Genomic DNA, 144,179 nt, shown 5'->3' on the forward strand with positions numbered 1-144,179 from the left:
AGCCCGTGAATTTTGTACATTTTTGCCCCCTTTTTAAAAAAAGTGACGATTTTTCTTTTCCCCTTCTGAAGAAAAAAAATGTGCTGTGCTTTTTTCTACTCAACCGTTTCTCTCCTCTTCTAAAGAAAGTGTGCTGTGGTTTTTAAACAAAACCCTTGCTGCAAGTCATCTCGGGTTTGTTTTAAAACTTACTCATCACTACTGTTATGTTTTATAATTCCAAAACATAAAACTAATTGAAAGAAAAGCACTGATCCAGGAATAACACGTCTACTTTGTTCTTACTTTAGTAAAGCATGTGCATATGTCGTGGTGGCGTAATAATGTATGCCATTCACGTACTTTTACATACAACAGTATTGAATTATGTAAACAACAAAGAATACTTAAGCAACATATTTGCAAAATTACTCAAATATTATATACACAACAGGCAGGGAAGCTGAGTGGCTTCAGTCTTAGTGAGAACTAGTCCTCAAGTCACAGTTTTACCTGTTTGCAGCCACTTAAGGATTGGGTGCTCCACTGGAGTGCCAGAGGTGCTGTAGCATGGCATCCATGCTGGAGTTGGTCCTGCCCCCCAGTGTTTGCTCGGCAGAAAACAAGTAGTATTATATTATGTTTGACTGCAGACTGCTGCAACAACCAAGGACTCAGGGACTTGGACAATTGTTTTTGTGTGACTGTACTTTACTGCTGTCCTATATGTTGTGTTGGGCACGTGGCCAAGTGGTTAAGGCGCTCGTCTAGTGATCTCAAGGTTGCTAGTTCAAGCCTCAGCTGTGGCAGCGTGTTCGTGCCCTTGAGCAAGGCACTTAATCACACATTGCTCTAGTGTCTGTGCGAGGAGTGGTGCCCCACACAGACTTCCAATCTGCACCTTGTAAGGCATGAAAATGTCTGATGCAGGCCTCTCATGGTCTGAGTTGACATTCCCTCCCTCCTATATGTGCTTGCTATCTTATATGTGCCTTGTGCTGTGTATGACTACTGCTACTGTGTTTTGCACCTTGACCTCAGAGTAATGCTGTTTCATTTGGCTGTATTCATGAATATTTATATATGGTTAAACGACAATCAAACTTAAATGAAATCATCCCATTCTTACCCTCATTGGCAAGTAGGACAGGCAGCAATCCAGAGATTACTACCCAGGAGGTCCTACTTTTCTGCTATCTACCTCCCTATGTTCTCTCTTCAAGACCCCTTCCCTTTTTCTACATATGTTGTTGGTACCAATTTGTACCATGACCTCTGGCTGCTCACTCTTCCCCTTCAGGAAGCTGTGGACCTGATCCAGGACATCCTTATCCTTGGCACCTGGGAGGGAACATACCATCTGAGTGTCTCTTTCATGTTCACGGAATCTCCTGTCTGCTACTCTAACTATGGAATCCCCTATCACTACCACACTCCTCTTCTTCCCCACCCCCTTCTGAGCCACAGAGCCAAACTCAGAGTTAGAGACCTAACCCCTGTGGCTTTTCTCTACTGGGTTATCTCCCCTCCCCACTGACAGTATCCAAAACAGTACACTGAAGCTGTTATCAGCCACAGGGGTACTCCTGGCTGCCTATCTACTATCCCCCTCTTTACATTCAGGGTAGCTATCAACCTTTATCACCTGTTAATCAACCCGTCAGCCTCCTGAATGATCTGGAGTTCATCCAGGTCCAGCTCCAGTTCCTTAACCCGGTCTGGAAGAGGCCGCAAATGAATGCGTTTCTTGCAGGTGTAGGTCTCCCTGCCTTCCCACATCCTGTAAGAGGAACTTTCCTTTATCCTGCCTGGCATCCCCACTGCTCTAATTATGCAATAAGTAAGAAAGAAAGAATAAACTTGTGAACAAGTTTTCTTATTACTGCCTTTACGGAGGAGGTAAGGAGCCTGAAGACACAGTGGTCAAGTATATTCGGGCCTCTAGTGGGGCAGGAGACATGTTGGTATAACTTTGGCAGCGCTTTTCTGAGGTTGGCCTGGTTAAAGTCCCCGGCTGTAATGAGCAAAGCCTCCGGATACCTGGTCTCAAGTTCACTAATGTTGGCATGCAGTATGTCCAGAGCACACTCCACGTCCGCCTTGGGGGGGGGGGGGTGGCCGGGGGGAATGTAGACTGCCGTCAGTATGACCGAGGTGAATTCCCGTGGCAGATAATAGGGATGACACTTCACTGACAGGTGTTCCAGGTCCGGGCTGCAGGAGCTTGTCAGTGCCACTGTGTCTGAGCACCGTGCAGTGTTGATCAGTAGGCAGACACCACCTCCCCTCGTCCTGCCTGAAGACGCCGTGTGGTCCATCCAATGGATCAAAAATCCTTCCGGTCGGATGGCACAGTCGGGGGTGGCAGGGGAGAGCCAGGTCTCGGTGAAACAGAATACACAGCAATTCTGCATCTCCCTGCAGTAGACGAGTCTCCCTTTAAGATCATCCACCTTGTTCTCTATGGCTTGCACATTAGCTAGTAGGATGGTGGGTATAGGGACACTGAAGCCCCTCAGCTTCAATCTGACCAGCAGCCCAGCTCTTTTCCCACGCTTCCTCGGTAAATAGTGCATCTTTCCAGGTCTCCATCAATGCAGTGAGTTGTTGTCAGCTCTTTGAGGTAGGTGGACGCGTCCCGCGGGGATCGATTGGTGAGTCACGTCGTCGGGCACTCCTGGTCGGGCCGAGTGACAGGGAGGCTCCGCTGCCACTTCCAGCTGCCAGGGGCCCGGGCTGTCGATTGGGTCGGGCCACAAAGTCAACACTTAATCCCTGAGGGCTGGGCTCCTGGCTGAAACAAGTCCTTAAGCCGAGTCGCGGTTACGGAGGCCTCTGCTCCAGCCGAGCCTCGGGCTTGATTTCCGAGGTCGGCGGCAGAGGCCTCACTTCCGGCAGCTGTGGATGGCCACCAACGGGGCTTTACATTGGTCACTCCGAGGAAGTGTCTGGGGCACTTTGAGGTCTCCGCCATCACTTCTGTGTGGTTGTCTGCTCTGGAGAGGTGCTGGTCGGAATGGGACGCGTCTCCAAGCGCTCCGGCACAGTAGCAGACCACGGGTCTCCGGGAACGTGGTGGGCCTCGCTGGTCGGGTCCAGGTGCGGTCCGGAGTTTAAGAAGCAATTCTGGTGTGGTGGTCTCCAGCTGGGTCAGTAGCTTCTCCAGGGTGTTGTTGATCTTGATCTTGCTGGATTGGAGGTTTAGAAGGGTTTCTCGGGTATAGGATAGTGGAGAGGGCAGTTTCCTCGGGAGAGCACGCACAAAGTCGCCAGTTACTGGCGCCATCTTTTATGTCACCTACCACCCCACCAGCCTCTGCATCCAGCACATAATTCTCCTCAACTTCCGTCATCTCCAACGGGATCCCACCACCAAGCACATCCTTCCCTCCCCCTCACTTTCTGCTTTCTGCAGGGATTGCTCTGTCTGCAACTCCCTTGTCCATTCACCCCTCCCCACTGATCTCCCTCCTGACACTTACCCTTGCCAGCAGAACAAGTGCTACACCTGCCCCTACACTTTCTCCCTCACTACCATTCGGGGCCCTAAACTGTCTTTCTAGGTAAGACGACACTTCACATGAGAGTCTGTTGGGGTTATATAATGTGTCCTGTGCTCCTGGTGTGACCTGCTGTATATCAGCGAGATTCACCATAGATTGGGAGACCATTTTGCCACGCACCTGCGCTCCGTCCACCAGAACAAGCGGATCTCCCAGTGGCCACCTATTTTAATTCCCCTACCAACTCCCATTCCGATATGTCCATCCATGGCCTCTTTCACTGTCATGGTGAAGCCACACTTAGGTTGGAGGAACAACACCTTATATTCCGTTTGGGTAGTCTCCAACCTGATGACATGAACATTGATATCTTGAACTTCCAGTAATGCCCCCACACCCCTCTCCTTCACCATTTCTCATTCTCTTCCCTCTCTCACCTTATCTCCTTGCCTGCCCATCGCCCCCCCACCCCGGTGCTCCTCCCCCCTTTTACTTTCTTCTGTGGACCTCTGTCTCTTTCACCAATTTACTTCCCAGCTCTTTACTTCACTCTTCCCCTCCCAGTTTCACCCATCACCTGGTGCTCCTCTCTCCCCCCACCCCACCTTTTAAATCTACTCCTCAGCGTTCCTCCTCCAGTCCTGCTGAAAGATTTCGGTCCGAAACATTGACTGTTCTCTTTTCCATAGATGCTGCCTGGCCTGCTGAGCTCCTCCAGCATTTTGTGTGTGTTGCTTGGACCTCCAGCAGGTCCTGCTATGATGTGTGAAATATGCATAACATTTGTTGCTACACATCAACGGCCAGGGGTGATCCTATGATTCAACCTCTGCATGGTTTGATGGTGTCAATATATCAGTAAGGTGCTGATGGGTGTTACACATATTGACAGCTTCACTTACGTGAAGTATGGAGGAATGTCAGCTGTACTAATGTGAAGTGAACCCCCAGGTGTACACACCTGTTTTGTAATAGGCAGGATTTTTGACAGGAATTGCACAAAATTCATATAATGGGTGATTGACATGTAAAAAAAGTGATTGCTAATAATTCCCATTTCTAGTCAAGGATAAATTACAGATTTTGGACCGCTGGAGTTTTCAAAGAGATCTTTATCCTTTTGTTAAAGATCTAAGGTACCCACCTGCTTCAATTATACCGCTGCTGAAGAAGAATGTGGTAACCTGCCCCAATGCCTATCATCCAGTAGCACATACAACCACAGTGATGAAAATCACTGAGAAGTTGGTGATGCAACATATCAACTCCTGCCTGAGAAGCAACTTGGATTCATTCCATTTTGCCTATGGGAGCAATTGGTCCACATTGGCTCTTCACTAAACCCTGGAATATCTGGCCAGCAAAATGCATACATCTTTATCAAAACTAATCAATAAACTCCAAGACTTTGTGCAATTAGATCCTCGATTTCCTCACTTGAAGATCCCTATCAGTTTGGATTGGCACCAAAATCTCCTCCACGATCACCATCGGTACTGGTGCACCACAAAGCTGTGTGCTTAGCCCCTGCTCTACTCACTTCACGCTTATGGCCGCATGGCTAAGCACAGCTCCAATGCCATATCCAAGTTTACTGATGATGCCTCTGTTGTAGGCCGAACTAAAACTCATGATGAATTGGAATATAGGAGGGAGATTAAAAATCTTGCTGAGTGGTGTCATAACAACAACCTTTTACTTAATGTCAGCAAAACCAAGGAGCTGATTATTAACTTCAGGAGAAGGAAACCAGAGGTCTATGAGTCAGTCCTCATTGGAGGATCAGAAGGCAGCAAATTTAAATTCCTTGTTGTTATTTTGGAGCATCTGTCCTGGGTCAAGTATGTAAGTGCAATTATGACAAAACACAGCACCACCTCTACTTCCTAAGGAGTTTGTAGAGATTCAGCATGATATTTAAAACTTTGACAAACTTCTATGGATGTGCAGTTGAGAGTATATTGAGAGTATATTTCCCTGTATCACAGCCTGGTATAGAAACACCCTTGAATGGAAAATACTACATAAAGTAGTGGATATGATCCAGTCCATCAAGGGTAAAGCCCTCCTCACCCCATTGAGCGTATCTACATAAAATGTTGTTGCAGGAAAGCAGCATCCATCATCAGGGACCCTCTACCACCCAGGACTGTTGCCATCAGGAAGGTGGCATCAGGACTCACACCACCAGGTTCAGGCACCCTCAGTCATCAGTCTCTCAAACCAAAGTGGATATCTTCAGTCAACTTCACTTGTCCCATCATTGAAATCTTCCCACAACCTATGGAGTCACTTTCAAGGACTTTTCATCTTATGTTCTTGATTTTTTTTTGCTAATGTTCAATTTAATATCAGAGAATGTATACAGTATACAACCTGAAATCCTGACTCTTCGCATCATCCATGGAACAGAAAAACAGCAAAGAATAAGTGACAGAAAATATTAGAACCCAAAGTCCCCACTCCCCCACCCATGCACAAGCAGCAGCAAAAGTTTGAACCCTCCTCCTCCTCTCCCCTCACTTGCTCCAGCAAAAGCATCACACCCCCTCCCACCCCACCCAAAATGCCAGCAATAGCAAAGCCCCTGGAGACCATCAAAAACTACTGTCCAGCCCAACACTTCAACATCTCAGACAGGTGCTCTCTCTCTCTGTCACTAACGATGGAGAGAGAGAGAGATCACTCCTGCAATAGACAAGAAGGGAGACCAACAGTTCGTTGTTTCAATGTTACAATCTGCAGTGTCGTTTATTTGAGTTTCCCTGACTTGAGGAGCTGCAGATTGTCACCCACCATCAGGAGAGGGAGAGAGCAGATCGCTTGAGTACAGGGGCCTTCTTTTGACAGCAGTGTACAATGCTGTCTTGATGTTTCAATCTCCCTCAACACTTCAGTCAGCAACATTGACGAGGAATTGGGTCATCCTAACGGCCGCACCCAGAGGGGCACATCTTCCAGGCTGCATCTGGAGGTATTGAAACGTCAGGGCATTTGGCGAGTCCACGAGTGAGAATCCACTGCCCATGAAGAACTGTAGTTTAAGTGCAGCTGTAGATCACGGACTCCAACAGGACCCCCGTCACCTCGGAAAAGGAAAAGAGAGACATGAGAAGAGAAGAAATTAAACTGTTCCGCGGATGAACTGGAAGAAGTTGTCCTGGTCCGCAAAAATGTCGGCGCTATCTTCAGCTCCTTATTGAACCTTTCTTTTCATATTTTCACAGCTCGTTGTCTTTTGCACTCTGGTGCTGAGACCCAGGCTGATGCAGTCTTTCATTGATTCTGTTATGGCTATTATTCTATTATTGAGTATGCCTGCAAAAAAAAGAATCTCGGTGTTGAATAGGGTGACAAATATGTGCTTGTATAATATATTTACTTTGACCTTTGAACTTTGTTCCCAAAGCTCTCAACTACTGCCAATCCTCAGTTTATGAAAGAGATATATTCTCGGAAAACCAGTGAATGAAATTTCATAAACTAAAAAGGCTGCATTATGAGCATCTTGATACACTATGTTTCTGTGCACGGAGAGTACTGCACCACTTATTATAGCAAGAAATTGCTTTGTAAACCAGATAAGTATCCCCACATGCCAATGAACTGAAAATTGTAAATCAAGGAGTTACTGTTTTAAGTTTAATTCTCAGTAGCTGTACCCTCAACAGTAAACCTCACTGAACTTGACCTCGCAAAGTTCTACACCATATATTGAATGTCTTATTAGATGACTAGATAAAAACGCTTGCTATGAATGGTAACTCCATTGTCATCATAGCATTTAACAGAAAGTGAAGTAGATTTTATATATATATATATATATATATATATATATATAGAGAGAGAGAGAGAGAGAGAGAGAGAGAGAGAGTCATAGAAAATTACAACAGAGAAACAGGCCCTTCGGTCTATCTGGTCCATGCTGAACTATTTAACCTGCCTACTCCCATTGACCTGCACTGGGACCATAGCCCTCCATACCCCTATCATCCATGTATCTATCCAAACTTCTCTTAAACATTGAAATCGAGCTCACATGCACCACTTGTGCTGGCAGCTTGTTCCACACTCTGACAACCCTTTAAGTGAAGAAGTTTCCCATCATGTTCCCCTTAAACTTTTTACCTTTCATCCTTAACCCATGACCTCTGGTTGTAGTCGCAGTGGGAAAAACCTGCTTGCATTTACCCTGTCTCTATCCTTCATAGTTTTGTATACCTCTGTCAAATCTCTCAATCTTCTTATGTTCCAACGAGTAAAGTCCTAATCTATTCTATCTTTCCTTTTAACTCGGGTTCTCCAGAATCAGCAACATCCTTGTAAATTTTCTCTGTACTCTTTCAACCTTACTTACATCTTTCCTGTAGGTAGGTGATCAAAGTTGCACACAGCACATTAAATTAGGTCTCACCAGTGTTGTATACATTACATCCACCTCCTGACTTTGATTTATGAAATCCAATGTGCCAAAAGCTTTCTTAACGACCCAATCTATCCATGATGCCACTTTCAATGAATTATGGACCAGTATTCCCAAATCCCTTTGTTCTACCACTCCTCAGTGCCCTACCACACATTGTGCAAGACCTACCGAAATGCAACAGCTCACACTTGTCTGCCTTGAATTTCATCAGTTTTAAGCTCATTTATAATAATCATTGCACTTCAGAAGGTGGTCATTTATCCATTGAATCCTTGTTAGCTTGGTGCAACTATCTGGTCAGTCCCACAGCCCTGATTTTTTTTCCCTCAAAATCCTCAAATTTCCCTCAAATTCTCTTTTGCCTTTGAACATTTCTATGCTTCATTCTAAATGCCAAAATTGAATCTACGTGCACTACACTTTCAGGCAGAGAATTCTAGCAGATACTTAACACTGTAAAAAAAAAATCCCCTCACATCAACCTGCATCTTCTGCCAGTTAAGATGTTATCTTATTTTCATTTGGCACTTATAGATCACCGTTCATATCAGAATGTTCCAAAGCTAGATCAAATACCTGAAATGTAGTCACTGTGGTAAACATCTAATTTGGAAACTGCACTGATTACTCTGTAGTCCTGACAGCTACAAAGGCCTTACAAAATCTTTCTGCTCTGCTTTAAGTAGAGACATGGCCTTTTATTGTCCCAACCTGGGCATGGGTGGAAACAATGAAATAAAAGCAATTAAATGAATGAATAAGTACAAGACAAATAAAAGCAGTGCTGACCATTGAAATGGTGGTGGAACAGAAAAGAACAGATAGAGACTCATAGGTAGTTACATGACCAAAAATACTTTTTAAAGTGTGTTCCTTGGATGAGTTCAGAGTAAGTGATAAGTCTCACCTAATACCATAGAAGTTGGATTTCACTGATTTTTGTTGTGCCTAGTGGGCACAACATTTCACCTCAATACCAAACTAGGTATCACCAAAATAGTTGCTAATTTATGACGCCTTTACTTTAAGAAATCCCCAATATGTGGAAATAGTACAAGCTGATTTGTACATTCAGAGATTGCAAAAGCTGTATGTGCTCCTAGCTGCTGCTTTAGCTGAGTACTGCCTGCTGGAAAAATGATCAGTTCCATCAAGGCTAGTTCTCCATAGTAGACAAGAACTGTGGGGAAGGGAGTGGAAAGGGGTGAGGTGGGAGATTGAAGTAGGAGATAGATTAAATGGCACTCTGTTGGGTAAGGGGACTTTGTTCAGTTTGTATTGTGTCCATTCAATCCCTGTGCTATGATCATGCATAGCTACAGTGATCCAGAGGCACAGATTGTAGCATCAATGCACGGTCACTGCAATTTTTGTCAATGCTGCCTGTTTGTGGAAAAGCAACATTGATAAATCAATGTGGGAGTTGGTGAAATTAAAATCAATATCCCAGTGGGAACCCTTTAAATTATGTATAGTTTCTGATTTGCTGCTTGGCTTGCTCCTTGCTTAATTCAGAATGAACGAATTGGGTTATAGATCATGTCCTTTTCATTCAACATTAGTCATCTAGTCACCATCACACATCACATATTCTCAATGTCAGCCCATTTCTGTAATGTAGCAGGCAAATGATATCAGTGGCAGGTTGAATCATTATAGGAAGCACACAATCTAACTGTATGATGGAAGGAATGTGGCAGGAAGTGGTGTCAATTCTTCAAAGTAGGTTCTAAATGCGCCATAGACACTATTTGGAATGTCCTGGGTTTGCAAATCACATGACCAGACAGAAGATGTAGATAAACATAATGTTGAATATTGACATCCTGCAAATCACTCTGGCTTTATGACCATCTGTGGATCTGGTAGGTTTTATACAAGGTCAATGAAAGCAAGCTTTCTGCCAATTACTGAAGCAGAGTGGGGAAGACCAAGGAAGTTCATACTCTTACCTACACAACGTTGTGAACATACATTTACTGATGCCTCTGGACCCATCTTCAGTGATGTTCCTGGAATCATTGGGTGTTTTGGGTCTTTCAACATCATACACCCTCCTCCAGGTGACCCAGCCAGGGCTGATCAGACCCCAGCTTGTGTCCAGATGGCTAGCTACTTATGACTCCATGGCTCCCCTCTTTTGAGCTACAGCCAGCCATCTTGAGGCCCTCTCTGCCACGTCGGTGGTACTGCAGTTGGCTCTCCTCTTCCTCTCTCCCTCAATGCCCAAGTTGCTGAAGGCTCTAGCTAAGGAACGGGCTGCAAATCCCCTACAACCAACCTCCACTGGGAGACACCTCGCTCTCCATCCAGCCTGCTGACAGTTGCTGACCAGTCCTGCGTACTTGGAGAGTTTCCGTTCAAAGGCCTCTTCCAAGCTATCTTCCCATGGGACTGTCAGCTCCAGCAGCACCACTTGCTTAGTAGACTCAGACACTAGGACAATGTGTGGTCACAGGGTGGTGGCTGCGATATGGTTGGGGAACTTCAGCTGCCATTCAAGGTCCACCAACAGCTGCCAGTCCCTTGCAGAGATCAGGATGCCTGCAGATGTTCTTTTGGTGGGTATTGGCTGCTCCCCAGCTCTGACAAAGGCAATGGTCTGCTTGGAGGGTCGGGACCACTTCGCCCACTCAACTGCTGCGCTGACGGCTTCAGCGATGGTCTTCAGGACCTGTTCATGCCTCCACTTGTACCGTCCCTCACCAAGTGCCCTTGCACAGCCGCTGAGGATGTGCTCCGGGGTTCCTCGCTTGGAGCATAATGGGCACACAGATGACTCTGCCTTGCCCCATGTGTGCAGGTTTGATGGGCTTGGAAGCACATCGTACACTCCTGGATGAGAAATTGGATGCGGTGTGGTTCAGCTTTCCAAAGCTCAGCCCAGGTCACTTTCCTCTCAACCGCATTCTCCCATCTTGTCCAAGCTCCCTGTTGCTTCATTCCCACCGCCTTGCAGGCTCTCATCTCCTCCACTACTGCTCTCACCTCCTCCTTAACTAGATGACACCTTTCCTTCCCTCTGGTGTCCACTTGGGGAGTTGGAAAGGGTCCTAGCCCAGTTCGGCCTCATGTGACCACCCCCACCAGCCTCCTGTGATGCAGCCTTGCCTCTGCTTCCTGAACAGCTTCCTCTGCCCTCCACTTCCTGCCAGTCCTCACTTGGATCCCTGCTCTAGTCACCTTCGGGTCACTTGAGTCCCTATACTGTAGCACTTCTCTGGCTCTTGTTACCTTGAATTCTTCCTCCAAGGATTTGAAGGGCAGTTGCAGTTTGTTGTGGTGTCCATAGAGTGCGATGCTGCTCAGGCTCTTTGTCAGCCCTAGCCATCTCCTGAGGTGGTTGCTAACCCTCTTCTCTAGGGTTTCGACTGTTGAGATCGGAACTGCATAGACGAGGAGGGGCCACAGGATTCTGGGAAGAATGTCATGCTGATACACCCAGGCTTTAAACTTCCCAGGTAGGCTAGACTTGTCCACAGATTTCAGCCAGCTATCCAACTCGGTGCAGGTTGCCCGGATGGATGTCGTGTCCCTTAAAGAGATATCAAAAACTTTGCCTAAGCTCTTGACTGGCTTTTCTGTGATGGTTGGGATGGCTGTGCCTGCGATGCTGAACCAGAAATTGTTCTCCACCTTCCCTTTCCTTAGCACCATCGATTTTGATTTGGCAGGTTTGAAACGCATCCGAGCCCACTCCACCGGCTTTTCGAGCCCCTGCAGAATTCACCGGCAGCCTGGGACTGATTCTGTGGTGACCGTGAGGTCATCCATGAATGCCCTGATAGGTGGTTGCCGTTGAGCGGAATTCATTCTGGGCCCTCTGCACTCTGGTTCAGCAGACTTAGTGAGCATGTTCATGGCCGGGGAGAACAGTGTCACTGAGATAGTGCACCCTGTGATGATGCCGATCTCCACCTTGTGCCAAGTTGATGTAATTGCTCCTGAAGAGACCCTCATCCTGAAGTTGCTGTAATAATCAGCGATAAGGTCTCTGATCCTGCTGGGGACATGATATTTGGTCAGTGTGAGCTGCACCATCTTGTGCGGAATGGAGCCATTTGCATTTGCCAGGTTGAGCCACAACACTGACAGGTTGCTCTTGTTCTCTCTGGCCTCCCTAATGAGCTGTGTCACCACACCGATGTGCTCCAGACAGCCCGGCATCCCGGAAATGCCACCCTTCTGGACTGATGTATCAATATAGGTGTTCTTTGCTAGGTAGGTGCACAGCCGGTTAGAAACGGCACTGAAGAAGATCTTCGTCTCGACACACAGCAGGGAGATGATGTGAAGCTGGTCTACCTGGGTGGTATTTTCCTCCTTTGGGATCCACACCCCTTCAGCCTCTCTCAACTGTTCTGGGATCTTCCCCCTTCTCCAGAAGATTCTCAGGATCTTCCACAGACACAGCAGGAGTTTGGGGCAGTTCTTGTACACTTTGTACGAGGTGCTGCTTGGTCCTGGAGCCGAGCTTGCCCTTGCTTTGCGGACAACCTCTCTGACTTCCTTTAGCTGCAGCTCTGACATGTGGAATTGCACATCTGGTTCAGGTGGGTCTATTAGGATGTTGCACTCTCCCAACTCCTGCTCTCTTTCAGGACCATTATGGTGAGACCTCACTTGGAGTACTGTGGGCAGATTTGGTCTCCTTATTTAAGGATGTGCTGACGTTGGAGAGGGTACAGAGAAGATTCACTAGAATTATTCCGGGAATGAGAGACTTAACATATGAGGAATGTTTGTCCGCTCTTGGACTGTATTCCTTGGAGTTTAAAAGAATGAGGGGAGACCTCAGAAACATTTTGAATGTTGAAAGGCATGGATAGAGTGGATGTGGCAAAGTTGTTTCCCATGATGGGGGAGTTTAGTACGAGATGGCATGACTTAAGGATTGAAGGGCGCCCATTCAGAACAGAAATGTGAATAAATTTTTTTAGTCAGAGGGTGAATCTATGGAATTTGTTGCCATGGGCAGCAGTGGAGGCCAAGTCATTGGGTGTATTTAAGGCAGAGATTGATAGGTATCTGAGTAGCCAGGGCATCAAAGGTTATGGTGAGAAGGCGGGGGAGTGGGACTAAATGGGAGAATGGATCAGCTCATGATAAAATGGCAGAGCAGACTTGATGGGCTGAATAGCCGACTTCTGCTCCTTTGTCTTATGGTCTTATGATCTTATATCTTCTTCAGGTGTTAGTCTATGTCTTCCTGTGAACAGGCCAGTTTCCCATTGTGCTTGTTCCCCAGCAACTCCTTGGTGAACTTGAAGGAGTTGGCGATAAAGGCGGCACGTTTTTGGGCCCTTTCACTACACCGCCTCCGATGCCACCCTGCCTGGTGGAGAATCCTGATCTTCTTTCGTAGTATGCACATCAGCTGGGCCAAGCCAACGCGCTCTTCTCCTGCCTCCTTGTATTGGGACTTCAGGGCTTTCATCTCCTGCCTGATGTTGTGGATCCTCAACGCTCTTTGGTTCTTCGAATAAGGTGTTTTGGAGCCTTTCTTCTCCTCCTTTCCAAACCATTCAGCTACAATGCTAACAATGATTGTTGTCATGGCTTGCAGCTTCCTATCAACCCCTCCCTTCGCTGTTGCCTCCAGAATTTGGTTGACATCTTCATCAAACTGCTTCCCCAGTGAAGTCATGTTAGCTGCGGGCCATTTGATCTGCCTCCTGTTCATCTTGATATTAGAGGGATTAGTTTGCAACACTTGGAGTTTCTGAGCACTATGGGGTGACTCTGGGCCTGGCCCCTCCTTCATCTCACCAGGCTGGACACCTGCACATTGTGCTGCTCCTGCTCCCGCCTGACACTTCATCCTCGCTTGGTGGATCTTCAAGCCGTGATCATTCTTGCAGATTTTGCCACATGCACACTGCTTCCTGAGTCTGTAAATAATCTGTAAAAGAGAAAGCAGAGATTAAAAAGAGCTTGAATCTAGAGCAACAAACAATCTCCTGGAAGAACTTAGAGGCAATATCTGTGGAAGGAATGAAATTCTCCATGTTCCAGGTTGAAACCTTCTAAGAGTGGAGAGACAAGGCCAGTATGAAGAGAAAGAAGTGCAGATTATTTTTCCCTTTTTCCACTTATCTCTCTCTTTCTCTATTTGCCTCCATCTGTCATTCACCTGCCAGTGTCTTCCAACTTGACTCCCGCCCCCAAAGCTTCCATCCTTTCACAACCTGCCTAGTATCTTACACCACCCTCCCAACTCAGCCCACTAATCACCTCACACTCCTTTCTCACCACTCCCCTTCTCTTCCTACAGGTCCTTTCACCTCTCCACTTATGTCATACAGTGTGTGCTGGTGGCAGGCACAAATGCAAGACACAGACACTGAAGTACCAGGAACAGGACAAGACTACAGTTAGGGACGTGACTGGATGCAGACTAGGAGCTGGGACAAGAACACAGACTTGGGCTAGGACATTGGCTAGGTAAGTGGGACCAGGGCAAGGAACTGGGAACTGGGAGCCTGGGCCTGGGCTCTGAACCAGAGAACCTGGGTCTTGACTCGGGGTCGGGCCCTGGAACTAGGCGAGGGCATGATGTGGCTACAGGACTGGACATGGCTTGTGTTCCTTGTCACGAGGCTTGGGTTCGGACTCCGAGCCAGAGACCGGACAAGGACCCAGAACCTGGGTCTTGACTCGGGCTCGGACCCTGGAACTAGGCGAAGACATGTCATGGTCCTGGGAGACAGGACTAGGTGAGGCTACAGGACAGAATGAGAGACTCCTGGGCAAGATGAGGCACATGGACAGAACGAGAACACGAAGCCGAGCCTTGGTCGAGGGAGAACAGGAACGCAGAGCCAGGACCCCTCCTTGGAAACAGGACGTAGGGCCGGGACTCATACACAGAACACTGAGAGACAGATCTCCACTCAAGGTAGCAGCAAATGGCCAGACCTAACCAGCACAGGCGAGGGCATAAAGAGACGGTTCCCGGCACAAAGAGATGGTTCCCAACACAAGGTAGCGGCAAACGGTCAGACCTACCTAGAGAAGGCATGGATACAGAGACAGTTCCTAACACTAGGTAGCAGCAAACAGCGAGACCTACCTAATGAAGGCGTGGACACAGAGACAGTTCAAAACAACGATACGCAGTTCCTTATCTTGCTCCAGCAGTTGAACTTGACAGCGGTGCAGGCGAAGGTTGCAGGTGAGAGTTACAGGTAAGGCAAGGCTTCAGGAGGAAAAGGAGCAGAGAAGAGATTCAGACAGGGGGTTTGGTTAGGAACAATCTAGCAACTGAAGCTCTGTCTGTCTGTATCTTGTTTTACGGCGGTTGGCATCCAGCTTAATGGTGCATTACCGCCACCCTCTGCTCCAGAATGTGCACTAGACATACATTCTAAATCCCTTCACCCAATTGCGCACACACACACATACACACACACATATATATATATATACACAAACCTACACTTCACTCTCCCATCTTTGACCATCCTAGTATCCTATTCCTGTTTATTCATCATATTCTATAAAAAACCTCTGTACCCCTTAAAAATGCTAAAAATACCCAGACGTGCTCTCTCACCCATGCCCAGCAACCCTTTGAATGTGAATTCCTGCATCCCCAACTCCCTTAATTTATTTCTCATCATCTCTCTCTGTATCCCATACTTCCTGCAACTCAGAACTACATGTTCTACTGACTCCTCTTCCTGACATTCCTCACACAATCCTGTCTGGTGTTTCCCTATCATTTTCAATGTTTTGTTTAATGCACAATGCCCCAGCCTTAACCTAGTTCACACAATTTCCTCTCTTCTGTTTCCATTACCTACCCTAGTAACTGCAACACTCTTTTGTATTTGATATAGATGCCTCCCTTTCCCCTCCCTGTCCCATCTTTCTTGCCACATTCGGTTGACTTTTTCCCAGATTACACACTTAACCTCTGCTTTACTGATACTAATGTGCATTTCCACATTTTCTTTCTTTAATGCCCTCTTTGCCAACTCATCCACCCTCTCATTCCCCTTCACCCCTACATGTGCCCTACATCACCCCTACATACCCATAGAAATTTTACCTGACCTCCCTGATTTGCAATTCTTGTAACTAACTGAAGGACTTCATAAAGTACATCTTGCCGACTGTTTGTGTGAAAAGACCTTAAACTTGATAGAACTGAGGATGAATCTGAACATATCAATGCTTTGGCTTGTCTGGCTTTCTGCACCCATTGCAACGCAACCAACACTGCCAGCATCTCCACTGTAAACACCCCTAACTTATTAGATGTTCTTCTGCTGATTCCAATTTCTTTTGCTGGCATTACCACCCCAAACCCTATCACTCCCGTTTCAGCAGCAACTGAAGCTAAACCAAGGAGATATTTATGTAGGCAGCCCAAAATGTGAATCAGCTGCCTCAATTAGAGCACCCAACAGAAAAAAGGACAACCAGAAAACCTGGAATAAGGAACGATGGACCAGACCGTGAATTGGAATCTGGACTTCACTGACCGGACCATGACAACTTAATCCTGATATAGAGTTTTAACCTGAAACATTGATAATACCTTTCCACCCACAGACGTGGCAACCTGTAGAGTTCTTCCAACAGATTGTTGCTAAAGAATCTATAAAATGTGTTGAATTTCTTGGCAGACTTTTGTGCAAGGCTAAGTATTTTCCTTTCCTTTGTGTTTTATGGAAGACTGTCAAGAGAGACTGAGGGTGGTCCCCAGATCTTGCTACTTGGTTAATGGGTGAGAATAGTTGCAGAGTAACTACATCCTATATAACCAAGTCTTATGTAAGGAATTAGCACTGGTACATATTTCATACAAAGGACCAATAGTTAAAACCTATTCAGAGCACTGTGGAGTCACTGGGAACCTATGACCATTTTTGTTCAAAGTTTGTATGGCCCAGAGTTCCTTAGCGCTTACAATTTAAGCTGCTGTTTTGAATAGGTAAGAAGAGCATCTACTAAAATTAGAGAGATTATTCTTGTATAGTTATCCCTGCTGATGTTATCAATAATTTAATTTTAGCTTAGACCTATGAAAATAAGATGCTACGGTTTTCCCACCAAGCTAGCCCTGGATAAGAGAGAGTTAATCTGTAAGTTATATTCCACAAGCAATAAGGCTAATCAACACCTCCATCTACTAATCCACCCCTCCACACCCCCAACCACCACTACTTTATCATTTCCTGCCAGCCACCTTATTTACAAACTCTCCTGTGCTTGGCATCACTTTATGGATCTACAACCAATCTATGTCTATAAGCTATCTTATGAATTTGTATTAATTGTATTCATTATCCTATTGTGTGTGTGTTTTTGTGCTGCATTGGATCCAGAGTAACAATTATTTTGTTCAACATCTGCGTTGGAAATGGCACTAAACAATCTTGAATTTTGAATATTCCCGCTGCCCCATCCCAAACATGAACATTCCAATCTTTCCAAAACTGGAACACTCATACTGGGAATTTATAGGATTTCCCACAGGAACCATGAACTGGTGAGATGTTCATGAGGATTGAAGTTAAAATAACCCTGTTTTGATTTTCAAGGCTAAGGGTTTTCAGATCTCTTTGCACTTTCGTTCCAATTTCTAACCGGAATTAAAGTTGGACTAAGCATTATTCTGAGTTAAAACATTCTGTTCCTATTTATACATCCCTGTTCAATAACTATGCATTTGTGATTGTAATTTATTTTGAAAATTCCTACAAACCCCACATGAATAAATCTGGCTATATCTGAAGTAAGCCTCTTCATCTCCTTAGTCTGTGGAATTGATTGGAGCCTACATTGTGTAGACTCTGCTCTGAAATAATCATTGAGATTTATGGCCCCAGGGCTGAGTATCTATATGATTCTTGAGGGAGACATGGAAATTATTGGAAAGAACAGCACAAATTGTTCAGTTCTAATTGCTCAGGAGAAGGAAGTTTTAAGCTTTCTTCAGAAACAGGTGCCATTTATTATGGGATGTTTAAATGGTGATGGAAGTTAGAATGATCTGATCTAGAGAGGAAATTGGAGGTGGTGTGTGTACCATTAATCAATGGTATTCCTTTGGAGTGTAAAGTCTCTATTCAGGACTGCTTGTTCAGTACTGTCAAGACACACATGTTAGAATACCTGAGGTACAGGTTTAAATAAAGCAAACCCTCAATAATTATAGAGAGTCCTGGCTGTGGTTGGGTCTCACTGTTAGCAGCTGACTTCATTCTTCTCAACTTAATGTTGATGAGAACTCTTCTCACTTTAATTGTTTTCTACTAAGCAGATTTCACTTTTTGCATAGCTATCCAGACAAAATAAAACTGGATCTGGAGATATATTTAATAAATTGGAGTATCAGAATATAGTGGTAGTCTTTTGGATTCGAAGAAGACACGGAAACCTGCGCGTGATGGAGTTTTAAGTGGAACAGCCGTTGCACGGGGCAATCCCACTCTCTTGGCAGAAGAGACCTTGATCCAGTGGCACGGATATCCGTTACGGGTAGAGACTTCTCTTGCTGCAGTGGATGACCAGGACGTCTAAGTGTCTTATCTTGCTCTTAGCACTCCATAACAACTGCTGGGCCTGCCTTCTTGACCGTTGGACCATTAATCGGTCTCCTTCACTCAATCCGCCAGGGCCAGACTCCACACGCCGGGAAAGACAGACCCCCTACCTCACCGAGGGTCGAAGACCCATTAGTTACCCTCACCTGGTTTTGCCCGTCTGCCGAGACGGTTTACCAGGTGTGAGGCCGCTGCGCGTGTTACAGCTACTTTGAGCCACAGGTGAGAGCTGAGTACCAGATGGGGACCAAAGGTGGATGAGCTGCCCTGAAAAGGGCACGACAGGCCTCCCCACCAGAGGTGCCACCCCTCCCTAGACACCATACACCCCATAAACACATTTATGTCCATGACATATGAATTCTGATAACGAAGTTAAAATTAAAACAGTTAAAATATATACCAAAAATATGATGTTCATGTGGACATGAACACAGATGAGGTACTAAATAAGTACATAACATCTGACTTCACCAATGAACTTGTTCGAAATAATCAAAAAATATAGCAAAGAATGGAATAAAAGTAGATAAAGATGCTTGGGAGGTTCACAGTTGAAATGTTTGGATGGGAGGCAGCCTCTGTTACTGAAGGAAGTGGAGTTGGAAACAGAGGAGAGTCTTAACGTTGTTTTCTAATCCTCTTTAGATGTGGGAGTTGTGCCAGAGACCTGGAGGATTATGAATATTTCCAGCTCCACTCTAGAAAGGGCAAGAGGAATAAACCTGTCAACTCCAAGCCAGCAAACACAATCCTGGTTGTTGGGAAAGTTTGAGACAGCAAATTGAAGGAAAATTGATTAGAATTTGAGAAAGATACTGTAGACAAATAGACAAAAGTCCATTAATTCAAATTGTGTTTTATTAGTCTGACTGAGTTCATCGATGCATTGACAGAGGTGATGATAGTGGCTCAATTGGTGTGTTTTCTAAGATGCAACACAAAGGATTATGAAATCAACACTCTCGCAAGGGCTAATTGAACGCTAACTTGATGACGGGATAGAGAGTCATGAATAATGATGAACAGATATTTTCTAGATGATCCTATAACACGTTATCCAATGGTGTTTCCAGAGTTACACTACCACTTTGCAAAATATATTAATAGCTTGAACTTGGGTATACAAGGCATCATTTTGCTGGTGACATGAAATGCAGAGGTATATAATAAACAATGAGGGTATATCCTAACTAGTGAAATGTACAGACAAATGAGGGTTTAATTTAATCCAGAGGAGTCTACAGTAATATATTTGGTAAAGAGTGCAAGCAAAAACTGTACATGCTAAATTACACAATTTTTAGGCAATAGATGATGCATACACCCAAATTTTGAAAGTGACAAGAAAAGTTGAAAAGGCTGTTATAAACCAAATGGGATCCTTGACTTCATAAGTAATAGATAGCATACAAATACAAGGAAGTTGCACTGAACTTTTAATGCACTCTACACTGAAGACTACATTGTGGGTTGTTGTCAGGGTCTTAGAGGTACTAGCACAGAGGTATTTACTAGAATGTTATCAGAGAGAAGAACTGCGACTGTTTTTTGGAGCAGCAGGTAATGGCAGATTTGATAGAGAAGCTCCTATCAAGTCATGTGGCACTAGCAGTGTTGGCAACCAAAGGTGGCAGGTGATGGAAATTGGCAAAAAAAAAAGCCATGGTGAAATGAGGATTTTTTTCATGATCTTTTCTTGATCATAAAAGCGGTCATAGTTTTCTGCAGATATAATATACAAACATGAAAGGACAATGAAATGGGCCAAATTGGTCAGTTCTTACACGGGCCTTCTTCTGTACCGTGTCTTTTTATGATTCTGTGCATTGAAGAAGATTATAACAGAGAATGGAGCGAAAGAGGATAAAAGGGAATGAAGAGAGAAACAGCCACGATCTAGGGGGCTGAATGGCCTACTCCTCCTCATATTTTCTATTTCTCCCTGTGGGAACAAAGGCTGTGGAAACACATGGAAAACTAAAGACTTTTGGTCACACACATGATGGTAGATAGCCATTATCAGACTCCCCATCTAAATAGATTGCTAACTCGTATACCGAAACTGAGAACTGTGATTCCTAGTTAATGATTCTGCTTTTTGTTTTCAAAAGTATGTGGTGTAACTTTGCATGGGAATTTGTTCCAAGGAAACTCAGTTGTGCAGGGTGTAAAATTGGAATGTTCAGGTGTGGTCCTTCAATCTGTTAAATAATTAAGCAGAAGAATCAGAATTAAAATCATGTTCATTACCACTGACATACTGTATGTCGGGAAAGTTGTTCTAATGCAGCACTGCAATACATAACAAAAATTATAATAAGAAATGGATAAACATAAATAAATACAGCAAATCAATGAGGTTGTGTTTAGAAATGCAATGGCAAAGGGGAAGAATTGTTGCTGAAATGTTGCATATGTATCCTCAGGCTCCTGTACTATCCTGATGGTAGTAATGAGAAGAGGGCATGTCCTAGATGGTGAAGGTCATTAATTGGGCACCAGTATAATTGATGCCCTTCTGAAGCAGGTGGAAACCTTTGACTGCAGAAGTGAGAGATTGAAGATGCTCTTGAAACATTCCAGCCAGTTGCCTGTGCAGGTACCTCATCAGGGCTTGATGCCATGTGAGAGTTTGCTCTCCTGAAAGCATCCAAAACAGAGATCACAGGGTCATCATCAGCTGCTGGGATTTGCACAGGTATAGTTTTATTCTTCCTTTCAAAGCACACATAAAAGATGTTGATCTCATCTCGGAGTGAAGCATCACAGCTACTTATGATGTTAGATTTCGCCTTGTAGGAACTAACGGCATGCAAACCCTGCTATTACTGATGTGCATCTGATTTGCTTCTCTAACTTCATTCGGAATTTCACTCTTACGATCAACTCCGTCCTGAATGCCAAAGAGCTAGCCGTCAGCAGACTGCAGATCTTACATTTCATCCATGGTTTCTAGTGTGGGTACGTCTGGTATATTCTGGGGGATCTGATTAAAACGTATAAGATCCTAAAGGGATTGGGCAGGCTAGATGCAGGAAGATTGTTCCCGATGTTGGGGAAGTCCAGAACAAGGGGCCACAGTTTGAGGATAGAGGGGAAGCCTTTTAGGACCGAGATTAGGAAAAACTTCTTCACACAGAGAGTGGTGAATCTGTGGAATTCTCTGCCACAGGAAACAGTTGAGGCCAGTACATTGGCTATATTTAAGAGGGAGTTAAATATGGCCCTTGTGGCTACGGGGATCAGGGGGTATGGAGGGAAGGCTGGGGCGGGGTTCTGAGTTGGATGATCAGCCATGATCATAATAAATGCCGGTGCAGGCTCGAAGGGCCAAATGGCCTACTCCTGCACCTATTTTCTATGTTTCTATGTTTCTATTCTCAAAAACATACACTCATCCACAAAGGTCTCAATGAAGTTGGTGACGCAATTGGTGTATTCATTCAGATCCAAAGATGACTCCCTGAATATGTTCTAGTCCAATGGTTCAAAGCAAGTCCAGTAGGTGCTGTTTCATCTCCCTTGACCATACCTTCAGAGCTATAGCACCTCTAAGAGTTTCAATTTTAACCTGATCTTAAACTGATTTAATTTGTCAATTGAAAAACAGGCTATCTTTTTCAAACATTCCAGGAACACATTAGTGAAAGAATGAAAATGAGTACAGTACTAATATGTTACACTTCCTTATTTGCATCCTTCACTCTGAAATATTGGACAAAATCCTGTCAAAGGTTTGCAGAAAATCTCCTGATGTGTTTTAAAATCCAGGATCAATTGGATGTTAAAAGCTGAACATCATTGGTTGTAATAATGCTGCAAATCTTCAGCAATAATTATTTACTCTACCACTTCATCTAGCTGATCTTAGAAAGGGATCATTGTTAAAGAAACTACTTGCCACTATAGTATCATGCAATCAGTGGCAAGCAATGCACCTTAACTTGATATTTAAATGTTCTTCAAATGGTTCTCAGTGCAGTTTGTACTCCTCAACAGGAAGACAATATCTTGGTCCAAGCAAAGGCTATTCAGACATTGTACTCCATGAAGCCATCTGACACACCAATAAAATTGCCATAAAATATCGTCTTGTAGCCTGCCAACTCTTGAGATTTTATTGTGTAAGAAAACTGTTTAGAAGTGCTGCTGCTTTTGAATTGGGTAATATTGTTTAGATTAGTTAATAGCTTATAAGCAGTTTGTCCAACCAAAATAGAGGCCAAGAAATTGAAAATATAAAAAGAGAGGAAGAGGTGTGGGAGGCTCAAATCATAGATCTAAGTGATGATTTCCTTCAGAAGAGAGATTGAAAGGAGATGTGAAGTGTTTTCACATGTCCTGGTTCTGTCTTCTGAAGGAAATCAATGTCAAACTTGTCTCTGCACTTCTTTTTGAGAACTGTCAATATGTGTAAAATTTATTTTTATAGAGAGAGATTAACCTCTGGAATTCTCTACCACTGAAGATTGAAGAGCTAAATCACTGGAGGTATTTAAAGAGGACACAGGTAACGTTTTAAATGATTAGGAAAATGAGAACTAGCAAAAAGGCGAAGATGACACCTGGAAAAATTCAACTATAATCATTCTGAGTAGTAGGACAGGGTATTTTCTTATGTTCTTGTACTCTTGGGATCTCTATTGGAGTCGGTGACTGCAATAACAATTCCGCAAGTTGTTCAGCTAGCTGCAGTACTTCCACTGATTTAGATAAAACCAATTAGTTTTCAGCAATAGTTTCTCTTTCCCTTTCAAAAGTCTGTGGCTTAGAAATCTGTCCTGGGCCCATTTGCTTCCACATTTATGACCCGTGTATAAGTGACATCATGTACGCAAATGGAATGAAGACAGAAAATGCTGGGAACATCCAGTGGGTCAGGCAGCATCCTTGGAAAAGGGAAGAATTAGTGTAGCCTGGGGAAGAGAGACAAAGAAGGTTTGAACTGGCCACAGCTGTGAGCAGAGAGAGGAGGCGGACAGGTTCTGCAGCTGCTAATCCTGGAAGTACAGGCATCCTGCACGGTCCTGCTGAATGACCTATCTTAATGTTTGCCTTCAATAATTTCAGAGACAACTAGATTCTTAACCAACTGGGCTGTCAGGCAGATGAGAAGTGCAGCCAACCTATGCTTAGGGATGATGGTTACAAATCAAGGGCAGGAGAGATTAAGTACAATGAAGGGATCAGCTCTTTAAAGTTCAAAAGTTGAAAGTTCAAAGTAAAATTTAATATCAGAATGTATGTCACCACATACTTTTTCTTTTTCTTCTTTTTCTGCAGCCATACTTAGCAAATCTACAGACAGTAACTAAACAGGATCAATGGACAACAAACTGCAAATCAGATACAAATAAATAGCAATAAATAACAAGCATGATATAACAAGATAAAAGAGCCTTAAATGAGTGTAGTTATCCTCTTTTGTTCAAGAGCCTGATGCTTGAGGGGTAGTTACTGTTCCTGAACCTGGGGTGTGAGTCCTGAAGCTCTTGTACCTTCTACCTGATGGAAGCAGTGAGAAAAGAGCATGGCTTGGGTGGTGAGGATCTTTGATGATGGATGCTGCTTTGCTACGACAACATTTCATGTAGTTGTGCTCAATGGTTGGAGAAGTTTTACCAGTGATGTACTGGGTCGAATCCACTACCTTTTGTAGGATTTTCCACTCAAAGGCATTGGTGTTCCCATACCAGGCAGCAATGCACACTTTCCACCACACATCTATAGAAGTTTGCCAAGGTTTTGGATTATTTGCTGAATCTACGCAGACTCCTGAGGAAGTAGGGGGGCTGTCATGTTTTCTTTGTAATGATATTTATATGATGGGTCCAGGATGGGTACTTTGAGGTAGTGATACCCAGGAATTTCAAGTTACTGACCCTCTCCAGTTCTGATCCTCCAGTGATTACTGGCTCATGGGCCACTGGTTTCCTTCTCCTGAAGTCTACAATCAGTTCCTTGGTCTTATTGACATTGAGTGAGAGGTTGTTGTTATGATACCACTCTGCCAAATGTTCATTCTCCCTCCTGTTTGAAGATTCATCACTCCCTTTGATACGGCCCACAACATCAGGTGCTGCATCTTGCTATGAGTTGGAAGCCAATTAGCCCATCATAGAGCATGCTGGTTAGACAAGGAACTCCCTGGGTCTTCTTCAGAGCTGAGTTTTCTCTTTTCAGTTGCCAGATTCTCCAGAGCTTGGAAAGACCATTCTGTAGGTATTAAAATCAAATGTTAAGTTAGTGACATGCAGTCTTCTAAAAACATTTGAACGTTAACTTTAGATAATTTCCTATTTCCTCCGTTGGTGTTTTCAGAGGGATTGGACTCAGATGATCATTTTGTTATGAAGCACACAGCATTCAACAATGATTTAATTAAGTTATTTCAATTATATGGATCAACTGGTTCAAATGCCTGTCACAGCTAATGTATTACTAGACCAATAAGATGATGTGGTCATATTGAAAGATAACTTTTGTAAGAGATGTGGAATGTGGTATCTGAGATTCGTAACCCTTTTTCATTAAGCATCATTGTGGCTTCAATTTCCCAAGGGATTCCTCAAACAAACTGCAAGGCAGAGAACAGTGATGAAATATATTACATGGCACAATTTATGTTGTTTGTAACATCTAAGATTGTGTAAAGTGAATGGAATGCAATGGTAAGAGGAAAGTTTGACATTATGCCCATCGACAGTTTTTAAATAAACCTTTTATAGACCTGAAGTGAAAATCATGGAGGTGCCAGATTAAGCGTAAGTCTGCAGCGTTATGGTACCAGTCAACACAGAAGTGTCCACATTCGTTGTTTCAGGCGGGGTTTAAGAGGGAATATTCTTGAGACAATTCATGCTGCTGCAGGGAGTTTGTAAATTCTCTCTGTGACTGTGTGGGTTTTGTACAGTGTTCCAGTTTCCTCCCACGTTCCAGCAAAAAAGATACATGCATTTTGTGTGTGTTGCTCGTTTCTAATTAATTGGTTCAGCACAACATCGTGAGCCAAATGGCCTGTCCTTCAGCTGTAGTGATCTTTGTTCTATGTCCTATGTTATGTGAAAATTCCAGGGGATCAGCAGTTTCTGAGATACTCAAACCACCAATCTGGCACCAACAATCCTTGGGCTATGGGTAACGCTAGGTAATTTCTAAAGTAAGTACATTTTGGCACAGCATTGTGGGCCAACGGGCCTATATTGTGCTGTAGGTTTTCTATGTTTCTAATTAGTAAGTTGTGGGCATGCTATGTTGGTGCTGGAAGCATACTGACACTTGTGGGCTGCCCCCAGCACATCCTTGGACTGTGTTGATCATCCATGCAAATGATGTATTTCACTGGATGTTTCAATGTACCATACGTATGACAAATAAAACTACTCTTAATATGTTTCTATCTGACTTGCATTGCCCAATAAACTGAAGACGATGAAATACTTCTATATTGCACAGATTGTTCAACTGCTATATCAATTTTCCATTGTGGTTCTGGGAGTCTTTCTGATAACTAATTCTATTTTCGGCATTCACCAATATCAATGGAAGGATTTATGATTTTGCTGTGTACATGCATAGAGTAAAGAGATATCCTTGCTTACTCTTTGCTGGTGTCTAGTGGGTACCATGAATTTAAGAAAGAAGCAAGTATAAATATGTTGGAAACCCAGGCATTGGGAAAAGAACCATATGAGTGCAATCCTTTCCTTCTTTAAAACCCCAGTAAAGGAATTTCAACTCAGTGGGGGAATTATAGATATGTAAAGTACCATGGGCTTCCTAGGGAGTTTAAAAGAAAAATTTGAAACTACTGGAAATGTCTTCAGGTAAGCACATCAAAGACCCTCTAATGAAGGGTCCTCAGCCTGAATGGTTAACTCTGTTCCTCCTCTCGCACATGCAGCCCAACCTTTTGAGTATTTTCAGGATTTTCTTTTTTCTAATTTTAGATTTCCACCATATAGATTTTTGTTTTGATTTTCACTTTTTTATGGATTTTACCTGCTTTGCCGCTATAATTTCACAGAGTGTTTCTCAGAGACTTTGTTTACCCAACGTAAATGAAGAACCCTGGTCATATAGAAATAGATCTTCTGATTGCGGGGGTGGGGGGCTTGAATCAAGCTAGAATGATGCAACAGAGAGAAAGCTTCCATCTTTACCTGGATGAAACCATACTTCATGCCAGTCCCATATTTAACCATACAACCATAGAACACTACAGCATAGAAAACAGGCGATTTGGCCCCTCTAGTCTGTGCCAAAACTTTATTCTGCTAGTCCCATTGACCTGCTCCCAGTCTATAACCTTCCAGACCTGTCCCATCCAGATATCTATCCAATTTATTCTTAAAACTTAAGAGTGAGCCTGCATTTACCAGGTCAGATGGCAGCTCGTTCCACACTCCCACCACTCTCTGAGTAAAGAAGTTCCCCCTAATGTTCCCCCTAAACCTTTCCCCTTTCACCCTAAAGCCATGTCCTCTCGTATTTATCTCTCCTAATCTAAGTGGAATGAGTCTATTCACATTTACTCTGTCTATACCCTTCATAATTTTGTAAACCTCTATCAAATCCCCCCTCATTCTTCAACGCTCCAAGGAATAAAGTCCTAACCTGTTCAATCTTTCCCCATAACTCAACTCCTGAAGACCCAGCAACATCTCAGTAAATCTTCTCTGCACTCTTTCAATCTTATCGATATCCTTCCTGTAGTTAGTTGACCAGAACTGCACACAATACTCCAAATTTGGCCTCACTAATGTCTTATACAACCTCACCATAACATCCCAAATCCTATACTCAATTCTTTGCTTTATGAATGCCAGGATGCCAAAAGCCTTCTTTACAACCGTGTCTACCTGTGACGCCACTTTCAGGGAATTATGTATCTGAACTCCCAGATCTCTTTGTTCCTCCACACTCCTCAGTGCCCTACCATTTACTGTGTATGTCCTACCTTGTTTTGTCCTTCCAAAATCCAACAGCTCACACTTGTCTGCATTAAATTCCATCTGCCATCTTCTGGCCCATTTTTCCAGCTTGTCCAGATCAGATCAGACTCAAACATCAGGTTTGAGTAAAATGCTCACTAGCTTCTAAGAGCAACAGAACAGGGACCAACTGCACCTGTAATGGCCACATCCTAGAAGTGAGTAGTAATCAAATACTGGATTGTAGACCTAGGTGAATTCTTGAATCTTGTTTTGTTTCTTTTATTTCCATGAGCCTAGTTCTCTTGAATTCACTTGGTTCAAAAACATGAAATGCCGAACTTGAGTGATTTTTCAGTTCGGCTCATGAGTACTGACTGCTCCAGCAACTGTTTCTCTTTGGTCACTATCTAGGGCTGTGTCATAGTTTCTCATAATGCGCTTCCTTGTCTGTTAACACCAAAATCTAGCTGTCAAAGTATCCATTGTACCTGGCAATGGATTCTATTTTCAAGATTCAAGATTCAAAGCACATTTACCCTGGGTGTACCTGATGTTATGTGTGGAAGAAGATTCTCTCTGTGTCTGACCCCTGGTGTATCTGATGTGACGGTGTGGAGGGAAAATCTCAAATAACTTAATTTTAAAAAAAAGCCAAAAAAACACTGCTCATAGAAAGACAGCGAGAAAAAAAAACATGCATCATACAAACAATAAAAGCAAGCCAATAGCATCCCGAACCAGACTGAGTCACAGAACTGCTCCAGGAGCAGCCAAGGTAAGCCCAAACCTCGGTCGCTAATTCATCACACCAGCGGGGCAGAAACTCGCAGCAGCCGGATCAGTTCACAGCCTTGGCGCCGCGGAGAAAGAATGAACATTAACAGAAAAGCGAGCAAAATCAGTCTAACCCTCTCCTCTGTACCCAACACTTGGTTCGAGATAGCTTCCAGTCTATCTGTGTCGGCGTTTAAATTGTCCAAGCACTGGGTAGTGCCACGTTCCAGGAACTGGATCTGGGCACCCCGATATGTTTGGGCCATCCAGCCCGAAGCCATTCTCAATCTCACCAAATCAGCTCAGTGCTTCAACATGCAAATCATCATCCTACGGCATACAGGACTGCCTGATGGCCAATGCTTTTAGAAGGAATTTATGGGTTGGCTCTATTCATGTGAAAATAACCTCAGCTCCTCTGCGCCTGCACTTGGGTACCTCCCTGAGACTGAGGAGCCCTTTGGTATGACTTGAATGAAGAACTGAAAGGGAGAAAGTGCATCATGTCAGCCAGTTTTACACAGGACTTGAAATCTCCCTTGAAAGGAATGTTTTACATTTACAGAATAACTTTCATAGCTTGCTACCTTTAAAGCCATCTGAAAGCATTTGACATGAAGATTGAGTTTTAATCAAGGAAATACAAAAGGCAATTTCAATATGACTAGCTCTCACGAATAGCACAATGAAGAAACAACCTCTTTTTTCTGATGTTTAATAATGATGGACAGAACACAGCTGTTAGAACATGGAATTGTACTACCCTCTATCAGGCCCTTCAACCCACAATGTCTGTACTGACCCTGATGCTCATTGAAGTTATTCCCGTCAGTCTGAACATGACGCGTGTCGATACCTGTTCATGCGCTTGTCTAAACGCCTCTAAAGTTTTGCTTCCAAAACCACCCCGACTGCATGTTCCAGGTACGTAACATTCACTGTGTAAGAAGTTTGCCTTATAACTCTCTTTTAAACTTGCTCTCACTCTCCTAAAAACTATGCCATTTAGGATTGGATAATTTTAAAAGTCAAGTCAAAGTTGAGTGTATTTTCATATACACAAGTACATGTATGGTATGAGTAGGCGCAATGAAAAGCTTGCAGTACTTCCAGCAGCATTATAGTCATGTAGCGTCTTAAAAGCTGCATTTACTAGAATTAAAAAATGTACATAAGATATCAATCATACAGAGTTTTACAAGAAAGAATTCAATTAGAATGGAAAAAAGAGCAAGGTCTATTTTAGTATGAACTGATCAGAGTGTTGCTAAACTGTAATGATTAGGGTTGCGGAGCATTGATAGAACGAATGGCTAAAGGAAAGCAGCTGTTCTTGAATCTGGGATGTAAGTTAATGAGTTTTGAACCCATTCCATCTCCCACTGGAACTGCAGACAATAATTCAACTGTGGGGTAACTGAACCTTTATATATTTGCCACATAATGTCAATTTATACTCATTCCTCATATTCCTGTCTACTTATGTTGCTAAAGACTTACACGCCAAGATCCCATTGGTTAGCAATGCTCTTAAGGGCCTGCCATTTACTGTATGCTTTCCTCCTGAATTTGATCTCCTACAGTGCAGCACCTCACATTTCTCCAGATTAAAGTCCATCTGCTATTTCTGTGCCCACATATCCAACTGAACTATATCATGGTAAATTCTTTGACAACTTTTGACAGCAGCACACCGTCAACTATATTTCATTAGGAGTTTGATGGGATATGGTATGTCTCCAGTGACCCTAGCAAATTTCTACAGATGTACTGTGCAGAGTATTCTAACTGATTGCATCATTGTCTGATATGGAGGAGCCACTGCACAGGATCGGAAAATAGAAACATAGAAAATCTACAACACAATACAGGCCCTCCGGCCCGCAATGCTGTGCTGAGCATATACTTACTTTAGAAATTACCTCGGGTTACCCATAGCCCTCTATTTTTCTAAGCTCTATGTACTTATCCAGGAATCTCCTAAAAGACCCGATTGCACCTGCCTCCACCACCGTCGCCAGCAACCCATTTCATGCACTCACCACTCTGCATAAAAAACTTACCCCGACGTCTCATCTGTACCTATTTCCAAGCACCTCAAAACTGTGCCCTCTCATGCTAGCCATTTCAGCCCTGGGAAAAAGCCTCTGACTATCCACATGATGAATGCCTTATACACCTCTATCAGGTCACCTCTCATCCTCCGTTGCTCTAAGGAGAAAAGGCCAAGTTTACTCAACCCATACTCATAAGGCATGCTCCCAATCCAGGAAACACCCTTGTAAATCTCCTCTACATCATTTCAATAGTTTCCACATCCTTCCTGTAGTGAGGTGACCAGAACTGAGCACAGTACTCCAAGTGGGGTCTGACCAGGGTCCTATATAGCTGCAACATTACCTCTCAGCTCTTGAACTCAATCCCATGGTTGATGAAGGCCAATGCACCGTATGCCTTCTTAACCACATAGTCAGCCTGCACAGCAGCTTTGAGTGTCCTATGGGCATGGACCCCAAGATCCCTCTGATCCTCCACGCTGTCAAGAGACTCACCATTAATGGTATATTCTGGCATCATATTTGACCGACCAAAATGAACCACCTCACACTTATCTGGATTGAACTCCATCTTCCACTTCTCAGCCCAGTTTTGCATCTTATCGATATCCTGCTGTAACCTCTGACAGCCCTCCACACTATCCACAACACCCCTAAACTTTGTGTCATCAGCAAACTTACTAAGCATTAAGTTGCAGACTTAGCCAACTCCATCATGTGCTCTAGTTTCCCCAGCACTGAGGACATTTTTAAAAGGCGCCATCCATCATTAAGCATCCTCATCACTTAGGATGTGCCCTCTTCTAGTTGCTACCATCAACGAGGAGATACAGGAGCCTTAAGGTACATACTCAATGTTTCAGGAAGAGCTTCTTCTCCTCTGCCATCAGATTTCTGAATATACAATAAATTCATGAACACTACCTCACTTTTTCATCTCTTTTTGCACTACCTATTTAATTTAATATTTTTGATACTTCTTATTGCAATTTATATTTTTTATTATTATGTATTGCATCGTACTGCTGTTGCAAAAGAACAAATTTCACAACATATGCCAGTGATATTAAACTTAATTCTGATCCTGATCCCATGTTCTTAATCTTTTGGATCAGCCTACCATGAGGAACCTTGTCAAAGTCTTTACCACAGTTCATACACTGTATACGCGATGGCCACTTTATTAGGCACCTCATGTACCTAATACAGTGGCCAGTGAGTGTATATTCATGGTCTTCTGCTGCTGTAGCCCATCCACTTCAAGGTTTGATGTGTTGTGCATTCTGAGATGCTCTTCTGCACATCACTGTGTAACACGTGGTCATTTGAGCTACTGTCACCTTTCTGGAAGCTTAAACCAGTCCAGGACATTAGCCTGGCGGATGTGGAATCGATATGGGTAAAGCTGTATAACACTAAGAGGCAGAAAACGCTGGTGGGAGTTGTGTACAGGCCACCTAACAGTAGTAGTGAGGTTGGGGATGGCATTAAACAGGAAATTAGAAATGCATGCAATAAAGGAACAGCAATTATAATGATTGACTTCAATCTGCATATAGATTGGGTGAGCCAAATTGATAAGGGTTCTGAGGAAGAGGATTTCTCGGAATGTATGCAGGATGGTTTTCTGAACCAACATGTCAAGGAACCAACTAGAGAGCAGGCCATTCTAGACTGAGTATTGAGTAATGAGGAAGGGTTAGTTAACAATCTTGTCGTGCGAGGCCCCTTGGTTAAGAGTGACCATAATATGGTGGAATTCTTCATTAAGATGGAGAGTAACATAGTTAATTCAGAAACAAAGGTTCTGAACTTAAAGGGTAACTTTGAAGGTATGAGACGTGAATTAGCTAACATAGACTGGCAAATGATACTTAGAGGGTTGACGGGAGATATGCAATGGCAAGCATTTAAAGATCGCATGGATGAACTACAACAACTGTTCATCCCAGTTTGGCAAAAGAATAAACCAGGGAAGGTGGTGCACCCGTGGCTGACAAAGGAAATTAGGGATAGTATCAATTCCAAAGAAGAAACATACAAATTAGCCAGAAAAAGCGGCAACCTGAGGACTGGGAGAAACTCAGAGTCTAGCAGAGGAGGACAAAGGGCTTAATTAAGAAAGGGACAAAAGATTATGAGAGAAAGCTGGCAGGGAACATAAAAACTGACTGTAAAAGCTTTTATAGGTATGTGAAAAGAAAAAGATTGGTTAAGACAAATGTAGGTCCCTTATAGTCAGAAACAGGTGAATTGATTATGGGGATCAAGGACATGGCAGACCAATTGAATAATTACTTTGGTTCTGTCTTCACTCAGGAGGACATAAATAATCTTCTGGAAATAGTAGGGGACCGAGGGTCTAGTGAGATGGAGGAACTGAGAGAAATGCATGTTAGTAGGAAAGTGGTGTTAGGTAAATTGAAGGGATTAAAGGCAGATACATCCCCAGGGCCAGATGGTCTGCATCCCAGAGTGCTTGAGGAAGTAGCCCAAGAAATAGTGGATACATTAGTGATAATTTTTCAAAACTCTTTAGGTTCTGGACTAGTTCCTGAGGATTGGAGGGTGGCTAATGTAACCGCGCTTTTTAAAAAAGGAGTGAGAGAGAAACCGAGGAATTATAGTCCAGTTAGCCTGACATCGGTGGTGGGGAAAATGCTAGAGTCAGTTATCAAATATGTGATAACAGCACATTTGGAAAGCGATGAAATCTTCGGACAAAGTCAGTACGGATTTGTGAAAGGAAAATCATGTCTGACGAATCTCATAGAATTTTTTGAGGATGTAACTAGTAGAGTGGATAGGGGAGAACCAGTGGATGTGGTATATTTGGATTTTCAAAAGGCTTTTGACACGGTCCCACACAGGAGATTAGTGTGCAAACTTAAAGCACACGGTATTGGGGTATGGTATTGATGTGGATAGAGTATTGGTTGGCAGACAGGAAGCAAAGAGTGGGAATAAACGAGATCTTTTCAGAATGGCAGGAATGACTAGTGGGGTACCACAAGGCTCAGTGCTGGGATCCCAGTTGTTTACAATATATATTAATGACTTGGATGAGGGAATTAAATGCAGCATCTCCAAGTTTGCGGATGACACGAAGCTGGGCGGCAGTGTTAGCTGTGAGGTGGATGCTAAGAGGATGCAGGGTGACTTGGTTAGGTTAGGTGAGTGGGCAAATTCATGGCAGATGCAATTTAATGTGGATAAATGTGAGGTTATCCACTTTGGTGGCAAGAACAGGAAAAGATTATTATCTGAATGGTGGCTGATTAGGAAAAGGGGAGGTGCAACAAGACTTGGGTGTCATTATACACCAGTCATTGAAAGTGGGCATGCAGGTACAGCAGGCAGTGAAAAAGGCGAATGGTACGCTGACATTCATAGCAAGAGGATTCGAGTACAGGAGCAGGGAGATTCTACTGCAGTTGTACAAGGCCTTGGTGAGACCACACCTGGAGTATTGTGTGCAGTTTTGGTCCCCTAATCTGAGGAAAGACATTCTTGCCATAGAGGGAGTACAAAGAAGGTTCACCAGTTTGATTCCTGGGATGGCAGGACTTTCATATGAAGAAAGATTGGATCGACTAGGCTTACACTGGCTGGAATTTAGAAGGTTGAGGGGGGATCTTACTGAAACATTTAAAATTCTAAAGGTATTGGACAGGCTAGATGCAGGAAGATTGTTCCCGATGTTGGGGAAGTCCAGAACGAGGGGTCACAGTTTAAGGATAAAGGGGAAGCCTTTTAGGACTGAGATGAGGAAAAACTTCTTCACACAGAGAGTGGTGAATCTGTGGAATTCTCTGCCACAGGAAACAGTTGAGGCCAGTTCATTGGCTATATTTAAGAGGGAGTTAAATATGGCTCTTGGTTAAAGGGTTCAGCGGGTATGGAGAGAAGGCAGGTACAGGGTTCTGAGTTGGATGATCAGCCATTATCATACTGAATGGTGGTGCAGGCTTGAAGGGCTGAATGGCCTACTCCTGCACCTATGTTTCTATGTTTCTATGGCCTATTCTCCTTTGAACTCTCTCATCATTGAAGTTTTTTTACTCCACAGAACTGTCGCTCACTGGACTCTCTGTAAACTCTAGAGATTGCTGTGCATGAAAATTCCTGAGATACTCCAACAACCCTGTTTGGCACCAACAATCATTCCACAGTCAAAGTCACGTAGATCACATTTCTTCTCCATTCTGATGTTTGGGCTGAACAACAGCTGAACCTCTTGATCATGGCTGGATATTTTAGGCATTGAATTGCTGAAAGAAGTCAGAAGGATGCTTTTCAGATTGGATGCCATGTGGCTTGGTACTGGTACCTGTAGTGTTAGTCATGTATATTGGATAAGAATGGAGTTGGCATCGTTAGCATTTTGCAGACAACAACAAAATCAGTGACATGGTGGACAGTGAAGAGTGTTAACAAATATTACTATAGGATCAAGATCAATTGGAGAAGTGGGCCAAAGAATGGCATATGGAACTTAATTCTGACAGGTGCAAAGTATTGCACTGGGTTAACCGTTATCAAGACAGGACCTAGATAGAAAATAGAAGGGTCCTCAAGAATGTTACAGAACAGAGTGACCTAGGGTTTCTCAGGAAGTCAGGGTTGCAAGGAAGCCACTTGCCACACTTGCCTTCATGATTCAAGGCAGGAGTTGGGATGTCAAATCATTGGTGAGTCCACATTTGGAGTATTGTGTGCATTACTGGTCACCCAGCTGCAGGAAGGATGTTACTAAGTTGTTCAAAGATTCACAAAGATATTGTATGACCAGAGAACTTGTATTTAAAGGATGCACTGGATAGGCTGGGACTTTTTCCCCTGATATGATGGAGCTGAGAGATCAACTTACAGATGTATATAAAATCATGAGGGACGTAGATAAGGTGAATGATCACTTCTTCTTCCTTGGCTAGGAAATCTAAAACGAAAAGGATAGATTTGAGGTGAGAAGGGAAAGATTTATGAAGGACTTGAGGGATAATTGTTTCACACAGAGAGGTAGGTATATAGAAACAGCTGCTAGCGGAAGCTGGAGAGGTGGGTACAATTGCAACAATAAAAGACAGAAACATGCATAGAAAGGTTTAGAGGACTATGGACCAAATGCAAGCAAATGGGACAATTGTACTTGGTCAGCATGGAGCAATTGGGCTGGAAGGCTTGTTTCAGTGCTGTAGAACTTTGTGACTCTATGTCTCTAAGAATCTTATCCAATAATTTTTCAACCATTGATACAAGGCTAACCAGCCTATAATTTGTTAGATTATTCATGTTGCCTTTCTTGAAGTGCTATGATACCAATTTCATATCCCTTCCAAAGACAGAACTTCTGATAACCAATAATGACACACTCCAAGATCACTGTGCTCAAGTCCCTAAAATGGAACTTTCCAAAGGAGACAGAAATGTAACCGATTAACCACAACTGACACAACATTGTATGAAGCCAGTCTTTTAATCCTTTCACCTATCCAGTGCTGATTTAGAAACTTTAACTTCTTATCCCATTTCACCAAAAAATGCTAACTATTTTGTTTTTCTTACTTCATTATCAGAAACACGTTCATTAAATTCTATCCTAATCTCACTAAGAGGACTTTCAAGATTTAAAAATGTTCAACAGACCAGTCACCTGGTTAACTAGTGATCATTGAAGCTCAGGGCCCAGCCAATCATTAGTCTCAAGAACAATAATTCTCAGTCATCTTCTGCAAGTCTGATTTTGTTCACATTTGAATGAAAACTATTACAAGGTCAAGAGCCGAATAGTCCTGGGAAAACCCAAGTTGGGCAATGGTTACAATACTTTCTTTATGTGTCACTTACTGCACCATCAGTATTATTCATCACTTTGTTGATTACTCAGAGAAGATAGGTGGGATGGAAACTCCCCAAATTGAATTTGTCCAACATTCACTGGGCAGGATATATCAGAGCTGGTGGTTGTAGGGTAACTGCCTGTGCTTTGTCTGTACTGCTACAGGCACAGGTAAGTCTGGAGCACAAGTCTTCAACATTGCTTTAGGATATTGTTGTGGCCTAACACCTGTGCTGCAAGGAAAGCAGGTGTCCCACGCTTCTTTGTATGTATAGCATTGAGCCTGCCTGCCAGTTAAAAATATACCAGTTGTAATATATGATGTGCTTATTAGTGATAATAAGTTATTACTTCAAACTGTAAATTATAACTATTGTAAATAAAATTCCTCCAAGTTTGGAAATGGAATGTTAACCAATTTATCATGAATAAAATTTTGACTTTATTTGGATTGCCCTAATTTTAGTAGCACACTGCAAATTTTATTTTCATTATCGAGCCTACCAATTGAATAAAATGTGTCTTACGTAAGTACAAAACAGTTTTTATTAAACCCCAAATAACTAAAAATGTAAAAAAAAAGAAATGGTGGAAAAATTTTGCACACTGGGAACTAACCCATGATTACACAGTGAAGACCAAGGTCACAAGGCTCAACAACAGCTGCCTTCTCACTGGCTTCAGGTTCTTACACTAACCTGAAAAGCTCAACATTACCTTGGATTATATATTTTTTCTTTCCCTCAACCTTGCACTCATGTCATTATATTTATTTTATACATGTATAAATCATGTACAATTTATCTTAATTTAACATTTATGTGAATTTATGTTTATCTACATATTTAAATACATTGTGCTGCTGTGGTAAAAAGCTCTTTTTCATTGCATCTATACCATACACCATGTACATACAGTATATTCACTTGTGAAGTGATGTTGGCTGCTTGCAGTCTCATTGAGCCAATTCACAGGCATACTGAAATGACAAAAAGGTGGTTTGGTGGTTTTCAATTTTTGAGCCTGCAGTTGTAATTTTATTTCCATAGTGATATTCATTGTTCCACTAGAGCTTGAGATACACACCATTTTGTTGAAAATAGGAGGACTCATCCAACGAACTGAAAAGGTAACAAGGAGATCAATGAAGATGTTATCTATATAGACTTTAATAAGGCCTTTGACAAGGTCCCGCATGGCAGGCTATTGGGAAGATTAGGTCACTTGGGATTCAGGAAGAGCTAGTGAAGTGGGTTCAGAATTGGCTCAGTGATAGGAAGGTTGATTCCCTGACTGGAGGCCTGTGGCTAGTGGGCTGCTCCAATGGTCAGTGTTGGTACCTTTGTTATTCATTATTTAAGTAAATATTTTGAATGTGAATGGACATGGCATGATTAGTAAGTTTGCTGATGATACTAAATTGGGGGATTTTGTTGCTGGTGAAGCATGTTACAATGAATTAGATTAGATTAGATTATGAGGACACGCAGTCCTCTCTTATTGTCATTTAGTAATGCATGCATTAAGAAATGATACAATGCTTCTCCAATATGATATCACAGAAACACAAGACAAACCAAGACTAAAAAAACTGACAAAACCCACATAATTATAACATATAGTTACAACAGTGCAAAGCAATACCGTAATTTGATAAAGAACGGACCATGGGCACAGTAAAAAACAGTCTCAATGTCTCTCGAAAGTCCCATCATCTCACGCAGATGATAGAAGGGAGAAACTGTCCCTGCCATGAACCTCCAGTGCCGCAAACTTGCCGATGCAGCACCCTGGAAGCACCCGACAACAGCCGACTCTCGAGTCCGTCTGAAAACTTCGAGCCTCCAACCAGTCCTCCGAGCACCATCTCTGCCGAGTGCTTCGACCCCGGCCCCGGCAACGGGCAATAGGCAAAGCAGAGGATTTGGGGCCTTCCCCTCCTGAGATTCTCGATCGCACAGTAGCAGCGGCAGCGAAGCGGGCATTTCAGAAGTTTCTCCAGATGTTCCTCCGTGCTTCTCACATCTGTTTCCATCAAATCAGGATTGTGCATGGTACCTACTTATAAATACCATATCATTTTGGAGCGGCTGCACATGCTGCGTCGCGCCGCCATCTTCTCCTCCCCTTATAAAGAGTTTGTGATCAGTTAGGAAGATGGGCAAATAGATTTCAACTTAGATAAGTGTGAGGTGATGCATTTTGAACATTCAACCAGGGTCGGACTTCTACAGTGAATGGCAGGGTACTGACGAGTGATGTGGCATAGAAGGACTTTGGAGTACAAGTGCACAGATCACAGAAAGCAGCTGCATTAGAGTAATGAAGAAGGACTTTAGAAAGCTGGGCTTCATCAATCAGGGTTCAGGAGTAGGGACATAATGTTACAGTTATCTAAGTCTTAGTGAGACCGCACTTGGAATATTGTGTTTTGGTCACCCAGTGAAAGGAAGGACATTGTCAAGAAGCAAAGAGTGCAGAAGAGACTGATGAGGATGTTGGCCTGAGTTACAAGGAGTGGTTGGCCACACTATATTTTTATTCTTTGGAGCATAAGAGAGTGAGGAGTAATCTCAAAGAAATTGATAAAATCATGAAAGGCATAGATAAGGTGTATGTTATAGTCTTGGGAAGTCCAAAACTAATGGGCGCAGGAGGGCTGTGCACTGAATGCAGGTAACCGGCGCTCATCATCGACCAGTTTGGCCAATGATCTGCATTACTCTTTGACACTATGTTAGAGGTGCAGAATTGTACAGGAAGCTTGGAGAATGAAAAGCCTCCGATGTCTATCAGCATGCAAAGCTGCTGAATCACCAGTATGCATTTAAAGTTAATACTCCAGGTTTTTAAATGCCACATAGCTGATGGTGATTGAACAATGTGAAGCACACACCAACCATTCTGAGCATTAATGTTAGCAAATAAGGATCTCAATTACTTACAGCTTGTTCTACTGGCTGCTACTCCGTTCCCATAATGGTTTGATACTTCCTAGACGTTTCAAACTGTAGACCTGACAGGGAGAGCTTTGGCTTTACTGACAGGGAGTACATTTATTATCAAACTATGTACACTGTCTATGACCTTGAGATGCATCTTCTTGTCAGTAGCCACAAAACAAAGAAACACAATAGAATCCACGACAACCCAAACTGAAAAACAATCAATGTGTGGAAAAATGAACAAATCATGCAAAAATTTTTAAAAAGTTAACAAATAATACTCAGAACATGAGCCACAGAGTCCTCAAAAGTGAATCCACAGGTACAGTGTCAGTTCAGCACTGAGGCGAGTGAAACTGGACTAGGAGCCTGACAGCCACAGAACAACAACTACTCCGAACCTGGAAGCATGGGCCCAGTGTCACAGCATTGAGAGCAAGGGTGGACCCAAATGCAAGACACATCTCTTGAGGTTAATTAAATTGAGATTATTGTTTGATACCAGGAGAGAAAGCAGAAGCAGGAATAGCATACTGGATGAGGACTCAGGACTACGACTAGGCAGAGACAAGGGTCTGGGCTAGGACTCGGAATAGGATCCCAGAACTAGAGGTGACATGAAGAGGCTACGGTATGGACTTCGAGCCAGGGACTGGGCAAGGACCCAGTACCGGGGTCTTGCCTCGGGCTTGGACCCCAGAACCAGGCATGGACATTACATGGGCTAGGGAGAGTAGGAACATGGAAAAACAGAGCCTCGGTCTCGGGAGAGCAGGTACATGGAACCATGAACACACACACAGAACACAGAGTCAGGACCCCTCCTTGGGTACAGGACATAGGGCCGGAACTCATGACCCCCCGCGGGGCAACGGCAAGATGGCCTGACTTACCCCACGGACGCAAGGACAAGACAAGACAAAACATGACCCCCTGTGGGGCAACGGCAAGACGGTCTGACTTACCACATGGAGGCGAGGACAAGACAAGACATGACCCCCCACGGGGCAACGGCAAGACGGCCAGACTTACCCACAGAGGCGAGGATCAGACAAGACAAGATATGAACCCCATGGGGCAACGGCAAGACGGCTTGACTTACCCCACGGAGGCGAGGACAAGACAAGACCAACACGAAAGAATACCAGACAGTACCTATCTAGCTCCGGCGATAGAACTAGACCGAAGTGCAGGCGAGGGCTGCAGATGAGGGCTAGAGGTGAGAGGAGCAGAGAAGGGATTCAGACGGGGGGTAGGACAAGAATCACAGACGGCCAGGGCCGGGACTTGACTCGAAACTGGGAAGCTGCCAGGGCCAGGACTCGACTCGGAACGTGGATGCCGCCAGGGACGGGACTCGACTCGGAACTTGACTCGGAACTTGGATGCCTCCGGAGCCAGGACTTGACTTGGAGCCTCCGGGTAGTGGTGAGCTCTCGACTCGGCCCGGGAACAGTAGACAGTGGTTCTTGATTCCCTCCGGTGGGTTAACTGACGGACCCACCGCGGTGAGGAAACCTTGCAGGCTCGCTTTGACGAGGCAACTTGACCGGGTTGCTCCAGTGAGGAAAGGCGAATTACCGGCACTCGCTTCGGGTGGAGACTAGGCTTGCTATGGCCAGATGACGTTGGCATGCCGTACCTTTGGTGACTTTGCAGATGCTCTCGCGCCAAACGGCTGAAAGCCGGAGACTATAAACTACAGGTTCAGTCGAGAGTAAATTGCCTCCAATCACCAAAGCCGAGGGACACGGGAAAACAGGGAACCAAAGGGAAACAGGGAGTGAACGGTCTGGATCGTAACATAAACAAAGTAAATTTAAAGGGACCCTGATCCGGACCATGACACCCAGGACACCTGCAGCACCCTCTCGATGGCAGGCAGCAGTGAGAAGAGAGTGAGTCAGGTCAAACTCAGATAGATGGAATGGGTTCAGGTGGGGCATTTTCCCTGACACAGAGAAGTGAGCTGAGCATCTGCTCTCAGCCTCGATGCCTTCATCTTTTTAATTTCAAAGGTTTCAAATTTTATGTCAGAGAAATGTATACAATACACATCCTGAAGTTCTTTTTCTTCACAACCATTCACAAGAAACAGAAGAATGCCCCAATGAACGAATGACAGTTAAATGTTAGAACCCCAAAGTCCCCTCAGTTTCCCTCCCTCCCAGGCGTAAGCAGCAGCGAGCAATAATCCCCCCTCCCCCCACCGGCGAAAAAAGCATGGGCCTCCTCCACTGAGCACTCAAGCGTGAGCAAAGCAACAGCAAAGACACCGACTTGTGGTACTCCAAAGACTAGTTGTTCACCTGGTATTCGACATACCACAGGCTCTCTCTCTCTCTCCCTAATAAGGGAGAAAGAGATGTCTCTGTTTCACAGCAAGAGGGGAGACATAACAAACAACTCGTTGGTTTACGATGTTAAAAGTCTGTTGCATCGCTTTTTCCAAGCTCTGTGCCCAAAGAACTCAGATCTCTGGGTACACAGACTTAGATCTTCCATCTCCAAAGACACACCGTTCTCCTGCCCGGACACCAACCTCCGATCCCTCTGTCTCCACAGCCACAAAATCTCAGACCTCGAAAAGTGAGCTGAGCTCTTAGGCCGCGCCCTTGGCACGCCAAATATTGGCCAGTCGTGAAACCCCGAGAGCGGGTTCCATTCCCGCAAAGAATCATAGTCAGCATGTAACTCCAGGTCAGGGTCTTCAAAAGGGAAAAATAGAGATATTAAAGATGGAAATAGAGCTGTTTCCAAAGATGCAAGCAAAGGAGATGCCGTTAGGCACCATTAATTCTCCTAACCACCTCCTCCTCTTTCAGTTGCAACTTAAATCAGTTAAAAGTTGGTTTGCTTCTCACTCTTGGATCTGGGCCCCACTGCTTCAGTATGGCCCAAAGCTGGCCCCATCAATAGCTGCTGCGGATGTACCTGCATACTTGAGAGTCCAGTTCACCAAATCCTTCAGGAGACTACTGAATGGTGAAAGGCCTTATAGAGTGGATGTGGAGAGGATGTTTCCTATGGTGGGAGACAGAGGACACAGCCTCAGAATAGAGGAGCATCCTTTTACAACAGGGATGAGAAGGAATTTCTTTAGTCAGAGAGTCTGGAATCTGTGAACTTCATTGCACAGGCAGCTGTTGAGGCCAAGTCTGTATGTACATTTAAAGTTAAGGTTGATAGATTCTTGATTGGTCAGGGCATGAAGGGATATGGGGAGAAGAGAAGAGATTGGGGCTGAGAGCCATAATGAACTGGTGGAGCAGATTCGATGGGGCAAATGGCCTAATTCTGCTTCTATGTCTTTTGGTCTTAATTTACAAGCATTAAAATATACACCCTTTAAACTATCTGACCCATCAACCCTGTTATTTTGATTTTGCCTTTCAAAACTTTCTCTGACCTTCTGGTCCAGTCCTTCCCTTACTAATCTGGTGCTCCAGGTCTCAGATCCTTGCAAAACTAGTTTAAATTCTCCTGAGTAGCATATGCAAACTTCCCGGTCTGTATATTGGTTCCCTTCCAGTTCAGGCTCAATCCACCCCTCATGCATAGGTCACCTCTTTCCCATAAAAGGTTCCAGCGATCCAGGCTGATGAAGGATCTCAGCCCAAAATGTTGATGGTTTACTCTTTTCCATAGATGCTGCCTGGCCTGCAGAGATCCTCCAGCATTTTGTGTGTGTTGTTCCAATGGTCCAGGGACTTGAAACCCTGTCCCTGCACCATCCCATCAGCCACTCATTCATCCACACTATCACCCCATTCCTACCTGCACTAGCCCATGGCACTGGGAGTAATCCAGGGATTACTACCTTGGAGATCCTTCTCTTCAGCCTCTTTCTGAACCCTACATGCTCACTGCGTAGGACCTCGTCCCCTTTTCTGCCTATGTCATTGGTGCCAATATGCACCATGACCTCTGGCTGTTCACCCTCCCTGCTTGAGAATATCCTGCAGACTCTCTGATACATCCTGGACCCTAGCACCCAGGAGGCAGAACACCATCCCGGTGTCTATTTTGCAACCACAGAATCTCCTTTCTGTCCCTCTAACCATCAAGTACCCCATAACTACCATACTGTCTGACTTAACCCTTCTCTGTTGAGCCTCAGAACTGGCCACATTGCCACCGGCCTGGTTGCTACTGCTGTCCCTGCAGTATCCAAAGGGGTATACTTGCTGCTGAGTGGAATGGCCACAGGGGAACCCTGCACTGACTTCCTAATCCAATTACCACTCTGGCTGGTCCCCCATCTTTGGTCCAGGGACTATAATTTGGGTGTGATTTTTCTTGTAATATCATGTGCTCTTATCTTGCTAAGAAGCCTCATGAGTGGCACCTTGTCAAAGGCCTTCTGAACATCCCAGTACACAACATCCCAGATTCTCTTGACTATGCTGCATGTTATTTTGTCAGAGTTCCAACAGATTTGTCAGGCAAGATTTTTCCCTAAGGAATGCAGCTGATCATTACAAATGCCTCCCCAATCTCTTCAGCTTCCTCTTTCAGAATCAGAATTATTTAATATCGCCAAGTATGTGGACACATACAAGGAATTTGATGCTGGTTTCCCTGAGCTCTTGTTGTACAGAATCAAAAAGCAAACAAAACAATAGTGCAAATAATCGTGAACTATATTCAATGAGGTATACCTGTGTATGTACAGGTGGACTTGGTTTATAATAAACTAAAATTCAAGTGTTCATAAGACTGATGGCATATGGAAAGAAACAGTTCTTGTACCTATTTGTCCTGGCATACAGTGATCTAAAGCACCTACCAGAAGGAAGGAGCTGGAACAGGTGATGTCTAGGGTGTGATGGGTCTACAATGATGCTGCTTGCTCGCTTCCTGACTCTAGATGCATATAAGTCCTGGATCGAGGGCAGCTTCACGCCAATAATCCTTTCCGCAGCCCTGACTGTTCTTTGCAGTGTATTCTTGTCTTGTTTGGTAGCTGATCCAAGCCAGGTAGTGTTGGACGATCAGAGAACAGACTGGATTATTCCTGAATAGAATTGAATCAGCAGTTCCTGAGACAGGTTGTACTTCCTGAGTTGACATAGGAAATACAACCTCTGCTGAGCCTTTTTGATAAGAGTGTCCGTGTTGGGTGTCCACTTCAGGTCCTGGGAGATTGTGACACCCAGAAACCTGAAGGTCTCCACAGCAGACACAATACTGTTGAGTATAGTGAGTGGGGGGAGTATTGGGGAACTCCTCCTGAAGTCCACTGTCATCTCCACAGTCTTGAGCGTATTTAGCTCCAGATTGTTCTGACCACACCAGAGGGACAGCCGTTCCACCAACCATCTGTATGCAGGCTCATCACCATCTCGGATAAGGCCAATGACAGTTGTGTCGTCTGCAAACTTCAGGAGTTTAACAGATGGATCCTGTGAGGTGCAGTCATTAGTGTAAAGGGAGAAGAGCAGTGGGGAGAGCACACATCCCTGGGGGGCACGGGTACTGATTGTCCGGGTGCTAGAAATGATGCTCCCCAGCCTCACTTGCTGCACCCTGTCAGTCAGGAAGCTTGTGATCCACTGACAGATGGCTGGGGAGACAGTGAGCTGGGTGAGTTTGAATTGGAGGATTTCTGGGATGATGGTGTTGAACGCTGAGTTGAAGTCAACAAACAGGACCCTCGCAGAAGTTCCTGGGTTGTCGAGGTGTTGTAGTATGCAATGCAGTCCCATGTTGACTGCATCATCCACTGACCTATTTGCCCGATAAGCAAACTGCAGGGATCCAGCAGGGGGCCTGTGATGTCCTTCAGGTGAGCCAACACTAGTCTCTCAAAGGACTTCATGACCACAGATGTCCTGTAGTCATTTAGTCCCTTGATAGTGGGTTTCTTAGGGACTGGAATGATAATGGAGCACTTGAAGCAATGAGTGACTTCACACAACTCCAGTGATCTATTGAAGATCCATGTGTAGATGGGGCCAGCTGATCAGTGCAGGTCTTCAGGCAGGAGGGCGACACGACGTCTGGGCCTGGCACTTTCCTGGTCTTCTGCCTCCGAAACAGCAGACTCACCTTCCTCTCACCAATCCTAAGTGCAGGTACAAGAGGGTTGAAGTGAAGGGGGGTAGGGGGAGCAGTTTTTGTAATGTGGGGTAAGAAAGTGGATACTGAGATGTCGTGGTGATGGACGATGGGAGTTGCAGGTAGGTCTGTGTTTTGGCTGGGGGTATGAAGGTGTCGAATCTACAATAAAACTTGTTCAGATTGTCAGCTAGTTGATGGTTCTCCACAGCCTGGGGGAATGGTTTCTTGTAGTTGGTGATTTCTTGGAGCCCCTTCCACACTGACACTGGGTCATTGTCTGAAAACCTGTTTTGCAGTTTTCCAGTGTAGCGCTTCACAACTCTGGGCTGTAGTCCATCTGCTCCAGGTGACCGATCTACCTTCAGACTTTTCAGCTTCCCAAGCACTTTCTTCCTAGTAATAGCAACTGCACTCTCTTCTGGACCTTGATACTCTCGAACTTCGGCTTACTACTCCTGTCTTCCACAGTGAAGACTAATGCAAAATACTCTTCAGTTGTTCTGGCCATTTCCTTGTCTCCTATTACTACTCCTCCAGAATCATTTCCTATAACCATATAACCAGATAACAATTACAGCATGGAAACAGGCCATCACGGCCCTTCTAGTCTGTGCCAAACTCTTACTCTCACCTAGTCCCACCGACCTGCACTCAGCCCATAACTCTCCATTCCTTTCCTGTCCATATAGCTATCCAATTTAACTTTAAATGACAACATAGAACCTGCCTCAACAACTTCTGCTGGAAGCTCGTTCCACACAACTACCACTCTCTGAATAAAGAATCTCCCCCTCATGTTACCCCTAAACTTTTGCCCTTTAACTCATGTCCTTTTGTTTGAATTTCCCCCACTCTCAATGGAAAAAAGCCTATCCACGTCAATTCTATCTATCCCCCTCATAATTTTAAACACCTCTATCAAGTCCCCCCTCAACCTTCTATGCTCCAAAGTATAAAGACCCAACTTGTACAACCTTTCTCTGTAATTTAGGAGATGAAACCCAGTTAACATTCTAGTAAATTCCAGATTCCAGTGGTGACAGAAAAACCAGTCAAGAGCGTAGGAAAGATCTTTGACAGTTCCCTGAAGGACACAGCTGCACTTCAACAAACCAGGAGCGACTTGATAACCTGGCTCACCGCGATTGACAAATCGGGGCTTCCAGGATGTACCAACACGGAGTCCTGCCAAGGCTACTCTGGCCCCTTCTGGTCTACGAGGTGCCAATGTCAACAATGGAGGCTCTCGAGAAGACCATCAGACAGTTTCTCCGGAGGTGGTTGGGCCCCCCCTCCCCTAGACCTTGAGCAGCATTGCCCTGTATGGGCATTCCACCGAGCTGCAGCTCCCCATCAGCGGCCTATCAAAGGAATTCAAAGTCACTCGAGCCAAGAAGGTGATGATGTACCGAGACTCCTCTGATGTTAAAGTCACTTTGCCAGGAATCCGCGTAAAGACGGGAAGGAAGTGGCTGGCACGGGAAGCTGTCGACAGAGCGGAGGCACGGCTGCAGCACAACAGTTTGGTGGGCGCTGTGACGGTGGGGCAGGCAGGACTGGGCTGTTTTCCCAAACCACGCTACAACAAAACCCACAGAAAGGAGAAGCATCAACTGGTTCAGGACGAGATATGAGCAGAGAGGAAGAACGATAGAGCAAGATGGTCGGCATGTACAAACAAGGCGCCTGGACTAGATGGGAGCGTGCGGAGCCTCGCAGGTTCACCTGGACAGAGCTCTGGAGAGCCGAACGATTGTGCACCAAGTTTCTCATATAATCAGTCTATGACGTCCTCCCAGCCCGGACAACCTGCACAGGTGGGGCATGACAACCAATCCAGCATGCCAACTGTGCCAGAAGAGGGGCACCTTGGAGCATATCCTAAGTTGCTGCCCAAAGGTGTTGGGGGAAGGGCGATACCACTGGTGCCATGACCAAGTCCTAAGGCCTATGGCGGACGCAATCAGCACGGCGATTCAAGACCCTCAAAAGTCAGCATGCTCCCAAACAGTCCATCACCTTTATTAGAGCAGGGGAGAGGGCTCAACATCGGCCTAGGTCCTCTGGAGGGCTTCTTGCCACTGCACGAGACTGGCAGCTCCAAGTTGACCTAGGGAAGCAGCTCAAGTTCCCAGAGAACATTGTTCCACCCGGACATGGTGTTAATATCGGAATCTACAAAGCAAGTGGTCCTGCTGGAACTTACTGTCCCCTGGGAAGACCGGATTGAAGAGGTCAATGAGCGCAAGAAGGCTAGATACACAGATCTTGCTGCAGAATGCTGGAGCAATGGCTGGCGAGCTCGCTGTGTGCCAGTCGAAGTTGGGTGCCAGGGCTTTGCTGGCCACTCATTACAGCCGACTCTAAACCTCCTTGGAGTTAAAGGACTGCAGTACAGAAGAGCCACCAAGAACATTCTGGAGGCTGCTGAAAAGGCTTCGTGGTGGCTGTGGATCCGGAGGGGGGAATCTGTGGATTAGTGCACCATTTGGACACAAGTTGGGGGCTGATCTCCCCCGGCTGGGTTGCCCGGTCGAGGTTGTCTGATGATTAAAGACCCGAAACACCCTATGACCCCGGGTTCATCACTGAAGACGTGTCCAAGTAGCACCAGAAGGTGTATTCTACAACATGTTTCCTGAGGGTTCCTTTACCTTAAACTCCTTAATCAAATCTGGATCATTACAGAACATTCAAACCAGAACAGCTGATCCCCTACTGGGCTCAACCACAAGCTCCTCTAAAAAGCCATCTCATAATCATTCTACAAATTCTCTCTCTTGGGTTCCAAAATCAGCACCAATCTGGTTTTCCAAATCTACCTGCATATTGAAATCCCCCAAGGCTATTGTAACATTGCACTTTTGACATACATTTTCTATCACCCATTGTAGTTTGTAGACCACATCCTGGCTACTGTTTGGATGCCTAAATATAGCTCTCATCAGGGTCTTCTTACCTTTTCAGTTTCTTAATTCTGCTGAGAATGATTCTTCACCTTCTATGTCACCTCTTTCTAAAGATTTTATTTTATTTTTTATCAACAAGCCACACCACCCTCTCTGCCTGCACATGTATCTTTGGATATTAAGCTCCCAACTACAATCTTCTTTCAGCCATGACTCAGTGCCTACAATATCGTACCTGGCCACCTATAAATACGCTACAAGATCATCTACTTTATTCTAAATATAGCACTTTCAGTCGTGTATCCTGCACCCTTTTTGATTTTGTTCCCATGTTACTGTCATGTACCCCGTGACGGGGATAAAGAAACCAGCAGAAATGGAAAACACTTTGGAGTCCAGTATTGCTATAAACTAACAATATTTATTAGTAACTACGCAATACAGTAATATAAATGTAGATAAATCAAACAGGTTAGCAATGATTATATATAAAAGTAAGTGTGGAATATATATGTATGAAAAACCAAGCTTCTTTAAGTCTAGGGGTAAAAAGATACAGTCTTATGATGTCAAGTAAAGTTCAGTTCAGTTCGTGGTACTTAGTTGAGTAGTGATGGAGAGAGAGAGAGAGAGAGTTGAGTCTTCAGGTGAGCTGATGCCGTCGATCTCCTCGTCATCCTTCAAAATCCTTTACAAGTCACCGACTGTGACTTTAACCAGGGGGACTCTTGGGAGTCCTCGTACAGGATACCCTTAAAGTTAACCTCCAGGTTGAGTCAGTAGTGGAGAAGGCGAATGCAATGTTGGCATTCATTTCTAGAGGAATAGAGTATAGGAACAGGGATGTGATGTTGAGGCTCCATAAGGCGCTGGTGAGACTTTACTTGGAGTACTGTGGGCAGTTTTGGTCTCCTTATTTAAGAAAGGATGTGCTGACGTTGGAGAGGGTACAGAGAAGATTCACTAGAATGATTCCGGGAACGAGAGGGTTAACATATGAGGAACATTTGTCCACTCTTGGACTGTATTTCTTGGAACTTAGAAGAATGAGGGGAAACCTCATTGAAACATTTTGAATGTTAAAAGGCATGAACAGAGTGGATGTGGCAAGGTTGTTTCTCATGATGGGGAAGTCTAGTACGAGAGGGCATGACTTAAGGATTGAAGGGCGCCCTTTCAGAACAGAAATGCGAAGAAATTTTTTTAGTCAGAGGGTGGTGAACCTATGGAATTTGTTGCCATGGGCAGCAGTGGGGGCCCAGTCATCGTGTGTATTTAAGGCAGAGATTGATAGGTATCTGAGTAGCCAGGGCATCAAAGGTTATGGTGAGAAGGCAGGGGAGTGGGACTAAATAGGAGAAAATGGATCAGCTCATGATAAAATGGCGGAGCAGACTCGATGGGCCGAATGGCCTACTTCTGCTCCTTTGTCTTATGGTCTTATGGACCGGTTTTCCTGTGGTGGAGCTATTACCCCGGCAAGGGTGGACACATAGACAACTCCCCACCAGTCAACCCCTTCTTCACAGGTGGAATAGCAATTTGGATCGATCCTCCAAAACCCACTTTCTCTGCAGGCACAACAATGTTCATTCAGTGTCCCGATCATGTGTCTGAGGTCTGTACCATCTGACCTCCCATTTATTTCACTAGGCTGAGCATCACCTGCCATTCAAAGAGTCTCTCTTTCCTTTGTCTGTAAAGAAGTACACAAGCAGGCAACACGTCCTTGAAAGTAACATCAATAATGTCCTGTTGGTCACCAGAGCAACCTTCGAGCTGCTCAGCTTTTATCTCCGAAGTAAAACTCCAAAGTTAACTCCCGTGTCAGTCCAACCGTCAATCTTCGTCTCTCTGTCCTTTCCAAACAAACCATCAATGATGAATGTCTTTCTCTGTTTCTCTTCAAACAGTTAATAGGGGCACTCCTGGATCCCCTCACAGTACACTGCTACTCATTCCAGTGACTGCAAAAGAGCAAGGCTGCAAAGTAGAAGATGAGTTCAACCCACAGAAGTGTGATGTGATTCAATTTGGAATGTCAAATTCAAAGACAGAATACAGGGTTAATGTCAGGATTCTTGGCAGTGTGGAGGAACAGAGAGATCTTGGATCCCTCGAAGTTGCCACACAGTTTGATGTGGTTGTTAAGAAGGTACAGTGTGTGGCCTTTATTAGTTGGAGGATTGAGTTCAAGAACCATGGGGGTAATGTTGTACTTCTATAAAACTCTAGTAAGACCTCACTTGGAATGTTGTATTCACTTCTGGTTGCCTTATTATAGGAAGGATGTGGACTCTTTAGAGAGGAGATTTACAATGTGCTGCCTGGACGGGAGGGCATTTCTTATGCGGAAAGATTGAGCAAGCCAGCATTTTTCTCTTTGGAGCAAAGCAGGATGAAAGGCAGCTTGATAGAGGTGTACAAGATGATTGAGAGAATGGATAACCAGAGACTTTTTCCTGAATGGAAATGGTTAATGCAAGGGAACATAATTTTAAGGTGATTGGAAGAAACAATAGGGGGAAGTATCTCAGAGTTAGGTTTTTTACACAAAGTGGTTGTGCATGAACACCCTGCCAGGGGTGATGGTAGAGGCAGGTACATTAGGGACATTTATGAAAAAATTAGATGGACACATGAATAATAGAAAAATAATGGTGTACTATTGAGGAAGGAAGGTTTAGATTTATCTAAGAGTAGTTTAAAGGGTCAGTACAACATCATAGGCTGAAAGGCCTGTACTGTGCTGCAGAGTTCTATCTTCTCTTCTATGTTCTAATCGAGGTGCTGACAGTATTGCTGTAAATGATACAGGTACTGCCCATAGCCATGTTAATGTTGCAGCAATCTCCATTCTGTCAGGGAGATCCATTTGGATTATGTATAAATTTCCAGAAAAAGAGGGGGAAAATGTACCCAACTCAGCACTTATCCTTGATATGTGGGCACATCTGGGGTTGCAAAGAGCAAGTATCCTTACCTGCTGGGTTGCTTCTTTGTTGGCTATGTTACCGTATAGATTCCACACATCCTTCCCTCCAGAAATATTTGTGCAGGAAAGCATCTGTGACCACAAATTTGCCGCCAGCATCACGGCCTCTCTCCCGGATCAGCTGAATCAATTTTATGCTCAGTTCGATGTCGCTAACTCTGAGCCTCTGAGGAAAGCCACCGCTGCAACCTGCAACCTGGTCATCTCTGAGGCTGAGATATGCAGGTGTTTCCAACGAGTGGACAGTCGCAAGGCTGCGGGACCGGACGGCATCCCAGGGTGGGTACTCAGGATGTACCCAGCACAACTGGCAGGTGCGTTTACAGACATTTTTTATCTCTCTCTCTCTCCCAGTGTAGAGTGCCCTCCTGCTTCAAATTATCCACCAATGTCCCTGTACCAAAAAAGACCAAGATAACATGCCTGAACGACTGGTGTCCAGTCACACTCACATCAATAATAAGCAAATGCTTTCAGAGGCTGGTCAAGGATTACATCTGCAGCTTTCTACCACCCAAACTGGAGCCCCTACGATTTGCCTACCGACACAACCAATCGACAGATGACATAATAGCCACTGCTCTACATACCGTCCTTACACATCTGGAGAAGAAGGATGCTTATGTGAGAATGCTGTTCTTAGACTAGACAGGAAGTTCAGAGACCTTGGCCTTGACCCTGCCTTGTGCAGCTGGATCCTGGACTTCCTGTCAGCAGTATGAGTGGGCTCTCTCACCTCCAGCCCTCTGACTCTTAATATAGGAGCTCCTCAGGGGTGCTTACTGAGTCCCCTCCTTTACTCCCTGTGCACCCATGACTGTGTTGCCACCCAGTCTAATATGCTAATTAAATTTGCCAATGACACTACATTGATTGGCCTTATCTCAAACAATAAAGAGGTGGCCTACAGGGAAGAAGTCATCTCTCTAACATAGTAGTGTCAAGGAAACAACCTCTCCCTCAATGATGCAAAAACAAAGGAGCTGGTTGTGGATTACAGGAGGAATGGAGATGGGCTAACCCCTATTGACATCAATCGATCAGGGGTTGGGAGGGTAAACAACTCTAAGTTCCTCGGCATCCACATCACCAAGGACCTCATGTGCTCTGTACACACCAGCTGTGTGGCAAAAAAGGCACAACAGTGACTCTTTCACCTCAGGTGGTTGAAGAAATTGGTATGGGCCCCCAAATTCTAAGAGCTTTCTACAGGGGCACAATTGAGAGCATCCTGACTGGCTGCATCACTGACTGGTATGGGAACTGTACCTCCTTTAATCACAGGACTCTGCAGAGAGTGGTGCGGATAGCCCAGCACATCTGTAGATGTGAACTTCCCACTATTCAGGACATTTACAAAGACAGGTGTGAAAAAAGGGCCCGAAGGATCATTGGAGACCCGACTCACCCCAACCACAATCTATTCCAGCTGCTCCCATCTGGGAAATAGAAACATAGAAAACCTACAGCACAACACAGGCCCTTTGGCTGTGCCGAACAGTCCTCACCTTAGAAACTACCTAGGGTTGCCCATAGCCCTCTATTTTCCTAAGCTCCATGTACCCATCCAGGAGTCTTTTAAAAGACCCTATCATATCTGCCTCCACCACCAACGCCGGCAGCCCATTCCATGCACTCACCACTCTCTGCGTAAAAAACTTACCCCGACGTCTCCTCTGTACCTACTTCCAAGCACCTTAGAACTGTGCCCTCTTGTGCTAGCCATTTCAGCCCTGGGAAAAGGCCTCTGACTACCCACATGATCAATGCCTCTCATCATCTTATACACCTCTATCAGTTTACCTCTCATCCTTCGTCACTCCAAGGAGAAAAGGCCAAGTTCACTCAACCTATTCTCATAAGGCATGCTCCCCAATCCAGGCAACATCCTCTGCACCCTTTCTATGGTTTCAATGTCCTTCTTGTAGTGAGGTGACCAGAACTGAGCACAGTACTCCAAGTGGGGTCTGACCAGGGTCCTATATAGCTGCAACATTACCTCTCAGCTCTTAAACTCAATCCCAAGGTTGATGAAGGCCAATGCACCGTATGCCTTCTTACCTCAGAGTCACCTGCGTAGCAGCTTTGAGTGTCCTATGGACTCGGACCCCAAGATCCCTCTAATCCTCCAAACTGCCAAAAGTCTTACCATTAATGCTATATTCTGCCATCATATTTGACCTACCAAAATGAACCACCTCACACTTATATGGGTTGAACTCTATCTGCCACTTCTCAGCCCTGTTTTGCATCCTATCAATGTCCCGCCGTAACTGCTGACAGCCCTTCACACTATCCACAACACCCCCAACCTTTGTGTCATCAGCAAATTTACTAACCCATCATTCCACTTCCTCATCCAGGTCATTTATAAAAATCACGAAGAGCAGGGGTCCCAGAAGAGATCCCTGAGGCACTCCACTTGTCACCAACCTTCATGCTGAATATGACCCATCTACAACCACTCTTTGCCTCCTGTGGGCAAACAACAGGAATTCTGCAGATGCTGGAAATTCAAGCAACACACATCAAAGTTGCTGGTGAACGCAGCAGGCCAGGCAGCACCTGTAGGAAGAGGCACAGTCGACGTTTCAGGCCGAGACCCTTCGTCAGTCCCTACAATCGCCAATATCCTTTTCCGTAGTGAATACTGAAGCAAAGTATTCATTAAGTACCTCTGCTATCTCCTCTGGTTCCATACACACTTCTCCACTGTCTCACTTGATAGGTCCTATTCACTCATGTCTTGTCCTCTTGATCTTCACATACTTGTAGAATGCCGTGGGGTTTTCCTTAATCCTGTCCACCAAGGCCTTCTCATGGCCCCTTCTGACTCTCCTAATTTCCTTCTTAAGCTCCTTCCTGCTAGCCTTATATCTTCTAGATCTCTATCATTACCTAGTTTTTTGAACCTTTCGTAAGCTCTTCTTTTCTTCTTGACCAGATTTACAACAGCCTTTGTACACCATGGTTTCTGTACCCTACCATCCTTTCACTGTCTAATTGAAATATACCTATGCAGAACCTCATGCAAATATCACCTGAACATTTGCCACATTTCTTCCGTACGTTTCCCTGAGAACATCTGTTTCCAGTTTATGCTTCTAAGTTCCTGCCTGATAGCCTCATATTTCCCCTTACTCCAATTAAATGTTTCCCTAACTTGTCTGTTCCTACCCCTTTCCAATGCTATGGTAAAGGAGATAGATCACTATCTCCAAAACGCTCTCCCACTGAGAGACCTGACACCTGACCAGGTTCATTTCCCAATACCAGATCAAGTACAGCCTTTTCTCATGTAGGCTTAACTGCATATTGTGTCAAGAAACCTTCCTAAACACACCTAACAAACTCCACCCCATCTAAACCCCTCACTCTAGGGAGATGCCAATCAATATTTGGGAAATTAACATCTCCCACCACGACAACCCTGTTATTATTACACCTTTGCAGAATCTGTCTCCCTATCTACTCCTCGATGTCCCTGTTACTATTGGGTGGTCTATAAAAAACACTCAGTAGAGTTATTGGCCCCTTCCTGTTCCTAACTTCCACTCATAGAGGCGCTGCAGAGAACCCCTCCATGACTTCCTCCTTTTCTGCATCTGTGACACTATCTCTGATCAGCAGTGCCACGCCCCCAACTCTTTTGCCTCCCTCCCTGTCCTTTCTGAAACATCTAAAGCCTGGCACTTGAAGTAGCAATTCCTGCCCCTGCACCATTCAAGTCTCTGTAATGGCCACAACATCATAGCTCCAAGTGCTGATCCACACCCTAAGCTTATCCGCTTTGTTCATAATTCTCCTCACATTAAAATAAACACATCTCAAACCATTGGTCTGAGCAAATCCCTTCTCTATCACCTGCCTATCCTACCTTTCGCACTGTCTCCAAGCTTTCTCTATTTGTGAGCCAACCTCCTTTTCCTCTGTCATTTCAGTTCGGTTTCCACCCCCGAGCAATTCTAATTTAAACTCTCCCCAGTAGCCTTAGCAAACCTCCCCGCCAGGATATTGATCCCCCTCAGATTCAAGTGCAACCCATCCTTTTTGTACAGGTCACGCCTGCCCCAAAAGAGGCACCAATGATCCAGAAATCTAAATCCCTGTGCCCTGCTCAAATCCCCCAGCCACACATTTATCCTCCACCTCATTCTATTCCTATACTCACTGTCACGTGGCACAGGCAGTAATCCCAAGATTACTACCTTTGAGGTCCTGCTTCTCAACTTCCTTCCTAACTCCCTGTAGTCTGTTTTCAGGACCTCCTCCCTTTTCCTACCTATGTCGTTGGTACCAATATGTATCACGTTCTCTGGCTGTTCTCCTTCCCACTTCAAGATATTGTGGACACAATCAGAAACATCCCGGAGTCTGGCACCTGGGAGGCAAACTACCATCCATGTTTCTTTCCTGCGTCCACAGAATCACCTGTCTGACCCCTTAACTATAGAGCCCCCTATCACTGCTGTCAGCCTCTTCCTTTCCCTACCCTACTGAGCTACAGGGCCAGATTCTGTGCCAGAGGCACGACCACTGTTGCTTCCCCCAGGTAGGCTATTTCCCCCAACAGTATTCAAGCAGGAGTACTTATTGTCAAGGGGGTCAGCCACAGGGGTGCTCTCTAGCCTCTGACTCCTGCCCTTCCCTTTCCTGACTGTTAACCCACTTATCTGTCTCCCCAGGCCCCGCTGTGACTACCTGCCTATAGTTCCCCTCTATCACCTCCTCTCTCTCCCTAACCAGATGAAGGTCATCGAGCTGCATCTCCAGTTTCCTAACACAGTCCCTAAGGAGCTGTAGCTCGATGCACCTGGTGTAGATGTGGCTGTCCAGGAGGCTGGGAATCTCCCAGACTTCCCATATCAGACACCGAGCACAGAGCACCGGCCTCAAGCACATTCTTCCTGTCTGTATTCTATACAGGCAACCTACCTCGCCTCGACCTGTTAGCACCTAAGCCCTATTGAGCCAAAGCCTTCCTACTCTGTCTCCCTCTACTATAGCACCTGCTGTATAAATCTGTCTTCTTTTTAAACTCTTCTCTCTGTTCTCACTGGCTGACCTCCACGCATTTGCGCAGTTGTGCCCCGTTCAAACCGCTGAAGAAATAACTGTCACCTTTTGAACTCTTCTTGTTTTTAAACTCTTCTCGCTGTTCTCATTGGCTGACCTCCAAATGCTTGCACAGTCGTGCCCCATTCAAACCACTGAAGAAATGGTACCACAGTATAAAAGCCAAGACCAACAGGCTCCGAGACAGTTTCTTCCACCCGGCCATCAGACTGATTAACTCACACTGATCTGAGCATATTTCTATGTTACATTGACTGTTCTATTTATTATAAATTACTATAAATTACTGTGATTGAAAATTGCACATTTAGACAGAGACATAATGTAAAGATTTTTACTCCTTATGTATGTGAATGATGTAAGAAATAAAGTCAATTCAATTCAATTCAATTAGTGATTTGTATGAATGCCTGAAGGCCTGAAGGGAAAGAAGATTGTGGGTCTTGGGAAAGACTGTCAAAGGAATCTGACAGAATGCCTCATCACCAAACACTCAAATACTCACTAACAGAACTTAGTTGGCTAGTAGTGAGAAGCGTCTCACTGACAGATTCTGCATATACGTTGGCTAAGGTGACTATGCTGCAGCTGAGCCTATCACCCACCTCCTTCTGTGAGCATTGGCTAACAAGGAAAGGGAAGCTGCTTGTTGAAGTTCCTTGCAAGCTGCTGTTTAACTTTGAGCCCTGTGCTACACTGGCTGCTCTGGGGCTTTCACACTGAGATAAATGGAGACTGCTGCTGGAGTCCTTACCTCAGTGAAAAATGCACTTTCTTCTCCCCAAATCTTCTGATCTTCTCATCCAAGGAGCTACCCACAATCAAATGCTGAGGTCTGATATACACTATGGTGCAGGACGACATGCTGAGGAACTGCCTCGAGCTTGGTGCATCTTTGCACAGGTTCAATGGGGCAAGACCACAGTTTAGGATCCTTCCAACGTGGAATAGTGAGGAACAGAATCCTGTATGAATACCTCTTAAACCTATTGTTGATGGAATGTTTGGGAATTAAGAAAGTTGATGCATAAAATAACCAAAAAAAACCCATGTTCCACAAATAAATTTAGAAACCCAGAATCATAATTATGCCTTTGAATTATCCATGGAACAATAATCTTATTAATAACCATTAGCTTGGAGTCTGATGACAACAATTCTGTTTGACAATCTCCTAAATTTTTGGCTAAGTGTCTCCCTGATGGTCAGAATCTGCACAATTTGGCTAACCTTGATTTCAAAAACCAGTATGTTCTTCTTCATTCCCTTCTAATCATTAAACAGTTTTAATATATTTCATCTATTTCTCTTAAAGCCCTTGTGTGAAATGAGCACAGTTCTGGCCATTAATTGCACCTCCCTTAATTCTTTCCTGATGTTTGAAAACTAAGCAAAGGGATTCAGCATGACTTGATCTGATACAATTCTCTCTCACCAGTGCATTCACTCATTCACTATTTCATTCATTGACTCACTGGGATTAAAATCACTGGAATGGTCACAGGCTCAGCCATTGTCCCGGATCACAGATCCACAGCGTCTGTAGTATTTTGCTTTTGTAGATTTACTTATTCCTTGATATCTTTTTTCTGCTTACAGGAATTTTGATAAGTTTGAAGAGCCAGTGTGGTCTCATCTGCTGTAGACCAATGGTGGTGATAGGCAAATTACTTTGGGTCCAGGTCTTTGGAGAGGATGGCAGCAGTGATAGGGGACTCTATAGTCAAGGGGACAGATAGGTGATCCTGTGGATACAGAAAGGAATCATGGATGGTATGATGTTTCTGAACACGTCCACAATATCCTGTAAAGGAGGTGAACAGCTAGAATTTGTCATACATGTTAGTGCCAACGACAAAGGTAGAAAAAGGGAGGAGGTCCTGAGAAAAGAAAACAGGGAGTTAGGAAGGAAGCTGAGAAGCAGGACCTCAAGGGTAGTAATCTCAGAATTGCTGCCTGTGCCAAATGACAGTGAGGATAGGAATAGAATGAGGAGGTAGATAAATGTGTGGCTGAAGAATTGGAGCAGGGGGCAGGGATTCAGATTTCTGGATATTTGGAATCTCTTTCGGGGCAGGTGGGACTTGTACAAAGGGACGAGATGTACTTGAATCTGAGGGGGACCAATATTCTTTCGGGCAAGTTTACCAGTGGCTGCAGGATTACCAGAGCCGTTGGGAGTGTTTTAAACTAATACAGCAAGTGGATGGGAACTAGTATGATAGAGCTGAGCATGAACCAGCAGATTTACAAGGAGATGATGACTGTAACATGAACATAAAGAAAGACAAGCCAATGATCGGGTACAAATACAGACAGACCAAAGAGATAGATTATACCACAGAGGCAAAATTCAAAAGAGTTAAGAATGCAAGACTGAAGGTGCTGTATTTAAATGTGTGTAGCATTTGGAATAAGGTGGACAAACACATGGTTCAGTTACAGATTGGTCAGTATGACATTGTGGGCATCACTGAGTCGTGGCTGAAAGAAGGTCATAGTTGGGAGCTTAACATCAAAGGATGTACTTTGTATCAAAAGGACAGGCAGGAAGGTATAGGTAGTGTTGTGGTTCTGTTAATAAGAGATGGAATTACATCTTTAGAAAGAGGTGATGTAGGGTCAGAGAATGTTGAATCGTTATGGGTGGAGTTAAGAAACTGCAATGGGAGAAAAACCATTATGGGAATCATATCAGTCAGTCAGTGGGTGCCGTCTCGAATCCGGGGTCGGCCGCTATACACCTCCATCTTCTTCGATCTTGGCGCTCTTTTTCTGGCCTCAGCATAACTCAACCCAGTCCATTGCCTCACATTATCGTACCAAGTGGTTTGCTGCCTTACTCTTTCCCTCTTTCCTTCTATCATCCCTTCCAATAACAATTTCTGCAATCCACCACCTCTTAACAAGTTCCCGGCATATTTCAGCTTCCTTTTCTGCACATTCTTCAGCAGCTCCTTTTCTCTCCTCACTCTCTTCAACACGGGATTGCTACCTGTGCCACGTGCTAGCGAGGGCAAGAATAGTCGGATCAGGCAGATGAATGCGTGGCTGAGAGACTGGTGCAGGGGACAGGGCTTCAGATTCTTGGATCATTGGGATCTCTTCTGGGGGAAGTATGACCTGTTCAAAAAGGACAGGTTACACCTGAACCTGAAGAGGACCAATATCCTGGCGGGAAAGTTTAATAGAGCTGTTAGGGAGGGTTTAAACTAATTTGGCAGGGGGATGGGAACCGGAATGATAGAGCGGAGGAAGGGGAAAAGAGAAATAAATCTAAGATAGTGAGCAGTAAAGATGTCAGGAAAGACAGGCAGGTGATGGGGCAAATTTGTAGCCATTGGGATGAGTTGCAGTGCAATAAAGTGCAGTGAAATCAAAGCAAAAAGTATCAAATACCAGTCTTAAGGTGTTGTACTTAAATGCACGCAGCATAAGGAATAAGGTGGATGATCTTGTTGTACAGCTACAGATTGGCAGGTATGATATTGTGGCCATCACTGAGACCTGGCTAAAGGATGCATGTCTCTGGGAGCTGAACGTCCAAGGATACACGGTGTATCGGAAGGATAGGAAGGTAGGCAGAGGGGGAGGTGTGGCTTTATTGGTAAGAAATGATATTAAATCATTAGAAGGAGGTGATATAGGATCAGAAGGTGCAGAATCTTTATGGGTTGAGCTAAGAAATAGCAGGGGTAAAAGGACCCTGATGGCGGTTATTTATAGGCCTCCAAACAGCTGCAGGGATGTGGACTACAAATTACAACTGGAAATAGAAAAGGCTTGTCAGAAGGGCAGTGTTCTGATAATTGTGGGGGATTTTAACATGCGAGTAAGATTGGGAAAATCAGGTCGGCACTGGATCTCAAGAGAGAGAATTTGTAGAATGTCTGTGAGATGGCTTTTTAGAACAGCTTGTTGTTGAGCCCACTAGGGGATCAGCTGTACTGGATTGGGTATTGTGTAATGAACTGGAGGTGATTAGAGAGATTGAGGTGAAGGAACCCTTAGGAGGCAGTGATCATAATATGATTGAGTTCACTGTGAAATTAGAAAAAGAGAAGCCGAAATCTGATGTGTCGGTATTTCAGTGGAGTAAAGGAAATTACAGTGGCATGAGAGAGGAACTGGCCAAAGTTGACTGGAAAGGGACACTGGCGGGAAAGACAGCAGAGCAGCAGTGGCTGGAGTTTATGCGAGAAATAAGGAATGTGCAAGACAGGTATATTCCAAAAAAGAAGAAATATTTGAGTGGAAAAAGGATGCAACCGTAGTTGACAAGAGAAGTCAAAGCCAAAGTTAAAGCAAAGGAGAGGGCATACAAGGAAGCAAAAATTAGTGGGAAGACAGAGGATTGGCAAGTTTTTAAAACCTTACAAAAGGAATCCAAGAAGGTCATTAAGAGAGAAAAGATTAACTATGAAAGGAAGCTAACAAATAATATCAAAGAGGATACGAAAAGCTTTTTCAAGTATATAAAGAGTAAAAGACAGATGAGAGTAGATATAGGACTGATAGAAAATGATGCTGGAGAAATTGTAATGGGAGATAAGGAGATGGCAGAGAAACTGAATGAGTATTTTGCATCGGTCTTCACTGAGGAAGACATCAGCAGTATACCGGACACTCAGGGAAGAGAAGTGTGCGCAGTCACAATTACGACAGAGAAGGTACTCAGGAAGCTGAATAGGCTAAAGGTAGATAAATCTCCTGGACCAGATGGAATGCACCCTTGTGTTCTGAAGGAAGTAGCTGTGGAGATTGCGGAGGCATTAGCAATGATCTTTCAAAAGTCGATAGATTCTGGCATGGATCCGGAAGACTGGAAGATTGCAAATGTCACTCCGCTATTTAAGAAGGGGCAAGGAAGCAAAAAGGAAATTATAGACCTGTTAGCTTGACATCGGTGGTTGGGAAGTTGTTAGAGTCGATTGTCAAGGATGAGGTTACAGAGTACCTGGAGCTATATGACAAGGTAGGCAGAACTCAGCATGGATTCCTTAAAGGAAAATCCTGCCTGACAAACCTATTACAATTTTTTGAGGAAATTACCAGTAGGCTAGACAAGGGAGATGTTGTGGATGTTGTATATTTGGATTTTCAGAAGGCCTTTGACAAGGTGCCACACATGAGGCTACTTAACAAGATAAGAGCCCATGGAATTACAGGAAAGTTACATACGTGGATAGACCGTTGGCTGATTGGCAGGAAACAGAGAGTGGGAATAAAGGGATCCTTTATTGGCTGCCGGTTACCAATGGTGTTCCACAGGGATCAGTGTTGGGGCCGCTTCTTTTTACATTGTACATAAACGATTTGGATTATGGAATAGGTGGCTTTGTGGCTAAGTTTGCTGACGATACGAAGATAAGTGGAGGGGCCGGTAGTGCTGAAGAAATGGAGAGTCTGCAGAGAGACTTGGATAAATTGGAAGAATGGGCAGAGAAGTGGCAAATGAAGTACAATGTTGGAAAGTGTATGGTTATGCACTTTGGCAGAAAAAATAAATGGGCAGACTATTATTTAAATGGGGAAAGAATTCAAAGTTCTGAGATGCAACGGGACTTGGGAGTCCTCATACAGGATACCCTTAAAGTTAACCTCCAGGTTGAGTCAGTAGTGAAGAAGGCGAATGCAATGTTGGCATTCATTTCTAGAGGAATAGAGTATAGGAGCAGGAATGTGATGTTGAGGCTCTATAAGGTGCTGGTGAGACCTCACTTGGAGTACTGTGGGCAGTTTTGGTCTCCTTATTTAAGAAAGGATGTGCTGACGTTGGAGAGGACACAGAGAAGATTCACTAGAATGATTCCGGGAATGAGAGGGTTAACATATGAGGAACGTTTGTCCGCTCTTGGACTGTATTCCTTGGAGTTTAGAAGAATGAGGGGAGACCTCATTGAAACATTTCGAATATTAAAAGGCATGGACAGAGTGGATGTGGCAAAGTTGTTTCCCATGATGGGGGAGTCTAGTACGAGAGGGCATGACTTAAGGATTGAAGGCCACCCATTCAGAACAGAAATGCGAAGACATTTTTTTAGTCAGAGGGTGGTGAATCTATGGAATTTGTTGCCACGGGCAGCAGTGGAGGCCAAGTCATTGGGTGTATTTAAGGCAGAGATTGATAGGTATCTGAGTAGCCAGGGCATCAAAGGTTATGGTGAGAAGGCAGGGGAGTGGGACTAAATAGGAGAATGGATCAGCTCATGATAAAATGGCGGAGCAGACTCGATGGGCTGAATGGCCTACTTCTGCTCCTTTGTCTTATGGTCTAAATGGCAGGGGTGGGCAACAATGGCTGACAAGGGAAATTAAGGAATGCATGAAAGCCAAGGGAGGAAGGCAAAAGAAAGGCAATTTTATAGGCCAGTTAGCCTAATGTCAGTGGTTGGGAAAGTGCTTGAGCCTGTTATTAAGGACGAGGTTTCGATGTACTTGGAGACTAATGATAAAATAAGTCAAAGTTAGCATGGTATCTGTAAAGGAAAATCTTGCCTGACAAATCTGTTGGAATTCTTTGAGGAGTGGACAAAGGAGAGGCAGTGGATGTAATTTACTTGGATTTTCAGAACGCATTTGATAAGGTGCCACACATGAGGCTGCTTAACAAGATAAAATCTTATGGTGTTACAGGAAGGATACTGGCATGGATAGAGGAATGGCTGACAGTCAGGGGGCAGTGAGTGGGAATAAAAGGTGCCTTTTCTGGTTGGCTGCCAGTGACTAGTGGTGTTCCTCAGATGTTAGTCATGGGACCGCTACTTTTCACATTGTTTGTCAATGATTTGGGTAATGGAATTGATGGCTTTGTGGCAAAATTTGTGGATGGTACAGATAGGTGGAGGGGTGGTGGTGCTGAGGAAGCAATGCAATTGCAGCAGGACTTAGACAAATTGGAGGAATGGGCCAAAAAGTGCAAGATGGAATTCAGTGTTGGGAAATGTATGCTGATGGATTTCTGTAAAATGAACAAAAGTGCGAACTATTATCTAAATAGGGAGAAAGTTCAAACATCAGAGTTGCAGAGAAACTTAGGAGTCCTCGTGCAAGACTCCCAGAAGGTTAATTTACCGGTTGAGTCTGTGGTAAAGAAGGAAAATGCAATGCTGCCATTTATTTCAAGGAGAATAGAATTTAAAAGCAGGGTGATAATGCTGCGCCTTTATAAGACACAAGTCAGGCCGCACTTGGAGTATTGTCAACAATTTTGTGCCCATATCTCAGAAAGGATGTATTGTCAATGGAGAGAGTCCAGAGGAAGTTCACGGGAATGATTCTAGGAATGAAGGGATTAACATATGAGCAGCATTTGGCAGCTTTGGGCCTGTACTCACTGGAATTTAGAAAAAATGTGAAGGGATCTCATTGAAACCTACCAAGATCTGCAAGGACTATATAGGGTGGATATGGAGAGGATGTTTCCTATGATAGGGGGGGTGTATCCAGACGAGAGGGCACAGCTTCAGTACTGAGGGGCAACCTTTTAGAACAGAAGTGAGGAGGAATTTCTGTAGCCAGAGAGTAGTGAATCTGTGGAATGCTCTGTCACAGACTGTGGTGGAGGTCAGGTCTGTGGGTGTACTTAAAGCGGAAATTGATAGTTTCCTGAGTGGTCAGGGCATCAAAGGATATGGCAAGAAGGCAGGTGTATGGGGTTGAGTGGGATCTGGGATCAGCCATTATGGAATAGCAGAGCAGACTTGATGGGCCGAATGGCCTAATTCTGTCGCTGTATCTCATGGTTCTCATGTTACCATATACAACCCTGGGATTAATTTTCCTGCAGGCATACTCAGCAAATCTACAGAACAGTAACTATTAGAGGATCAGTGAAAGATCTACCAGAGTGCAGAGACAACAAACTGTGCAAATGCAAATATAAATAAATAGCAATAAATAATGAGAACATGATTTTAAAAGTCCTTAAAGTGAGGTAATTGGTTGAAAAAATATTTCAATGATGGGGCAAGTGAGTGTAGTTATCCCCTTTTATTAAAAAGCCTGATGACTGAGAGGTAGTAACTGTTCTTGAACCTGGTGGTGCGAGTCCTGAGGCACTTATACCTTCTATCTGACAGCAGTAGTGAGAAGAGAGCATGACCTGGGTGGTGGGGATCTCTGATGATGGATGCTGCTTTCCTATGACAGCGTTTTGTGTAGATGTGCTCAATAGTTATATAGCATATTGGTAAGACCACATCAGAGAAGGCTCATGAACCTAGTATTTGAAAGAATGAGAACAGACTGAGCTTTTATCCAAAGAAGTTGGAAGTATGAGAGGACATATAGTGCCTTGTAAAAGTATTCAGCCCCAACCCTTTGTTCACATAAGTGAGTATTACAACCAGGGATTTTGATTAATTTAACTGAGAAGTTTAATTTATAAATCACATGCTTCTTTTTTTGTCACAGTAGAGCCCAAAAGAAGGGACAATTGTAAAGCATGAAAAGCTAAAAATCCTAAAACTGAAATAAGACTGGGCTGAATGGCCTAATTCTGCTCCTTTGTCTTATAGTCTTATGGACTTGGTTAAGTATGATTTGATTGTAGCTACGACCAGTCTCTCATAGCACTTCATCACCGTAGATGCAAGTGCTACAGGAATTCCCATGATTTGCACAAGATCCTGGCTATATTGCATACTTCAATCAGTTTTACTGGCTATATATTTCAAAAAGAGCCCAGAAATGGCAGAAGCAGGAAAGCTTCTTTGAACCTTTCAAATAGGAATCTCGCTGTTCTTTGCAACCTGGTCCATCCATCTCTTTGTAGTGATAGCCCACATCCATACAGCTCTTACCTTGCTGACTTTTGAGTAACCTCAGCACAAAGGAAACACTTCCTTCCTGAAAATATCACTTCTATCTCATTACAGCTCACACATACCCCAGTACCCTACTCATGAGAGTACTGATGCTTGAAATTAACCAGAGATAAACATAGTGGGCCAGCTATAACTTACTTCACACTGGTGATTGCCATTCTCTGCTTCGCCTTGCTAGTATATATTCTGCAAACACTTTATCAGCAGGGACTGAACCTGCTCATGGGATTTGATTGACATCTCCAACTTTATTTATCCTCTGCATACTTATCATCTTGTACAGCCTTAGGGTGATTTGAAAGGCAATGGCAAAATTTACTGGCTTGTTGCTACACCAGGGAGGGAAATGCAGTAACCAATGAGTGCACAGTAAAAATCCCGTAAACAGAAATAGTGTCGTGATTAAATAGTCTTGACCAATCGATGAAATTCAGTGAAGGCAGTGAGCAGAACTCACAGGCACTATGCTAGCAGGCAGAGCCCAAGTTCATCATCCCTTCCGAATGACAATACTACCCTGGGCTTTCAGCCCAGTTTCTGGGTTTGGGCCGAGGAATAGGCCCCATACCACAACTATCTGGCTGAAAGGTGAAACTGTGGGCTGAGCAAATGCACCAAAGGTGTAGCACGCCACATTCTATGGAAGTTGCCCAAAAAGAGATTAAGGATACAGGCAACATTAGGAAGGATTTCATATTTCTTAAGAATGTAGGAATTCTGCGAGCTTTTGGCAAGATAAGTAAGTATGATTTATATATACTTATTGCTATAGTATAATATATGAACGGGTGCCAAAAACATAAGTTAGTCCTGACGAAGGGTCTTGGCCTGAAACATCGACTGCACCTCTTCCTAGAGATGCTGCCTGGCCTGTTGCATTCATCAGCAACTTTGATGTGTGTTGCTTGAATTTCCAGCATCTGCAGAATTCCTGTTGTTTACATAATTGACTTTAATTGTCTGAAATATCTTGGCTTAAGTTGTTAAACATACATTTCCAAATCAAAATCATATTTATTATCACTGTCTTATATGAAGTGAAATTCTTGCTTTGTGGCAGATATACAGTGTGAAGACATAAAATTACTAAAAATTACGAAATCGATAAATAGTGCAAAACAGGGAAATAATGAGGTAGTGTGTAGGTTTTGTAACTCCAAAATATTAAACTAATTAAAAGAAAAAGGCAGAGCTAGGAGATCTGTGTCTACTTCGTATTTTTACTTTAGGGAGACCTGCACTTATGATGTGGTGGCATAATGCTGTATACCATTCACGTACCTTTACATATAACCTGTAATGAATTATGTAAGCAACAAAAAATGCTTAATCAAATAATATATTAACAATATTACTCAAATATTACAGAAATATAAGTACATAACACTCTTCCATGCTATATTTATAACTCAATATAGAACGCATATCAACATATATACATATACGGATATGTATGCAGTATACTATATTATACACTTGCTATATAGACCCACAGCATATTACATTTTAAATTATTTTATTCATGCTTAAAGATTGTCTTGCTGTGGAGGGTTTCTTACTCTGTGGGTAATATCTTTCCTTATGGGAGTGGTAGGTGGTAGGTGGGGGTGTGTGCAGTGTTCACTCTGCTAGGTGTGGTTGTAAAACAATCTCAGGTTCTGGGGTCTCCTCAATGATGGTTACAAGAGTTGACTCTGGGACTGTAGGAAGTGGTTCTGACAGCTCTGGACACCTTTCTTCTCTAACAATTGACAATTCTCCTAAACTGATCAATGTGTTATTATAAGAACATAAGAAATAGGAACAGGAGTCGGCCATCTGGCCTGTCGAACCTGCTCCACCATTCAGAAAGATCATGGCTGATCTGGCCATGGACTCACCTCCACCTTCCTGCCTTTTTCCCGTAACCCTTAATTTCCCTACAATGCAAAAATCTATCCAACCTTGTCTTAAATATATTTGCTGAGGTAGCCTCCACTGCTTCATTGGGCACAGAATTCCACAGATTCGCCACCTTCTGGGAAAGGTAGGTCCTCCTCATCTCCATCCTAAATCTTCTTCCCCGAATCTTGAGGCTATGTTCCCTAGTTCTGGTCTCACTTATCAGTGGAAACAACTTTCCTGCCCCTATCTTATCTATCCCTTTCATAATTTTATATGTTTCTATAAAATCTACACTCATTCTTCTGAATTTCACTGAGTACAGTCCCAGGTGATTCAATCTCTCCTCACAGTCTAACCCCCTCATCTCTGGAATCAACCTGGTGAACCTCCTCTGCACTGCCTCCAAAGCCAGTAAATCCTTCCTCAAGTATGGAGACCAAAACTGCATGCAGTACTCCAGATGTGGCCTCACCAATACCCTGTACAGTTGCAGCACAACCTCCCTGCTCTTAATTTTAATCCCTCTAGCAATAAAGGCCAACATCCCATTTGCCTTCTTGATAACCTGCTGCACCTACAAACCAACTTTTTGTGATTCATGCACAAGCACTCCCAAATCCTTCTGCACAGCAGCATTCTGTAATTTTTTTACCATTTAAATAATAATCTGTTCTTCCATTTTTCCTTCCAAAGTGTATGACCTTACATTTACCAACATTGTACTCCATTGCCAGACCCTTGTCCACTCACTTAACCTATCTATATCTCTCTGCAGATTCTGCATAGTTCTGCACGGTTTTCTGCACTGTTCCATTCAATTTAGTGTCATCAGCTAACTTAGATACACTACACTCAGTTCCCTCTTCCAGATCATTAATGTATATCGTGAACATTTGCAGGCCCAGCACTGACCCCTGTGGCACACCGCTCACCACTGATCATCAACCAGAGTAACACCCATGTATCCCAGCTCTCTGCTTCCTATTAATTTATCAATCCTCTAGCCATACTAATACATCACCATCAACTCTATGCATCCTTATCTTATTGCTAAGTCTTTTATGCAGCACCTTATCGACCACCTTCTGGAATTCAAGTAATTAACGTCCATCTGTTCCCTTCTATCCACTGTGCTCATTATATCCTCAAAGAACTTCAGTAAGTTTGTCAAACAGAACCTGCCTTTGCTGAATCCATGCAAACACGAGGAAATCTGCAGATGCTGGAATTTCAAGCAACACACATAAAAGTTGCTGGTGAACGCAGCAGGCCAGGCAGCATCTCTAGGAAGAGGTACAGTTGACGTTTCGGGCCGAGACCCTTCGTCAGGACTAACTGAAAGAAGGGATAGTAAGAGATTTGAAAGTGGGGGGAGGGGGGGGAGGAGAGATCCGAAATGATAGCAGAAGACAGGAAGGGGAGGGATGAAGCCAAGAGCTGGACAGGTGATTGGCAAAAGGGATATGAGAGGATCATGGGTGGAAGGCCTAGGGAGAAAGAAAAGTGGAGAGGTGAATCCCAGAGGATGGGCAAGGAATATAGTGAGAGGGACAGAGGGAGAAAAAGGAGAGAGAGGAAAGGAATATATATAATAAATAAGTAACAGATGGGGTACGAGGGGGAGGAGGGGCATTAACGGAAGTTAGAGAAGTCAATGTTCATGCCATCAGGTTGGAGGCTACCCAGCAAGTTAGAGAAGTCAATGTTCATCCCATCAGGTTGGAGACAGAATATAAGGTGTTGTTCCTCCAACGTGAGTGTGGCCTTTCTTTCTCCCTAGGCCTCCCGTCCCATGATCTTCTCATATTCCTTTTGCCAATCAACTATCCAGCTCTTGGCTCCATCCCTTCCCCTCCTGTCATTTTGGATCTCCCCCTCCCCCTCCCACTTTCAAATCTCTTAATCGCTCTTCTTTCAGTTAGTCCTGACGAAGGGTCTCGGCCCGAAACGGCGACTGTACCTCTTCCTAGAGATGCTGCCTGGTCTGCTGCATTCACCAGCAACTTTTATTTGCTGAATCCATGCTGAGTCTGCCTGATGGATCTATTTTTTCCCAGATGCCTTGCTATTTCTTCTTTACGTCTTCAGATGACATAAGATGTAATCTCCACTGTGTAGGCGAGTGGTCCAGTTCTGTTCTTAATCTTTCCAAGCGCCCACTTTTGCACACCTCACCTCTGTAGTCCCTCACCAGGACTGCTTGTCCAGGAAGGAAAGATTGAACCTTCTTGTTTTTCTCAGCTGTTTGTCAAGGAATAACCCAGGAGCAGCATAGCTGGTGGGTTGTTGGTTATGGAGTGTGCTGCATTATGATATGCAAGGGCGAAATTGGCAAGCTTCTGATCCAGCATTCAGGTAGTGCGTTCTTCTGAAATTGCTCGCAGTGCATTCTTTGAACTATGGACAAACCTGTCTGCCAAGCCATTTATAGCTGGGTGGTACGGTTCTGATGTAATAAGTCTTATTCCATTCATTTTCAGAGTCTGGAACTGTTTCACAACAAACTGTGGTCCATTATCACTGTCTAAGTGTATTGGAACCAGTCCTTGAAAAGAGGCTTCTCAACACATCAACAGTGTGCAAGACTGTTGTGGAGGCTATTGGGAACACTTCTGGCCACTTTGTAGCTGCACCTACAATATTAGGAAATTTGTTGCCCATGACTCTTCCAGTACAGTCTACATGAATCCTCCGCAGGCCTTTCTCAGGGATGGAGAGGAACTGCTCTTGGTGTTCTAAACAGTGCATGGCAAGCTGCTCAACCTGCTGATCTTGACCATGCCTATATGACCAGCATGAAGCTGCTCCAACACTTTAGCTCTCAGCTTGGTTGGTACAATAACTCTCAATAGAAAATGCAAAAACTCACAAATAAGCAAATGTTGTCAAGAGCAAATTCATCCGGGTGCTGGTAAAAATGGGGGAACTGGAATTTCTACTGCACATTTCAGCCACTTTGGGTTGCCATGTAGATCTGAGAGGGAGTGAGGTCTTTCAAAATTTCCCTTTGGATCATCTCTGCCGTGAAGAGAATACGTCAAGAGGAGTGTCCACTTTTGTAAATTTTTTAGGTATTCCCTTTCCCAAGGGTAAGTGGCACAGTTCATTGGCATTTCTATGATTAGTTGCCCTCCTGAATTCAGTTTTGTAATTGTGCCAGAGCCCGTCTCTACATTCATGCCGCTGCGGTTAGAGGAACACCTTCTGTGGATTGAAAATGGACACCAGTGGTTGATGATCACAGGCAAACTTCACCCAGATGGTATGTTATACCTGGTGTACCATACCACCCAGCTATAAATGGTATTTTGCCTCCCAGGTGCCAGGGTCAGGGGTGCCTTGGATCATGTCCACAGCATTTTGAAGGGAGAGGGAGAGCAGCCAGATATCTTGGTACATATTGGTATCAGTGACACTGAGGAAGGAAAAACAATCAGGTCCTGAAGAGGGAATTTAGAGAGTTAGGCAGAAAGCTGAGAAGCAGGACCTCCCGGGTCCAATTTCTGGATTTCTTATGTGCCACGCACCAGTGAGGGTAGAAACAGGATGATTTGGCTGATAAATACATAGCTGAGAAGCTGGTGCAGGGGGCAGGTCCTCAGGCTCTTGGATTATTGGGATCTCTTCTAGGGGAGGTATGACCTGTACAAGAGGGACGGGTTACACCTGAATCCGTAGGGAACCAATATTCTCATGGGCAGGTTTGTTAGAGCTGTTGGGGAGGGTTTAAACTAATTTGCAGGTGTTTAAGAACCGAAGTGAAAGGACTCAGGAGAGGACGGATGATAAAAAAGCAGTCAGACTGTCAGGAAGGGGAGGCAGATTTTAGGACAAAACTGCAGCCAGCAGGGTGAGGGTCAGTGCATTAGGAACGCAGAATCAAAAAGGGTAGCAAATACAGTACTCAAAGTGATATCTCAATGCATGGAGCATAAGAAATAAGGTGGATGATCTTGTTGCACTATTACAGATTGTCAGGAATGATATTGTGGCCATCACTGAATCATTGCAAATGTTACTCCATTCTTTAAGAAAGGAGGAAGTCAGCAGAAACAAAATGGATCAGGCAACAAAAATGGATCAGGCATGATTGAATGGCAGAGCAGACTTGATAGGCCAAATGGCCTAATTCTACTCCTATGTCTTATGGTCTTATAATCAGAAAGGAGGATAATCTCTCTCCCATACAGTATTGGTTGAAAAGTTTTACACCCCAAACTAGACTCAAAGTCTTGCTAATATCTGTGCATAATTTTTAATTACAGCAGTAATTGTACATGATGCAAATGCTATGAGGTGTTCACTTCCATTACTCATAATATTTGATATGGCTGCACCTATACCGTAAGGCCAGCTGTCACAGGCAAGTTTCACTGGATGATGTGGATTATAATATGTGAGTACAGTAATCGCCATCACCTTTTCCTTTGTCTTTTGGAAAGCCACCTCACGTTGCTTTGCCCACTGCTATTTCTTGCCGATCTGCAGTAGTGAGTTCAGGGGGTGGAACGCTGCAGCCAGGCTTGGCAGGAACCTGTTATAATAATTGACAATTCCAAAAATGGATCGCAACTATGACACGTCGTTTGGCTTTGGGGCATCCACCACTGTTTGAATTTTCTCACCACACTTGTGTAATGCTTTGCGTCAATGGTGTGACAACAGTGCATGATGCTTGGTCTAAAGAATTCACACTTGTTCCGTTGTGTTCTGAGCCCATAAGCCTCTAATCTTTTTAACACTGTCTTGATATTTTAGAGATGTTCCTTTGTCATCCTTACTTGTAAAAATAATGTCATACAGGTAACACAGAGTGCCTGGGTAGCTTTGCAACAACTTATCGTCACTGTATAGGCCAGAATACAGGTGCAGATGCTACCCCAAAATAAAGTTATGATAGCAATAACACCATTTGTGAATGTTTGTGGTGAGAAACATTTTGGACTCTTCTTCCTCTCCATCTATACAGTACAGTACAATATATAGCTAGGGTGCTTAAGACATTTGCACAGTACTCTATTTGTCAATGTGGAGCAGAGAATGAGTTTATAAATCTGGCAGGAGCAAAGCATGGTGGGAATAGTGAGGGTAGGGCACCATGGGAAAGGTGTGGAACACGTGACAAAGAAAGAGTACCAGCGAAGTAGAATGACATTTGTAATTTTCTAGTCCTCTGGAACTATTCCGGAACCTGGTGATTCTTGAAAAATCAATACTAATGCCTCCACAATCTCTTCAGCTACCTCTTTTGGTCCCTGAGTTGTAGTGCATCTGGTCCAGGTGAGTTTCTACCTCCAGACCTTTCCACTTCCCATCCACCTTCTCCCTAGTAATAGCAACTGCACTCATTTCTGACCCCTGACACTCTCAAACTTCTGGCCTACTGCTAGTATCCTCCAAAGTGAAGGTGGATGCAAAATACTTATTCAGGGTGTCCACCATTTCCTTTTCTCCTATTAGTACCTCTCCAGTGGTCCAATATCTTGGCTTTAGAATACTCCTTCTTTGGGACGTATCTATTCTTCGCCTTCAAAATTGCTCCCAGAAACTCCAGCTATTGCTGCTCAACTGTCATCCCTGCTAGTGTCACCTTCCTGTCAACGTTTGCCAGCTGCTCTCTCATGCCCTTGTAATTCCCTTTACTGCACTGTAGTACTGATACATCTGACCTTAGCTTCTCCCTCTCAAATTGTAGGGTGAATCCTATCACGTTATGATCACTGGCTCCTAAAAATCCCTTTACCTTAAGTTCCCTGATCAAATCCAGTTCATTGCACAAACCTCAATACTGAATAGCTGATTCCCCTAGTGAGGATACCCAACATGCTCTTTGCATATGTCCTACTTTGTTGCATTTTCTGGTAGTTTTGCCTTTACACCTGCATTGATCTGGTGTATGGGAGCCCCAGCTACAACGATAGTACAATTTGTTTGAACAAGCAGCTTTCTGTTTAGACTTTGCAATTTTGTTCACGCTCACTTTTATTCCTGACTGCAACTCAATTGCACCTCTGTCTGCTGTTTCCATAGCTACAACAATTTCAGCTATTCTTTTAAATATGTATTGTGCTTCAGTTAGGAGCCATTTTTGAATGCTTTCTTATAAGATTCCACGTACTAAAAGATCTCCCAGTGCATCATTAAGTCTATCACTGAACTGGCAATGCTCAGACAATCTCTTCAATTTATCCACGAACACTGAATTAGACTCCCCTTCCTTCTGATGCCGCTCATGAAACCTAAAGAGTCAACAATGGTTTTGGTTCTAAATGTTGCCACATTATTTTCACGACATCAGCAAGCTCATTTTAAAGATCAAAGTTCAAAGTTCCAATTACATTCATTTTCAAAGTACATATACTGTATGTCACCATAGATGGAGGGCGGAGCTTAAGACGATGGCGCCTAACGGCAACTCCTTTGCTTGCATCTTCGGAACCAGCTCTATTTCTATCTCTGATATCTCTGTTTTTCCTTTTCAGTGTCCTTTTGAAGACCCTGACCTGGAGTTACACACTGACTTTGGTTCTTTGCGGGAATGGGACCTGCTGTCAGGGCCTCACGACCGGCTGCTTTTCAATATGCCAAGGATGTGGCCTGGAAGACTAGCGCACTTTCAGGGTACCGGATTTTTGTGGCTCTGGAGGCAGGTGGATTCAAGGTCGATACTGCTGCCTGATGTGTTGTGGGAGTAGGCAGAAGATTGAAAGCAGCAAGCTGATTGCTGGCTGTGTACCCAGAGGCCCAAGTTCTTTGGGCACAGAGCTTGGAAAAAGCAACGCAACAGACTTTTAACACCATATATCGTGAGTTGTTTGTTATGTCTCCCCTCTCGCTGTGAAACAGGGACACCTCTTTATCCCTTATTAGGGAGAGAGAGAGCCTGTGGGAAGTCGAATTACCGGGTGAACCGGGTGAATTACCGGTCTTTGGGGTACTGGAAGTCTGTGTCTTTATTGATGCTTTGCTGCATGCGAGTGCTCGGTGGAGGGTGCGGATGCTTCTTTGCTGGTGGGGGTGTCGTTGCCTTGCTGCTGCTTGTGCATGGGAGGGGAAGTTGAGGTTCTAACATTTAACTGTCATTCATTCTTTGGGGCACTCCTCTGTTTTCATAGATGTTTATGAAGAAAAAGGATTTCAGGATGTATATTGTATACATTTCTCTGACATTAAATGAGATTCATTTTCTTATGGGTATACTCAATAAATCCAATACCATAATAGAATCAATGAAGGACTGCACCGTCTGCCAGATAACCAGTTTACAAAAGACAACATATTGTGAAAATGCAAGAAGAAATAATAATAATAATAATAAAAAATAAGCAATAAATGTTGAGACCATGAGGTAAAATGTCTTTGAAAGTGAGTTCATAGTTGTGGGAACGTTTCAGTGATGGAGCAAGTGAAGTTGAGTGAAAGTTTTCCCTTTTTGTTCAAGAGCCTGATGGTTGAGGGGTAATAAGTGCTCCTGAACCTGGCAGTATGAGTCCTGAGGCTCCTGTACCTTCTTCGTGATGGCAGCAGTGAGAAGAGAGCATGGGTTGTGGGGCCCCTGATGATAGATGCTGCTTTCCTCCTAAGGAGTCCTTATCACACATTCTCAACTGTTTGTCATTAGCCCTCATAAGTCAAATTAGGAAACAGTAAAGACAGAGCATAAGTGGCTTCTAAAGATTGCCAATATTACAGAAAAAAAAGTAAATCTCTCTATAGTTTTGCAGTCAATGATAATTAATGGATGAAAGGATGCAGTGATTGATGGTTGAAACTTACTGGAATAGCTATGCATCATAACTGAAGTGGGGTGTGCTTCAAATGTTTTGGTATAATTTTATATTAATACAGAACTATGTTATGATTGCAACCATCATGACATTTCTGCATTAGTGGTTAGTTCTGGACAGGAAGTATGAAGTAATGAGAGGTTGTAGCGGTGTGCTACACACAGCGCTAAAATAACCACATGTAGTCAGTGAGTTGGAGTTTCAATGAAAGAGATTTATTCAATCTTCGCGGCCTGCTTTAAAGCCTTCCCGTTCCTGCCCTCCCGGGGGCGGGACTGCTGTGGGGAATGCATATTCCCAGACCCTTTCCGCGCGCAGGATTTTCCCCCTGCTGGTGAGATGGCCCGGCGCCCTTTTTGGGGCCGGCCTCTCTGCCTGCGCACGCTGTTTCGTGAGCCGGTTCGTGTGCGCTAGAAAGTGGGTCGCCACATAACCCCCCCCCCCACCCCCCAGAACCGGCGATACCTCCCCCAATGTCCACAGTCTGGATCGGCCTCTGTTTGGGAGGTCTGCCCCTGCGCCGCGATGCCTGCGCCAAGTCCACATGGGCCGGTTTGAGTCAGTCCACCGTGAAAACCTCCTCTCTCCCCCCAATGTCCAGCACAAACGTGGACCCGTTGTTCCTGATCACTTTAAACGGCCCCTCATAGGGCCGCTGTAGCGGTGCCCGGTGTCCGCCCCGTCGTACAAAAAGAAACTTACAGTTCTGCAGGTCTTTGGGTACGCAGGTCGGGCTCTGTCCGTGCTGTGAAGTGGGGATGGGGGCCAGGTTACCGAGCCTCTCACGTAGTCTGTCCAGGACTGCTGCGGGTTCTTCCTCTTGCCCTCCTGGGGCTGGTATGAACTTTCCTGGGACGACCAGGGGTGCGTTGTACACCAACTCGGCCGACGAGGTGTGCAGATCTTCCTTGAGCACCATGTGGATTCCGAGCAGGACCCAGGGAAGTTCATCCACCCAGTTAGGCCCCTCCAGGCGGGCCATGAGAGCCGACTTCAGGTGACGGTGGAAACGCTCCACTAGTCCATTCGACTGTGGGTGGTAGGCAGTTGTGTGGTGTAGCTGCGATCCTAAAAGGCTGGCCATAGCCGACCACAGGCTGGAGGAGAACTGGGCGCCCCTGTCGGAGGTAATGTGGGCCGGTACCCCGAAGTGGGCTATCCAGGTTGCGATCAGTGCTTGGGCGCAGGATTCGGAGGTGGTGTCGGTGAGCGGGACTGCCTCTGGCCATCTAGTGAACCGGTGTACCATAGTTAGGAGGTACCGCGCTCCTCGTGACACTGGCAGGGGCCCCACAATATCCACATGAACGTGGTCAAACCTACGGCGGGTGGGTTCGAACTGCTGCGGTGGGGCTTTGGTGTGCCGCTGCACCTTGGCCGTCTGGCACTGCATGCACGTTTTGGCCCATTCACTGACCTGTTTACGAAGTCCATGCCACACGAACCTGTTGGCGACCAGCCGGACGGTTGTCCTGATGGAGGGGTGCGCTAAGTTGTGAATGGATTCGAAAACCCGTCGCCGCCAGGCTGCTGGGACAACGGGGCGGGGTTGGCCTGTAGCTACGTCACATAGTAGGGTCCTCTCACCTGGGCCTATAGGGAGGTCTTGAAGCTGCAAACCGGAGACAGCAGTCCTGTAACTAGGGATCTCCTCGTCTGCCTACTGTGCATCTGCCAGTGCTGCATAGTCCACCCCCTGAGACAGGGCCTGTATGGTAGGTCTGGATAGTGCGTCCGCCACGACGTTGTCCTTTCCCGAGACATGCCGGATGTCCGTCGTGTACTCGGAGATGTAGGACAGATGTTGCTGTTGGCGGGATGACCAGGGGTTGGACACCTTTGTGAACGCAAAGGTAAGCGGTTTGTGGTCTGTGAACGCGGTGAAGGGCCTACCTTCTAAGAAGTACCTAAAATGCCAGATTACCAGGTATAGTGCCAATAGCTCCCTATCGAAAGCACTGTATTTGAGTTTGGGTGGTCGTAGGTGTTTGCTGAAGAACGCCAGGGGTTGCCAGCGACCCTCGATGAATTGTTCCAGCACTCCACCGACTGCTGTGTTGGATGCGTCCACCGTAAGGGCAGTAGGAACGCCCGATCTGGAGTGCACTAGCATCGTGGTGTTTGCCAAGGCTTCTTTAGTTTTAACGAAAGCGGCTGCGGCCTCTTCGTCCCAGTTAATGTACTTGCCCTTACCCAACATCAGAGTGAACAGGGGGAGCATGGTTCGGGCTGCTGAGGGGAGGAAACGGTGGTAGAAATTCACTATGCTCACGAATTCCTGCAGACCTTTGATTGTGTTGGGTTGGGGGAAATGGCGGATCGCGTCTACCTTGGCGGGCAGCGGGGTTGCCCCGTCTTTAGTAATCCTGTGGCCCAGGAAGTCGATGGTGTCGAGTCCGAACTGGCATTTGGCTGGGTTGATTGTAAGGCCGAATTCGCTCAGGCGGGAGTAGAGGTGGGACAGATGCTCCTGCCGACCACTGCTGGCTATGAGGATGTCGTCCAAATAGATGAATGCAAAGTCCAGGTCACGTCCCACCGCGTCCATTAGCCGCAGAAACGTCTGTGCGGCATTCTTTAGACCAAACGGCATTCGGAGGAATTCGAAAAGTCCGAACGGGGTGATAAGTGCTGTTTTGGGGATGTCGTCTGGATGTACCGGGATTTGGTGGTATCCCCGGACGAGGTCTACCTTGGAAAAGATCCTTGCACTGAGTAGGTTTGCTGCGAAGTCTTGAATGTGCGGCACAAGGTAGCAGTCTGGTGTTGTAGCCTCGTTCAGTCTGCGGTAGTCACCGCATGGTCTCCAGCCCCTCCGTTGCCTTGGGCACTATGTACAGGGGGGAGGCCCATGGGCTGTTGGACTGTTGTATGATCCCCAATTCCTCCATCTTCTTGAACTCCTCCTTTGCCAGTCGGAGCTTGTCCGGGGGAAGCCTTCGAGCACGGGCGTGGAGGGGTGGTCCCTGGGTCGGGATGTGGTGCTGTACTCCGTGTCTGGGTATGGCTGCCGTGAACTGCAGTGTCAGAACTGATGGGAAATCCACCAGGACCTTGGTGAATTCGTCGTCGGACAGCGTGATGGAGTCCAGGTGTGGGGCTGGCAACTTGCCTTCACCCAGGGAGAACGTTTGAAAAGTCTTGGTGTGGACTAATCGCTTCCCTTGCAGTTTGACCAGCAGTCTGTGGGCTCGTAGAAAATCCGCCCCCTGGAGTGGTTGGGCCACGGCAGCCAGTGTGAAGTCCCACGTGAACCGGCTGGAGCTGAACTGTAGCCGCACCGTGCGGGTGCCGTAGGTTCGTATTGTGCTGCCATTTGCGGCCCTCAGCGTGGGTCCCGGTTCTCTGTTGCGGGTGTTGTAACTCGTTGGAGGTAAGACGCTAATGTCCGCTCCGGTGTCGACCAAAAAGCGGCGTCCCGACTGCTTGTCCCAGACATATAGGAGGCTGTCCTGATGGCCAGCCACCGTAGCCATCAGCGGCGGCTGGCCCTGGCGTTTCCCGGGAATTTGCAGGGTGGTCTGCAGCGGCCGGCCTCTGTGCCCCACCGCTGGTGGTAGAAGTACCATTGTTCGTTGGGCTCCTCACTCCTGTCGCCGGGTTTTGTAGGCTCTGCTGCCAGGCCTGGTCTGGTCTGCCGTTGGGCACGCGGCTTGGTGATCTGTGCGACGGACGCCCCTCTCTCTTTCCTGGCATTCCACAGCGCATCTGCCTGGGCTGCCACCTCCCGGGGGTTGCTGAAATCTGTGTTGGACAGCAGCAGGCATATGTCCTCGGGCAGTTGCTCTAGGAACGCCTGCTCAAACATGAGGCAGGGTTTGTGTCCTTCAGCCAGGGCCAGCATCTCGCTCATTAATGCTGACGGCGGCCTGTCTCCTAAACCATCCAGGTGCATTAAGCGGTGTGCTCGTTCGCGCCGTGAGAGTCCGAAAGTCCTTATGAGCAGGGCTTTGAATGCTATGTATTTGCCGTCCTCCGGGGGCGACTCTATAAACTCCTCAACTTGTGCAGCTGTCTCCTGGTCAAGGGAGCTCAGCACGTAGTAGTAGCGAATGGACTCCAAGGTTATCTGCCGAATGTGGAATTGTGCTTCTGCTTGTTCGAACCACAGACGGGGTCGCAGCGGCCAAAAGCAGGGGCAGCGCTTAGGTGGTGCTAGATGGGGCTATAGCCCCAGCAGAAATTGCAATAGCCCCATCATAGCACCACCAAGAAATTAACTGCATCTGCTTTCCTTTCTCTGTATAGTTTTGAATACAGCTTGTTTCTCCAGTTGATCTAGTGAAACAGTGCCCCCAATTACCATAGCACCCACGCAGCAAAGAAGTTATAAACTCTGTCAGATCCACTCTACACTTCGTTCATTGTCAATGTCTTGCCGTTGCTGTCCTCAGATCAGTTAAACTGATCTAAGATCACTTAAGGTGGTGACGTCACTCACTCTCACTCACGCGGGAGTACATCCAAGCGCAGATCCGTGGTCTCGCGAGACAAACGGATGCCACACGCACACGTTGTGCTTTTACAAGCGAGTGTGAGCCTGGCGTGTGCATTATTTTGGCGGGTGTGAAAAATGGATCGATTTTTAGTCAGAAAACGACCTCATCCAGAGGAATCAGTGTCATCTCAGCCTGAGCCTGTCTTAATTGAAAGTGACATGCAGAGAGGAGTAAGTGGGGAGGAGGACAACAGCAGTTCATCGAAGGAGTGTGAGGGCGAAGTAGAGGAACGAGAAATGGAGCAGGATTCGGAAGAGAACGAGGATGAAGCCGCTCTTAGTGCGAGTGGGAATACTGTTAGCGATGTCAGCCAGCAGCCTGAGGAAGGACTCTGTCGGCCAGCATTGAAAAAGTACCCTTCGCAACAGTTTGGTAGTCAGCAAAGGAGTTTTATTCGTGGCTGATTTGACCTGTACTCCTGGCTGGAATATTCAATCACAAAAGATGCTACATTCTGCTTCGCATGCAGGCATTTCCTATGTGGAAGACATGGGATCCATTCTGAGTCTACCTTCACTGTCACCAGTTACCGTAACTGGGGGAAAGCTACAGCAGCTTTCAAAACCCACTACGTAAGTGCAGCTCATAAGTTTGCGATGGAGGCATGGGCCGAATTCAGATTGAGAAAACAAAACGATTCAAGGTTGGGAAATATGCTTGACAAAGGATATGCAAAGATTGTCCAAGAAAATCGTGAGTATATGAGAGCAGTGGTTGGGTCTCTGCGCTATACTGTATGCCAAGGCATTGCCCAGTGAGGACACCGGGAGAGTGATGGATCTGGCAATAGGGGAACTTTGTTGAGTTGCTCAGTGTAATTGGGAAGTTTGATAAGACTGTTGCTAAAAAAAAAAAGAAGAAAACCCTGGAAATGCAAAAAACATCCATCACGATATCCAAAATGAAGTTATGGGTATTATGGCAGATATGGTCAGATGTCAAATAAGTGCAGAAATCAAGGAGGCTGGACATTTTGCCATCATGGTGGATGAAAGTAAAGACTTGAGTAAAAAGGAGCAAATATCAGTGGTGGTGCAATATTTGAATAATGAAACAGTGCTTGAAGAATTCTTGCACTTCACTCCAGCAGAAAGGTTGGACACTTCTTAAAAAGTCGCTTCTTAAAAGCATTGAACAGACACTCGCCCAGTGTGTTATTGATAACGCGTGTATGGGTCAGTGTTCTGACGGGGCGGCAGTGATGTCCAGGTGCAATAACAGGGTACAAGAGAGGTTCAGGAAAGAGGTCCCACAGGCATTATATATACACTGCCATGCTCACAGACTTAACCTCGTTTTAGTGGATGTTGTGAGCAATGTACCACAAGCAGGTGAGTTTTTTGAAACTGTGCAGCTGCTTACAACTTCTTTTCAAACTCTGTTGCCCACGATCACAACAGACTGATTGTGCTTCTCTGAAAACATTAATGGTGAGTGCAGCTGATTTGTAAAAATTTGGGCCAAGAATAATGCTGATTATTGTTATTATTTTGTGGTGGATACCCCATTGTCCTTATGTTTCCTGCAGATCCTAAAATATTACATTTACTGCTATTAAGCCTACTGGTTTAGCTTAGACTTCCAAGTGGTGATTCTTTTGATTTTTGTTTAAATTCAGTAGCCAAATTAATAGCCGCATCTGTTGTTTGCCTTATTTGACTTTAATAATGGTGTATCTTTTGGCATTGTCTGTTTATGTAATGCGAATAGCAGTGAGTTCGTGTTGTGTTTTCCAGTTGAAAAGCATGCACTTGACGCTGATTGCGGGATTGGTACTTGATTCACATTGTCCACTGTTGTTCAGATGCTGTTTGTTTTTTTTTGTTTATGCTCCATGTAGCCCAGGTTGTCTCCAATGCCATTGACACTGTAACAGTTCAGTTCTATATTAGATCTATCAATTGCTGTTGATTGTGAAGCAACAGAGGCATTTATAGTAGGCACAAAATGCTTGAAACTGACTTTTTTAACGCCACGCGTCTGGCCTTGCGAATACATATTACCATACAGTGCATCCCTCAGCACCATCACTGAGTCATTTTGCCCCTCCATAACACCAGCAAGAAAAAAATCTCTGGCGCCGCCACTGGTAGTTTTAACAAAACTGTGTGAACAGATGCGGCGTCGGTCATCTCTGGTCCAAATATTGTTTGGGCCGTCGGGGTCACCAATTGCAGCGGTGTGCTACACACAGCACTAAAATAACTACACGTGGTCAGTGAGTTGGAGTTGCGATGAAAGAGATTTATTCAAACTGGGCGGCCTGCTTTAAAGCCTTCCCGTTCCGGCCCTCCCTGGGGTGGGACTGCTGTGGAGAATGCATATTCCCAGACCCTTTCCGCGCGCGGGATTTTCCCCCCGCTGGTGAAGATGGCCCGGCGCCCTTTTTGGGACCGGCCTCTCTGCCTGCGCACGCTGTTTCGTGAGCCAGCTCGTGTGTGCTAGAAAGTGGGTCTCCATTATAAATCTGAATTAGTCCTGTATGAACTAATTGCTTTAGGAATGAATCTGAAGTTTATTTTAATCCTGGGTTTCAGTTAATCTCACCAGCTGACTAGCAACCTATTTCATATGGAAAATCACACAAGCCAAAGTTGCCGATTGACAATGGTTAAATGGAGGGATTCAATGCTAGGCACTGGCTTATAGTCATAGCCATTCAACACAGAAAAAGGCCCTTGTTCATGCCGACCAAGAGTCAACCTAAGCTAGTTCCACATTTGACTGATATTCCTCTAAACTTTTCCTATCAATTTATCTGTCCAAATGTCTTTTAAATGTTGTTATTGAACCTTCTCTGGCAGCTTGTTCTATATATGTAATGCCCTCTGTGTGAAACAGTTGCCCTTCCATTCCTATTACATCTTTTCCTTCTCAACTTAAACCTATACCCTCTAGTTTTTGACTCCCCAACCTTGGGGAAAAAATACTGTGTACACACACCCTATTCATGCCTCTTGAAATTTAATATACCTTTATAAGCTCACCACTCTCCAAGGAATAAAGTCCTAGCCTGCCCATCCTCTTGCTATAATTCAGTGCTCAAGGTCTGACATTACTCTTATAATATTTTTTCTGCACTCTTCCCAGCTTATTAGTATCTTTCCTATAGCAGAGTGACCAAATTGGAACCCAATATTCCGGGTGCAGCCTCAGCAACATCTTGTACAGCTGCAACATAACATCCCAACTTCTGTACTTAATGCCCTGACTGGTGAAGAAGGCCAGCTTCTTCACCACTCTGTCTACCCCAATACCATCTTCAGGGAACCAAGAACTTGTACTCCTAAATTGCTCTGTTTGACAACAGTCTCCAAGTCCCTGCCCTTCACTGTGAATGTCCCATCCTGGCTTGATTTCTCAAAATGCAAAACTCCATTTACTATTCCTTTGTCCATTTACACAACTGCTCAGGAACCCTCTGTAAAGCCTGATAACCAGCTTCCCGGTCTACAATACCACCTACTTTAGTGTTATGTTCAAACTTATTAACTATGCCTTGTTCAAATTGTTGATATAGATGACAAATAGAGGTTGTCATCAATACCAAGGTCCTGAAACCAGGGAGAGGAAGAGGTCTTCGTAGCACATGCAACTGTGAAAATTAACCTATAGACAATGAAACAAAAGAGAGGTTCAGAGATTCAAAGGTTCATTTTATTGTCAAAGTATGCATGTACAATACAACTCTAATATTTGTCTTCTCCAGATAGCCAGGACATTCTGAAAACCATGGGAGTTGTTGTAAAGAAAAAGCATCACTCTCCTCGACACAAAAAAAGACGAAACAAAACTCGCAAAACTCCACACCCACTCCCCTGCACAAAAAACCAACAGATCACCCATAGCCCCCAAACCCCCAACACCATCCCTTGCAAAAAAGCAGCAACAATGACATCAAATACCCAGCCCCCTACCTCACAGAAAAAAACAGCAATAATAACGTCAAACCCCCCAACACCCTCTCTCTCACACAAAAACTAACAGGTTCACCACACAGAAAAACACCAGCAAGAACATCAGACCTCAAATTCCCAACTCCTCCCTTGCACTAAAAGTAACATATCGCCCACCCACTAATCAGCAACAGGAAAGAAAACATCGAAAACAGAAAGAGACCAATAAAGAGTACAGTTCAATAATCACACAAATCTCAGAATATCGGAAACATTCTTCCATCAGCTTTTGAGAAGAGTGGATGAAGAACTCAGCCCTTTCATGAAGAACGACTGCCGCACCAGATCCGACTGCGAATGCCATTGATTCGGCTACTGTGCCAGTGGCCTCCGTTAAGAGCAACTGCTGACCTCCTCTACATTCACCTCGATGCTTCAATCTTCCTTGCCACTTCGAGACAAAAAGAGCCAACAGAAGATGTAAAGGAAGTGAAATAATTGAAGAGATTGGCTATCTGAAAGATGTCACCTGAGGAATTGTTCACTAGTGGCATCTTGACTGGAAGTTGTTAACCCTAGCATATTACTATCAACTAAGGGTGTGAGACTAGGATGAGTGGCTAAAGCGTGGTGCTGGTGAATATAAATTTAGGATGGGTAGCTGGAATTTTCTTCACTGCATAGAGGCGCCAGTGTGTGGGTTACACTTTGCTACAGAATGATTGACATGCTGTATGAACCCTAGAATCATTTCAAGTCTAGTTGGATATCACACAGAGAGCATATGTATTCACTTGGATATCTACGTCCTCATCTAGAATTGGTTTAGAATCTGCAAAATATAATACAAATGTGAGCTTAGTTATCACTGAAGGCAACATTGCCTGCATAAATATAAATAGTTCTGGTCCATGAATAACCATGATACTTAGCAGCTTACGTGTTCACCTCTCCAGCATGCTGTCCTTGGCTTCTGCTTTACCATGAATCTAACCCACTGAAGAAGCACCAGCCATCTTCAGAATCAGATTTATTGTTTTGGGGCAACAGTACATAAAGACATAAAAATTTATAAACTATAAAAATAAATATCCAATGTAAATGATGAATTATGAGGTCGTTTTCATGAACTGCTCAGAAATCTGATGGTAGAGGGAAAGAAGCTGCTACTGGGTCGTTGAGTGTGGGACCTCAGTCTCTTGTTCCAGCTTCCCAATGGTGTACTGAGCAGAGGACACACCCCTGGTGGTGATTGTCCTAATGATGGATGGCACTTTATTTGCATGTCCATAATGGTGCGGAGAATTGTGCCCATGATGGAGTTGTCTGAGTCTATAACCTTCAGATGTTATGCATTGAAGCCTCCATATGATGGAACTAGTCAGGATGCTTCCACCGAACAGTTATCTAAACTGTAAAAATTTGTAAGAGTCTTTGGTGATATGCCAAATCACTTCAAACTCCTAACAAAGGAGAGTCATTGGTGTGCCTTCCTTGTGATTGCTTCAATAGTTGGATCCTCTGAGATACTGATGCTCAGGAAATAAAGCTGCTCACCTTTCCACCTCTGAGCCTTCAATGAGGACTGGTGTCTTTTCTTCTGATTGCCCTTTCTTGGTCCACGATCAATAAACTACAAGGAGCTGTGGACACAGCTCAGCACATCACAGGGCCCAGCCGCCTCTCTATCCATTCTATCTATACCTCACACTGCCTCAGTAAAGAAGATAGCATAATCAAAGTCCTCACCCACCCCAGACATTCTCTCTTTGGGCAGAAGATACAAAAGCCTGAAAGCATGGACCACCAGGTTCAAGGACAGCTCCTAAACTACTATTGTCAGAATCTTGAATGGTCACCTTGTGCAATAAGATGAACTCTTGGCCTTACAGTCTACCTTGTTATAATCTTGCACTTTATCATTAACCTGCACTGCACTCTTTTGATAGCTTTTACACTTCATTCTGCATTGTTATTGTTTTCCCATATTTTATTTCAATGCACTGTGTAATATTTTGATCTGTATAAAGGAACTAAAAACAAGTTTTTTGGTGTATCTTGGTCTGTGCAATAATAAATCAATACCAAGTAGTTTGTGATGGTAGATGGAGTGAGCCACCTGGTATAGACGTTGAGGCAGCTCACCCTGGTCTCCTAGGGCACTGCAATCAATACTGCCCTTTTGAAGCGGGCAGAAACCTCAGACTACAACAGAGATGTGGTAAAGGTGTTCTTGAACACTTCAGCACAGGTTTTCAGTACTCTGCCAGATACACCTTCGGGGCCCTATGCATCGTGAGGATGTTCTTCAGGGGAACGTCACTCACAAGGCACTTGTTGTTAGAGTGGTAGTTAGAGGACCATTAGTTTAATTATGAAATGTCTTGTCTTTCCCCATAATCAATGACAGCCATGAAAATTAGCATTTAGAACAATTCACTTAAAATAATTAGTCCAATCTGTTGAATGAGATTCCCAGTTCCCCATCTGAAGGTCAAAGATATTCAGAAATATATTGGTAAAAAGTTTAGTAGTTTTAAAAAGTAAGTATTAATTAAAATTTAAAAAGTAAAGTAACATAATTCAGACATTTACCTGGACAATCATTTTTCACAGGGTAGGTGAGCCTATTTAAATGAGTAAAGTTACGGGTCTGCCTCTCCGCTGTGAGCTCAGGACAACAACGTTACAGCTCCACCACTTAAACCTGTGTGCAGACCGGCAGCAAAGAGGAAGACACTTGGACACTCTGTATGATCATGTACATTTCGTAGACAGTGCAGCACAACTCAGAGCCTTTGGTCTATGATATTGTGCCAACCTCTTAACATACTCCAAGGTCAATGTAACCCTTCCCTCCCAAATAGTCCTCCATTTCTCTTTTATCTAAGAGTCTGTTAAATGTCCGTAACGTACTCGCCTCTACCACCATCACCAACAGTTTGTATCATACATTTACCATTCCCTATGTATAAAACCTACCTCTGACGGCTCCCCTGTACTTTCTTCCATTCATCTTAAAATTATGCCCCCTCACATTAACCATTGCTGGCTGTCTGCTCTATCTATGCATGTGATAATTGTGTACACCTCTATCAAATCACTTCTCATTGTCCTTTGCTCCAAACAGAAAAGACCTAGCTCAAGTAAGCTATCCTACTACAACGTGCTCACTAATTCAGGAAGCATCCTGGTAAATCTCCTCTGCACCCTTTCTACAGGTTCCACGTCCTTCCTACGAAGAAGTGACCAGAACTGAGCACAATATGCCAAGTGTGGGCTGAACAGAATTTTATAGCCACAAGTTGCTGGTGAATGCAGCAGGCCAGGCATCTCTAGAAAGGGCCAAAAGGGCCTATTCCACACTGTATCTCAATAAAGAAACATTACTTCATGGCTCTTGAACACAATTCCCAAACTAATGAAGCCTAAGACAACAATTGATTTCACAATTTAAAATTGTGGGATTGGAAATTGAAAGGAGTAGCAGCTGTGATGAGAATACACATAAAATTAAGATGTTTGCTGGCCTGGGTTAGCATCAGTGGCATCAGCAGTTGGTCTGCCACCTGTCCTCAGGGGAAGGAGAGATAAGGAACAATGAAGCAGAATCTGGAGATGTGTAATGAAGGGACGGGAGAGAGAGCTGTCTGGAGCGGCTCCCCTTTTGAACCCTGAACTGTTTGAAGTGATGGACAGGCGATACCCCAGCAGGGGGATAAAAAGGGACAGGTTCACTAAGGCGACATACGAGACCCTGGAAGCGGTGCGCCTCCCACGAGTCGGTGGGAAGTACCGGACCTTAAACGCACAGGGCGAAAGGTACGATCAGCGGGAACCCAGTGTGTGTCCACCCTCGCTTGGGTGCCGGGTTTACTGCAGAGGATCGACCGCATCTGGTTGGAGGGGTCACAGTCGGTGACCTCAGGTGACATCACAAATGACCCGCCCGGGAGCTGCTGCTTGTGAGCAATATCGCCGGTCTGTGAGTGGAAGCCGTTTCTGAATGATCAGTCATTCCTGTTCTCTCTCTCTCTCTCCCCCCCCACGTTGTCCATCGCCATGGCAACGATTACTGCGAACTGAACTATTCAATTGAAATGGACTTTTGTGTCACTTTGAAACTGGTCATTTACCCCTAGACAACGATAGAGCTTGATTGATGCTGTTATCTTAATTCTGTGCACATGTGTGTTTATCATTGCTGAACTGTTGCATTTATTATCCTTTCGATTACTGTGTTGCTTGTTTCTTTAATAAAACTTCCTTAGTTCTAGTAATCCAGACTCCAACTGAGTGATCCATTTCTGCTGGTTTGGCAACCCAGTTACGGGGTACGTAACACAGCATACAAAGGCATGTAATGAAATAATGATCTGACAAGCTTTGAGGGATCAGATCCCTTATTGTCAGGGTATGTCAACAGATTGCAATCAATCTGTTGCAAAACTCAGTTTTACAATGAAAGGCTCAATTACTTTAGTCAGTTATTATCAAATTTTCATTTCAATTTAGAATAAATTGTATGGAGTTGATGTGCAAACCAGTACTTATTCAAATGTGGTAAAGAAAGAAGGAGTGTTTCTCTGAACCTTACATTGTAAACCGAGGCCACCTCATGCACCCATTCATCACCATCTTCCCAGACAACACTTCCTCCCAAACCAGTCTGGACCTGGTTGCCCCCTCTACTGATTGCTACACCTCCAACATCCTAGTTTTTCCTAATTCAGATCATTACAGGTACAACGCATCCGGGGATTTATGGATCGAGACCTTGGTTAACAAAAGTCTTCCAAATGTCAGTTTTAAAATGAACAATGGCATAGGGACTTAATTGTTGTTTGTGGAAGGTCATTCCAAACTTTTGCCACATCTTGCTTGTGAATTACTTGCTAATTTTGTAACCAAAAGGCAGGTTCTAATGGTAGGAATTCTACATGCGCCTGCCCCCCTCCTGTCCTAGACCCCAGACAGTAATTTCATGCTTTGATTTGATATGAGCACTGAAAGGAGCTGCAGTCTTCATAGGAAAGGACGACAGCGGGAAGGGATATGTTCTAAAATGTAAAGCAGGAAACGACAAACAGGCTGGATTAAATTTCTTTCAAGTGAGGAAGGATGATGAGTGAGCCAGCAGAAATCCTTATAATTATGAACTGTTTTGATAAATATAAAAGGAACATTTCCACTTGTAGAGACGAGGGAAACTAGAGGCCATCAAATATAATAATTACCAAGAAACAATATAAGGAATTGAGAATAAGTATCTTCACCCGGAAAGTGTTCGGTATCTAGAACAGGAATATTGTGGGGAATAGTTGAGGTAATACTAAAGATTCACTTAAAGGAACTCTGTGTGGAAAAAAGTCACAAATCCATACCCATAGTATGAACGTGTATATAGATATACCAGGGGTGATTCATAAGTTCGTGGCCTAAGGTAGAAGGAGTCAATTTTAGAAAACCTAGCACATTTATTTTTCCTACAGTTACACACTTAGCCCAGTGGTCGTGGAGCATACAGATCCTTTTTTTGTAGAAGTCGGCGCCTTGGACCTCCAGAAAGTGGTCCATAGCAGGGCTGATTGATAAGTTCGTGGCCTAAGGTAGAAGGAGATGAGTTATTAACCAAACTTTCTGCATAATCACGCAAAGAGTTGAACTGCACAATCACCCCTGCTGTGGGCCATCTCTACAAAGAAGTGATCCTTGTGCTCCACGACCGCTGGACTTAAGTGTGTACATGTAGGAGGGGACTATGTTGAAAAATAAATGTGCTGGGTTTTCCAAAATTGACTCCTTTTACCTTAGGCCACGAACTTATGAATCACCCCTCGTACCATGATCCTGTTAGAAAAATGTGCTGTGTGCCTGTTTTGTAACGCTATATTAGTAAAACGAACATAAGATTCTTAGGCTACTGAAGTGAAAAATAATGTATATGGCTGCAATCTGAAACAAAAATAGAAACTGCATGAAGCATTCAGCACATCAGGATGGAGCACATGATTCTGTGGAGATCAGAATCAGAATAAATATATCAGGTCAAGTACATATTCTTGTGTCTTGAGTTGTTTTTTTCTGAACACTGACAGTGACAGGCTACTTTTATGTGGTACCTTTAACGTAAAACAGAAGTGTCAAGAGGTTTCTTATAAAAAATATTAAAAGTTTTGTATTACGTGCCTGCCACTCCCTCCTACAATTTAAAGTGGTCCATAGGGCTCATATGACTAAGGATAAGCTATCTTGTTTTTATTCGGATATATCTCCCTTTTGTGACAGATGTAACAATTGAGAAGCTTCATTAATTCACATGTTTTGGACATGTCCGAGTCTTGAAAGATACTGGAAGGAATCCAATCTTTCTCTGTACTTTTGAAGGTAAATTTTAAGCCGAACCCTTTGACCGCCCTATTCGGTATTGTTGGAGGAAAAGAAGTTAATTTGGAGACATCTGATTTGCACATTTTGGCATTTACCTCTCTTATAGCTCAGAGGGCGATCTCGTTTAAATGGAAGGATGTCGTTCCGCCTACTCACGCTCAATGGTTACCTGATGTGATGTCATGCTTAAATTTAGAGAAGATTCGTTGTTCAATTTCTGAATCTCGTCAAGACTTTCGAACATTGTGGGGACCTTTTCTGAATTATTTTCAAAACCTTTAACTTGCTGTTAAAGTACAGATGGTGGCTAATAACATATTTCACTATATGATAAGGATTTTTTTCCTTTTTTCTTTCTTTACCAAACAGCTTTGATCTTGGTAGTGGGTTTAGATTTTTTTTCTGTATAATAAAATTATTACATTTCGATATTATGATTTAATTTAATTTACATGAATATAGGGTAATGTGATTGCAAGCATGATTCTAATATAATGTATTTGGTATTATTTTATCTTTTTTTGATTTATAATATATATCTTGTTCTTTTATGTAGAAACTAATAATAATATTGAAAGAGAAGAAGTTTGTATATTGATAATTTAGACTGTTAGTAAGTGGGTGAGGTGAGTGGAGTGGATTGACTCCACAGGACATGGTGGTGACGTTGTTATGATATGCCAAGCTGGTGATTACTCACTAATAAATAAAATCAGAGAATCTTAGAAATATTCTGCAGGTCAGCCGATTATCTTTGAAGAGAAAATCAGATTTAATGATTCTTTATATTTTATTTCAGATTTACAGCATCGGCAGCATCTTAGTTTGCTTCATTCACTTCGACAATTGTTGCAAATATGTTAATCTTCTTCCCGCATTGCATTCATGCGTTTTTATGCTTTCGACTCAGCGCTGACTTCAACTAATACACTACTAATTGTTGTAGGGCACCATATTAATTGGGAGCAACCCCTTGTGAGACCACCTCCTTTAAAACTAACAACTGACATTTTATGTGTAACCAACTATTTACCTATGGATGACAGTCCCCAATGCTAGTTATAATATATTTGTACAAAGTTATGTAAATAAATTATGTGATTATGTAATCCAGTGACATAATCATGCATCTGATTTAAGCTCACTTGCTTACTTCTGATACCAACTTGTCCTGAAGGTCCTGATGTCTTCTAGATATCCTTCTAGCTTTGCAACACCTCCACTCTAGGTTACGATCATCAATACATTACATATTTGTCCATTAATTCATCATGTGGAGGCTGTTCACTTTGAAGCCTCCTTTCCTTCTCCTGTTCTTCCAACTTCCATCACATAACCTCTTCCTCCATTCCCCATTTGAACAGTGTTCCCTGACTTATGCCACACTGCCCCAGGACCCAGTTCCTACTTGTATGTCTGAAAGCAGCTCATTTGACAAAAAAAATCCATATGACAAAATAAAATCTGCAGACTAGCAATTTGCTACAGTATAAATAAACTTTATATAACCACCAAAATGTGCACTGTCAGACAGACAAATAATCCAGCAACTAATTTATTAATCCATAATAACCTCCTTAATAGAGGTAGTTGGGAACTATTTAATCCATTCAGGGTTATGTTCAATTGTGCAAAATTAATGTTGCTAAATTTTTCAGGCCATGGTGTGAGAACGACAAAGCAATGAATTAGTTTTTCTCACGATCCTGCTGCTAGTGATCATTTGATTCACACATGTGAAAATAAGATGGCATTTTGTGCACTTTGCATAGAATCTGCACGTCCTGGACCTCATGTTTAAATCTCAGCTGGCTACTAGCATTGAAAGGTTGCTCTATATAACTTCCAGATGTGAAGGAGGAATTTTAGAAATGAGTACGCAAAATAGAAAAAGTTTGTGTCACAGTCAGCTTAAGTGTCATATAAATTAGAAAGGGATATTGGGAAAATAGTCAAAAGTGGAGATGGCTTAGGGTCACTTTGAAGAAACGGGTATTGTTAAGAGCAGTGAGGTGTTTGGATTTCAAGACACAGCCAGCTGGAGCAGGGAGGGTGGAATATAGCTTAAGTTCAGGGCAACTGATTTTGAGGAGAATTGAGTCATGTTAGGACAAGAACATCCAGTCGTAGGGAGAACGGAGGAAACTGCTGTCGGGCAAAAGAAGTATAGTTGAATGCTCACTTGAACCTTTAAATTACTTTAAACCACTTTCGATAACACGGTTTACATTGTAAATACATGCTGGTATTTAAGTAATGCACACTTATTTCATATCTGTACTTTATATAATTCTTCATTCTTGAGAAATATTGCACGTTATGATGACGCACCACAGCAAATTCCTAACACATGAAAATGGATATGACAAATAGACTGTAGTTGTTCCTTGATCCTTACAATGAAATTCTAGTTACACTGTAGAAGACCTGTATAACTGGCTTGTCTGAGAAACTAACCACTGCTGTACAAGGGATCTTCTGTGTGCTGTCCTGATTTGAGCCATAATTAAGAAGTCAATTAGGCTCCACATGAAAGGCTAGTTCAGGTTGCACGTTAAACTCACAAATTCCTCCAACACTATCTTTTCAGCTGTTCGAGTAAATTTAGCAGCATGGAACTGGTTTTCATTAACTGCGTCTTCCTTCCTTGTTCTTCCTGATCACTGAAGTTGCATTAATTTCTTAGGAAAGACTTGTCCAATTGTCACCATGTACCTACAGATGATAACCATAATGGATGCAAAAGGATCTTCTGCCTCAAATAAAGACATTTCGAAAGCAATTCATAAACACAAGAGATTCTGCAGATGCTGGAAATCTTGAGCAACACACATAAAATGCTGGAGGAACTCAGCAAGTCAGGCAGCATCTAGGAAGGAAAATAAAGAGTAAACATTTTGGATGAGATCCTTCATCGGGTCTGGAAAGGGAGGGGGCAGAAATGAGAATGAAAAGGAAGAGGGGGAGTGGAATGAGTACAAATTGACAGGTGACAGGTGAGGCCAGGTGAAGGGGAAAGTGGGTGGGTACGACAGAAGGGATGAAGTAGAAGTTCAGAAGGATAGATGAAGGAGATAATGGGCTGAAGAAGAAGGAATCTAGTAGGAGAGGAAAGTGTCTCATGGAAGAAAGGGAAGGAGGTGGAGAACTAAGGGGAGGTAATGAGTAAGCGAGGAGAAGAGAAGACGTGAAGGAGCATCTATTCTCAGGATGAGGCTTTCCATTCTAGAACATAAGACCATAAGACAAAGGAGTAGAAGTAGTCCATTCGGCCCATCGAGTCTGCTCTGCCATTTTATCATGAGCTGATCCATTCTCCCAATTAGTCCCACTCCCCCGCCTTCTCACCATAACCCTTGATGCCCTGGCTACTCAGATACCTATCAATCTCTGCCTTAAATACACCCAATGACTTGGCCTGCACTGCTGCCTGTGGCAACAAATTCCACAGATTCACCACCCTCTAATTAAAAAAATTTCTTCGCATTTCTGTTCTGAATGGGTGTCCTTCAATCCTTAAGTCATGCCCTCTCGTACTAGATTCCCCCATCATGGGAAACAACTTTGCCACATCCACTCTGTCCATGCCTTTCAACATTCAAAATGTTTCTATGAGGTCTCCCCTCATTCTTCTAAACGCCAAGGAATATAGTTCAAGAGCGGACAAACGTTCCTCATATGTTAACCCTCTCATTCCTGGAATCATTCTAGTGAAACTTCTCTTTACCCTCTCCAACGTTAGCACATCCTTTCTTAAATAAGGAGACCAAAACTGCCCACAGTACTCCAAGTGAGGTCTCACCAGCGCCTTATAGAGCCTCAACATCACATCCCTGCTCCTATACTCTATTCCTCTAGAAATGAATGCCAACATTGCATTCGCCTTCTTCACTACTGACTCAACCTGGAGGTTAACTCTAAGGGTATCCTGTACGAGGACTCCCAAGTCCCGTTGCATCTCAGAACTTTGAATTCTTTCCCCATTTAAATAATAGTCTGCCCGTTTGTTTTTTCTGCCAAAGTGCATAACCATACACTTTCCAACATTGTACTTCAGTTGCAACTTCTCTGCCCATTCTTCCAATCTATCCAAGTCTCTCTGCAGACTCTCCATTTCCTCAGCACCACTACCGGCCCCTCCACCTATCTTTGTATCGTCAGCAAACATCTGAGATGTCCAAAGAATGAAGTTTCTTTTCCACCAATATTGATACTGCCCTCACCCACATCTGCTCCATTTCCCACATATCTACCTTTAACCTGACCTTTTTCCATCATAACAAGGATAAGGTTCCCCTTGTCCTTTCCTACCATCTCATGAGCCTCCATATCCAGTAGCTCACTCTCCAAAAATTCAGTGGGATCTTCCCACGAAACACATCTTTCTCTCTCCCCACCCCCACCTCTTTGCTTTCCATAGGGATCAATCTCTACATGACTCCCTTGTCCATTCATCCATCCCCACTGATCTCCCTTGTGGCAATTATCCCTGCAAGCATAACAAGTCCTACCATTACACCTCCTCCTCACTAACATTCAGAGCCCTAAACAGTGCCTCCAGGTGAGGCAACATTTCACCTCTGAGTTTTTTGGGGTCTTTTACTGTATCCAGAGCTCCCGGTGTGGCCTCCTCTACACTGCTGAGACCCAACACGGATTGGAATGTGGGAGGAAATCAGAGAACTGAGAGGAAACCTACGTGGTCACATAAAGAGTATACAAAACACCTTACTGGTAACAGCATCAATTAAACCCTGATTGATTATGCTAACCAAAATGCAACCTATTGTCATGATGAGGCCAACCTTAGGCTGGAGGAGCAACATCTCATTTTCCGTCTGGGAAGCCTCCAAACTGATGTTATAAGCATCGATTTCTCCAACTTCTGATAGTCTTTCTCCCCTCCCTCTTTCTCTCTTTTTCCTATTCCCCAATCTGGTTACCCTCTTACCCTTTCTCTTCCCCTTATCTGCCCTCACTTCCCTATGATTACCCTCTTCCTTTCCTTTTTTCCATGGTCCTTCTTCTTCAGCCCTTTATCTTTTCCACCTATCCTCTCCCAGCTTCTTACTTCACCTCTCTCACCTTCCCTATCTACCCACCTGGTCTCACCTATCACCTGCCAGCTTGTACTCCTTTCTCTCCCCCACCTTCCTATTTTGGCTTCAGCCCCCTTATTTTCCAGTCCTGATGAAGGGTCTTAGTCCAAAACATTGAGTGTTTATTCCCCTCCATAGATGTTGCCTTACGTGCCAAGTTCCTCCAATATTTGTGCGTGTGGCTAGAAAGCACTCCATGTGTCTATAATTTTCATAAACCTATCTATGAAATTACCTTTTTCATTGCTGGGCTAATGTATATCCTGAGCATTAACAATATTCCAAAGCACAGTCCAGGATACTCCGTAAATCAAACAAAGCCGGAAATAGTGTTGCAAAAAAAAAAGTCCCCTTTGAAGTTCAAATGTGGCTTGCGTATTTAACAGTTACATTTCACATTGACTGAAGCAAAACACAACTGGAAATGCTGCCAAAATACCATTAACAAGAGGTCTAATGCTTTTTGAAGTACCTTTTTAGGAATGCCATCTTGATTAATGAGGTTCATTTCTATGTTGTTCACTGAGCCCATCAAAAAGTAAATATTTTTGGTGTCTGTATAGGAATCAGCAGAAGAAGATGTGGCCATTGTGAGTCCACAGCCTCACAACTTGCCTTGTCCCATGCTTACATGTGGCAGCCTGGAGTTTATTTGTCTCATCTACCCAAGGAGTTGTATGACACACAAAAAGAAAACTCTGCCACTCCTCATGTCTGGAAGAAGCCTCTTCTTTTCCAAAGCTATTAAAACAGGTCAATTGTAAAGATAGAAAAGCCTCTGAAAACATTTGGCAGTTTAGTAACAACTGTGGAAAGCAAAACAGATGTTTCAGGATATAGAGCCTGCGTTGGAATTATGTTGTGAAAACCGCTTGGTTTTAAGTTGCATAGAATATTAGAAAGAGATGTGTAGGATGAACAGAATATTCCTGATAGGATAAGTAAGAAGTCACTGTGGAAAAGCTGTCATCTGGTTTTTAGATTAATGAGGGATATAAGGTAGGAGAGAACAAGTGAAGGAGCATGATAGCTGTGAAACGAAGGTACTTAGAACACAATGATGTGAAATCCAAAGTTGTGGAAATCATAGCTGTGGGAGGTACCCTCAGCTATCCCACAGAACTCTAAGTTTGCTGCCAAACTTTCACATAGTTCATCTTTGCTTCCTGGGCCTCTTTGTCTCCAGAGAGTAGACTGAAAACAAATAGCCATTATATTTGCAGTATCCTACAGATATCTCAATTACACATCCTCCCACGCTGACTCATGCATTCTCCATTCTTCCCCTGTTTCTGCCATCTGCTGATGAGACTTTCCATGTGGGCTCTTCTGATGTGAATTCAACCTGAACTGTGGATTGAACCCGATCTCCTCTGTTACCTACACCTCTACTCTCAACTACGCTCCTCTGGGGCAGGGCAGGCCAATTCCTCTGCTTCTTATTTTTCATTCCACCAGCTTTCACATTCAACAGAACATCCATCATAACTTCCACAAGTTTCAACAAGATTCCACTACCAAACACCTTTCCCTTCCCTCAGCTTTCAGCAACCTGAAGTCATTGAAGGTACTCCCTGCTCCACTTTCCCATCTCCATCCATCACACACTTCCTCATGGGCCTTTTCCATACAGCCACGAGAGGTGCAGTACTCAACCTCTTCCCTTGCCACCATTCAGGGATCCATACACTAGAATTATGTAAGTTACACATCTTCCAAACTTGTCAACTGTATTCAGTATACAGTGTGTTCTCCTTGATACTGGGGAATACAAATCAACTTAAGCGACAACTTTGCTAAGCATCTGTGCTTGGCCCATAGTAGTGACCCTGAGTTTCCCATTACCTTTAAGTTAAATTCTCCTTCCCACTCTGACCCATCAGTCTGTGGCCTCTGTACTGTTACAATGGAGCCCAACACAAGCTTGAGGCACAGAACCATATGTCCTGTTTGGGCATGTTGTAGTTTTTAATACTGATTTCTGCAGCTTCAGGAAACCTCTTCCCTAGCTTAAGTCAGAACATCTTGTTTCAGCTTTGGATTATCAATATGTTACTGGGTCAGTTTTTTTCTCTGTCCACTAGCACATCCTCACCTGCTGGTCATTTCCTCAAACACTGCAATACGTACTTCTTATGGAGCTTTGTTTGTGCCCTCTCTCTCTCTTTCTAACTACCTTCAATAGCCTATCTATCACTCTATGCAATGTATACCCACAACAACCCTGTCCTTGCCCTATCAGAGGCATTCCTTTTGTCCTATCCATTCCCTTATCCCTTCTGCAATTTAAAACTAACTTCTTTCAATCTTTCTCAGTCCCGAAATGTTAACTCCTTTTCTTTTTCCACAGATTTTGCCTAACCTGCTGAGAATTTCTAGCATTTTCTGCTTTATTTCAGATACCAGCATCTACAATTGGGCAACTTTTGCTCTTTATTTACCTATCAGTAAGTTCAATTTTCAAAATTCAAAGTACATATAAGCCATATATGCACCTGAGATTCTTTTTCTTGTGGGCCATCACAGTAAATACAAGAAACACAATAGAATCAGTGAAAGACCGCACTCAAAAGATGGACAGCAATCAATCTAAAAAAAACAATACACTGTGCAAATATAAAAAGTTAAAAATAATAATAATTAAATAAACAATGTATATTGAGAACACGAAATGAAGAGCCCTTGAAAGTGAGTCCAGTTTAATGATAGACAAGTGAAGTTATCCCCTCTGGTTCAAGAGTCTGATAGTTGAGGGGTAGTAACTGTTCCTGAAACAGGTGGTCTGAATCTTGAAGCTCCTGTACCTTCTTTCTGATGACAGCGCTGAGAAAGGAGCATGTCCTGGATGGTGGGGCTCCTTGATGATAGATGCTGCTTTCCTGCAACAGTGCTCCATGCTCAATGGTGAGAAGGTTTTATTTTACCCATATCCAATACATTTTGTTGAATTTTCTGTTCAACGGCATTGGTGTTTCCACACCAGGCTTTGATGCAACTAGTCAATATACTCTCTACCACACATCTATGGAAGTTTTTCATAGATTTTAAAAGTCATCCTGAATCTTCACAAACTTCTAAGGAAGTAGAGGGTAATTGCACTTACGTGCTCAGCCCAAGATGGATCCTCTGAAATGATAACACCGAGGAATTTAAAGTGTTGACCCTATCCTCCTATCATCCCCCAAAGAGGTCTGGCACATGGACCTCCGGTTTCCTACTCCTGAAGTTTAGAATTATCGCCTTGGTCTTACTGATATTGGGTGAGATGTTGTTGTTGTGGTACCACTCAGCAGATTCGCAATCTCCCTCCTATATGCTGATTCATCACCACTCTTGATTTGGCCAATGACAGTGTTGTTGTCAGCAAAATTAAATACATCATCGGAGCTGTGCTTAGCTTCACAGTCAGAAGTATAAAATGAGTAGAGCAGGGGGCTAATCTCCTAGCCTTGTGGTGCACCTGTGCTGAGAGAGATATTATTGCCAATCTGAATTGGCTGGTGAGGAAATCGAGGATCCAGTTGCACAAGGAGGCATTGAGACATACATCTGGTTCAGGATGGTGCTGGTGAAGCACAGCAATGACTTGCTGGCAGAAAACACAACTATTAAATGCTTCATTGCTCACACTTTTTCTTGAAAAAGAGCCTGTAGCTTCCTTTTTGGAATTGAGCTTTTAAACCACCTGTACACCTGGCATTTTGGCAGTGTAAGCTGAAGTGTTGAAGGTACAGGAAGGTTGTGGTGTGGTGTGTACGGGCCGAATCAAGGCAGCAGGGCCCGAGTCGAAGAGCGAGGACTGACCAGCTGTTTGGCCAATTTAAGCGTTGGGCCAGATTCCAAAGGTCCGGTACGGGCTGGATTGAGGTTGGGGGTGGGGGGGGGGGGGGGAGAGAAGGCCCAGGCCCGTGAGCATATGGAGAGTAAGGAATGACCGAAGGTTTGGCTGATTTAAGTGTCAGGCCAGATTGAAAAGTTCAGGGTGTCAGGGCCAGAGGCGAGGGAATCACTGGTGTTCAGCTCACAGTTCTGCGAGACTTACTTGTTTCTACACAGAACTGAGGATTTAGCTGCAACTAAATGGCCTAGATGAAGAAGTAGAAGGGTGGGTTGGTGAGTTTGCTGATGACACAAAGGTTGGGGGTGTTGTGGATAGTCTGGAGGGCTGTCAGAGGTTACAGCGGGACATCGATAGCGGGATGCAAAACCGGGCTGAGAAGTGGCAGATGGAGTTCAACCCAGACAAGTGTGAAGTGGTTCATTTTGGTAGGTCAAATTTGAAGACAGAATATAATATTAATGGTTAGACTCTTGGCAGTGTGGAGGATCAGAGAGATCTTGGGGTCTATGTCGTAGGACACACAAAGCCACTGCACAGGTTGAAATGTTGTTAAGAAGGCATATGGTGTGTGGGTATCCATCAGTTGTGGGATTGAGCTCAAGAGCCGAGAGGTAATGTTACAGCTATACAGGACCCTGGTCTGACCCCACTTGGAGTACTGTGCTCAGTTCTGTTCACCTCACTACAGGAAGGATGGAGATACTATAGAGAGAATGCAAAGGAGACTTACAAGGATGTTGCCTGGATTGGAGAGCACGTCTTATAAGAATAGGTCGAATGAACTTGGCCTCTTCTCCTTGGAGCGGCGAAGTATGAGAAGTGACCTGATAGAGATGTATAAGATGATGAAAGGCATTGATCATGTGGATAGTCAAAGGCTTCTTAAAACATAGAATAGTACAGCACAGGCCCTTCGGCCCACAATGTTGTGCCGACCCTCAAACCCTGCCTCCCATATAAGCCCCCACCTTAAATTCCTCCATATACCTGTCTAGTAGTCTCTTAAACTTCACTAGTGTATCTGCCTCCACCACTGACTCAGGCAGTGCATGCCACGCACCAACCACTCTCTAAGTAAAAAACCTTCCTCTAATATCCCCCTTGAACTTCCCACCCCTTACCTTAAAGCCATGTCCTCTTGTATTGAGCAGTGGTGCCCTGGGCAAGAGGCGCTGGCTATCCACTCTATTCCTCTTATTATCTTGTACACCTCTATCATGTCTCCTCTCATCCTCCTTCTCTCCAAAGAGTAAAGCCCTAGCTTCCTTAATCTCTGATCATAATGCATACTTTCTAAACCAGGCAGCATCCCAGTAAATCTCCTCTGTACCCTTTCCAATGCTTCCACATCCTTCCTATAGTGAGGTGACCAGAACTGGACACAGTACTCCAAATGTGGCCTAACCAGAGTTTTATAGAGCTGCATCATTACATCGCGACTCTTAAACTCTATCCCTCGACTTATGAAAGCTAACACCCCATAAGCTTTCTTAACTACCCTATCCACCTGTGAGGCAACTTTCAGGAATCTGTGGACATGTACCCCGAGATCCCTCTGCTCCTCCACACCACCAAGTATTCTGCCATTTACTTTGTACTCTGCCTTGGAGTTTGTCCTTCCAAAGTGTACCACCTCACACTTCTCCGGGTTGAACTCCATCTGCCACTTCTCAGCCCACTTCTGCATCCTATCAATGTCTCTCTGCAATCTTTGACAATCCTCTACACTATCTACAACACCACCAACCATTGTGTCGTCTGCAAACTTGCCAACCCACCCTTCTACCCCCACATCCATGTTGTTAATAAAAATCACAAAAAGTAGAGGTCCAAGAACAGATCCTTGTGGGACACCACTAGTCACAATCCTCCAATCTGAATGTACTCCCTCCACCACCACCCTCTGCCTTCTGCAGGCAAGCCAATTCTGAATCCACCTGGCCAAACTTCCCTGGATCCCATGCCTTCTGACTTTCTGAATAAGCCTACCATGTGGAACCTTGTCAAATGCCTTACTAAAATCCAGATCACATCCACTGCACTACCCTCATCTATATGCCTGGTCACCTCCTCAAATAACTCCATCAGGCTTGTTAGACATGATCTGCCCTTCACAAAGCCATGCTGACTGTCCCTGATCAGACCATGATTCTCTAAATGCCTATAGATCCTATCTCTGAGAATCTTTTCCAACAGCTTTCCCACCACAGATGTAAGGCTCACTGGTCTATAATTACCCGGACTATCCCTACTACCTTTTTTGAACAAGGGGACAACATTCACCTCCCTCCAATCCTCCGGAACTATTCCCGTGGACAACGAAGACATAAAGATCCTAGCCAGAGGCTCAGCTATCTCTTCTCTCACCTCGTGGAGCAGCCTGGGGAATATTCCGTCAGGCCCCGGGGACTTATCTGTCCTAATGTATTTTAACAACTCCAACACCTCCTCTCCCTTAATATCAACATGCTCCAGAACATCAACCTCACTCATATTGTCCTCACCCATATTGTCCTCACCATCATCAAGTTCCCCCTCATTGGTGAATACTGAAGAGAAATATTCATTGAGGACCTCGCTCATTTCCACAGCCTCCAGGCAGATCTTCCCACCTTTATCTCTAATCAGTCCTACCTTCACTCCTGTTATCCTTTTTTTCTTCACATAATTGAAGAATGCCTTGAGGTTTTCCTTTACCCTACTCGCCAAGGCCTTCTCATGCCCACTTCTCAGCTCCTTCTTAAGCTCCTTTCTTGCTTCCCTATTTTCCTCATTAGACCCATCTGATCCTTGCTTCCTAAACCTCATGTATGCTGCCTTCTTCCACCTGACTAGATTTTCCACCTCACTTGTCACCCATGGTTCCTTCATCCTACCATTCTTTATCTTCCTCACCGGGACAAATTTATCCCTAAACATCTCTAAACATCGACCACATGTCCATAGTACATTTCCCTGCAAAAACCAATTCACACCCGCAAGTTCTAACCTTATAGCCTCATAATTTGCCTTTCCCCAATTAAAAATTTTCCTGTCCTCTCTGATTCTATCCTTTTCCATGATAATGCTAAAGGCCAGGGAGTGGTGGTCACTGTCCCCCAGATGCTCACCCATTGAGAGATCTGTGACCTGACCCAGTTCATTACCTAGTACTAGATCTAGTATGGCATTCCCCCTGGTCGGCCTGTCCACATACTGTGACAGGAATCCGTCCTGGACACAATTAACAAACTCTGCCCCATCTAAACCCTTGGAACTAATCAGGTGCCAATCAATATTAGGAAAGTTAAAGTCACCCATGATAACAACCCTGTTGTTTTTGCACCTTTCCAAAATCTGCCTCCCAATCTGCTCCTCTGTATCTCTGCTGCTACCAGGGGGCCTATAGAATACCTCCAATAGAGTAACTGCTCCCTTCCTGTTCCTGACTTCCACCCATACTGCCTCAAAAGAGGATCCTGCTACATTACCCACCCTTTCTGTAGCTGTAATAGTATCCCTAATGCCAGAAATGCCACCCCTCCTCCCCTCTTTCCACCCTCTCTATCCTTTTTAAAGCACTGAAATCTAGGAATATTGAGAATCCATTCCTGCCCTGGTGCCAGCCAAGTCTCTGTAATGGCCACTACATCATAATTCCATGTATGTATCCAAGCTCTCAGTTCATCACCTTTGTTCCTGATGCTTCTTGCATTGAGGTACACACATTTCAGCCCTTCTACCTTACTGTCTTTACACTGTCTATTCTGCTTCTATTTCCTCAAAGCCTCTCTGTATGTTAGATCTGGCTTTACTCCATGCACTTCTTTCACTGCTCAATCGCTCTGGGTCCCATCCCCCTCGCAAATTAGTTTAAACCCTCCCGAACCATGCTAGCAAACCTACCTGCAAGGATATTGCTCCCCCTCGAGTTCAGGTGCAACCCATCCAATCTGTACAGGTCCCACCTTCCCCAGAAGAAATCCCAATGATCTAAAAATCTAAAACCCTGCTCCCTGCACCAACTCCTCAGCCACACATTCAACTGCCATCTCCTCCAACTCTTACCATCACTGTCACGTAGCACTGGCAGCAATCCTGAGAAAGCCACCCTTGAGATCCTGTTCTTCAGCCTTCTACCTAGTTCCCGAAACTCACACTTCAGGACCTCATCCCTCTTCCTGCCTATGTCGTTGGTCCCAACATGTATCACGACTTCTGGTTGCTTTCCCTCTCGTACCAGGATGTCGTGCACCCGGTCAGAGACATCCCAGACCCTGGCACCCAGGAGGCAACAAACCATGCGGGTGTCCTTCTCACGTCCACAAAATCTCCTGTCTGCTCCCCTGACTATAGAGTCTGCAATGACGACAGCTCTCCTCTTCTCCGTCCCACCCTTCTGCACCACAGGGTCAGACTCAGTGCCGGAGGCCCTGCCACCGTGGCTCACACCTGGTCGATCGTCCCCGCCAACAGTATCCAGGATGGTAAACTTATTATTCAGGGGAATGGCTACAGGGGTGCTCTGCACTACCTGTCTGCTCACCTTCGCTTTCCCCCCTCTGACTGTCACCCAACAACCTGCTTCTGACAGCCTAGGTGTGACGACCTCCCTGTAGCTCTCATCTATGACTGCTTCATTCTCCCTTATGAGTCAAAGGTCATCCAGCTGCTGCTCCAGATTCCTTACATGGTCTTCCAGATCGCCCAGCTGTATGCACTTCAGGCAGATGTGACTCTGCGGGAGAGGGGAGTTCCCCCAAGACTGCCACATCTCACATGAGAGGCACATCACTGTCTCAGGAGACATTGTAAAAACTAACTGCAAGCTAGCTTGTCCTCCACCTCTTCTCGTCGAAGCCTCTCAAGTCAAAGCTCCACTCCTTCACTAGCTGCTTCGCTTGAGCTATCCCTCTATTGATCTGTTTGAGCTTTTCAAAATGTTTGGTCACCTGACCTCGACTGCCCAATCAGCTGTTTTCTGCCAAGTCTGAGCTATTCAAATCTTGATTATCTAATCAACGGCTTTCTGTAATGGAAACAGAAGAGAGGAAATTATGTGGACTAGGTTAATGCATTGTGCATTAAACAAAACATTGAAAATGATAGGGAAACACCAGACAGGATTGTGTGAGGAATGTCAGGAAGAGGAGTCAGTAGAACAGGTAGTTTTGTGTTGCAGGAAGTATGGGATACAGAGAGAGATGATGAGAAATAAATTAAGGGAGTTGGGGATGCAGGAATTCACATTAAAAGTGTTGCTGGGCATGGGTGAGAGAGCACAAGTCCGGGTATTTTTAGCGTTTTTAAGGGATACAGGGGTTTTTTATGGAATATGACGAATAAACAGGAATAGGATACTAGGATGGTCAAAGATGGGAGGGTGAAGTGTAGGTTTGTATATATATGTGTGTGTATGTGTGTGTGTGTGTGTGTGTGTGTGTGTGTGTGTGTGTGCGCGCGCACGCGCGCGCGCAATTGGGTGAAGGGATTTAGAATGTATGTCTAGTGCACATTCTGGAGCAGAGGGTGGCGGTAATGCACCATTAAGCTGGATGCCAACTGCCGTAAAACAAGATACAGACAGAATGGCTTTCTGCTGATCTATTCAAATCTTGATTGATTTGATTGCACAGACCAACTGCCAAAACTGCCAGAATCTGTCGAGTCAAAGCCTCAAAGCTCCACCCCCTCTTCTCAGGGCTGGAATGAATAGCACAAGGGGGCATAGTTTTAAGGTGCTTGGAAGTAGGTACAGAGGGCATGTCAGAGGTAAGTTTTTCCACACAAAGTGGTGGATGCGTGGAATGCACTGCCAGCGAAGGTGGTGGAGGCGGATACGGTAGGGTCCTTTAAGAGATTCTTGGATGGATACATGGAGCTTAGAAGAATTGAGGGCTAGCCGTAGGGTAATTCTAGGCAGTTTCTAGAGTAGGTTACATGGTCAACACAACATTGTGGGCCGAAGGGTCTGTAATGTATTGTAGATATCTATGTTTCTATGTTCTAAAGAGCTCTGGATTGGCAGTGACTGGTTTTGTGGCTATGGATTCACTTTTGTGAAGTTCATTTCTGAATGTTATTTGCTTACTTTTATTGCTTGCACAAGTTCTGTTCTGCATATTGGGTGTCTGATGGTCTGCTTTTTTTTGGGTTCCATTGAGTTTCTATATTTAATGGCTGTCTGTAAGGAGATGAATACATACTCTGATAATAAATGTACTTTGAAATTTGAATTTTGTCTTGAAAGTTATTGATTAGTTTTGAGGAGATGATGGTATTGAATGCCAAGCTGTAGTGAATGAGGAGCATCCTGATTTAGCTATCTTTGTGTAGCTCACTCAGCTCGCTTTCGTCTAGGGGAGTAGCCTTCGGCCCCGCCAAACTGGGTAATTAGTGTATGTGGATGCTGTGTGATGTACCCCACCCCACCAAATAACAGACAATACACTATATGAGATTAAATGATTACACTTTACAGATCTTACTGGAACTATGTAATTAATAGAGATAAAATATAAAAGGAAAGTAAAAGGCACCAATCTTATCAAAGTTCAACCTCTTGGTGCACACAGTTGGAGCTCAATTAACGTAGTCTTCTTTCAGCCATTCGATCCCTTCCGACCTCCTCGACCTGCCACCTGGGACCAACCACGGTGGTTGATCAGACGCTCCACACGGGTCTGTCCTCGTCTCCTCTGCTCACCAAAGACCCCGGGCCTCGGACTCCCGCTCGGGGTCCGTCCCGCCGCCCAGCTTGCAGCATCGTGTCTGTTCTCTGTCCTCATCGCGCCTTCTGCCTCAACACCCGTGAAAACAATAGATTACAGACATACAAGAAAGAATAACATCTATCCCAATTGGTTCGTTCCCTCTCTTACCAATAATATAACCCAAACAAGCAGAGAGAGAGAGAGAACTCCTTGCATCACAGTTATTATTACAGAAAAGCCATTTTAATTATAACATAACAAAGAAGCCATTTTGTTAGCCTTTGCAGTAACATAAAAGAAGAAACCCCTCACACTCTCCCCCCACCAAATAAAGTCATGTCCTCATGACTTCTAAATAACTCGCCAACCTTCCTGCAGACACAAAAACCCAATCCAGGTACACACAGTGACATTGCTCCCAAAACAGTAGACCTTACTGACACGGGCACTACATAGGCCAACTTATCTGGGAATTTCTGGGAATTTCCTAATCCCCCGAGACCCCCGTACCCCCTCACCTAAACCCTTCAGGCTCGAACACTTCCAGGGATACCTCGGGTCTGCTTGCCAACTCCTCTGTCAATCTCTCACTCATGCCCCCACTGCAACTCAGAGCCCCCTGTCCCGTGTCCAGGGCCCCGCTTCTTTTCCTTCAGGGTCCTGCTGTAACCCAGGCTGCCTACAGCTAACCTTCCCCATTACACCTGACTCATTGGGGGAAGGGCCAAAAGTCTCTTCCTCAATCAATGGGGAGTTAGCAAAAGGCAGCATGTACCACACATCCCGCACCTCATCCTTCGAAGCCGTATTCTTCCTCATTCCCTCGATCGATAGCTGCTGTTTGATTTTCTCCAAACTGAAGCACTTAGCCTGGGCTGCCTCTGCAGCCTCTTCAGCATCCTGCAATCGAGACGTCAGCTTCTTGCTGGACTCCTCCAACTCTCGCCCCAGTCTCAGCAGCTCTGACTCACGCTTCGTGTCCATCTCCATCTGGGACGCAATTACACCACCAGCTTCTTCCAATCTGTTCTGGATCAATGTCTTGAGTTTCTGCTCATCCTTTCGAAGGCTGGTCATTGTTTCGTCTCTCTGGATTAATTCATCAGTAAATGACCGCAGTTTCAGCTCAGAATTCCGTTTCCCCATCTCCACTTTGACGAGCTTGAACTCCAAGGTTGTCCCGGGCTCTGGCACTCGCCTCACGTCATAGTCCCCCAAGGCAAATCCAAACCCTATGATCCACAAACACCAAAATTCCAAACACCTGCACATCCCCCATGGTCTTCCTCATGCCCCTCGGGAAGGTTGCAGGGGCTCCGGATATGCCCTGTGGCATCTTTTCAGACCGGGAGAATCCTAGGGGACCTATAATGGCCGTCTTCTCCTTGTCAGCCTCACTCATCGGGATCTGGCAACATCCAGTCCTCAGATCCAACACATTGAACCATGTTGCACCATACAAACAGACCATCGTGTCTTCGGCCCTCAAGGCCGTATTCTGATCAATGATGGTGCACCTGTTCAGAGTCCTATAAACCACACACACGCTGCCTACGCCTTCCACGGCTGCAGGGTCCAGTCGCCGCGACCTCTCTTTCACTGAGGTGTCTTCAGTGGTCAGCTCCCCTCCCTTGTGGTATTTCGTAGCGTGCACTAAGCGGGTCTTACCCTCAGGTACTTTCCCCAGGCCGTACCACAATCGGCTCTCGTTTAAATTCGGTACTGGCGCAAGGCTGCTACACATGTCCTCACAAGCAGCTCGAAACACTGGGTGCACAGACAATGCCCCCAAGAACTCCAGTTTTACTGACCAATAACCGTCTTCTGGATAATCACTGGCACTGGTACCCCAAATCTCCAGTGTCCTTAATGTTGTCAAGGGTAAATGCTTCAGAAACTGGTTGTAAAACAAACTGTAAAACAACTTAACCTGCGCCCCAGTGTCGAGGATGGCTTCAGCATAGCTTCCATCTATCCGTAGCGACACACGGGGGCATGGTCCCTCTAAGCCTTCAGGAATAGGGTCTGTTCCTTTCGGAAGTTCCCTGGTATATTGCTGAGAACGTGCTCCCCCAGAGACCCCAAGCTGTTCCCCCACTGGGCCTCCACTAAGTTTCCCGACACCTCTCTGTTCAGCTGAACAACTGAGGGAGGGGTTGATCCCCTTTAATGATCCCCCTGGCACTGCAAGCAATTTAGCTGCCCCCCCCCACCAGCCAGAGAAGATACACTGAAAGCTTTTCCCCAATCTCCTGACACAGGTATGGAAAGCCCCCCAGGAGCTGCATTTTACTTCCAGTCGAACCAGACACATTTTCCCCAGCTTTCAGATAACCGGCAGCTGTCACTATAGAGTAACTGACCCCGACAGTTCTAACACCGTCACCAGCCCAGCAACTCAAACTTTCAACCAATCCCTGTCGCTCTCCCTCAACCGAGCACTGCCACTCGTCTAACAACTGAGAGATCCGCTCCGCCCACGTCTCGTATGCCTCCGCCCCTTTAGGGGTGGACAATATCCCAAAAACCAGGCGGAGCCTGCCATAGCTGGAGCATTTATTCGCAGACACTACCTCTGAATCAGACCACTCTTTCCTCTCTCTCCTAACAGTATGGACAGCCCATGGTCCCACCTCACCCGGGGCACCAATAGACACTGGCAGTCCCACCACCAACTCGTCAGCGCTAGTCTGAACTCGAACAAAGACCTCTGGGGTACCAACAACCACCCCACCCAACACGCATGCAGTAATAACCAGCAATCCCACAGAGACACACATTACTAACCGCAACCCCACAGAGACACAGCAGCACTGATTTAAACAGGGCAATCACACAGTGCCCCACTGAATCAAATCTCAGACGAAGCCCCCAAATGTAGCCCCCATATGTAGCCCCCATTAAGTTTCAGTCTCGCTCAGCTCGCTTTTGTCTAGGGGAACCAGCCTTCGGCCCCGCCAAACTGGCTAATCAAGTTTGTGCAGATCCTGTGTGATGTACCCCACCCCACCAAATAACAGACAATACACCATATACGAGTAAATGATTACAATTTATAGATCTTATTGGAACTATGTAATTAATAGAGATAAAATATAAAAGGAAAGTAAAAGGCGCCAAGCTTATCAAAGTTCAACCACTTCATGCACACAGTTGGAACTCAATTAACGGAGTCTTCTTTGCACCATGCGATCCCTTCCGACCACCTCGACCCGCCGCCTGGGACCAACCACAGTGGTCGACCAGACGCTCCACACGAGTCTGTCCTTGTCTCCTCCGCTCGCCAAAGACCCTGGGCCTCAGATTCCTGCTCGAGGTCCGTCCCATCGGCCAGCTTACAGCATTGCGTCTCCTCTCCTCAACGCGCCTTCTGCCTCAACACCCGTGAAAACAATAGCTTACAGACACACAAGAAAGAATAACATCTATCCCAATTGGTTCGTTCTTTCTCTTATCAATAATATAACCCAAACAAGCAGAGAGAGAGAGAGAACTCTTTACATCACAGTTATTATTACAGAAAAGCCATTTTAATTATAACATAACAAAGAAGCCATTTTGTTAGCCTTCGCAGTAACATGATTTGCTATCCAGATGTTCCAGTGTTGCATGAAGAGCCAATGAGATGGCATCTACTATGGACATGTTGTGATGGTAGGGAAATTGGAGTGGATCCTGGTCTCTTCTCAGGCAAGAGTTGATATGTTTCATCACCAACCTCTGAAAGTACTTCATCACAGTGGAGGTAAGTGCTACTGGATAATAGTCGTTGAGGCAGGTTAGCACGTTCTTCTTAGGCACCAGTGTAACTGAAGCCTACTTGAAGGAGGTGGGTACATCTACCTGCTGGAGTGAGAGGTTAAAGATATGGTGAGCACACCATCTAGTTGGTCAGCACAGGTCTTTAGTACTCAGACAGATACCCCATCAGCACCAGATGCTCTCTGTGGGTTCACTCAGGAACCTAGTTGAACCTTCAGTAATGAAGTTTGAACTTCAACTTAGCTAATGTCCTGACCAGTTTTATATTATGAATAATAAATTCTACTGTACACAGTTTGAAATGCTAGGAACCATTCCAGGCAGCTGTCTGACAAGAACAGATACATTCCTTGTGAGGCTCAAAGTCACCATTTATAAATGGCAAATTCACTGATCCCTAGGAAACATTCTGCAGTGAGCTCTGAGGTCCTGTCCATCTCTTAATCCTCTCTGACACACCCAGAAAATGCTTCAGGACCCTGGTCTCCATCCAAGGCATCAGTGGGAAACTTGTAATGTTTGTATCCTGAGATTGAAGATATTATTTATTTTAATGTTTATTATTTAGAGATATAATATGATAACAGGCTTTACCGGCCCAATGAGCCATGCTACCCAGTTACACCCATGTGACCAATTAGCCTACTAACCCCTACGTCTTTGGATTGTGTGAAGAAACGAGAGCACGTGGAAGAAACCCACGCGGTCACGGAGAGGACTTACAAACTCCAATCTCGCTTCGCCAATCTTCATAATCTCTATTTTGCTTGGTGAATCTTGCCTTCTGGGTGCCATTGGTTGAAATTGACACAACTTAAAAAAAGTTTGCTCAAAAGAGGGAGCTATTCAAAGCACTCTTAAAGAACCAAATTAAGGAGGAAGTACTCAGTTAGTTGGGCAGTTCCAGTAGAAAGAGTGCTTTTTTTTTGCTTACAAATGTAGCAATGTGTTCTTGTAAATGTAGCCCCCTCACTGGGCTCGTAGGCAAACTTGGCTTGTTAGCTAGTTCTGCTAACAGTCACATGACTCAATGGTGAGAAGGCCACCTTTCCCAAACAATATATGTCTAGGGTCTGTATGATTTGGGGTTCAACCAAACAGGAAGGTTGTGATGTTCCGATTAAAGAAACCTCGATTTGAGAGAATGCTGTGTAAATACTGCCCATGCACAATTGTCAGTTGGCAAGAAATAACAGATTGTACGCCACATAAAATTATAACAAAAGTATATGCAAATTTCAGCTTTGTTGAACAGTTAATAGAAAAGAGAAAAAGACTAAAATGGCTCATTACTGTTAAACCAGTCCAATGTGCACAGACCGTTGGAACTCATACTGGAGTCGTCTTTCACTCAGCACTGGATCCCCAGTTTGTGTGAAAGCATACATCACATTCCGAACTTCCCGCTGTCCAACTTAAACAAACAGGCTTTTGCTCAGGAGTATTGGCCCTTCCTCCTTGGAGCCATTCATCTGCCCAAAGCACTTCTTGCGGTGGGGACTCACCTTCCCACGGTATTCTGCAGCATTTCCCTCCTGTCCTCTCTACAGCTCCTGCCAAACCAAACTCCTGTCCATCGCAATTCTCTCTCCACTCTGCTCTCCCTAGAACCTTCTCCTGATTCCACTATCCTGATTGGCTGACTCACATTCCTAAGTTTGACAACGTGTCCTTACCTTTAGCTGAAGCCAAAGCACACTTTCCAGCATGAAACAATGCTTTTACAGAAAGCTACAAATATAAAACATTCCACAGCATAGCGGTAGAAATCTTGACCAGGGTATTACATAAAAAAGAAACAATTATCCTTTTCCATAGCTACTTTCACAACCTAGAGGCATGTTTTACTGCTTTACAGTGTTTCATAGATTAGTTGCTGATACACCTGCACACAGGAAGTGGATACATCAGGCGAACTGTTTCAATAATAAGACTGTAAGACCTTAAAACATAGGAGCAGAATTAGGCCATTCAGCCCATTGAATCTGCTCCGCCATTCTATCATGACTGATCCTAGATCCTACTCAACTCCATACATCTGCTTTCTCGCCATATTCTTTGATGCCCTGACCAATCAGGAAACTATCAACTTCCACTTTAAATATTCCCATGGACTTGGCCTCCACCGCAGTCTGTGACAGAGTATTCCACAGATTCACTACTCTCTGGGTAAAAAAATATCCTCCTTACCTCTGTTCTAAAAGGTAACCACTCAGTTTTGAGTTTGTACCCTCTAGTTCTGGATACCCCCACCACAGGAAACATCCGGTCCACATCCACCCTATCTAGTCCTTTCAGCTAGGGCTTGGTTAATGCTGGCTGAGAGATAACAGTCAGCTTAAATTCTGGTGAAAAACTGCCCACTCTTCTCTGAAATAAGTCTTAGGATCTTGATATCCATCTGAGTGGACAAATGTGGTCTCAGTTTAACAGCTGCTTGAAAAATAGCACAAATATGATTAATCCTCCTTGGTGGGACCTGAGCCCCCAAGATTTTGACTCAGATGTAAAAATGATAATGTCTAAACCAGGTCTGATTTCATGGGATTTTGCTATTTGTTAAATGGGTGTACTAATTATTACAGACTTTTTTCCCTGCATTCTAATTCTGTATCTCAGTGGAAAAATCTATATAATCACTTTCTAATTCCTAATGCCAAATTGACATAAGGTGGCAAAAATAGCGTTCAATTTTCATGACATTTATCCCCTTCATCTTATTTTGAGAAATTTTAAAGCATTAGTAATAGCTGCAGAAAGGTTAATTTCACAATTAATGATCTGTATGAAAGCTTCTCTGTGCTCCTACACTTCATTACAGACTCCATTGTTAAGATAACTCACGAATCAATCAGCTAACCAGGCCACCTCGGGAGCATGCTGCATTAGAGTCATTATTCTGTGCAGCAGTACAGGAGGACTTCAACAAATTAATAAGTTTTATTCAAGAATACATTCTAAGGGTACTGAAACTATGATTTATTTCTCTAAAACAGATCAATCAGATTTCAGCAACTATCAAGTATACCACCCTGTGCATTATCCATTATTTAGATAAGCATTGAACATATTATGGATGCTTAGTTTTCTTTTAGTTCTAATGTCTTCAGATTCAGTTTGTCTTTCCACAGATGTTCAGGGTTTCTGGAGTTGAGGAAAATTTGAGGGATAGGAGGGATCGTGTTGGCCAATCATAGCAGGGAGGACTGCAGGAACTGGTTGTTAGTGTCAGGGTGCACTTGCAGAACTGCGTTGAGAATGCTAATACGTCCTGCGCAGTTGCTCTCCTCTCCACTTTATGCCACGTTTCCCAAGTCCTAGCAGCTGTCGAATGAACTTGGGAGCCTGAAGATGAAGTGTTCAGTCTCTTTGTGACAGAACAACCACCAGTCACATTGCGACCAACATGAAAACACTGGACTGTTTATGCAACAACCAATTTTTAACTTTTAATACACATCAATCACAATATTGTGCCACTTCTATGGTGGGGGAGGGCGTAGTCGACAGCTCGTCCCAACATTCTTGATGGCCAGCGCTATTTATTGTTCTTGTTTTAAAATGTGTTTGTGGAAATATGCTGAGATGTTCGAATTCATTTTTTGTTACACTTTACAAGGGGTGATTCATAAGTTCATGGCCTAACTAAGGAGTCAATTTTAGAAAACCTAGCACATTTATTTTTCCTACATTTACTCACTTAGTCTAGCAGTTGTGGAGCACACGGATCCCTTCTTTGTGAAAGTTAGCATCTTGGACCTCCAGAAGTGGTCAACAGCTGGGGTGATTGGTAAGTTTGTGGCCTAAGGTAAAAGGCGATGAGCTATTAACTTCAAACTTTCTGCATTTTCACTCAAAGAGTTGAACAGCACGTGCATGTAACGAGAGCTGTATAACTCATCTCCTTCTACCTTAGTCCACGAATTTATCAATCACCCCTGCTGTGGACCACCTGGAGGTCCAAGACACTCTTGTTACATGCACGTGCAGTCCAACTCTTTGAGTGATAATGCAGAAAGTTTGAAGTTAATAACTCATCTCCTTCTACCTTAGGCCACGAACTTATAAATCAGCCCTGCTGTGGACCACTTCTACAAAGAAGGGATCCATATGCTCCACGACCACTGGACTAAGTGTGTACATGTAGGAGGGGACTATGTTGAAAAATAAATGTGCTAGGTTTTCCAAAATTGACTCCTTCCACCCTAGGCCACGAACTTATCACCCCTCGTGGCTTGGGTTATATGGTTATTTACTTGTGTGTTTGTGGGACTCTCTGACTGTAGCCGGGTTGTGTGATAATCACTTCCCCCACCTGTATGTGACTGAGTGGGTTCCCTCCTTGGGTCATAGTGCCTGCTCTGTTTTTGTGTTTCTCCAAATAAAAATGGCCATTGAGTTAGACGAGCTTTTTTCATCTGTCATAATGGACATTGGTGTCAGAGGTGGGATTAGAAATCGACTGTGAGATTGAAGAGATTTGAGATGGAGTTCTTTAAAACCCGGGGAATAAGCTGAGGGGTCCAGTGGTATGCATCCCCTGCGCCCCCAGGCAGGGTTCCTGAAGACAGAATGCCAACCCAGAGGGAGGACCTGGGAACTGAGCAATGTGCTCTCCCAGGGAACCCCAATGACATGAGTGTATGCATGCTGCCCAACCCGGAGGACACAGCAGAGCACAACACCTGCCTCCCCCATGGTCTGCACTGACACCGCGGCCATGGAAGGACGGACAATGTGGCCAACACCGTCAGAGCAAGAGGAAGACCAGTGGGCCTGAGCAATTCAGGCCACAAGGCCGACCCTGAAGCCCCCCAGATACAGGGGTACCAGCCCCCTGGAGCCATACCTGGAGTCAAACTTGCCACATGGCACAATGGGTGGATCCCCACAGAGACGGGAGTGCACCTTGCCCTTCTGCTGGAGAGGGATGCCCTGTGGGCCCTGCTCAACAAAATGCAGACTGAGCAGCGTGACTCTCGGGAGTTAGATATGGCCCTTGTGGCTACGGGGGTCAGGGGGTATGGAGGGAAGGCTGGGGCGGGGTTCTGAGTTGGATGATCAGCCATGATCATAATAAATGGCGGTGCAGGCTCAAAGGGCCGAATGGCCTACTCCTGCACCTATTTTCTATGTTTCTATGTTTCCTGTGGCAGAGAATTCCACAGATTCACCACTCCCTGTGTGAAGAAGTTTTTTCTAATCTCGGTCCTAAAAGGCTTCCCCTTTATCCTCAAACTGTGACCCCTTGTTCTGGACTTCCCCAACATCGGGAACAATCTTCCTGCATCTAGCCTGTCCAATCCCTTTAGGATTTTATACGTTTCAATCAGATCCCCCCTCAATCTTCTAAATTCCAACGAGTACAAGCCCAGTTCATCCAGTCTTTCTTCATATGAAAGTCCTGCCATCCCAGGAATCAATCTGGTGAACCTTCTCTGTACTCCCTCTATGGCAAGGATGTCCCTCCTCAGATTAGGGGACCAAAACTGCACACAATACTCCAGGTGTGGTCTCACCAAGGCCTTGTACAACTGCAGTAGTACCTCCCTGCTCCTGTACTCGAATCCTCTTGCTATAAATGCCAGCATACCATTCGCCTTTTTCACAGCCTGCTGTACCTGCATACCCACTTTCAATGGCTGGTGTATAATGACACCCAGGTCTCGTTGCACCTCCCCTCTTCCTAATCGGCCACCATTCAGATAATAATCTGTTTTCATATTTTTGCCACCAAAGTGGATAACTTCACATTTATCCACATTAAATTGCATCTGCCATGAATTTGCCCACTCACCCAACCTATCCAAGTCACCCTGCATCCTCTTAGCATCCTCCTCACAGCTAACACTGCCACCCAGCTTCGTGTCATCCACAAACTTGGAGATGCTGCATTTAATTCCCTCATCCAAGTCATTAATATATATTGTAAACAACTGGGGTCCCAGCACTGAGCCTTGTGGTACCCCACTAGTCACTGCCTGCCATTCTGAAAAGGTCCCGTTTATTCCCACTCTTTGCTTCCTGTCTGCTAACCAATTCTCCACCCACACCAATACCTTACCCCCAATACCGTGTGCTTTAAGTTTGCACACTAATCTGCTGTGTGGGACCTTGTCAAAAGCCTTTTGAAAATCCAAATATACCACATCCACTGGTTCTCCCCTATCCACATCCTCAAAAAATTCTATGAGATTCGTCAGACATGATTTTCCTTTCACAAATCCATGCTGACTTTGTCCGATGATTTCACCGCTTTCCAAATGTGCTGTTATCACATCTTTGATAACTAACTCCAGCAGTTTCCCCACCACCAACATTAGGCTAACCGGTCTATAATTCCCCGGTTTCTCTCTCCCTCCTTTTTTAAAAAGTGGGGTTACATTAGCTACCCTCCAATCCTCAGGAACTAGTCCAGAATCTAACGAGTTTTGAAAAATTATCACTAATGCATCCACTATTTCTTGGGCTACTTCCTTAAGCACTCTGGGATGCAGACCATCTGGCCCTGGGGATTTATCTGCCTTTAATCCCTTCAATTTACCCAACACCACTTCCCAACTAACATGTATTTCGCTCAGTTCCTCCATCTCACTGGACTCTCTGTCCCCTACTATTTCTGGAAGATTATTTATGTCCACCTTAGTGAAGACAGAACCAAAGTAATTATTCAATTGGTCTGCCATGTCCTTGCTCCCCATAATCAATTCATCTGTTTCTGTCTGTAGGGGACCTACATTTGTCTTTACCAGTCTTTTCCTTTTTACATATCTATAAAAGCTTTTACAGTCAGTTTTTATGTTCCCTGCCAGTTTTCTCTCATAATCTTTTTTCTCCTTCCTAATTAAGCCCTTTGCCCTCCTCTGCTGAACTCTGAATTTCTCCCAGTCCTCAGGTGAGCCACTTTTTCTGGCTAATTTGTATGCTTCTTCTTTGGAATTGATACTATCCCTAATTTCTCTTGTCAGCCACGGGTGCAATACCTTCCTTGATTTATTCTTTTGCCAAACTGGGATGAACAATTGTTGTAGTTCATCCATGCAATCCTTAAATGCTTGCTATTGCATATCCACCGTCAATCCTTTAAGTGTCATTTGCCAGTCTATCTTAGCTAATTCACGTCTCATACCTTCAAAGTTACCCTTCTTTAAGTTCAGAACCTTTGTTTCTGAATTAACTATGTCACTCTCCATCTTAATGAAGAATTCCACCATATTATGGTCACTCTTACCCAAGGGGCCTCTCACGACAAGATTACTAATTAACCCTTCCTCATTGCTCAAAACCCAGTCCAGAATAGCCTGCTCTCTAGTTGGTTCCTCGACATGTTGGTTCAAAAAACCATCCCGCATACATTCCAAGAAATCCTCTTCCTCAGCACCTTTACCAATTTGGTTCAGCCAATCTACATGTAGATTGAAGTCACCCATTATAACTGCTGTTCCTTTATTGCACACATTTCTAATTTCCTGTTTAATACCATCTCCGACCTCACTACTACTGTTAGGTGGCCTGTACACAACTCCCACCAGCGTTTTCTGCCCCTTAGTGTTACGCAGCTCTACCCATATCGATTCCACATCTTCCCGGCTTATGTCCTTCCTTTCTATTGCATTAATTTCATCTTTAACCAGCAACACCACCCCACCTCTTTTTCTTTCATGTCTATCCCTCCTGAATATTGAATATCCCTGAACGTTGAGCTCCCATCCTTGGTCACCCTGGAGCCATGTCTCTGTGATCCCAACTATATCATAATCATTAATAACGATCTGCATTTTCAATTCAACCACCTCGTTACAAATGCTCCTTGCATTGACACACAAAGCCTTCAGGCGCTCTTTTACAACTCTCTTAGCCCTTATACAATTATGTTGAAAAGTGGCCCTTTTTGATGCCTGCCCTGGATTTGTCGGCCTGCCACTTTTACTTTTCTCCTTACTACTTTTTGCTCCTACCCTCACTTTACACCCCTCTGTCTCTCTGCACTGGTTCTCAGTGGGCAGACCAGACAGCAGAGTACCAGGTGTATGCCAGCTGACTGAGACTATGCCTAGTATTGTGGGCAGACCAGACAGCAGAGTACCAGGTGTACGCCGGCTGTGCTCATGTTTGGGCGCATCCGGTGGATCTAGTATTTGGCCCCACTCATGAGCCAGAGAGTCCTGGGGAGGCCGGGTTGGAGTTCATGATGCGGCTCGGCAGAACCAAAGTGCAGCCAGCAGCTGCCAACAATGGGCTTAAGGTGCCCACAGCCATTGACAGAACCTTTCTGGGGAGGGGCCTAGTATGGGACTATTGTCCCTCCCAGAAGAAAGCTGGGAAGCCATTGGAAGTGCTCAACTTCAGGAGGGGGAAGTTGAGGGAAAAAAACTCCAGTCACTGGGGGATCAGCTGTTGAAAGGGTGAGCAGTTTCAAATTCCTGGGTGTCAACGTGTTGATGCAGTTACAAAGAAAGCTTGACAATGGCTATACTTCATTAGGAGTTTGAGGAGATTTGCTATATCACTAAATACTCCTACAGTTTTCTACAGATATACTGTGAGGAGCACCCTAATTGGTTGCATCACTGTCTGGTATGGTGGGGTCACTGCAAAGGATCAGAAAAAGCCCTAGCCTCCCCAACATTGAGGACACCTGCAAAAGGCAATGCACTCAGGATCAATAAAGTAATAATAATAATAATAATAATAATTATTATTATTATTATTAAGGGCCCTTATTACCTAGGATATAGCCTCTTCTCATTGCTACCAATACAGAGGAGGTACCAGAGCCTGAAGACACACACAATATTTTAGGAACAACTTCCTCCATTCTGTCATAAGATTTCTGAATGGACAATGAGCCCATGAATGCTACCTCACTACTTTTTCTTATTTTTCTCTCTTTCTGACTATTTATTATAATATATAGTTATTATTATTATTATGTATTGCAATGTAATACTGCCATAAACAAAAATATTTATATGTGCCAGAGATATTAAACCTGATTCTGACTCTGATTTCCACAATGTTGTTTGTCTGTGTGAGATGAAAGGTTACTGAGCAATGAGGTGGGGCACTGTCTGAATTTTGTTCTATTTTCTGTTGAGCAATAACAAATAGCTATTGATTACAAAGGTTCAGCATGTGAGTAGTTACTAATAATTGCCCTGCAGAGGCTGGAGTTGAAACCACTTATCTTTACCGTATTTATCTATGATCTGAATGGAGCTGTCAAAAGAACTGAGATTACATTTGTGAATGACAGAAAGAACTTTGCAAGTGTATGAACTTTAGATTAGAAAAGTAGATCACAGGCAGATTGGTGAACGGCTGCATATAGCAGGTGTTTTTCAATGATAAATAAATGTTATTCTTTGTACTTGACCAAGAATGTGCCCAGCACAGAAAGCTGACAGATCTGGAAATGATGTTGTCCTGAAGGTTCATCCAGAGTCAAGAATGAGGTGCAAATCTGATTGTTACAGCTGTTTTTATTGGAGATTCCTTATAGTGCAGGTCAAAGAGGGTCAGCCTTCAGCAGCAAGCAAGGCAAGGAAAAGAAGCAACAAAGGAACTTGAGCACTTGCTTTCTTTTATCCTGAAAACCAGTCTGAACCAGTTTAGATAAGAAACCCTTTTATCAGGTAGTCTCACTTTACTTTTCAGACAAAGGAATAACGGAGGTGTACAATCAAATGTACTACAAGTTTCCAACACTTACAGACAAATGTGATTATACAAACATATAATCAAGCATAAAGAAAGCTAAAACTACAAGGAAAATCACAATAAAGTCAACAATTGCCTGTTTAATACTGATAAATAGGAGAAGGAACTGGGAGTTTATGAATCTGTGCTGCAAAGGTGCTATGGAAGAAAGTCGGACAACAAAATGTTTGCATTGTCCTCACAAAATAATCTTTGCTAAACTGCAGGACTGAAAAACTTGGCCCCTAAAATTTAATGGACTGAATCCACTATGGAGTTTACTTTCTCTCCTTTTTCTTGGTCTCTTAACACTTGCCTGCTCCTATTCTTTCTGCCGCAACTTTATGTCAAGTATCTCAACCATTGTGGTCAGTGAATATTTTGTTACATAATAGAGTCATGGAGTTATACAGTACAGAAATGGGCTCTTCCACTCAATTTATCCATGACTACTGCAATGCCTCTCTGCACCCATTCCATTTGACCACATTTGGCCTGTATTCCTCCAATCCTCTCCTATCCAAAGCCTTTTAAACACTAGAATTGTACTTCCCTTTGTTACAAGAATCACTCCTTGTAGTAATGGTCAGTGAGGCACAGACCATTTATTGACAAGTAACTTTTAATGTCTCAACTAAAAAGCACATGGGTTCACAAACAATCTAACTATCCTATTGGATTACCTTTCCCACCATGAACAGTCAGTGAAGAGAAAAGGTATTTCCCAGGAAAGGAATCTACGCCGACCAGGCATTCCTCGTGGTCCGGATGTCCACGTGTCCATGGGGTCCTCCTTATCCGCAATGGTTGGTCTCTGGTTGCTGGAGAGTTATCACCCCTGCATATTTGGAGCTCCTGACTTTTATAGTGTTCGTCATCAATTGAACTGGTGGATCTCCATCCCATTGGCTCAAGGTCACCTGACCTACCAGGGTCGCCTTCTTACTGGTCATTGTCCAGGACTACAACCAACATTGTTTCTTGGTTCTGCCCACCCCAGCCTTGTGTAATTGTGTCTTTCAACTCTAACTGGTCCAAACCAGTTAAATAAGGTGACCCAGACAGAGTTTAGTGAGATTACAGATTGCTTCTTTGTTAAGTCTGGCATTTTACATAATAAGTAGCTACTCCTCTAAAAATGGTCTCAGGTTTAGCAGGTCATGGCCTGAAGCTCCTTGTGTCCACGTTCAATCGCTCTGATTACATTATCCATGAGCAAGGATCAGCTCAGAGTCCACAAACTTAGGGGAAAAAGTGTAGACTGTAGATTCTTCTGGCCAACACCTTTAACACCTCCTGGACAAAACAGCTCTGATGGTTTGTTACATACAAACACTACCTCCTGTCTGCAAAACTTGCCGTACAGAACTCCCTTAAATTTCCTCCCACCTCATTTTAAATTTATGCCCTCTGGTTTTTGAATTAGGATCTTCCTGAAAATAACCTCCTGTAAAACTTCAGCCCAGTTATGATGCTAGTTGAAATGCCCTAGCCAATGATGTATCCAAGAACACACAGTGATTCAGTATTGTGTATAAAAACATTCTCTGGACTTTGACTACCAACTTCCCTCAACTCGCTTCTCTCCCCACTCTGAACTAATGATCTGTGGACCCGTTTCAGAAATGTTACAATAAAGAATTGAAAATTTATCTCTATCAGAAGCAAGTGCTGAATGTTTAAATTTGAGTTTAACTTCGCTCTCTGTTTCAAGCTGACTACTGGGCACTTCATAAACCATGGCAATAGACCCACCTCCTGGACAAAACTGCAGCCTATGGTTGAAAACTTGTGCATGCATAGTTACTGGGCAACATCGTAATCTATCCCCATCCCGTAGCAGCAGCAGAGAGCAGATACACACACACACCTAGCTGTGTCGCATCCATTTGTGGTTGAAACATCCCTTATGCTTTTGCCTCAGCTCCCTCACTTGAGCACTACGATTGCTCTTTAAACAATTCACTGCTTTTTGGTCTTTGTTTTATAACTCAGTTTCACTTATTAAACTATCCACTACCAGTTCCTGTTTAAGTCTTAAGCACTTTTCATGCTATAACCTTCATTTCAAAGAGGTAATTTTTTTTCAGAGAACGACTACAGCGTTAGCCATTTCTGGTTTGAAGATGTGCTATTTGACATTCTCTATCGGAGTGATATTGTTCTACATCTGTCACTCCAACAGACAAGTACCAGGACACTGTATCAGCCACCCTCATCTATAATGTATTTTCTAAATGAATTTATAAATCTACCAACAGATATAACAGTCCCTGAGACACAGGCACGAGATGAAGATTGGACTTTTGTGCTTTGTGCTGTGATATTTTTATTTTATTGTAATAGAACATTTGATACTTTTTTTTGTGGAACTTTGTGCATTTCCTCTTTTTCTGAACCTGGAAAACTGAGGATCCCTTTTGCCCTTGAGTGGGTCACACTTGGCCCATGAGGGCAAAAAAGAGTTAACAGCTGATAAAACTTATCAAAATGCATGCTTAAAATTCTTTTTGGGTGATTTGGGGAAGGACCTTGCGGAGAATATGGGACACAATCACTCCACTCTTAGTGTTTAGTCTTTGCCCCGGCTGGAAAAGTAAGCAGATTATGTAGTGATGTCTAAAATTGAAACAGATTGCTAATTAGTTCAAATCAAATTAATTTGCAGATATCTGATGAAAGAGTCAGGGATTGAGAGTGATTGTGTTACTCAAACGTACTGGTCTAGATGCCTTCCTTCTCCACTGTAGGATTCATTGATTAATTATCATGGTTGATGGCAGTTGTATTTGTGTGATGCAGTTCTTTACAAGATTCCCAGCAGGCTCAGGCCATCTCTGGGTCAGTGACTCTCAGATTGGGGATGAACTATTCCATCTCTCCTCCCTGGACTTGCTGTGACACAATGGATAGAAAAGCAGTGCAGGAATTTGAATGTCATTACTGAAATAAAGGTGACATTTCATATCCATTATCCAATTAGGGTAACACAGGTACCACTGCAGTGCTTCACAATTCCAACAACACACACAACACACAGTAGATGACCCCAACAGAATCACAGGGGAAGTGTCGCCTCACCTGGAAGGACCGCTTGGGGCCCCGAATGGTAGTGAGGGAGGAGGTGTAGGGGCAGGTGTGCCCCTATGAGTACACTGTGAGACTGTTGGGGTCATCTACTGTATCTGGTGTTCCTGTAGTGGCCTCCTGTATATCGGTGAGACCCGACATACAGTAGATTGGGAGACTGCTTTGCCACGCACCTACGCTCCATCCACCAAGAAAAGTGGGATCTCCTGGTAGGCACCCATTTTAATAATACTTTCCATTCCCATTCCAACATGCCAGTCCATGGCCTCCTCAATGAGGCCACACTCAGTTTGGAGGAGCAACACCTTACATTCCATCTGGGTAGCCTCCAACTGATGGCATGAACATCGATTTCTGAACTTCCAGTAATAATTTCACCCCCCCCTTCACCATTCCCCATTCCCATTTCACTCTCTCACCTTATCTCCGTACCTGCCCATCACCTCACTCTGGTGCTCCTCCCACTTCTTTTTCTTCCATGGCCTTCTGTACTTTCTGATCAGATTCCTTTTCCAGCCCTTTAGCTCTTTCACCGATCAACTTCCCAGCTCGTTACTTCACCCCTCTGCTTCTCCCAGGTGACCTATTACCTACTGCCTCATTTTTTTTCGTCCTCTCCCCCTACCTTCTTGTTCTGACTTCTCATCTTTTTTCTCCAGTCCTGATGAAGGGTCTCGAACCGAAACATCGACTATTTACTCTTTTCCACAGATGCTGCCTGGACCGCTGAGTTCCTCCAGCATTTTGTGTGCGTTGCTTGAATTTCCAGCATCTGCAGATTTTCTTTTGTTCACAGTTCCGACAAACTGGATTCAGACCTGACCAATATTTTGTAGTTTCTGTGGCCACATAGGATTCCTCCAGGTACACTGGTTTCCTCGCATGTTCTCAAGATGCACAGTCAATTGGCCAATGTAAATTGTTCTTTGTTTAGCTAGATGATAGAATGTGGAGAGATTTAATGGAACTATTTTATATAGGACACGGGGGTGGGGAAGTGCTGGAGGGGACTGAAATTAGTAACTTGGCAATGTCTCAAAGGACCTCCCTTTAGGTTACATACCTAAGGAAATAAGGCATCTTAGTTTTTCTGAGGTTAGCATTACACTGTACCCACTGAAAGCAAAAAGTCCCGAAAAAAATATCTTCATAATAAAACGCACTTGGCACCTTTGAGCTGATCATCAGCCATTCTGTTTGGGATTTTGGGAGGGAAGGAGGAGAGAGTATTTGGAAAAAGCCAGCACAAATTTCAGTACGGAAGGTCTGGAAGGAGCACTCAGATAATATTTTCACACAGGGTCAGAGCAGCTGCAGAACATTCTTGGGGGGAAGATGAGGAACCAAAAGATCAAGGGGGATCACAGACTGTTGCAAAATAATGAGGTTGTGATAGTATAGCAAGGATGTTGAGGCTTTGGAGAGAGTGCATAAAAAGTTTGGATGCTGTCTATATTACAGAGTATGTGCTAAATTTGAGTTTGGATTGTTGGCCGGAAAGAGCAACAGTCTACAAATAAGTGAATTTGAATTAATCAAGGACAGTGGAAATAGACAGACCAATTGCCTTTGTTTTTGACATGAGGGAGGAGTTGGAGGCTTAGAGTTTTATGAAAAGATTGTGTTCTCCATTTTGTGAGCTAAAGTTGCTTGGCTCAATCAGTGTTCTAAAGTAGACTCAATAACGCCTCAGGTAATCTGCTGATCTAGGGATAATTCCCTAACAAGAAATTATTAGTGTGGTGTTCTTTGGTTGGATATTACATGCAGGTTTGAGAGCTTTGGGATCTGTGTGTGGTCTGTGTGATTTAAGCTGGTTGCTGATTGAGATCAAATAGCCATAAGTTACTGGTTGTCACCTGCTGGGATGCTGGCCTGGGACGGAGCAGAGCCAATCAAGAGATGTTAAAGGTCAGACACATGACCTACATCAATGACACTGGAATGTAAAAGGAACAGAGCCTCATAGAGCGGGCAGTGGGGCTTGCGGGCTGCGGTGTGAGCCGGGAGCAGAGTGAAGACTTAAGGGCTTCGGCTCAACGGGCTTAGGCGGAAACAGGCGAGGCGAGGGAGGTTTGGCATTCATTTTCTGTTGTTATTTGAGGAGAGGGGCAGTATGAGTGTGAGGGCAGTTTGCTGTTCTCGGTGTCGGATGTGGGAGGCCCTGGAGTCTACAAGCCTCCCGGACGTCTACATCTGCGCCAAGTGCATCGAGATGCAGCTCCTAAGGGACCGCGTTACGGAACTGGAGCTGCAGCTCGATGACCTTCGTCTGGTCAGGGAGAGTGAGGAGGTGATAGAGAGGAGTTGCAGGCAGGTGGTCACGCCGGGGCCACGGGAGGCAGACAAGTGGGTCACGGTTAGGAGGGGGAAGGGGAAAGGTCAGGTAATAGGGAGTACCCCGTTGGCTGTGCCCCTTAACAACAAGTACTCCTGTTTGAGTACTGTTGGGGGGGACAGCTTACCCGGGAGAAGCGACAGTGGCCATGCCTCCGGTACAGAGTCCGGCCCTGTAGCTCAGAAGGGTAGGACAAGGAAGAGGAGGGCAGTTGTGATAGGGGACTCGATAGTAAGGGGGTCAGATAGGCGATTCTGTGGACGCAGTCCAGAGACCCGGATGGTAGTTTGCCTCCCTGGTGCCAGGGTCCGGGATATTTCTGATCGTGTCCAAGATATCCTGAAGTGGGAGGGTGAGGAGCCAGAGGTCGTGGTACATATAGGTACCAATGACATAGGTAGGAAAAGGGATGAGGTCCTGAAAGGAGAATATAGGGAGCTAGGAAGGGAGTTGAGAAAAAGGACCGCAAAGGTAGTAATCTCGGGATTACTGCCTGTGCCACGCAACAGTGAGAGTAGGAATGCGATGAGGTGGAGGATAAATGCGTGGCTGAGGGATTGGAGCAGGGGGCAGGGATTCAAGTTTTTGGATCATTGGGACCTCTTTTGGCGCAGGCGTGACCTGTACAAAAAGGACGGGTTACACTTGAATCCTAGGGGGACCAATATCCTGGCAGGGAGATTAGCGAGGGCTACTGAGGTGACTTTAAACTAGAATGGTTGGGGGGTGGGAATCAAATTAAAGAGGCTAGGCGTGAGGAGGTTAGTTCACTACAGGGGGATGGGAACCAGTGCAGAGAGACAGAGGGGTGTAAAGTGAGGGTAGAAACAAAAAGTACTATGGAGAAAAGTAAAAGTGGCAGGCCGACAAATCCAGGGCAAGCATTAAAAAGGGCCACTTTTCAGCATAATTGTATAAGGGCTAAGAGAGTTGTAAAAGAGCACCTGAAGGCTTTGTGTGTCAATGCAAGGAGCATTCGTAATAAGGTGGATGAATTGAAAGTGCAGATTGTTATTAATGATTATGATATAGTTGGGATCACAGAGACATGGCTCCAGGGTGACCAGGGATGGGAGCTCAACGTTCAGGAATATTCAATATTCAGGAGGGATAGACATGAAGGAAGGGGAGGTGGGGTGGCGTTGCTGGTCAAAGAAGAGATGAACACAATAGAAAGGAAGGACATAAGCCGGGAAGATGTGGAATCGATATGGGTAGAGCTGCGTAACACTAAGGGGCAGAAGACCCTGGTGGGAGTTGTGTACAGGCCACCTAACAGTAGTAGTGAGGTCGGAGATGGTATTAAACAGGAAATTAGAAATGTGTGCAATAAAGGAACAGCAGTTATAATGGGTGACTTCAATCTACATGTAGATTGGCTGAACCAAATTGGTAAAGGTGCTGAAGAAGAGGATTTCTTGGAATGTATGCGGGATGGTTTTTTGAACCAACATGTCGAGGAACCAACTAGAGAGCAGGCTATTCTGGACTGGGTTTTGAGCAATGAGGAAGGGTTAATTAGCAATCTTGTCGTGAGAGGCCCCTTGGGTAAGAGTGACCATAATATGGTGGAATTCTTCATTAAGATGGAGAGTGACATAGTTAATTCAGAAACAAAGGTTCTGAACTTAAAGAGGGGTAACTTTGAAGGTATGAGACGTGAATTAGCTAAGATAGACTGGCAAATGACACTTAAAGGATTGACGGTGGATATGCAATGGCAAGCATTTAAAGGTTGCATGGATGAACTGCAACAAATGTTCATCCCGGTTTGGCAAAAGAATAAATCAAGGAAGGTAGTGCACCCGTGGCTGACAAGAGAAATTAGGGATAGTATCAATTCCAAAGAAACAACATACAAATTAGCCAGAGAAAGGGGCTCACCTGAGGACTGGGAGAAATTCAGAGTTCAGCAGAGGAGGGCAAAGGGCTTAATTAGGAAGGGGAAAAAAGATTATGAGAGAAAACTGGCAGGGAACATAAAAACTGACTGTCAAAGCTTTTATAGATATGTAAAAAGGAAAAGACTGGTAAAGACAAATGTAGGTCCCCTACAGACAGAAACAGATGAGTTGATTATGGGGAGCAAGGACATGGCAGACCAATTGAATAATTACTTTGGTTCTGTCTTCACTAAGGTGGACATAAATAATCTTCCAGAAATAGTAGGGGACAGAGGGTCCAGTGAGATGGAGGAACTGAGCGAAATACATGTTAGTAGGGAAGTGGTGTTAGGTAAATTGAAGGGATTGAAGGCAGATAAACCCCCAGGGCCAGATGGTCTGCATCCCAGGGTGCTTAAGGAAGTAGCCCAAGAAATAGTGGATGCATTAGTGATAATTTTTCAAAACTCGTTAGATTCTGGACTAGTTCCTGAGGATTGGAGGGTGGCTAATGTAACTCCACTTTTTAAAAAAGGAGGGAGAGAGAAACCGGGGAATTATAGACCGGTTAGCCTAACGTCGGTGGTGGGGAAACTGCTGGAGTCAGTTATCAAGGATGTGATAACAGCACATTTGGAAAGCGGTGAAATGATCGGACAAAGTCAGCATGGATTTGTGAAAGGAAAATCATGTCTGACGAATCTCATAGAATTTTTTGAGGATGTAACTAGTAGAGTGGATAGGGGAGAACCAGTGGATGTGGTATATTTGGATTTTCAGAAGGCTTTTGACAAGGTCCCACACAGGAGATTAGTGTGCAAACTTAAAGCACACGGTATTGGGGGTAAGGTATTGGTGTGGGTGGAGAGTTGGTTAGCAGACAGGAAGCAAAGAGTGGGAATAAACGGGACCTTTTCAGAATGGCAGGCGATGACTAGTGGGGTACCGCAAGGCTCAGTGCTGGGACCCCAGTTGTTTACAATATATATTAATGACTTGGATGAGGGAATTAAATGCAGCATCTCCAAGTTTGCGGATGACACAAAGCTGGGTGACAGTGTTAGCTGTGAGGAGGATGCTAAGAGGATGCAGGGTGACTTGGATAGGTTGGGTGAGTGGGCAAATTCATGGCAGATGCAATTTAATGTGGATAAATGTGAAGTTATCCACTTTGGTGGCAAAAATAGGAAAACAGATTATTATCTGAATGGTGGCCGATTAGGAAAAGGGGAGGTGCAACGAGACCTCGGTGTCATTATACACCAGTCATTGAAAGTGGGCATGCAGGTACAGCAGGCGGTGAAAAAGGCGAATGGTATGCTGGCATTTATAGCGAGAGGATTTGAGTACAGGAGCAGGGAGGTACTACTGCAGTTGTACAAGGCCTTGGTGAGACCACACCTGGAGTATTGTGTGCAGTTTTGGTCCCCTAATCTGAGGAAAGACATCCTTGCCATAGAGGGAGTACAGAGAAGGTTCACCAGATTGATTCCTGGGATGGCAGGACTTTCATATGAAGAAAGACTGGATGAACTGGGCTTGTACTCATTGGAATTTAGAAGATTGAGGGGGGATCTGATTGAAACGTATAAGATCCTAAAGGGATTGGACAGGCTAGATGCAGGAAGATTGTTCCCGATGTTGGGGAAGTCCAGAACGAGGGGTCACAGTTTGAGGATAAAAGGGAAGCCTTTTAGGACCGAGATTAGGAAAAACTTCTTCACACAGAGAGTGGTGAATCTGTGGAATTCTCTGCCACAGGAAACAGTTGAGGCCAGTTCATTGGCTATATTTAAGAAGGAGTTAGATATGGCCCTTGTGGCTACGGGGGTCAGGGGGTATGGAGGGAAGGCTGGGGCGGGGTTCTGAGTTGGATGATCAGCCATGATCATAATAAATGGCGGTGCAGGCTCGAAGGGCCGAATGGCCTACTCCTGCACCTATTTTCTATGTTTCTATGTTTCTATGTAATTGGAATGCAATATTTGAATCGATAAGAAATGAGTATAAAAGCAGAGGTTTTCACACACAAAGCAGCAATGATCAGTAGGAGGTTCACCCTTGTGGATGTGAGCTGCCCCACTGACATGGAGATTCAAAACAGGACTGCAAGGAACATGTGGCCAGCGGCAGAAACTCCTTTTTAACTGGTATTATGTTTTCTGTTCTTTGACCGTTCATGGAAATTCAGGAAAACTTAATAGGTGTGCACTGTGTCTGTCCAACTATGCACATATCAATTAAATAAAAGCACATGTGGAGACGAGGTTAACTGATATATTCACATTCAGAGAGAACAACAAATTAAAGCAAATTTGTACTAAATACATTGCACTAAAAGAAATAGATCCATACTTTATACTTCCTCCCCCTTTCAATTAATATAACATAAAACTGTATATATAACAAAACATTCAACTTCCCTTAACAAACCATTTTCAAATTAAAAAACAAGAGAAAATCTGCAGATGCTGGAAATCCAAGCAATGCACACAAAATAATGGAGGAACTCAGCAGGCCAGGCATCTATAGAAAAGAGTAAATAGTTGAAGTTTCAGGCTGGGACCCTTCAGCAAGTTCATTTATTTTCAAATAAACATGCTTTCATGATAACTATCCATAACAAACTTCACTATACTAAAAATTCAGTCAGTTGGGTGGCGCTCTGTTTCTTTCAGAATAGTGCCTCTGGACCTGCGGAGTGGCATCAAGCTTGGCAGGTATCTTGTGAAAGACAACCTTCTCTGTTGCAGGTGTCACGTTGATTTTGGTGACATGATCATCACTGAGAGATAAGTCCAGTGGCTGTAATGTGTCCATCTTTTTGGATGTAGTCAACTCAGGTGTGTTTGTCGTCTGAGCATCCAGTACCCGGTCCACATGACGTCTCCGTGTATGATCTCCAACATCCACTGTGTACATCAGTGGTCCAGTTCTTGTAGCTATCCTACTGCGTGTCCTCTTGTCTTCTTGGTAATCATGCGCTAGGACTTCCTGTCCAACCTCGAAGCTCCTTGATGATTCACTTGCCAGCTAGCTGAACTGTTTATTCTGCACTTCCCTCCATAGATCTGGTTTCATGAGGTCTACGCGAGATCTCAGATTCCTACTCATGAACAGACTTGTAGGTGTTTGCTTTGTCATCACATGAACAGAGTTCTGATACACAAAAAGGAAGTTGTCACACTTATGCTGTAGACCTCCTTGTCCATAGCTTTAATGGACTTCTTGAAGATTTGGACAAACCTTTCAGCTAACCCATTTGTTGCTGGGTGGTGAGGAGCTGACTTGAAATGTTTGATACCATTTTTCTTCATGAATAGTCTGAACTCTTCTGACATGTATTGTGGTCTGTTGTCACTCAAAATTTGTTCGAGAAAACCATTTCTGGAGAACATAGTCCTCAGAGTGGGAACAGTTTTCTCTGAAGTGGTTGACTTCATTGGTGTGACCTCCAGCCACTTCAAATGAACATCGACAGCAATCAGAAGCATGGAGTTCATGAATGGCCTGGAAAAGCCAATATGCACTCTTTGCCATGGTGAAGAGGGCCACTTCCATGGGTGTAACTGTGCCTGTGGGGGTGCTTTTTCAACTTTGTGGCTTCCCAAACAGCTTTTGGTTAAGTTTTCAATCTATCTATTCATGACCCCTACACGTAGTTCTGGGTGAGACTCTTCATCTTGACTGCACCCAGGTGTCCTTCATGCAGATTCTCTAACACTCTGGTGTGCAGTTTAGAGGGAACCACAACACGAGATCCACACATCAGCGTTCTTTGACATACCAACAATTGGTCTCATCTCACTGACAACTCTGGAAACATAGGGTTACCATTATCTGGCCACCCTTGCATGGTGATTTCATAGACTTTTGACAATGTCTGGTCATTCCTTGTTGCCCTTTGTATTTTGGAATTTGTTACCGGTAACTGGGCCACCAATGTGGTATGGATCACAGCTGCTGGGTCACAGAATGAAGACATTTCTTCTTCAATTGCCAATAGTGGAAGACGTGACAAGCTATCAGCATTGTTGTGTTGTTTGGTACCCTTGAACTCTATGTCATAAGAGTGGACTGATAGAAAAGTGCTGAATATTGCAACTGAGTCGCAGACGTCACTGGGATTCTCTTCCTGGGATTGAAAATGGACACAAGGGGCAGGTGGTCAGTCACTGGAGTAAACCTTTATCCATAGAGATAGTGGTAGGACATCTTTATTCCCCATACTAGACTAAGAGCCTCTCAGTCGATCTGTACATAGTTGCATTCTGCACTCATCAGTGATCTTGAAGCAAATACACTAGGATGTTCAGATCCATCTTTCATAATGTGTGACAAAACACCAATGCCATAAGGGGACACATCACACGCCAGTTTTATTGGCAGTTGGGTCATAGTGGGTGAGCAGTTCATCTGATGTTATTAGGTTCTTTGTTTCCTTGAATGCTCTTTCACATTTTTCTGACCATTCCCACTTTGCTCCTGTCCGCAACAGTGTCCAATGGGTGCAGCACTGTAGCAATGTTTGGGAGAAACTAGTGGTAGTAATTTACAAGGTACAAGTATAACCTGAGTTGTGGCACATTTTCCAGTTTGGGTGCCTGCAGCACTGCTCAGATCATCTCTCGTGACTTATGTCAGCCATGCTTGTCAATGACAAGTCCACAATATGAGATTTCATTCTTGAAAAACTCAAGTTTCTCTCTCTTTGCGCACAGACCATACTCACTCAGCCTGGCCAGCACTTTACCAAGGTTCTATTGTGCTCTTCATCACTCTTGCCAGTCACAATGTTGCCGTCAAGGTAATAGATAGATAGATAGATATACTTCATTGATCTCGAGGGAAATTGGGTTTCATTACAGCCGCACCAACCAAGAAGAGAGCGTAAATATAGCAATCCAAAAACCACAAACAATCAAACAACAAAAAGCAAACTATGCCAGATGGAAAATAAGTCCAGGACTAGTCTATTGGCTCAGGGTGTCTGACCCTCCACGGGAGGAGCCGCAAGTTCGATGGTCACAGCAGGAACGACCCCCTGTGCCGCCCAGTGTTGTATCTCGGTGGAATGTGGCCAAAGTCCAACAGTAAAAAGTTCAATATCCGGTTTACAAACACGTTCCTTGATCGTAATATGACCCGGATTGCACCATCTGTTGTTAGCCAGAACAGTAAGCACCCAACTCCTTTACGCTTACCGCTCTCAGTGCACTTCCGGTCAGCCGGAATGGTCTGGAAGCCGTCCATGGAGAAGTTTTGATCGGATATGTCCTCGTGCAGCCCCGTTCCAGTGAAGCACATAACACTGCACTCCCGAAATGTTCTCTGACGCCTGGCTAGCGCCATGAACTCGTCCATTTTATTACCCACCGAACTCCTCTTCTCCATAAGTCTCTGTTGTCTCGACCCAGTCCTCTTTCCTCGCCTTTGTGATCCCCCTCTGCATTCTCTTTGTGTTTTCCTCCAGATTTCAACAGGGGTGTCCGCCGCTCTGCTCGCTAAACTAGGCGGCATTAGCGCAAACAGCTGGTCCCTGGAATACATAATGCAGCCATGCTTCTGTCCCGCGTGTCGGGATGTAACTATTTCCAGCACTAGAAACCCAAATAAAACTCTCTCTACCAGCATGTTAGAGAGGTTGCAGCTTCGATGTGTTACCGTGAAAAAAAATACAAAAAATAACATAAGTTAAAAAGTAAGAAGAAGAAAGTAAGGATACTGATCGGAACAGCTGTACCAGGCTGCATGCACGACTGGCGCATGCGCACTTGTGTTCCTGGGATATCTTGGAGCACTTGGTGCATTGCGCTTTGCCAGAATACTGGAGCTGATGCGACGACAAAGACAAGACGATTATACTGGAACAGTCCCTTGTGAGTATTGATTGTGAGGAACTTCCTGCTTGATTGCTTGATCTCAATTTGCAGATAGACTTGAAACAAGTCAATCTTTGAAAACCTCTCCCTGCCTGCCAAGGATGCTAAAATGTTTTCTATTCATGGCAGGGGTTATTTCACAGTACGCAGCATAGGGTTGATGCTCGCTTTGAAGTCCCTGCATATGTGAACTGCTCTGGCCTTCCCTTTCTTGATTGTCGTCGTCGTGGCTATCCCTCGAGGTCGAGGATGATGGTCTTCATTCTGAAGAAGTGGCCCACAGAGTGAAGACGCCTGTGTGTGTATTTGTTTAATGTGTACTTGATGTTGCACTCCAAGAAGCACACGATACTTCACAAATCAACCAACTGATTCCAATAGCATGGAAACCACGACAGCTGGAGCTGATGGATTTGTTGCAGCCTTCATCCACCTTCACAACCGTTGAATTCGAAGTAACTTCGTCCGCCTGTTCCACCATTGAGGTCTTGGTTGGATCGTTCTTTGTCAGGGACCTCACCCTCGACCTTACCACCGTGTGTGACCCTACCAGGAGCATAGAGCTCCAGACGGCATTGCTCTTGGGATCACAGGACCACACAAGCATCTCCATCACGACAAGGTGACAATCCACGGAGAAGCTTTCTTGATCACTGGGACAATGGATATAGCCCAATCACTCCACTCAACCTTGGAGAGAATGCCAGATGCCTGCAAACTCTGAAGTTCAGCATCCACTTTAGGACGTAATGTGTAAGGCACTGGGTGCTTTATGGAATATTCATGTTGCTGCTTCAGCCAGTTCAATTCTGGCCTTCAAGACTTTGAGCTTACCAATGCCCTTCTCAAACACCTTCAATCAGTACTAAGCAGCTATGACAGTCTTTGCTTACACATTGACACATTGAGAGCTTTGATTGTGTACCAGTCTAGTTGGATTTTTCTCAACCATTCACGCCTGAAAAGAGCTGGCCCTCTACTTTTCAACACATGAAGTTCTAACTAGTATGTTTTACCTCTGTATGTCACATTTATTTTCAGTTTGCCTTTGGGAGATAATTCTTCACCTGCGTAGGCCTTTAGCATCACTGAGATCTTTTCTAATGGTACCTTAGAAAACAGTCTTTAGTAGTCAGCTTCAGATATTACAGAAAATGCTCTGATCCTGTATCCAGCTTCATTTTTAGTTTTACACCATTTGTTGTGATCGGCATGATTTCCTGATCTGCCTCAATAATGTTATGCAGTTCTAGGCATGACAGTTCACCTTTGTCAGACTCTGTGTTGCCTGATTCAATTTCACATTCAGTCACTCTGTGCACTTGTTTAGTTTTGTGTTTGAAACTTTTCACTCTGTGTGGTTTTTCTTTTTGGTAGTGTTTTTTGTCTAACTTGCACACTCTCTCTATGTGACGCTGTCTGTGACACCTCTACAAACTTTTTCTTTGAATCAATAATTATTTGCATCATCGGAGGATGTACCGCACCACTTTTGGCTTTTTGCACCATTCAGGAATATTTTGTGCATTTCACATTCTAAACTCTTCTTCTGTAGTTTTGTTGTGCCCACTCCTACTGTCTCAAGTGATATTGCAATAGTCAACGCCAATTCTAAGTTTAGGTCTCTTTCTGACAGTAGCCTCTTCCGAGTGCTTTGACTATGCATGCCATATAAAGGATTATCCCTTACTGCTCGGAAAGTTCATCTCCAAAGTCACAGTATTGGGAGTTTGTGCAGTTCTGCAATATACACAGAAATGCTGTCATCCTTTGGCTGGCTCCTTTTGTGACATCTAAATCTCCCACTCATTACTTGTGGTTTAGGGCTCAGGTGATTTTGTAAAATTGCAACAATTTTGTTGACTGTCTTGCTTGCTGGCTTTTCAGGAGTTACAAAGTTGTATAAGAACCTGTACATTTGAGCACCCATTAGGTTAAGAAACATGGTGGCTTTCTTTTCCTCATCCATTCATTCGCATTACAATAGAGTTCAACCCTGTCAACATGCAATTCCCAGTCCTCATTAGCACTATCAAATTCATCAGCGTTCCTAACTAAGGTCATCATCAAGTTACTTTTACTTTAGTTTTGCTAGCTGTGCCATGCACTATTACTCACAGATCCCCTTGTTAGCGTCCGTGACCGCCTCCTCTGTACTGATTTACTCTTTCCACTCACTGTCTCTCTCCCTTCCTCTGAATTCTGTCATCTCGTAACTCTTGGTGTAATTGGTGACATCCGCTGACATTCAGGTTTGCACATGTCGCCAATTTGTTGTGTCTATGCAACTAAATTAAATTAAGACATGCATGTGGAGGTGAGGTTAATTAGTATATTCAATTTGCAGAGAGAGATCAACAGATCAGTGCTCATGGGGAAGTTACCAGTCAATAAATTGTGCTCAGGGGAGTCACTGTGCTAAAAGAAATAGATCCATACATTACAGAGTGCACACCCAAGTATTTGGTTGCATAATTTCATGTGTTCTTCCATTGAGACTGTAACATTCAGTTATATTGGTTCGTGTATGTCTAGAGGAAATCCAGCCCAGCACCCGCCTCAACACTCCCCACAGGGTCGGTTGCCGCCCGAATCAATCAAAAACATCAATCATCAGCCAGCACACCCAGTAAATTTTAACAAATACACTTTATAGATATTACTAATTCTATGACATTAATATACATTTGATACAGAGAGGAAAGTAATGGAAAAAAAAGGCTCCAACACTTATCAAAGTCCAAAGTCCAAGTTCTTCGCGCGCTACCATTGGAGCTCAATTCGACTTCAGACGACCACCCGAATTCCGTCGACTCACAGCTCGGGACCACCCTTAGTGATCGACTGGAGCCTCCCCGCACGTCCGCAGTTCTCCTCGTCTCTCTTCCGACTCCCCGCCAAAACTCAGTCCACAGTCATATCATACAGCATGGCATCCGAAAACAAAACGATACATAACCACCCATTGGCTGATAGAACCCTGCTATCTCAATTTAAAGTAAAACAAACTGTTAGCGCAAACTCTCTTCAGCGTTAAAGCACAACAAAGCCGCATTCCCCAGATTAACATAACAAAGTCGCCATTTTAAATGTAACAAAAGAAAGACCCCGTACAAGACAATAAAGGTACTTGTCTGTAATTACAGATTCTTTCTGTGCCTCCCTGATCATTGTTACAAGGAATGATTCTTGTAACGGGATAAACTGGAGTTGTTTTGTCTGCAGTGGTGTAAACATAGTGGTGTAAGGCATAGAGTAGACGGCCAGTATCTCCTTCCCAGGGTTGAAATGTCTAATAGCAGAGGGTATGCATTTCTGTGAAGGGGTCGTTCCAAAGGAGATGTATGTGCAAGTCTGTAACACAAAGAATGGTGGGTGCCTAGAATGCACTGCCTGGGGTGATGGCGGAGGCAAATGCAATACAGACATAGAACACTATAGTATAGAAACAGGCCCTTTGGCCCATCTAGTCCATGCCAGCCTTCTTTATTGCCTGGTCTCGTCTACCTGCACCTGGACCATAGCCCTCCAAACTCCTCTCATCCACGTACATATCCAAACTTCTCCTAAATGTTGCAATTTAACCTGCATCCACAACTTCCACTGGCAGCTCCCTCCACACTCCCTCCCTCTGAGTGAAGTAGTTCCCCCTCAGATTCCCCTTAAATATTTTACCTTTCACCCTTAACCTTTTACTCTAGTCTCCACCACCCTGAGGAGACAAAACTTGCATGCATTCACCCTATCTATACCCCTCATAATTTAATACCTCTGTAAGATCCTCTTCATGCATCTGTACTCCTGGGAATAAAGTACTAACCTTTTCAACATATCTCTGTAACTCATATCAAGTCCCAATGACATCTGTGTAAATTTTCTGTGTAGTCATTCAAGCCTAATTATATCTTTCCTGTAGGTAGGTCACCAAACTGCCACGATACTCAAGATATGGCCTCAGCAATGTCTTACAACTTCGATATAATATTCCAGTTCCTGTACTCAGTTCCCTGACTCATGAAGGCTAATGTGCCAAAAGCTCTCTTTCTGACCCTAGCTACTTTCAAGCAATTATTGATCTGTATTCCCATTTCCCTTTATTCTACCACACTCCTCAGTGCTGGACCATTCACTGTGTAAGTTTTTCCTCCACACTTCACACTTGGCTGCCTTAAATTCCATCTGCCTTTTTCAGCCCATTTCCCCAGCTGATCCAGATCACTTTACAAGCTTTGATAGCCTTCTTCACTGTCCACAATTTTCCCCAGTTTTGGTGTCATCCACAAATTTACTGATCCAGTTTATCACATTATCATCCAGATTGTTGATATAGGTGACAAACCACAATAGACCAGCACTGATCCCTGCGGCACACCACTAGTCACAGGCCTGCAGTCAGAGAGACAGCCATTTATTATCACTCTCTGTCTTCTCCCACTATCCCAACATTGACTTCATCTTGCATGCCAAGCAAGTTAACATTCTGGACCAGTCTCCCGATTGGGACTTTGTCAAATACCCTGCTAAGGCCCATGCAGAACAATGTCCACCACCTTCCCTTAATCAACTTTCCAGTAAACTGTTCAAAAAGCTCTCTAAGATTGTTTGGATATAACCAGCCACACAGAAACCCATGTTGACTGTTCCTAATGAAGGCTTATCTATTCAAATACTGATATATTATGTTCCTTATAATACCTTATAATTTACTGACAACCTACATCAGGCTCCCAGCCTACAATTTCCCAATTTGTTCTTAGAGGCTTTCTTAAATAATGGAAAATCAGCTATAAGGCATTTAGAGACTTTTAGATAAGCACATGGATGTGCCTGAAATGGAAAGATATGGCCGTTGTGTAGGCAGACGAGATTAGTTTAGTTAGCCATTTCATTATGAATTTAATTAGTTTGGCACAAAATTGTGTGAGAAGGGGCTGTTTCTATGCTGTACTGTTCTTTGTTCTGTGTCCTATGTTTTATCAGCAAAATTTAAGTCAAGGGATTAAAGAACTATGAGGATGCAATAATATTAAAGATATAGACATAAGTGACGATGGACAATTGCTTTTGAGAGTGAAGGTAAGCAGCGTCTGAAATGACTAAGCTCTTGAGTGTGCCAAGCAGGCAAAGCTGTTTATAGTAATATGTCTTGATTTTAGAAAAGGAATTTGGCTGTGTAATGCTCATGGCTTGGCTCATATGTATGGCCATTTGTCTCTAATTTGGCATGTGATACATGCATGCACATTGGTAATGTGAGTTGTACTGGATGTCTTATCAGGAAGAACCCCAGCACATACAATACTCCCACATAGTTAAACTATGCAAAGTTGGAAGAATGTTATGCCAATCAATATGTAATGTTTTTCTGCCTGCATTGAAGTCACAATCTATCTCATTATGATCTTGTATCATATTTGCTACCTACTCTGTACTTTCTCTGTAACTGCAACACTTGATTCTGTGTTCTGTTATAGTTTTACCTTATTCTACATCAATACGCTGTGTAATGATTTAAATTGTTAGAACAGTAATGCAAGACAAACTTTTCACTCTATCTCGGTACATGTGACTATAATAAACCATGTAACAATTCCCATGTAACAAAGTACAGTTTGTTTTCTAGGAATGGCATAGCTCTGTACCTTAGTACATGTGAAAATAATAAGCCAATTACTAGCTAAGGCACCTAGTGTTTTAGAGAATGAAAGAACTTGCCTGCATGTTTCCAGGGCATTACCCCCCAGAGGTTAGTTGGTAGATACTTTACACAACTTCGTTTGGAGTAAGCTATCACTTCCAGACTTCATGGCATTTTGTAAAGTCCAGTTAAGGTTATGGGGCAGAATCAAGTCTCTGCTGCCTCTAGGCTCAGACATTGGCCTCAGCCTCTGGCTGTTCCCACCTCTGCCTCCTCCCACTCTGACCTTGACTTCCAGCAGGTCCAGACCCTGCTGCCTCCAGCTCTGTTTCAATGGAATCAGCCACCTTCAGGTTGCAGACCCTACCACTTCCAGCTCTGGTTCTGACAGCCCCACCAACTCCAGACCACAGATTCTGTCATCTCCAGCTCAGGCTTTGACTGCCTCCACCTCCAGGCTGGGACCTTCCTCACTACCGTTTCTCATGGCTCATCTCCCACCACAACTTGGCTCCCCCCACCTTCATCCTCTCCTCATTCTCTTGATGCCCAACTTCCTATGTCTACACATTCCATGAATACACAATCCTACCCTAACTTCTGACCCCTCCAACTCTCTACCCTCCTCTGACCCTAGCTCTAATCCCTGCCATGTCTTCACTATTCCCTCCAACCTTCCCCTCTCTGAGGCAGAATGGTCTTTCCTCTACAAGAGCCTTACATTTGTCTCCTGTGCCCGCACCCAGTGAATTCTTCATCCACCATGATGTCAAGCTCTTCTACCATTGTCTCCTTCTCCGAGCCTAATTCTTTGGTAAGGATTCCCCAACCTTCACTGATGACTCCTTCTCCATCTTCAATCCTCATCCTCTTCTTAGACAACTCGCTCTGGTCTTCTGCCCACCCTGGAGATTTTCTTCGATAACTGCTGACAGGACATCAACCATCTCGACTTCAGCACTCTTCTCTCCTATCTAAACCTGATTCCCTCTAAATACACTGCCCTTGGCTCTCTCCACAGCAATCCTAACCTCATTAACAGACCTGCAAATAAGGTGGGTGCTGCTGTTGTCTGGCGGACTGACTTCTATTTTGCTGAGGCCAGGTGGCAACTCTCATACACCTCCTTTTCCATACTCCTTGTAAACTACCCCAAAAATAAGCATCAGACCATTGTCTTCCATGGCATCACCAACCTCATTGACTCTGGAGATCTTCATCCACTGCCTCCAATCTCTTAATTCCCTATCCAGCACCATTTGATTCTACTTCCTACCCAAGATACAATAACCTGACTGTCCATGTAGGCCCATTGTTTCTGCCTGCTTTAGCCCCACTAAACTCATGTCTTGCATGCCAGGACTCCCTTTTGTCCCCTTGGTTCAATTATTTCCCACCTATATTCATGGTACTTCATACAGTCCCGATCTATTCAATCACCTTAAGTTCCCTGGCCCTGATTGTTGCATTTTCACCTTGGATGTCCATTCCCCAACAGGAAGGACTTAAGGCTGTCTGCTTCTTTCTAGACAGCAGACCAAACCAGTTCCCTTCCACCACCACCCTCCTTCGTCTGGTGGAACTGGTCCTCACCCTCAACTATTTCTCTTTTGGCTCTTCCCACCTTCTCCAACCCCAGTGTATAGCTATGGGCCACAGCTATGCCTGCATTTTCATTAGCCAAATGGAGCAGTCTATGTCCCAAGACTACTAGGAACACTCCCCAACTGTTTTTGTGCTATGTTGACAACTGCATTGGTGATTCTTCTTGCACCCATGCCCTTGAATTTACTTGTTCCATCTCTGACACCTTTCTCTCCTTTCTCAGCCTCTCTGTCTCTATCTCTCGAAACAGACTGCCTACTAATATCTTTTATACACCTACTGACTCTCACAGCTATCTTGATTATACCTCTTCCCATCCTATCACTTGTAAAAATGGTATTTCCTTTTCTCATTCCTCCGTCTCTGCCGCATCTGTTCTTAGGATAAGGCACTCAATTCCAGAACATCTGAGATGTCCTCTATTTTCAAGGACCGGGGTTTCCCTTTCCCTACCATCGATGCTCTCTGCATCCGCATTCCATTTTGTGGACAACCACCCTCACCCACATCTTCCTTCCACCGTAACAAGGATGGAAGTTTCCTTGTCCTTACCTACCACACCATGAGCTTTCACATCCAGCACATCATTCAGTGTAACTTCTGCCATCTTCAACTGTATCCTACCACTAAACACATCTTTCCTCTTCCCTTCATGCTCTTCTTTCCACAGGGATTGCTCTCTATATGATTCCCTTGTCCACTCATTCCCCCACCCCCATCATTGAGAAGTATGGCACTTGTCCTGCAAGTAGGACAAATGCTACACCTGTCACTACATCTTCTCCCTCACCCCCACCATTTAGGGTCTCAAACAGTTCTTGCAGGTGAGGCAACACTTCACATCTGCGCGTCTGTCAGGGTCATCTTCTGTATCTGGTGTTCCTGGGTCGGCTTCCTCTTCATTGGTGAGGCCCAACGGAGACTAGGGGAACCTCTCCACAGATACTGCATGACCTGGTGAGTTGTTCCAGTAAGTTTTGTTTGTTGTTCTGGATTTCCACCATCTACAGAATTTCTGCAGATGTTACAGTTGGGAGTCATCTCTCCATCCCTCAGCTATGCTCAGGAATTTGTAAAGTACCACACACATAGAAACCCTTGTGTTTCTGATTTGGAAAGCATGTTCTCTACTGTCTACATGCTATCTTACATGTAGAATGTTGTTGCAGCCACAGACTATGTCACCACTAACAGGCTGGCTTTATGCAGCACAGGATACCTTGAACTAATGGCAGCCCTATACATGTGGCGCTGTCTCCCACTGAGGTAACTGGAGGACAGTTAGCACCAGAATCATCACTGAGTACGTGGTAATGGGCAGGCAGCACTGAGTTTATCAGTGATCTCTGCCAGTTTGAATGGGTGCAGATTAATCCCTCTTCCTGACTCTGGAACCCATTCCCAGATTATCAAACTATCAAACTAAAAAAGAAAGGAAATAACGTTCACCCACATAACAAGTGCACACCATGGCTGAGAGGCCATTTGAGACACAGTGCTGTACTTGGTGATGATTTAGTGGTTACTCAGTGATTCAGTGCAGTGAGAGGAGTCTGACCTCCAGTTCAGATCACCTGCAGTTCTCAGGCATCAAGTTAGAACAAAACTGGGGCTGCAGCTCGATGGCCTTTGACTCGTACGTGTGAACAAGGAGGTGATTGATAGGAGCTACAGGGAGGTAGTCACCCCTAGATTGCAGGAGACAGGTAACTGGGTGACGGTCAGGAGAAGGAGGGGAAATGCACAGAGTACATAGCCGTTCCCCTCAATAATAAGCATACAACTTTAGATACTATTGGTGGGGGGCTACCACTGATCAGGTCTCTGGCACTGAGTCTGGTGCTGTGGCTGAGAAGAGCAGAGAGGTGAAATGGACGCAGTGTTGATAGGAGATAGCTTAGTCAGAGGAACAGAGATGAGTTTCCCAGATGGTATGTTGCCATGATAGAGACACCCAGATGGTATATTGCCTCCCTGGTGCCAGGATCAGGGATGTCTAAGATCAGTCCATGGCATTCTCAAGGGCTAGGGTGAGCAGCCAGAAGTCTTGGTACATATTGGCACCAATGGCATAGGTAGACAAGGTGAGAGGTCCTGAAAAGAGATTTTAGGGAGCTAAGTAGGAAGTTGAGAAACAGAACCTCCAGGGTAGTAATCTCTAGATTGCCGCTTATGTCACATGCCAGTGAGGGTTTTCTTTCTTGTCGATTGGTGGGTGGGTGATATGTTACCATTTTTGAGTGAGGCAGGGGTTGGAGGTTTGGGCTCTGATGTTCTTGATGTTGATGTCTTGATCTGTTAGTTTTTTTGTGTGCAAGAGAGTGGTTGAAGGTTTGATGTTATTGTGGCTGATTTTTTTGCATGTGAAAGGCTTGATGGTTAGAGGTTTGATGTTTTAGCTGCTGTGTTCGGGTGGGCAATCTGTTTTTGTGCAAAGGAGGGGTAGGGGGTTGGGTTTGCAAGTTTTATTTCTTTTAATTTCTCATGTGATGGTGGGAGTTGATGTCTTTTCTTTCAACAACTTTCATGCTTTTTCTGTATTTCATGGCTATCTGGAAAAGATAGATCTCAGAGTTATATTCTGTGTACATACTTTAATAATAAAAATGAATCTTTGAACCTTTGAATGTGTGGCTGAGGAACTGGTGCGGGGGTCAGGGGTGCAGATCAATAGTATCTCTTCTGGGGAAGGCATGACCTGTACAGAAGGGACGGGTTACACCTGCAACCAAGGGGGGCGGGGCAGCCAGTATCCTTGAAGGCAGGTTGGCTAGAGTTGTTTGGGTGAGTTTAAACTTGTTCAACAGGAGTGATAGTGCTGTGCTGGTTTAGAAAAGAGGCAATGTGCAGTGAGATTCCTAGCAAGGAGAGGCTGATGATAAGGGAAAATTGTAATCAACAGGATGAGTGCAAAATAAAAGACAGATGAAATCAAAAAGGGTGAATACAGGATGCAAGGTATTATATTTCAATGTGTGCAGTATACGGAATAAGGTGGATGAAATTGCGGCACAATTACAGCTTGGTATGTATGATGTTGTAGGCATCACTGAATCATGGCTGAAAGAAGATTATAGCTGGGATCTTAATGTCCAAAGATACACATTGCATTGAAAAGACAGGCAAGAAGACAGAGGATTGGATTGCTCTGTTGGTAAAAAATGAGATCAAATTATTAGAAAGAGGTGACATATTGTCAGAAACTGTTGAATCATCGTGAATAGAGCAAAGGAAATGCAAGAGTAAGAAGACCCCGATGGGAGTTGTGTACAGACCCCCAACCTGTACGGAAGAAATAGTCTACAAATAACAATGGGAGATAGAAAATGCATGCCAAAAGGGCAATGCTACGACAGTCATGGGGAATTTCAGTATGCAGGTAGATTGAGAAAAGGGAGGGCAAATAATTCAGCAAAAGCTAGTGAGTGGATTGGGAAGCTTTTAAAAACCAACAGAAGGCAACTAAAAAAGTCATTATGAAGGTAAAGTTGGAATACAAAAGTAAGCTAGCCAATAATATTAAATAGGATACCAAAAGTTTCTTCAGATGTATAAAGTGTAAAAGAGAGGTGTGAGTAGATATCGGACCTCTAGAAAATGATGCTGGAGAGGTAGTAATAGGGGACAAGGAAATGGCAGATGAATTGAAAAGGTATTTTGCGTTAGTCTTCACTCGGGAAGTCACTAGCAGTATGGAGGAAGTCCCGGATGTCAGGGGTCATGAAGTGTATGAAATTACCATTACAAGGGAGAAGGTTATTGGGAAACTGAAAGGTCTGAAGGTGGATAAGTCACCTGGACCAGATGGTGTATATCCTAGGGTTCTGAAGAAGGTGGCTGAAGAGATTGTGGAGTCATTAGTAATGATCTTTCAGGGATCACTAGATCCTGGAATGGTTGTTGAGGACCGAAAAATTGCAAATGTTACTCAACCCTTCAAGAAGGGAGAGAGGCAGAAGAAAGGAAATTATAGACGAGTTAGTCTGACCTCAGTGGTTGGGAAGATGTTGGATGTGGTTTCAGTGTGTACTTGGAAGTACATGACAAAAATAGGCTGTAGGCAGTATGGTTTCCTCAAGGTAAAATCTTGCCTGACAAACCTGTTGGGATACTTTGAAGAAATAACAAGTAGAATAGACAAAGGAAAATCAGCTGACATGAACTTGGATTTTCAGAATGCCTTTGACAAAGTGCCATGCATGAGGCTGCTGAACAAGATTCTAGCATGGATAATGCAGTGGCTGATTCGCAGGAAGCAAAGAGTGGGAATAAAGGGAGCCTTTTCTGGCAGGTTGCCTGTGACTAGTAGTGTTTCACTGGGGTCTGTGTTGGGACTAATTCTTATTACATTATTTGTCAATGATTTGGATGATGAAATTGATAGCTTTGTTGCAAAGTTTGCAGATGATATGAAAATAGGTGGAGGGACAGGTAGTTTTGAGGAAGTAGAGTGGCTATAGAAGGACTTAAATTAGGGGAATGGGCAAAGAAGTGGCAGATGGAATACAGTGTTGGGAAGTGTATGGTCATGCACTTTGGTAGAAGTCAATGAAAGGGTTGACTATTTTCTAAATGGAAAGAAAATACAGAAAACTGGGATGCAAATGGACTGCTGCAGGAATCCCCAAAGGTTAATTTGAGTCTGTATGAGGCAGGCGAATGCAATAAAACCATTCATTTCAAGAGGACTAGAATATAAAAGCAAGGATGTAATGTTGAGACTTTATAAGGCACTGGTGAGGCCTCACTCGGAGTACTGTGAGCAGTTGTTCTCCTTGTCTTAGAACAGATGTGCTGAAACTGGAGGGGGTTCAAAGGAGGTTTACGAAAATGATTCCAGGATTGAATGGCTTGTCATATGAAGAGCATTTGATGGCTCTGGGCCTGTATTCACTGGAATTCAGAAGAATGAGGGGTGACCTTATTGAAACCTATCAAACGGTGAAAGGCCTTGATAGAGTGGATGTGGAGAGGATGTTTCTTAAGATGGGAGAGTCTAAGACTCTCCCTTAGAGGGATGTCCTTTTAAAATGGAAATGAGGAGGAATTTCTTTAGCCAGAGAGTGGCGATTGTATAATTCATTACCACAGACAGCCGTGGAGGCCAAGTCTTTATATATATTTAAGGCAGAGGTTGATAGATTATTGATTGGTCAGAGCATGAAGGTGTAGGTTTTCACAAATAAAAAGCAGTGAGGCCTTTTATGCTTAATGAAATCTGTAACATAATTTATTGAACTCTAAAATGCAATAAAAATCCTTACTAACAATGTCATCACATCAGTCCGGCCTCTTAAAGCAAATC

At 44.3% G+C, this 144,179-nt stretch overlaps 1 pseudogene; it reads right to left on the bottom strand.

Annotated features, from left to right (window-relative positions):
• Positions 1 to 10,020: 10,020 nt before the first annotated feature.
• On the bottom strand, positions 10,021 to 13,576 carry LOC140211456 (uncharacterized; annotated as a pseudogene).
• Between the last annotated feature and the right edge of the window lie 130,603 nt (positions 13,577 to 144,179).

Source organism: Mobula birostris, chromosome 17, assembly GCF_030028105.1.
Source record: "Mobula birostris isolate sMobBir1 chromosome 17, sMobBir1.hap1, whole genome shotgun sequence".
Lineage (NCBI taxonomy): Eukaryota > Metazoa > Chordata > Chondrichthyes > Myliobatiformes > Myliobatidae > Mobula > Mobula birostris.